Source organism: Stenella coeruleoalba, assembly GCF_951394435.1.
Source record: "Stenella coeruleoalba genome assembly, chromosome: 1".
Lineage (NCBI taxonomy): Eukaryota > Metazoa > Chordata > Mammalia > Artiodactyla > Delphinidae > Stenella > Stenella coeruleoalba.
In genome coordinates this window covers 57,789,729-57,933,907 of record NC_137169.1, presented here as the reverse complement: position 1 = coordinate 57,933,907, position 144,179 = coordinate 57,789,729, and the positions used below count along the sequence as shown (strand labels likewise).

The 144,179-nt window shown below is 40.8% G+C and overlaps 2 protein-coding genes across 5 annotated transcripts; one reads left to right on the top strand and one right to left on the bottom strand.

Annotated features, from left to right (window-relative positions):
• Nucleotides 1-31,117: 31,117 nt before the first annotated feature.
• Nucleotides 31,118-55,063, top strand: SERBP1 (SERPINE1 mRNA binding protein 1). Of its 4 annotated transcripts, none has more exons than XM_079933981.1 (8): nucleotides 31,118-31,535; nucleotides 35,324-35,474; nucleotides 35,971-36,111; nucleotides 36,224-36,313; nucleotides 36,909-37,028; nucleotides 39,748-39,925; nucleotides 43,504-43,677; nucleotides 45,271-55,063. In XM_079933981.1, the coding sequence occupies exons 1-8, from the start codon at nucleotides 31,223-31,225 to the stop codon at nucleotides 45,325-45,327; spliced, it is 1,224 nt and encodes a 407-aa protein (XP_079790107.1). In that variant the 5' UTR covers nucleotides 31,118-31,222; the 3' UTR covers nucleotides 45,328-55,063. The 4 variants fall into 4 exon arrangements, with proteins under 4 accessions (XP_079790107.1, XP_079790106.1, XP_079790104.1 ...); XM_079933980.1 differs by having other exon boundaries at nucleotides 31,138-31,535; nucleotides 36,242-36,313; nucleotides 36,954-37,028; XM_079933978.1 differs by having other exon boundaries at nucleotides 31,138-31,535; nucleotides 36,242-36,313.
• Nucleotides 55,064-55,995: 932 nt separating this feature from the next.
• Nucleotides 55,996-134,831, bottom strand: IL12RB2 (interleukin 12 receptor subunit beta 2). The gene is made up of 16 exons (XM_079924835.1): nucleotides 134,483-134,831; nucleotides 123,022-123,133; nucleotides 121,215-121,502; nucleotides 114,220-114,334; nucleotides 113,127-113,311; nucleotides 111,766-111,908; nucleotides 110,499-110,649; nucleotides 101,455-101,534; nucleotides 88,520-88,739; nucleotides 76,876-77,076; nucleotides 73,382-73,480; nucleotides 73,133-73,291; nucleotides 68,534-68,671; nucleotides 65,673-65,763; nucleotides 63,204-63,303; nucleotides 55,996-58,882 (listed from the first exon to the last, which is right to left on the bottom strand). The coding sequence occupies exons 2-16, from the start codon at nucleotides 123,095-123,097 to the stop codon at nucleotides 58,343-58,345; spliced, it is 2,586 nt and encodes an 861-aa protein (XP_079780961.1). The 5' UTR covers nucleotides 123,098-123,133; nucleotides 134,483-134,831; the 3' UTR covers nucleotides 55,996-58,342.
• Between the last annotated feature and the right edge of the window lie 9,348 nt (nucleotides 134,832-144,179).

Here is a 144,179-nt window from a genome sequence, read left to right as displayed (position 1 = left end):
AACCCCATTATCACAAGGCTTTAGCTTTCCTATTCATCACTATCCACAGAGTCTAGAGTCTTGCCTGACGCACAGCCGAGCTCAATACCTAATTATAAACCAGAAGAATAAAGCTCATACCTCCTTACACTTTCCCCCATTGCCATCTTTGATGACAACACCTGATTCCTTCTCATCTCCCACCTACACCACCCAGATACCAGAGCCTTATTTTGGCCTTCATCATCACACTCTGGGGCTCCTGCTCAACCATCACCAGCTTGGAACCCTTCTGATCTCTTTAAAATTCTCCATCTTCCAAGTGTCCTTTACCCCACCTCCACTAAAGCAGGAATTCCAGCTGTTCAACCCTTCCCCAATCCCCAAGCCCATCAGCTTCCTTTCAACTTGACTCCCTGCACAGACTTTTGGCATCATGGCTAAAAACACAGGGTGGCGGCCACACCAGTGACTGGGGTTTGAGGTTTGTTATGAGGATTAAACGAGCTCAGCACAATGCCTGGCACATCCTAAGTGTTCAGTCAACATTAGCTGGTCTTGTTACTACTAGTACCATAATTAAAGTTTCTTCTTTGCCTCTGCCTCCTACTGTTTCTTCTCCCCCACCCCTACTCCTACTTGGTTAGTTTTACTCTGTTTGGTTCATTTATGAGTTGAAGTTGGGACCCAGCCAGGTCTTCTTGGTGGTAGTGCATAGTTCTGACTGGATAGAACCAGCTCGGTGCAGGTTGGAGAAGAGCTAAGAGCTTTCCAGACTCCCTAGGAACCTTGTACACCAGCCTTTGGGCTTCAGGCTCTGGCTGTCTGGTGTCCATGGCTGGGGCTTCTAAAGCTGTTGGAAGCGGGGAGCAGAGGCCCTCCGAGCAGGGTATGTTGGAGGGATGTTCACCCATGTTTTCACTTATTAGATGCTTAAGAAGCCAGCTTCTACCCTTTGGGGTTATCAACTCAGGGTTTATTACAACCCCTTCAGTTTTTTAGCCTTTCTTGTTCAAGGTCTCAGGCATCTGGAGAGGCAATCCTTGGAAACGATCACAAGTAATTCCTGGCCTGATTCCCTGTATGAGGTGGGGTGGAGTTGGTACAAACAGGGGAAGCTTCCCATGTCTTCTGGCTATAGTTCTATGACCCAGGCAAACTGAAATCATGAAACCCTTTCTTTGCCTCTCCTCAGATATGTCTCAGGCCTCAACTGTGGGGAATTTTTCATTTGAGGAAATCCAATTTATTTCAGGATGGTTAAAAGTGGTCACTTACCAGATTCTCAAATATTTGCAAGAAGGAACTCAGAAATAGATATGACTAGAGACCCTGCTGCTATGAGGGATTGGCAAGTCTGGAGTAACGAGGGTGACCTTATAAAATTAACTAAATTATTTCCACAAATGCCCTGAGCACATTGTATGTGCCAGATACTGTGCTAGATGCTGGACATGCAGGGGTGAGCAAGGCAGGCCCAGTCCCTGCCCTCTTAGAGCTCAGAGTGTACGGACAAGGATTATATAGTGTGAGAGATGCTACTGCCAGAGGAGAGGTACAGGGTGACTTATCTGGGAGCACATGAGAAAGGACGCTTAACCCAGACTCGAAGCACTGGGCCCAGGGAGGGCTACTTGGAGGACAACACGATGCTCCAGGTGAGGCTTAAAGGATGAAAGAGTCAGCCAGATGGCAGGAGGGGAGGGGAGGTTAAAGGGGAAGTGTTTCAGGCAAAGCCAAGAGCATGTGCAAAGGAAGACAAGAGAGGGCATGGTGCACTGCAGGAACTGAGAAGTAGTCAGGTAGGGCTCCACTGCCAGAGGTTCTGATTTATTTGGTCTTGGATTAAGCCCAGCCTTGGGTATTTTTAAAAGCTTCCCAGGTGACTTTCAGTGTAGCCAGGATTGAGAACTGCTGGACCGGAACATGGGATGGGACGGAGTGGTGAGAGGTGAGGCTGGAGACGTGAGCTTGGCCGGATCACACAGAACCTGGAAGACCGTGTCAAGGGACTTGAGTTTTCTTCTCTGAGCGCTGGGAGGCTATTTAAACATTTAAGCAAGAGAACAAATGGCATGATCAGACTTGCAGACTTAAGAACATTTCTGTTGTGGAATAGGATCAGAGGGGGCAGGAATAGAAGGAAGAAAACCAGTTGAGAGGCTCTTGCAAGAATTGAAGCAGGGCTTTCCTGGTGGCACAGTGGTTAAGAATCCGCCTGCCAGTGCAGGGGACACGGGTTCGAGCCCTGGTCCGGGAAGATCCCACATGCCGCGGAGCAACTAAGCCCATGCGCCACAACTACTGAGCCTGCGCTCTAGAGCCCGTGAGCCACAACTACTGAGCCCGTGTGCCACAACTACTGAAGCCTGCGTGTCTAGAGCCCATGCTCTGCAACAAAGAGAAGCCACCGCAATGAGAAGCCCATGCACCACAACAAAGAGTAGCCCCCGCTCACCACAACTAGAGAAAGCTCGCACGCAGCAACGAAGACCCAACACAGCCAAAAATAAATAAATAAAATAAATAAATTTATTAAAAAAATAAAGAATTGAAGCAAAATATAATCATAGCTGAGTTAGGTGAGTGGCAGCAGGGATGGATGGAGGCAGATGAATTTCAGAGATTTAAGGAGTAGAACTACTAGGGCTTGATCAAAGATGGGCTGTGGGAGGGAGAAGTCAAGGGCCATCCCTTTGTTCGGACAGTCGGGTGGATGGAGTATCATCCCCTAGGATAGGGCTTGCCAGAGGGCAAGCACCAGGAGAGAAGAAGCTGATGTGTGGATGGGTGGGTGAGGACATCAGCCTGGGATCCATTGAATTTGAGGTGCCAGTGGGACATGCAAGTGAGATAAGCAGTCAACAGATAGTAGTTTAGCCCTCAGGTAAAACACCTAGTTTGAAGATAGAAATGTAGAAGTCATCAGAAAAGGGTGGAAATGGATGCGATCCCCCGGTGGGGAGGGTGTGGAGTACAAAGAAGAAAATATGTTCACAGAATCCTGCAAGTTGTTTCCTTCCTCCAGGTAGACAGCCCTGAACCCATTAAGGTAATTAGGCTACGTGGTGAAGCGACTTGTCCTAGCTAGTGCTCCTTAAGTATGTGAGCTGGCTTACCCCAGCCAACAGGAACCCTTGCCGCTGGCCTATATTCGGCCTGTCACTGTTAGTGCGATTGGATCACGCTGATTGGCAATGAGGAGTGGCTGGCAGTTGTGTCTTGCACCTACGGAGCTTAGCTGCAGCAGGCAGTTCCAAATTCCATGGCTCTGCTTAGGGGTTTCTAAATGCAGTGGTAGTTATGTGTTAGACATCTGAGGCGTTTTAAAGAACATAAGCCTGAATCATCTGAGAATGGGAACATTTGACAACTAACTCAGCAAGAAAGTCCTGGGAAGAATTTGCTGTGGAGAAGGGAAGGATGGGTAGGCAGAAAGCGACGCTTTTATTCTAGGCTCGGTGCCATTGTGATTCTATTTTACATTTAGTCCACCTTGATCTAAGTGCCCCAGGTGCCCTCAGATTCCAGAATCAGGGTTTTGTTTTTTTTTTTTTTAACCCCTAACAAGAAGACTATAAATAAGGCAGGTGTTAGCCTCATTGTAAAGATGAGGGAGCTGAGACTGAAGCTAATGTATTAGCTTGCCCAAAGTTGCAGAAAATATAAATTGGGCTGTGGTTAAGAATCCGCCTGCCAATGCAGGGGACACGGGTTCAAGCCCTGGTCCAGGAAGATCCCACATGCTGTGGAGCAACTAAGCCTGTGCGCCACAAATGCTGAGCTCTAGAGCCCGCGAGCCACAAATACTGAGCCTGCATGCTGCAACTACTGAAGCCTGTGCTCCTAGAGCCTGTGCTCTGCAACTGCAATGAGAAGCCCGCGCACCACAAGGAAGAGTAGCCCCCACTCGCCACAACTAGAGAAAGTCTGCACGCAGCAAGGAAGACCCAACGCAGCCAAAAAAAAAAAAACCGATAAATTGGGCTGACAGTTTCTCACTCCAAATCCACTTCAACCTCTCAGCTCTGGCTTTCACCTCTTTTATTTTGTTTTTGTTTTTGTTTTTTTTTACTTTTGCATTACACGGGCCTCTCACCGTTGTGGCCTCTCCTGTTGCAGAGCACAGGCTCCGGATGCGCAGGCTCAGCGGCCATGGCTCACGGGCCCAGCCGCTCCGCGGCATGTGGGATCTTCCCGGACCGGGGCACGAACCTGTGTCCCCTGCAACGGCAGGCGGACTCTCAACCACTGAGCCACCAGGGAAGTCCCTCACCTCTTTTAAAAGGGCCTTTTTAACCTGCTCCAGAGAAGAGCTACAAGAGAGGATGGGAAGAAGATGTGGAAAGAAGCTGAACATTTACCTCCTGTGATTGCTGTGTTTGTGACTTTTTCCTTTGCTCTTAATCTTGTCCCAGCATAAATCACACATGCCTAATAGCAAAAAGTTTGAAGTCTGGAGTGGGCAGAGGAATCGGGAAACCTGATTCCAGATGAATTATAGTCCCCTAGAACTGGAAGGAACCAATGGGTCATCTACTTTAGCTCCTAAATTTACAGATGGGAGAAAGTGAGAGGAACGTAACAAATGCATGCTCACCTAGCCAACTTTGGCCAAAGGAGCCCAGAACCTTAGCCTGCTGATGTACACCCAAATAACAGCATGAAAACAACCACAGACTCACAGCACCGAAACAAACACAACACCCCAAAATATATAGGGGAATAAAGAGCTGACCTAAAAGAAACAGTACACACTCTGCTATACATTCCCCTTTTCTTTTGGATACATTTTCACAGGGCTCTGATTGAGGAAGTTAATTAAGCAAATTATTATGGTGTTCTCTCTTGTCTTTTACTGAAGTCATGGAGGGAGGTTGGTAGAAGTGCCTAGAAGGTAGAGTGGGTGGAATTGGGAAATTGCTGTGTAAGGATTCAGGTTGGTGACAATGGGATTATTGATTCCACCAGTTTACTATTCACTAGGCACGAGAATTAAATGTAATAGTAGCTTGCATTTGTACAGTATATTCTAATTTACAAAGGGCTTTTATGACATTATCTCATTTGATCCCACTGATAACCCTTTAAGGTAGACAAGACAGGTATAATTATCCCACTTTATGGATGAGAAAACTGAGACTTGGAGAAATGAAACAACTTGGCCAAGCAAATTCGGTTACTAAACTACAGTCTGGACTAGAAAGTAGGTGTTCTTACTCAGAGAGCTTCAGTTTTGCAAAGGTCACACAGCTAAGTAGGACTTGAATCCCAGTGAGGCCGCCTCCAGAGCTTATGATTTTTACCACCATGTTCTACTAGTCATGCAAAAGACATATGTTGAGTGACTCTTTTCTTAGTTCCCTACTCATTGTAAATATAACCCATGTGCTCCTGCTGAGACAGGGACTCATTAGTGAAGGCATGCTTGGAAAAGGCTTCCAAAAACCCTCTCCACACTTCAGCAAACACAAGTCTGTGTCCTAATTCCAGAGTCCCCACTAGCCCTAATTTCAGGGAAGATGAGCTAAGAGGAGCCTGGTGGACAGCCCAGCGATGGCTGCAACCTTCAGGCTCTGGGCTCGTGAGAAGCTGGTGTGCTACAGTGTCACCCTGGGTCCAGTTGGAAGTAAGGAAGCCAGATGAAGGCTCTTTTTCCCAGGAGTCTTCTCTGTTGCCCTCTCCTTTGCCCTGTTAGCACCTCTTCTGAAAAACTAGTAGCAGCTGCTAGCTGGTCTTGAAACTTGCCCAAACTGAGGGGAACGTGTCACAAAGTACACAGGGCCTCCTTGAGACTGGACCCCTGGGACAGGCGGCTCAGCCGAGCAGCTCCATAAATAGCACCGTCGTATGTGAAAGGGGAGGTAGGTCAGGAAAACATGCTGTTTCTCCTCGGTGACTGCAAACCAGTGAGTCTAAATGATGAGTCTCAGGTAAAAAAACAATTCCTATTACACAGGTTTAACGCTGAGGAGTCCCTTTAAGGACTAATTCCTGTTATGAGTTGTTTAGGACTTTGTATTCTTCATTTCTTCACTCTCTTTTCTTCTGTCAGTCCCTGTCTAACATGCCTTTTCCATCTTGTCCGTCAGATGATATTGTATAAGAATCCAGACAGAGTTTTTCTGACTATTTATAGAAGACAGTTGTGCTGCTTTAGCACGGGAACTAAAGTTTGGTTCCGGGTTATGTTACATGTAAAAAACTTACAGAAATGTGTTTGTTCTCAAATGTTCTCTCCCACTCCTGTCCCATCACATCAGAGAGGCCTCTTTGAGAAACATATCCCTTTCCCCTGTCCTTTTTAAATTAATTTTTTTTTTTCTGATTGCAAAAGCAGTTCATGCCAGTTACAGGTTTCAAGGACTATATAAATGTATAGTTAAAAATGTACAAGTGCCTCTTAGTCTCTAGCCCAGAGATAACCACAGTTAACAGTTGATGTCTCCTAGGATGAAGGTTTTTGCAATGATGCATAGGAAAGGTCAAGAATAACGATAGCAGGTTTCTATAGGAGGGGACCATACAAAAAAGTTTCAAAGCAAAATCAAGGGGAGGTGGGAAAAGAGAAAAGTGAAGGAAATTAGCCCCAGTCTTTCAGCCTGGGTGATTGGGAGGAAGGTGTTGCTAAGGGAAAGAACTAGGAAAGATGTTTAGTCTGCTAGGCCTGGGTGGTCATCCTGTGTCAATTATTATCATTGTTCTAGGAGCCACAGTCACAGCTTCAAAGCCTGCAATTGGCCTCCCAGATGTGCTGTTTGGTATTCCAAACTGAGACCACTTCAGCATCTCAACAGGAATTAAAAGCTGAGAAGGAGGGAGAAAGTTCAAATGTAGAAAAGACGGACTCACCTATGTGAGGAACCTAAACTTTTCAATCATCACCTCCAGGCAGCTGTTCGGAACATTTTAGAGCTGCCATCCACAATTTCTATAAACTTACCCATAACCTTCTCAAACTCTAAACATTCTCTAATATTTCTTTTTTAATACATTTATTTATTTATTTTTGGCTGCATTGGGTCTTCGTTGCTGTGCGCGGGCTTCCTCCGGTTGCAGCAAGATGGGGCTACTCTTCGTTGTGGTGCACGGGCTTCTCACTGTAGTGGCTTCTCTTGTTGCTGAGCACGGGCTCTAGGCACGTGGGCTTCAGTAGTTGTGGCTCGAGGGCTCTGGAGCACAGGCTCAGTAGTTGTGGTGCACGGGTTTAGTTGCTCCACGGCATGTGGGATCTTCCCAGACCAGGGCTCGAAACCCTGTCCCCTGCCTTGGCAGGCAGATTCTTAACCACTGCGCCACCAGGGAAGCCCTAAACACTCTCTAATTAATGCAAAATCACCTTCAACAAAATGTAATTTGAGCCAAACAAACATCTTAAGGCTAGGGTAAGAGGTAGACTATTTCTAAGTTAGGAATGTGAATTCTGTCCACCTACTTTGGGGGTACATCATATAATAATTAACAGCAGACCAAGAGTCAAGCTTTTGACCCCATCACTCTTGACACTATTAATGTCGCTGGTACTCATTGTTGTGTGTATAACCAGGCAAATTCCCATTTTAGGACCTTGACAAACAGGTCTCACTGGTCCTTCCCTTCTGAATCCAGTATCCTCACAGAGAGCATGTGTTATTAAGTAGGCTGAACTAATGCCAGTTCCTATGCACCTTGAATGAGGCTGGTGAGGAGAAAGTCAGCCCTTGGCCCTGCTGACTTCAGAGTGGGAGGGTAATTGCTGCTGACTTGCAGATCTAGATCCTGGGAGTCTCCTACTCCCTGGATTGCTCTCAATGGGGGTGATGATTGCTGTAACTGTACTTCTCTTTCTTTTTAATTATTGCAAAAGAAAAATAGGAATGTAGAGATAATATCGTTGTTGTCACTTGTTATTTAATTTTACTTTGCTATTTTAGGCTTTATCATTGGCTTAACTAAACGGAGAGCTTAAATTTTCTCAGCATAGCCCCAAGGGATAGAACAAGGATCAAAGAGAAGAAACGGAAAAGGAGGCAAGCTTTAGCATTTCTAAAGGCACCAATCAAAGAGTGAAGAAGCAACCTCCTGAAAACGAAGTTCCCTCTCTCTAACAAAAGTCAAGTATAGGCAGTAGGATCTTTTGTTAGGATGTTGTTCTCATCTGAATGGAAAGACCTGGGGTAAGGTCAGATGTGACTTGAGCCACAAAGCTAGTTGACCAACTAGAGAGTCTACCAGATGGTGGCATTAATTAGGGATAGTCTCCAGATTTCCAGGAAGGATTATACTCTTTAAAGGCTCATAAATTGAATTACAAGTACACCAAGATATGATCGAAAGCTAAGAGAGACAGTGTGCCATATACTCATTCCCTATGAGAAATGTAACTACACACGTATTGGATATGTCAACCAACTGACTGCATTATCAATTGTAAGTGTAAAAACACACACATTTAGACACATCTACAGAATCCTGGAAATATACTGTCAAGACTGTGATAATTAGGGATTTTATCACACTCTTGGGTTCTCTAGGAATATAGAACCAGCCTCATAACATGTAAGACTGTTGAGCAATTTTAGCACCTTCACCTTTTGGAACGTGTTTCCAACTTTCGACCCCAGCTAGATTTCAAGAATATGTGTTTAGTAGAAACATTTGTTTTGAAAGGGAAGGGTTCACAGACTCTCTCTTAGGTCATTTCCTCAGTTACTAAGCTTATGCCTTACATTTTGATTCTTACTAATGCTCTTCCCAGAGAGTTCTGAGTTGAGTCAATTGTGAAAAAAACTGGCAGCTCACCCCTCTACTGACTATAGGGTATTCAGTTATTGAATGGGAAGCTGTACTAGATGACCTTTATGGTCCTTCTCAATTCTCTGGTTTTATGGTTTCATGAACCTATTCATAGGGGAATAGAGGAAGGGATAGGAAAAGTTATATAGTTGAGGCAGGGGAATAAGGAGAAGGTTGAATCTGATTTAACTAACTAAAGAAACTATTTTTACTGAGGGCAGAGATATGGAATTATGTATGTTGAATTTTCTCCACTTTCATTGCTCATAGGCACTTGCCACATTTGGCAGCTAAAATCCAAGGAGGCTCTCCTGTGAGACAAACTAGGCAGCAGCTCAGAATCGTGTCTATGCAGCAGCCCCACTGCGTAAGGGCCCACATACCTTGCACTGAATTACCATAAACACTTTCTGATTCCACACAGAAATTGGTTTGGCTGCAATTCCATTCAGCTAAGTAACTTGCTCTGTCTAGTCATTCATTTATTCAATCAACTTTTACTGAGCAGTAAGCCAGATGAGGGCAGAGAGAAATAAGTAAGATACTGTCCATTCACAACCTAACAAACAAGTAAGATATAGAAGGAATGGTTTTAAAACAGGAAATTTTGTGTCTTGCTAAAGGAACATGCAAAGTACTGGGGTATTCATAGGATGGAAAGAGTACCTCCAAGAACTGCTTTAGTTGCATCTCACAACAAATAGGTTGTATTTTTATTTATTTCTATGTACTTTTTATTCCTCTTGAGACTTCCTTTTTAACCCAGGGATTGTTTAAATGGATTTGTTTTGTTTATAAGTGCTTGGAGATTTTTCGGTAATCTTTCTTTTATTCTAATTTGATTTCATTGTGGTTAGAGAAAACACTGTATGATTTCAATTTTCTAAATTTTGTTGAGGTTTGTTTTATAGCAAACCTCATAGGATATGGTCTATCTTGGTGTATGACCCATGGGCACTTGAACAGCATGTGTATTCTATTGTTGTGAGGCAGAGTATTCTATAAATGTTGATTAGATCCTGTTGGTTGATGGTGTTGTTCTCTTATGTCCTTGCTAATTTTTTGTCTAGGTGTACTATCAATTGTTGAGAGAAGTATATTAAAATCTCTAACTATAATTGTGAATTTGTCTATTTCTCCTTTCAATTTTATAGGTTTTGCTTCACACATTTTGAAGCTCGGTTGTTTGCTGCATACATATTTAGGATTGCTATGTCTTTTTGGTATAGTGTCCCTTTTATCATTATTTTTTTGTGCCTGTCTTTGGTAATTTTCTTTTTATTGGAGTTTACTTTTTCTGACATTAATATGGACAATCATGCTTTCTTTTGATTAATGTTTATATGACATATCGTTTTCTATCTTTTCCTTTCAACCTACCTATTTCATTATAATTGAAGTGAGTTTCTCATAGATAACATATTTGGATCATATTTTTAAATTCACTTTGCCAGTCTGTCATTTGATTGGTGTATTTAGGCCATTTACATATAATTATTGATATGTGAGGGCTTCAGTTTGCCATTTTATTTTCTATTTATTCTGTTCCATTTCTCTGTTTTCTTTTTTACGCCTTCCTGTGTATTACCCGAACATTTCTGAGAATTTCATTTCGATTTGGAGTATATTTCTTTGCATAGCTTTTTTGATGATTGCTTAGGTATTACATATACATAAGTTATCTACTCGTAACATCACTTTACCAGTTTGAATAATAAGAATGATTGAATTATAAGTGAAATTTTTCCCAAAGTCTGCAGCATTTAACTACAAGACATCACCTCAGGCACCTGGAAAGGTCTTGATGTCACTGAAATCCAGATTTCAGAACTTCCTCAAGTCTCCAGAGGTGCCTGCCTGTGAAATCCAGCTGTCACCACCACAGGAAAAAGAGGTGCACTGAAATGTTTGGGAAGCTACCAATTGTCCACATTTAAGAGCAAAGGGATAGATTAGATACTTAAAATTCAGATAGAACTTTCAAAATTCCTAATTTTAGTTGCATATACCAACTTGATAAACTTTAAAGAGGAAAGTTTAAAAACAGCAAAATTACATTATTCAAATTTTACCTGACAATTTTATTTTTTTGCTAGTATTTCATGTAAAGGGAAAAATGGGTCATAAATGACTCACACTGGATCATCAGACTGCAGGTACTTTGAGTGAGGCAACATAAATTTGCATATGGAAGATGTCTAGACTTGGATGTCAGATAGATGTGGGGTTGAATCCCATCTTTGCCATTTATAAGCTATGTGACATTAGATAAATTACTTAACTTTTTGGATACCTTGCTTATAATCTGTAAAGTGTGGTCAATCATTTTTCCTGTAAAAGTGAGGATTAAACAACACATGACATATATAAAAGGCTTAGCCTAGAGGAGATGAGCGACAAAAATGAATTTCCTTGTTATGTTTTTGTTGACTTTCACAGAGAGAAACCAAATATCTGTATTTACAAGCAAATGGGTATTTCCAAACTAGGCCTCTCTCATCAACCAAGGTTTGTATTTGTTGATACCATCTTGACATATAAGCATGAGGTGGTTATCAGAGAGCAGAGAAGTGTGCTAGATATTTAATATTTTGGTAGCATTAAAGAAGTCCCTTCTTGAGACTTCCCTGGTGGTGCAGTGCCAATGCAGGGGACACGGGTTCAAGCCCTAGTCCGGGAAGATCCCACACGCTGTGGAGCAACTAAGCCTGTGTGCCACAACTACTGAGCCTGTGCTCTACAGCCCGCGTGCCAGAACTACTGAGCCCACATGCCGCAACTACTAAAGCCCACGTGCAGCAACAAAGACCCAAAACAGCCAAAAAAGAAAGAAAGAGAGAGAGAGAGAGAGAGAGAGAGAGAGAGAGAGAGAGAGAGAGAGAGAGAAGGGAAGGAAGGGAGGAAGGAAGGAAGGAAGGAAGGAAGGAAGGAAGGAAGAAAGAGAAAGAAAGAAAGAAAGAAAGAAAGGAAGGAAGGAAGAAAGGAAGGAAGAATTTAAAAAGTTCCTTCTTAAAGGGTTTAAAAAACAAAACAAGATTTACTGATCACTGACTATGTGATGAGCAGGGGAGGGGCAGTTTGACATCTGACATCATGGCTTCCTTTCATTGCACCCACCTAGTCATCTCCAAGATCCAGAGAGATAAAGAGTCAGGCAAAAAGGGACCTGACCTGAAAATTAAGTCTGGGATCCAGATCAGAGTTGCCTAGGTAATTGTTTGACCTTGAAGAAGTTACTTAGCTTCTTTAAACCTCAGTTTCCTCATCTATTAAGTGGGACTAGACCTCCTTTGGGGAAGCTGTAAGGGTGAATTAGGTCATGTCCATAAAACACTTGAGGTCTTTGAAAGAAAAGTTTTTATAAACCTATAAACAGCATAATTAATGTCATCATTGCCATTATTGTTGTTGATGATGGGGAATAGTTTAGCACACATGCAAATTGCAGAATAGGGAATACTTGTTACAGAGAATATGAATCTGAACACTTTTCTATGGAGTATATCTTACCCCACACTCTTTTTTGCTGGCTTAAAACATCCCACTCCTACAGAAGTACTTTTGTTCTTAGAATTGGCATTTTATTGCTAGCAATAAAATGTATGTGTAAAAAGTCCCAAAAGCCATCACCACTATCTTTTGCAGTGGTTAAGAGTCCCTCAGGAGTGTCTTCTGTGGAACTAGAAAACTTTTCACCTTTCCTGTAATGCAATACCTTCTTTAATAATCTAAACAGCTAATATTGATATGGCACCCAGTGTATTCCAGACACTGTGCTAAGATTTTATCAGCATTATCTCATTTAAATCTTACAACAGCCTAGAATACACTTTACTTTCACTTTCTTTAGTCTCTACTCAAAGGGCACCTACTTACGGGGTCTTTTCAGACCACCCTATATGAGAATAAACTGCTCCCTCACCCCCAGTGTTTTTACTTGGCTTTGTTTTTTCCATAGTCACCACCTGACACAATTAAGTTTCTTGGTATATTCTTGTCTCCCATTAGAATGCAAGGTGTATAAGGATGGGATTTTGTTTTGTTAACTGTCTATCCTCAACATCTAATACAGCACCTGGCAGGTAGGTGTTCAAAAAAATATTGATTAGCAAAGTAGTGACCCTATGAGTTAAGATTATACCATTTTACTGATGATGAAATAGAGGCTTTGAGATTTGTCCATAGTTACAAAATAAATGGCCGAGCTGGTACTGGAAAGAAGTCTATCTGATTCTTGACTGGTCACTAACCATTGACCTCATGCCCCACTGCCTTCAAGGAAGATCACAAAGATGACACTTTATTGCTGTTTCGCTGTGGCATGTTTCTGTTAGAAGAGTCATGAAAGTAATAAAAATGAGATAAAGGCAAGGGATGTGTCTAAAGTGACAGATAAACTGGGGAAAATAATTAGATTCTAGTAAATTGTCCTTTTCTCCCCTTCCAACACCTTTCATATGTAAAAAAGATATATCAGTCAATTTTCTCTTTGGGTCTAGCTAAGATGACCTATAAATATGGGGCCCCATGTTTCTCCTTTCCCTTGTCTACCTTCTATAACTTCTCCATCAGTGTGCTGGGGCCACAAGTTCCTATAAGGAGAAAAGATGAAATAAACATTTTAAACATTTAACATGCATTGCCACTGCCCTAGACACACTACATTCTTTATCTCTACTGCACACCGATTTACAGGGAGTGGGTATTTTAAATCCACATTTTATAGATGAGAAAACTCAAGGAGGCTAAACACACACTTCAAGGTGTCTCAGCCTGCCTTCAAAGCATGCTCTTTATCTGTCTGGATTAGTGAAGACAGTCAAAGACTGGAGTAGACCCACTGGGATTTTTCTACTAGATATCATTTGATCTCCTAGAAGATTGGTGACAAATGCCAGTTCTTGAGTATAAGGAGTACTCAAAACTGCAGGGGTTGCAACACCAGAGCAAAATGACAAGATTGGTATCTCCGTACTTGGCTAAGATATGTCCTCATTGTCTCTACACTTGGTCCTCAGATGTTCTTCCATGTGGAAAAGATCAGGGTCTAGGATTGGGCATCTCTACCCTTGAGCCTTTACTCTCTTCTGGGAGGATGCCTATGCCTAAGGAAGAAGATCCCAATTAAAATAAGTTATCTTAGGAGTATGGTAGAGTCAGGTGAGAAAATGGATCTGACTCTGTAAGACAGAAGGAAGGAGTGTTGAGGAAAGGCAGCCCCAAGGAAGAAAAGGTGGTTAGGCTCCAGGGACAAGGTAAGAGTTGGACCTAACACTTTCCTCCCCTCTCTACTTTCTTCCCATTTCCTCTCCTAATCCCCTCCTCCCCAACCCCTGGACCACACCTATACACAGTCTATAAACCCCCTCCACACACCACTCACCCTCCCTACCGTGCATTGTGAAAGGATTCCCTCTGACAGAAACAGGCTCTGGGGGAAGTAGAAACGCCTAATAAACATTAGAAAAGCTGCCAATCTCTCTGGAAACCTGGGAAGTGGAAATTTAAAACAAAGCTAACAATGCTTGGAAGAGTTTTTAAAGCAGAGGAGTGGTGTTGTCAGAATACATGTACCTTTGTTTGACTTGGGATTTTAATGCAGTGTATAATTCTTTGGATACATCCTCCGAAACAAATGATTCAATTTCAGGTTTTAAAAAAAATATACCAACAACTACCCTGGTGTTTTGGTGTTTAAAAATAGCATGGTATCCTTGTATATGGAAAACTAGTTATGCAATAACTAGCTACCTTTCTTTTTTCGTATCTGAAGGATTTCTTTTACCTTGGGAACTTATAAAAGAAAAAACAAACAAATGATCAGTGATGGAAAAGCAAAGGGCAAGGCATATTCTAACATGCTCAATTTATAGTTTAAGTATTACTGAAACAGATTTAGATATACATAAATTCCATTTAATATGAAGACATACCTTTGGAGTGGGACTGGGGTTAACTGCATAACTTAAATCTTTAGAGAAGTTCTAAAAGCTGAAAGTTGGTGGTGTTTAGTTTGGTTTGGTTTAGTTTTGTAACTCATTCCTGGCAAGACATAATCTGATCTGAATTCATTTAGTGGCAAAAACCTGAACTAAGCTCATATGTTATGTGGCTATTTATAGTCTTTATTTCCCACTTAGTATGAATATTCATAAGTTTTTGTGCAGAAATAATGTTTGATTACAATTACGGGTCTGCTGTATATCCCACTAGAGTGTTACATAATATACTTTATATGCACATATTATCTTTCTTATATCTGAAAAATTCTGAATTCTGAAAACCTCTGGCCAAGGTTTTGGGTAAGGAATTGAGGACTACCTTTCTTCACCCAGGTATTAATAGCTGCAAAACATTTTTATGTAAGGGGTTAGATGTTGGACATGATGATCTCTGAGATATCTTCCTGCTTTAAGTATAACACTTCCCCTCTTTTAAAGGGTGAAAACTATTGTTTACACAGGAAGAGCCTCCAAACACACAAACGATAACTCATAAAGCTCAGGCCAGCATCACCAAGGCTTATCTCTGATTCCGGAGAAATTCAGCCAGTGAGTGGCACCTATGCTGTCCTGGCATGAATCATCTACTTTCACTGTCATGATGCTGAACCTGGCTTTCGTCCACCTTCTCTCAGAGGCTGAGAGAAGCCCAGGCCATGTGTGGTTTTTGAGAATCTTGGTATGTTTTTTAAAAATGCTAAAACAGAGTTACAAAAATTGTGGTCATGTTTACATTAAGTGGTTTTTAGTAACAATTTTGTTAATAATGTATGATAAAAAGCTATGCACAAAATAATTACAGAATTGTCTTATTAGGTTCATTAATTTTATTAAAAATATTACACATTACAGGTGGTATGGTCCAGCAGTGAAACACCAGTTTAAAACTGCGTATGAGGGCTTCCCTGGTGGCGCAGTGGTTGAGAATCTGCCTGCTAATGCAGGGGACACGGGTTCGAGCCCTGGTCTGGGAAGATCCCACATGCCGCGGAGCAACTGGGCCCATGAGCCACAATTACTGAGCCTGCGCATCTGGAGCCTGTGCTCTGCAACAAGAGAGGCCGCGACAGTGAGAGGCCCGCGCACCGCAATGAAGAGTGGCCCCCACTAGCCGCAACTAGAGAAGGCCCTCACACAGAAACGAAGACCCAACACACCCAAAATTAAATAAATAAAAAAAAAAAAAAAAAAAAACTGCGTATGAACATGACCCACTTTCAATTCTGTAAATATACCTCCAGGACAATCAAACATATAACCTCATTTGGAGATAACATCAAAAGTCTACATGGGAGGGCTTTGAACGTGAGCCCAGGCTCTGTGTCAGGCCTCCTGGACTGTCCCTGGATTGTTTGCTCTTCTATTTTAATGCTGATCTGCAAATTGCAAAGAACTCTCAGTCTCTGAAGCTGCCCAAAGTTGGGTCTTTCCAGGATGGAGTTTCCCTGCATTATGTATTTCTACTGCTAAATTTATATTATTCTTACGTTTTGTTTCTGTACACAGTAGTAATAGAAGAGAACCACACATATCAGGAGCCATGACTCTCTCTCCAGTCAAAAAGCCCTCCGAAGAGTAAGTCAGAAAGAGAAAAACAAATATTGTATATTAACGCATATATGCGGAACCTAGAGAAATGGTACAGATGAACCAGTTTGCAGGGCAGAAAGAGACACAGATGTAGAGCACAAATGTATGGACACCAAGAGGGGAAAGTGGCAGGGTGGTGGTGGTGGGATGAACTGGGAGACTGGGATTGACATATACACACCAATATGTATAAAATAGATAACTAATAAGAACCTGCTGTATTTAAAAAAAAAAAAAATCCCTCTGAAGGCTTTGTAATGCCAGGGACTCTTCTCAGACCTGTGGTGGAAGGACAGGCTGTTAGGGACCTCTGTGTCTAAAGTCTGTTGAAAAGAAGACTGTCAGGTTTCCCTGGTGGCACAGTGGTTAAGAATCCGCCTGCCATTGCAGGGGACACGGGTTTGAACCCTGGTCCGGGAAAATCCCACATGCCGCAGAGAAACTAAGCCCGTGAGCCCCAACTACTGAGCCAGCGCTCTAGAGCCCGCGAGCCCCAACTACTGAGCCCGCATGCCACAACTACTGAAGTCTGTGCACCTAGAGCCCATGCTCCGCAACAAGAGAAGCCACCGCAATGAGAAGCCCGCACACCACAACGAAGAGCAGTCCCTGCTCGCCACAACTAGAGAAAGCCCGCGAGCAGCAACGGAGACCCAACGCAGCCAAATAAATAAATAAAATTAATTAATTAATTAAGAAAAAAAAAGAAAGCCATTAAGAAAAGTTAAAAAAAAAGAAAAGAAAAGAAGACTGCCTTCTGAGCCAAGCACTGCCCGGAAGACTCTCCTCTTACTCAAAAGCCTTTTCCTCTTGGGTTGTTTCCTGCCTCTCGCTGTAACTGTCTCCCTGGCAGAGGAACCACCCGCTCTGGTTCTCCAGGGCCAACTGACCTGGGGATTTCTGTTTAACTACTCCATGCCTATCCCATGTGGGATATTACTCCCGCTCTGAAGGCAAGGAGACCTGAGGCCGAGAGGAATTATGTAACTTGCCCCAGATCTTGTAACTAGCAAATGGCAGAACAATGACATTAAAATCCAAGCTTTATTCCACTATGCTAGATAGGCCAGGTAGTCTACTCCTTCTGTCTTTTACAAAGCATTTGTAGCCAATTGTTTAATCAGTTACAAATCACCTAACTCCACTATCCTGTGGCCCACATTTCTCTCTCTTTCCCTCAAGAAATTCATGAAATGCTCTGCTAAATGCCTTGAATTCTTTATGAAATGTGTGGTAACTCCATCAAAAAAAGAAATAAAATTAGTTCATACACCAAGTATTTTTTGATGACCTGCTATGTGCCAAAAAAAGCCCTGTGTCTACCATGATTTATTCCTAATCAGTATGGGATCCTAGTGATCAGTTCTTCCTCTTTTTTTTTTTTTTTTTTTTTTGGTGGTACGCGGGGCTCTCACTGTTGTGGCCTCTCCCGTTGCGGAGCACAGGCTCCGGACGCGCAGGCTCAGCGGCCATGGCTTACGGGCCCAGCCGCTCCACGGCATGTGGGATCCTCCTGGACCGGGGCACGAACCCGTGTCCCCTGCATCGGCAGGCGGACTCTCAATCACTGCACCACCAGGGAAGCCCTAGTTCTTCCTCTTTTAGTAATTCACAAACTATTCCTTGAACATGCTATTCCAGAATCTAGCCCAGGATGATCACTGAAGTATTAATAACTAAGCTGTAGTTTGCAGAATTCAACTTTTTCACCTTTTTAGAAAATCAAACTATTCATGCATCCCCTCCCAAACCTTTTTCATTCTCCCTGATACCTTAGAGAGATAACCAAAATGGTTTGGCTCCCTCATTTTTAACTTCTTTCCATTGCTGCAATAAATCTAATCGCAAAGTATACTTTATTCATATTTTGACTTTTATTTTTTAATGGCAATGCTATTAAATTCTTTCAGCTGTTTCTGAGGCAGCTATACTGCCTGCCTGTTTCTCCCAGAGTCTGCCCAAAGGGGAAAAATCCCTCTGACCCCAGGGAAGCCTTACTCCCGGATCTGGGATTTATGTGTTTTATTGTATACAGTCAACCTTCTGTGTGATTTTTCAGCACAGGATCCTTTCACAGACTTGCTATCTTTAGCATTTTTTGGTTAGGGCTAACTGCAGTTGTTTTGTGGGAATGTTCTCATGATCTATTGCTGCATAACAAACCAACCCAAGACTTAGTGAATTGTAATAACAGTTTATCATTGTTCCATGGGTTGACTGGGCTCAGCTGGGAAGTTCTCACTTAGGATCTCTCAACTGGTTGCAGTCAGAGTCTACTAGCACCAGGGTGGGCTTCATGGCTGTGACCTGTGCAGTCACACAGGACCCCATTCTTAGAAGGGCCTCATGCTTGGTTCAATGTCCTGTTGTTGCCATCTTGATTCTCTAAATACATTTTGAACAGGGAGCCCAGAATTTTCATTTTGCACTGGGCCTTACAAATTATGGAGCTGGTCCTGGCTGAGACTGCAGTCATCTGAAGACTTGACTAGACTGGATATCCCAGATGCCTCACTCACAAGGCTGCTAGCTGATGCTGGCTGTCGGCTGGGAGCTCCACTGAGGCTGTTACCTGAAATCCCCACACATGACTTCTCTGCATGGCCTGAATTTCTCAGTGACAGTATCTCAAGAGTGAGGTGTCCAACAGATCCAGGCAGAAGCTGAAATACTTCTTATGACTCAGCCTTGGAAAAACCAGAACATCACTTGCAACACACTCTGTTGGTCAAGCAAGTCATGAAGACCAGCCCAGACACAAGGGCAAGTGCATTGGACTCCACCTCTTTTTTTTTTTTTTTTTGGGGGGGTGGGTGCGCGGACCTCTCACTGTTGTGGCCTCTCCCTTTTCGGAGCACAGGCTCCGGACACACAGGCTCAGCGGCCATGGCTCACGGGCCCAGCTGCTCCGCGGCATGTGGGATCTTCCCGGACCGGGGCACAAACCCGTGTCCCCTGCATCAGCAGGCGGACTCTCAACCACTGCGCCACCAGGGAAGCCCCTGGACTCCACCTCTTGATGGGGAGTTGGAAGATCACATGGCAGGAGAGCACGTGGCATGAGACATTGTTTTGTTCATCTTTGGAAAATACACTCTGCCACAGGGCTATTTGGGGCACCCCACTGCTTTGCTTTGAGTGCTCTGCCTCTTTCAGGCTTCCCTGAATGCACTCTGCCTAGTTGGCAGGCATTCATGACCAAGTGTGGCTAGACAAGACAGCTTTGGGGTATCCGCCCTGGTTTTTGGTATCTGTCTAATATGATTAAAATGGGACTTGCTCAAAATCTCTTCAAACCAAGTATGTGCTTGGGGGATGAGAGGTGTGCTTAAGGGGGGTTCTGATCTTGAGGTGGGGTAGGGGCTGCTAGGAGGAACTACCTTTTGAGGTTTTGCCACAGTTCACGTTGAGTAAAAATACCGAGCTTTTCTCGATTACATTGCTAAATCTTGCAGCTTTCAACTAAAAGGCCTTACAGTAGAGATGAAAGAAAAGAAGGTGTAGTGTTTGATAATCCTTGGACAAATCCCAATTCCACTACCTGTTAGGTAGGGAAAACTGAGAGCTTCAGTTTCTTTATTTATAAAGTAGGACTAATGATATTCCCTTAGGGGCTATTGTGATGATGAAGTAGGATAATATATTAGCTACGCAAATAGTTACTGTTATTAATAAGTATACAACTTGTTTTTGATTTAGGTTATTACCTTTTAGGTTCCCTTTGCCAAACTCATGGTTGAGTTATTAGACCTACCTAGATCCTCTGGGGTGACTTACTGGTGTAGACATAATGAAAACACCCTAAGAGTAGCATGGTCCTGCAGCCTCTGTATTAGAAGTTGCTGGTTTCGGGCTTCCCTGGTGGCGCAGTGGTTAAGAATCTTCCTGCCAATGCAAGGGACACAGGCTCGAGCCCTGGCCCGGGGAAGATCCCACATGCCGCGGAGCAACTAAGCCCATGAGCCACAACTACTGAACCCACGTGCCACAACTACTGAAGCCTGTGCACCTAGAGCCCGTGCTCCGCAACAAGAGAAGCCACGACAATGAGAAGCCCGCGCATTGCAACAAAGAGTAGCCCCCGCTCACCGCAGCTGGAGAAAGCCCGCGCACAGCAACGAAGACCCAACACAGACGAAAATAAATAAATAAAATTAATTAATTAAAAAAAAAAGTTGCTGGTCTCTACCTTTCAATGTTGAGGGCTGACGTTTTGTCAACTACTAGTGGTAGTGGGTAATTAACATTTACTGAGCAGGGTACTTAAATGTGTTAGGGGCTTTTGATTTAATTCTCACTCAATCCTCTGAGATGAGTACTGTTTTATTTCTGATATTATAGATGAAGAAATAGTAGGTTGGTGAGAATAAGAAATTTGTGCAAAACCATCCATGAGATAAATAGTGGCCCAGGATCCAAACAGAGATCTCTCTAGCCCCAGGGCCTGTGTTTCACCATTGTGTTACATGGCCTCTCAGACAGATTAAAGCATTCACATAATTGAATCCTTTGCGTGTGACCTGAGATCTCAGGCTCTTTTAAGCAACTGATTTGGGAGCTTAAGGCCCTAATATTTTACTATCAGGTCTGGTTGTGAGACCTTGCTGGAGAAGAGCTCCTAAAACCGTCCAATTTTTAGACTGCTGGTATAAATTTCCCCAGAGGATTATCTTGCGGTAGGCCAATCCCTTGTGCTTGTGGCTGGGTAGCTTTCAGCAAGGCCTCTCATCTGACATTTGGCATTTTTCCTGGCAGGCAGCCAAGGGGACTGAGTATTTCTCTGTTTTCTTTTACTTTCATTCTTAACCATTTCCTCTCAAAATAAACAAAAAAGAACTTGGGGATTTTACTAGTGGAAATGTATCTTAAAAAGCTGTTTCTGAGGGAAATTTTGTAGCTAGAGGGGAAAGGGGGGAAAAGGAGATTTAGGGAATGGAGGAAACAGAGCCCTTAAAATTACTAACAGAATTCAGAATTCCCTTGAGCTAGAAAGGTTCCATCTAATTTTAAAAGTTGTTTAAATTCCTCAAAAGAGAGGTATTCTGTATAAATATATGGTCAGGCACCTCTTAATGAGCTATGGAGAATCTCTAACGTGATTATTTATTTGTGCTGTGTCCCCAACATTTCCCTTTAGCAAATGTTTACAATGACCTTCTCTTTCCTAACATTTAATTCCCAAACTTGATAAAAAGTAGAATTGGCTTAAGTTTGGATGCTTTCTCTTCCCTCTTCTACTCATTTAGAAAGGTGTTAGCAGCTATTCATAAACCACTGAAATGATTATTTGGTTTTAGTGAACCTCCCCAAGAAAAAACTTTTTCCTCCTTTTTTTTTTTTTAGCATGCCTTGCTTTGTTTTAAGTGTTTTACAAGTATTAACTCATTGAATCCTCACAAACCTAAGAGATCTCTAACAATTACCTCCCTATTTAACAGATAAGAAACCTGAGGCTTAGAGAGGTTAAGAACCAGGCCCCAGGTCAGTGGGGTGATGGTTTGATGCGAGGGCCTTTTTTCACACAGTCCCAGGATCAAGACCAGGCTCTGCCACCTCCCAGCATGACTGGCCAACTCACAATTGCTTATACTGCCTGTAATATGCTTGAAGCTCTCACAGTATTTCAACCAATCCCAGTGAAATCTGACATTATTCCCATGAGAAATTAAGCGCATTCCAGTTCCTAATGGACTTTCTATCTTCCCTCCTTAAATAGGCTAACAACTCCTTTTGCTCCTGTAGAGGTTGGAAAGGATTCTATTTATACATTCCTTCCTTGACAGACACTCACACACAGGCAGTATGGCATAGCGTCAGAGTGCGGACATTGGAACCAGACTACTTTGTCTGAATTGTGGCTTTGCCATTTACTTGCTCAAGGTCACACAGCTTGTTAGTGAATCTTTCTGTGCCTCAGGTCTCTTACGTAAAATGGGTTAATGATTACACTGACCTCACACAATTATTATGAATTTAAAATGAGTTAATCTATATTAAATACTTAGTACTGTGCATGGCACAAGTAAATGCTCAATAAGCACAAAGTATCATTGAACAGCTACTTAGGAAATAGAAGTATGCCAGGCACTGCAAATAAAAGCACTTGAAATCTAGTGAGACATATAGGGCACATTCCGTCAATAGATCCACTCATGTGCTAAGCACCAGGCATTGGGGGGCATAACAGCTAAACAAAACACCCCCACCACAAATATTTACAAACTACTAGAAGAGGTAAATAGACAAATAATGACAGTGCAATGTAATAAGTACTGCAAATAGAGTAGAAATGAGTTATATTAGAGCATAAGAGCGGGTAGGGGTGCATAACATTAGAAGGTTGGAGGAGGCTTCTTCCAGGAAGTGAACTGAAGGTAAGACCTGATGGATGAGAAGGAATTTGCCACATATTACTAGAACAGGATGTGAATTGTAAGGTGTATAAAGAGCATGGAGCACATGCATGGGATAGTGTGAGTAGTTTTACCTGGCTTAAGGAATCGGGTGCAGGGGGCAGGAGGCAGGAAGAACGTGAGGAGGCTGGAAAGAAGATACCACCAGATTATTAAAGGCCTTCAGGGCTTTGATGAGGACTTTGGACTTTATCCTGTAAGTAACAGGGAGCCATGAAAAGCTGTCAAGTCTGGGAGTAATATGATCAGATAATCCAGACCTGATGAGATTTGAAGTCAGGGCCACAGTGATACTCCTAGAGAGTTACGAAGGCCTGCATTGCAGTGCTGGCCATGGGGATGGAGAAGAAGAGGTATTTGGGAGATAATACGAAGAATTGTTAGAGTGTGATGACTGATTAGAACAGAATGGAAGGGCAGAATATCCTACATTGCCCTCAAAAGTAATATCCTTTTAGTTATGATGGGTACTTAGTTGGAAAAGTTTGAGGAGTACAGGTGGCATAATGGAAAGAACAGGAATTTTTGGAGCTGCATGCAACTGAATACAAATCTAGTCTCTACCATTTGTTGGTTTCATGTTTAGTGTAGATAACAATCCTACTTCAAAGTCTGTTATATAATAACATAAGCATGTAAAACACCTAGTACAGTGCCGGGCACATAGTACGCGTGATCATTGTATCCTGGGATTATAAAATAAGACACAATCAGAGGTTCATGCCAGACAGCAGTGGTCTTTAGTCTTTTGAATGTCTTAGCTATTCATTAAAAAACAAAAAACTTTACTGAGATACCATCACATACCATCAATTCACCCATTTAAAGTTTCCAATTTAATGTTTTCTAGTATATTCAGAGTTGTACAACCATCACCACAAGCTAATTTTAGAACTTTTTTTTTTTTTTTTTGGCCAAGTGTCCTGTGGGATCTCAGCTGTATGACCAGGGATTGAACCTGGGCCATGGCAGTGAAAGAGTTGAATTCTAACCACTAGACCACCAGGGAACTCCCAAATTTTTGAACATTTCAATCACCCCTAAGAGAAACTCCACACCCATTAGCAGTCACTACCCATTCGTCCCCAAGCCCCTCCACGGGTGTAGGCTGCCACTACGAGAATCTACTTTCTGTTTCTACATATTTGCTCTTAAATTCTTCAAAAGATCTGATGAAAGCAAGGTCTATTCTGGGAATATGCAAAATTTTGTATGCAATTTCTAGGAAAGCAGAGGCCCCAGCTTAAATTTAAAAGGAATACCCTTAACAAATTCAAACCCAATCTCTACAAAGTTGGCACTAGAGGAAGAAACTCCCTGTGGTGACAGTGGGCAGCAAGGCCTTGTAGCCCTCACTCCTGTGTCTCTGCCTAACCTGAGATCTCTGCACACACACAACTTGCTCCAAAATTTCTACATATAATCTCCACATGTGAATGTCAGCCACAAGGATCCATCTCCTATAACCTCACCATTTGTTTCTTCTGGGAGCAGCAGAAACCTAAGAGATTCCAGCCAGCAATCAAGAGTAGTGTCTCTGAAGATTGGTTTAAGCTATTGTGATAACAGCTCCTATTCATTCGGTGCTTCTTATGTCTGAGCATTGCACTTATAATTAATTCTTCTGATTTTTCAATTTTAGGGATACCACCTGCACATGTACTATTTCAGTTTTTTGGTAGCTCCTGGTAAATAATATGATATCACCATGAAGAAACCTCCTGCCAACAATCTTTGTTTGGTACTGTTACATCTAACCTACTTCACAGAAGCCAAGAACAGTCAGAGTACGGAGAGGGAACTTTTAGTGAAAAAAAGCAATGTTTGAGCTCCTATGGGATCAATAAGAATGCCTTTGCACTCTCAATGCCTAAAGTATCAGGTTAAAACTTCAAGAATGTGTTGACCTGGCTTCTTTCAGAATAACAAATGAGAATTTTGATTACAGAATAGTTTTAAAAGATTTATTTATTTATTTATTTATTTATGGCTGCATCAGGTCTTAGTTGTGGCACGCGGGATCTTCGCTGAGGCACGCAAGATCTTTCGTTGCGGCACAGGCTTCTCTCTAGTTGTGGTGTGTGGGTTTTCTCTTCTCTAGTTGTGGCACACTGGCTCCAGGGCATGTGGGCTCTGTAGTTGTGGCATGTGAGCTCTGTAGTTTGCGGCACGCAGCCTCTCTAGTTGAGGCACGCAAGCTCAGTAGTTATGGCACGTGGGCTTAGTTGCCCCACGGCATGTGGATCTTAGTTCCCTGACCAGGGATGGAACCCGTGTCCCCTGCAATGTAAGGCGGATTCTTTACCACTGGACCACCAGGGAAGTCCCCAGAATATTTTATATTGTAAGCTTTATTACCATGTTAGTTTCTTCTTCTTTTTTAAAATTTATTTATTTTTATTTTTGGCTGCGTTGGGTCTTTGTTGCTGCATGCGTGTTTTCTCTAGTTGCGGCGAGCAGGGCTATTCTTCGTTGCGGTGCGCAGGCTTCTCATTGTGGCTGCTTCTCTTGTTGCAGAGCATGGGCTCTAGGCGTGCAGGCTCAGTAGTTGTGGCTCGCGGGCTCTAGAGCTCAGGCTCAGTAGTTGTGGCACGTGTGCTTAGTTGCTCCGCGGCATGTGGGATCTTCCCGGACCAGGGCTCAAACCCATGTCCCCCCCATTGCACAGGCGGATTCTTAACCACTGCGCCACCAGGGAAGCCCAAGGGATTCTTCTTGGCAGAGAAAATTAGAAGCAATCTGAAAGCACATACAGACTAAATTACCTTTGTATTCACTGTAAGATCTGTCTTCCAGTTCGCCACTCCAACCTCATGCTCATCTGGCTACACACTCAGAGATTTTTGGTTTTGCTTTTGTTTTTTGTCTTGGAATCTACAAGCTCCTTCCTACTTCACGTTCTCTTGCTTGCTGTTTCCTCAGCTTTTTCTTAAAGTCTTTGCAAGGCTGGTTTCTTCTCATTGTTCAGGCCTTAGCTCAGAGGGCTTTCTGACCATACAATCCAAAACAGTTATCCCTTCCTCACATTATGCTCTCATAGTAGGTACCATTCTCTGAAAATGATGTCAGTGACATTTATTTACTTGTTTATTCTTTGCTTCTTTCCACCAGCATGTAAAGTCCACGAAGACCAGGGCCTTGCCTGTTTTGTTCACCACAGAATCCCTAGGACTCAGAGCAGTGCTTGACATACAGGTGGATGTTCAATAAATAGTTGTTGAATTAAATGTTTATTATCAAAATGAATAAATAGTATTAAGTGTGAAATATATTTTCTGTTTTCAAAGGGGTTTATACAGGTGCATTTGGAACTTCACTGGATGTATTTAAACCTAAAAACTTGCAATTTATTGTAATGTCCAAAATAAAATGTTTTTAAAATAGTAAGATGAAAAATAACCACCTTTTTTTTCCTTCTAAAATTTTTCTTTGGGTTTGACATATTCAAAATTAATTTAAATTAAAAGGAAGGGGAATACATGGAACAAAAAAATTACTTTTAAATGGATTATAGGCCTAAATGTAAGAGCCAATACTATTTTAAAAATCTATAAAACTTTTAGAAGAAAACATAGGAGTAAATCTTTGTGATTTTGGGTTAGGCAAAGGCTTGTTAGATATGACAACAAAAGCACAAGTGACCAAAGAAAAATAGATAAATTGGACTTCATCACAAAAGACCACATCAAATTAAAAAGGTTTTATGCTGCAAAGGATACCACCAAGAAAGTGAAAAGTCAGCCCACAGAACTGGGACAAAATATGTAAATCATATAACTGATAAGGCCCTTGATCTAGAATACATGAAGAATTTTTATAACTCAATAATTAAAAAATAAATATACTAGTTAGAAAATAGCAAAGATCTAAATAGACCTTCTCCAAAGAAGATATACAAATGGGCAATAAGCATGTTAAAGATGCTAAACATCATTAGCCATTAGGGAAATACAAATCAAAACTACAATGAGATACCACTTCACACCCACTAGGATGGCTATAATCAAAAGACAAACACACGGGATATGGAGAATTTGGAACCCTCATAATTGTTGGTGGGATTGTAAAATGGTGCACGCTCTTTGGAAAACAGTCTGGCTCCTAAAAACGTTAAACAGAGTTACCATATGACCTAGCAATTCCATTCCTAGATATATATCCAAAAGAAATGAAAGCATATGTCCATACAAGTTCTACAAACAAATATTCATAACAGCATTATTCATAATAGCCAAAAAGCAGAAGTACCCAGATGTCTATCAACCGGTGAATGTATAAATAAAACGCAGTCTATCTATACAATGGAATATTATTTATTCACAAAAAGGAATGAAGTACTGATACATGCAACAACATGGATGAAGTTAGAAAATATTATGCTAAGTGAAAAGAAGCCAGTCACAAAAGACCACATGAATCCATTTCTATGAAATGTCCAGAATAAGCAAATCTATGAGACAGTAAGTAGATTAGTGGTTGCCCAGGGCTGGGGGTGGAGGGAATGGGGGAGTGATAGTTAATGAGTATGGGTTTCTTTTGGGGGTGATAAAAATGTTCTAAAATTAGATAATGGTAATAGCTGCACAACTCTGTGAATATCCTAAAAACTTTTGAATAGTACTCTTTAGATGGGTGAATTCTATGGTGTGTGAATTATGTTTCAATAAAGCTGTGTGTGTGTGTTTTTTTTAAGAGTACAATGTAAGGGAAAAAAGGAAGGGAAGCTTAAAATCAAGAGTATCAACCTTCAAAGAAAGTTTGAGGTGACAGAATAGAGAGTGTAACATTTCTATTTTTAGCTTTGATATCCTAACTTTAGCAAGAGCCTAGACTTGAATATTATATTTAGCATTCCATACTCAGACATGGCAGATTTGCCTTTTTCTTCATAAGAACCACCTTTATTGCTTTTGTTTTAAAAATGCATTATATAGAGTACACTAAAAATCAGATTCTCTTATTTACATTTATATGATACCTGTATCCAGTGTCCCCAAAGTGTTATAATAGAATAATAGTTTTCTTTTGCTACAGGTGGTAGCCATGAAAGACTTTGTTCTCTCTATCATGCCACTCACAAGTATAACAGGCTGTGAGATCAGACTGTCCGGACTCTTCTAGGCAATATGAATTTGGGAGAGGCACTTAACCACAGTTTCCCTATGTGTAAAAGGGGAGTAGAGTAATATTATTTACTCCATAATGTTGTTCTGAGAATTAAAGGAAATGACTCATGCAAGGTATTTAGCACAGTGTCAAGTGCATAGCAAATGCTCAAACTGTAGTCCTTGTTAGTAATTACTATTATAATATAGCAACAGTTAGTAACAGAGACTTGAGATTTAGAAATAGGTAAAAAACAAGTTGTAATGTGGTTGACAACTGAGTATTAGCATCCTAAAAACAAGTGAGGGCCGGAAGGAGGTATAATATTCCATTTCTCAGTTACATTAACATCAGGCAACTATATTGGATATTTAATCAAGGTATTTGGATAGTTTTCAGCATTTACTGCTAGAAAACTCTAGAGAGCTTGCTATAGATAAGGCTGTGAAGTTGCACAAGTATTTTTCAGAGAACAATATGTGATTCAAGCATCGCTACAGAGAGCTGATATTTTAAGCTACATTTCTAATCAGTGATATCTTATACCATGTCACCTTACAACTCCTGCCATTCATTTGAATAAGTCTGCAAGAAGTCTCCTTTTCCTTCTCTCTTGAGGTTTATTTGGCCAATATTTTTTCTATTGAGAGTAGCAGGAACTTTTAAATATTTTTAAAGACTATTTCAACTTCTCAGAAGAAAGGAAACATTTGCAAAAATAATTACATATAAAATAAAATTGTGAGATGTAAAAGAATTAGCATTTGGAGCTTTATTTGTATACTTTAAAAATGGGCTTTAAGGGCTTGCCTGGTGGCGCAGTGGTTGAGAGTCCGCCTGCCGATGCAGGGGACGCGGGTTCGTGCCCCGGTCCGGGAGGATCCCACGTTCCGCGGAGTGGCTGGGCCCGTGAGCCATGGCCGCTGAGTCTGCACGTCCGGAGCCGGTGCTCCGCAACGGTAGAGAGGCCGCAACAGTGAGAGGCCTACCGCAAAAAAAAAAAAAGTTCCTGTATTAACCAAAATTCCAGGAGAGACAAAAGGGAGAGAAGGAAGTTGAAAGTGCTTACAAATTTTTCCCGTTTTTCCCCAAACGTTTATTTATATTTTTACGTTATATTAATAGATAAAGTCCCTGAGGAGCATGACTGAAACTCAAAAATTCATAGCCATACAATTTCCCTACATGTAGCATATCTTTAAGTATTCTTGTTGTAAGAGTGCTTGGTGGTCATAAAGATCTGTCTGAGGAAATCAGAGACCTGTACATAGGATAAAAAACAACTAAGGACAGGCCTGCCCCACCCCCCAGACTGTGGTAGGAGTGGGTAAGTTACTTAGTCCCTCTGTGCTTCATTTTCCTCACCTTAAAAAGGCAATAATAATACCTTTCTCATAGAGTTGACGTGAGGCTTAAATGAGATCACACATGTAAAGTGCACCAAGTACCTAATAAAATATAAAGTTTTAGCTCCTGACATTGTTGTGGCAGTGGTCAGAAAGGGGCAAGAGGAGGAGGTGTAGCAGATGTCTCAAAGATGCAGATATTAACAGCCCTTGGTAAAGAGAAAGATGTTGTTAAAGCAGGGAGATCTTCCAAATGGCACTTGCGCTATTTTCAAAGGGGCATGAAGAGTATAGTCAAACACTCCTTGTCCTTTGTCTTGGTAGGAGCTACAAGAGCCAGAGCTCATGGAAGGAGGTGGGGTCTCTGTGTGAGATGGGAGTGTGTATGGCAGGGCCTGAGGCGACAGAGAAATAGGTGACTTTGAGGAATGGGGGCTGGATTTAGAAGTAAGAAAAACACTAGGCTTGCTGCCATATGCCTGTAACACGACTCTCTTATTTTCCCTGTTAAGGAACTGATTTAAATTCTGCTCAGAAATCGATAAGATTCCATTTGGCCATGTGACATACCCTGCCTGACATGCAACAATATTTAAATCTTATTAAATACTGTAAATTAACTTATATTGACTGACTTCTATCAGAAATCAGAGTCTGGATTAAAGAGCTGATGTCAAGAGTCTCAGAGTGGAGTTAGAAGACTGGGTTAACTCCTGGCACTAGCACTTAAAAAGATGTGAACGTGGTACTGTGAAATGGGAAAACCACCTACCTAACAAGTTGTTGTCGACATTAAGGTTGTTCATAGCACCTGGAACATAGAGATGCATTTTTCTATATTTTATGTTAATGGAAAAAGGTTTTAAAATTATGATAGTACACTTACAGCGTTACCAAATATGCTGAATACGCACTGACACTCTATTACATTAATGGACTTTAGTATTCTCAACTAATATCAATGCTTTTAGTAATGACAGTTAATTCGCTGATATTATTTTCCTCCCCTCACTGCACCTCTCAGCAGACCACACATTCAGATGCTCTAAAATGTTATTTCTTGAGCACTTTTTACTGACACCCAATCCTTGGCTTGCCGGACACTAAAGGACAATTGGATTGACTCTAGAAAGTGTTTCTACAAACAGTGCCTTTTCGAGGCTTGCCCAGCGTCTGGCTAGTGTTGCAGTGTCAGCAGTTTACTTCAATTAAAGCACTAGTGGCAACACGGCATTCTTCACACAAGAAAAGAGCGCAACACTCACATATGATAGTTCAACTTGTCTTTTGGGTTGATTCTGCTGCTCGAGTTCAGTCCCCGCGAGAGGAAGCGTATTCCGCCTCATATTAAACAGAAGAGCCTCAATTCATTATTGGGGCTGCAGGAGGGCGACTCCAGCAACTGATCAGCTAGGGACTTGACACAGAGCGGGTCCTGCCTTCGTGAGGCAAGTGCGGCACCTCAGCAACCCTCCAGCCCTGGAAGTTTGTGAGTCTCCACTTGTAAGACTGGTAGTCACCTTGACCTCCCGGACAGGTGGGGAAAGTTAGCCCTGGGCCAGAGGCGGGACGTAAAAGCGAAAGCTCAGAACTTTCCCGAGCAAAACAAGCCGTTTTCCCGTTTTCAGCGCAGCTCGAGACCCGGAGAGTTTAAGGGTGGCGAGAGCAGGTGGCAGGGCTCCGCCCACCACCACTCTTCTCCTCCCTCTGCTTGCTGCTCCACTCCCTCGGTGAGGTCCCGCCTCTGAGGCGCGCGCGAAGAGTTGTCGCGCCGTGTGTTCTGGGAATTGTAGTCCTAACGCTGGGAGCCGCCTCGGGAGAGGCGACTTCGGCCTACACACCCCATGGTACCGCGCGGCTCTGGCCGCTCCCGGATGTCTGCCTGGCGCCGGAAGAGAAGACGGCCCCCCTCTCTCGGCCCGGCCATCTTGTGGGAAGAGCTGAAGCAGGCGCTCTTGGCTCGGCGCGGCCCGCTGCAATCCGTGGAGGAACGCGCCGCCGAGCCACCATCATGCCTGGGCACTTACAAGAAGGCTTCGGCTGCGTGGTCACCAACCGATTCGACCAGTTATTTGACGACGAATCGGACCCCTTCGAGGTGTTGAAGGCAGCAGAGAACAAGAAAAAAGAAGCCGGCGGGGGCGGCGTTGGGGGCCCTGGGGCCAAGAGCGCAGCTCAGGCCGCAGCCCAGACAAACTCCAACGCGGCGGGCAAACAGCTGCGTAAAGAGTCCCAGAAAGACCGCAAGAACCCGCTGCCCCCCAACGTCGGCGTGGTTGACAAGAAGGAGGAGACGCAGCCGCCCGTGGCGCTTAAGAAAGAAGGTAAAGCTGTGGTGGAAGGTGGGGGAGACCCGGGATGGAGGGAAGGAGCGAGGGGACTGGCGGCTACCACTGGCTTCTGGAGCTCCGAGGGTCCGCGGGAGACTTGGCCGCCGATTTCTTCGCGTTTCCCCCGCCTGATGAAAGCCAGGTCCTGCGAAGGTGCTGGGAGCGTGGTAGCCACAAGTTCAAACCGCCACCTGCAAGGATCCTGGAGCCACCCCTTCCCGCCTCAGGTTCTGAGCGGAGGAGCGTGGTCGGGATCCTGGGAGGCTGTTGTCTTCCCGCCGGATTCCTTGGCGGGCGAGCGCATGGGCCGAGGTTCGGGGAAGGGAGCTCCTTTTCGGAGCGTTTGTTGTTAATGGGATGGTGGGGCCTCCGCGGCTTCTTCCTGCTCAGAGCTTTCTCTCAGCCCGCCGCTCTGAGGTGCGGTTGTGTCTTTTAGGCTCCTGCCCTGCCGTCTTGTCCCAGGGTGGCGTGGGGTACCCCCGAGAAAAGCTGGGGGTCGGAGTTTCCACCTACGCCCCCCCCGCTACGTTCGAGCCTATCGGATGTTGTGGAGCAAGGTGCCCTTTTAGGTGCCCCCTGTGCTTTATCGTTACCCCCTCGCCCGCACCACTATTGCAAACTTAATAACTTGCTGGAGTGCGTCAGGCTGTTGGGAGGGAGAGAAATTTGGCCACCCTGGATTGAGCAGAAGCGGGAATTCTGAATGAAGATTGGTGATGGCAGGAAATCCTGAAGCTCGTCCTCGGGTCACGATCTTTTTCTCCGGCCGGACCCCCCGCATGCAGTGTTTCATGTGGTGTGGCCTGGCCTGGGCCTCGTGGTGCAAAGAGTGCCGAGGCTGTCACAGCGTTTAGCTGCTGCAGAGCCTTTTGGAGTGCAGCTTTTTCTCCCCATGTGCGTGAAGCATGGTCAGGATTTCATTGGCGGGTAGTAGTTGCTTCCAGGTCACTGTAAACTTCGCAGGACTGTCCTGAACTTGGTTTTTGCTCTCTCACTCGTTACTGGTTTGTCTTTTGTGATGGATGAGAAAGCAAAACAGTGGGGGATTAGAAAAAGTGTACACGATCCGTAATAAGTAGGTGTAGGACTTAAGCTTTGAAGCTTAAAGGTTTCCTTTATGTGTTGAAAATTGAAATTTTGCCACGTGCTTCTGAAAGGAGTTCTCATTAGCTTTAGTCGAATTTGATAACATTCAACTAATTTAAATTAAAAAAATCAAAACAATTGTGTTAGGTTTTGGTTTAGAATTTTTAGAAAATACAGAGAGCTTTGTGGGGCTTGGGGTGAAGAACCTAGGTGGTAAATAAAACAGTTGTATTAAAATTACAGGTTGGGGAGGGAAGCACAAGTTGGAGTATTAGAAAGCATGTATATACATCGTTTAGACTAAATATTCAGCTAAGTTTTATAGCAATCTGTAGCACAATGTAATAAATCTAATTTCTATGTTAAGGAACACTGGTTTGTGTATTTATTTAAACTGCTCAAGTTTACCTCCTTCATCACACTAATCCAAAGAAAGTACGTGAAAAAATGGAATCTGAAGTGTGTTCACCCCTTTTGAATTTTTGAAACATAAAGCATGGTTTAAACCCCTCATATGTTTTGATCATAAAGCCCATTTTTGAAATAAGCTCTTAGCGGGAACCTAGTATTTTAAATTACAAAGTTAAAAATTCATTTCATAAATTTATGACCAGGACCGAGTTCAACATTCAGTAGTCTTTCTTTGGGAAAACTTCCATTATTACCTATCAACATTTTCCTTAGGTCAGCATTTCAGAGCACACTTAACCTTAAATTGCATAAAACACAAGCCTATAAAAATATTGAATGAAAAAAAATCATTTTGAGGCCTTACCTCTTAGCAGTCAATTCTGGGCATTGGGGAAGGATAGACCTGTAAACAAAGTCCCTGCCTCTTGTCATGGGATTGATTGTTAACCTGATCATGTGTTCCTTGCCTTTGAATAGAGGTCCTGGCATGATCCTAGACTTACTTGCCTTAGATGTGTGTTTGATGTTTATATTCTTTGAATTTTGTAGTTTGTCTTTTGGCCATTTGAGGAACTTGAGAATTGACACCATCTACTCATTTGTTTTTTTAATGTTAGAAGCCTGGAATCTAGTGAAAATCAAGAGACGCTTGCATTTTTAAATGTCAGTCATTGGGTGGATTTATTTTGTAAGTGTTGTAGATTCTGTAAGCCTGATACTGGATATTGGGGTGGGGAAGCAAGCCATTGTTCACTTGGGTGTGTGGCTTGGATATTATAAGGACTGGTTCCATAGCTCCACCCTAATACACTACCTCTGATGAAATTTATTTAAAATGCCTTGGTGTAAGATCTAAGATTTCTGGTCTGTCCTGAGAGTGTATGGAATGGACCTTAAAATTTCACTGAAGAGTTTGACATTTACCGTTTGACTTTGGCTACCAGCAGCCGAACAATTGGGGGCATCCTGGTGGTGTTACACTTTCTTAAAAAGAACCAGAGTGAACCAACTTAATTTCTTGCGAAACCAATTCCTCAGGTGCTTTTTGACTTTGTCAGAAATTGTGGATTGGGAATTAGAGCATACCTAAAATATTAGTCATGAATTTAACCATCGATCTACTTATTATCTTTAAGGCTACCAGTAATGCATATTGGTTGCCTTTCTGGCCTCTGACACTAACAGGAAAAAAGTAATGAATGAAGGGGGAAATCAGTAAATGCTTCAGCCATCACTTAGTTTCACAAGTTTCTATTTCTGTGTCTTGCTTAAAAGGGGTCCTTTTGTGTATGTGGTTTTTAAAGATTCTTTGGAAACGAAGATACTTGAAAGGGCAAACCAAAAAAATCTCCATAATAATAAAATAAGTGGACTATTTCCTGTTGGTTGCATAACAGTATGTTTTAAAAGTTAGGTGTGGTATGTATGTATATGTATACATATATATGTATGTAGACTGCAACAGGAGAGGAAAATGGTACTTTTTTGCTGTTATATAGCTATCTTCAACTATAGAGAAAACTTTTTATTGAAATATAGTTGATTTACAATGTGTCAATTTGTGCTGTACAGTGAAATGATTCATCGATTATACATATATACATTCTTTTTTCTAATATATTCTTTTCCATTATGGTTTATCACAGGATATTGAATATATCAATAGTTCCCCGTGTTCTACAGTAAGACCTTGTTATCCATCAGAGATGTAATCTTAAATGCCATTTGTTTTCCTTTCAGTTTTGTAATTTCATAGAATCATCAGTCTTTTTACTCTGTTCTTTTTCTCCCCCTCCAGATTATATAAAATAAAATAATGTCTTCACTGGGGTTTTTTGGGGGGTCTTTACCTGGTGATTGTGTTGGTTTGCTCGGTTATTATTTATGAATGGCTAATGGTGTTATCTTTGGTATCTTTAAAACCAAAATGTATCATTTGCTTAAAATTTCTTTAAATTTAGAATTTTAAATTAAGAGACTGGTATCTTGAAAAGTGAGAGAAATAATGGCTACCCAAATGACTTCCAGGTCAGTTATAGAGAATGCTTTAGGGGAAAAAAGTGATTTGGCAAACTGAATGGAAGTTTGAAACAAGTTTATTTAAATAGGAATTTTTCTGAAGTACCTTGTTACACTTTAGAGATGCCCAGTGTTAGCCTTTTTCAGTGGGAAGTGCTAGTTAATGGACTTAAAGAGTAAATTTTTTTTCTTTTAACAGCCTAGGCCTAGTTTTTTGTGTTACAAAAAATAATTTGCTTACGTGGTTTTTTTTTAAATCATTTTAGGAATAAGACGCGTTGGAAGAAGACCTGATCAGCAACTTCAGGGTGAAGGGAAGATAATTGATAGGAGACCAGAAAGGCGACCACCTCGTGAACGACGATTTGAAAAACCACTTGAAGAAAAGGGTGAAGGAGGAGAATTTTCAGTTGATAGGCAAGATTGTTTCTTAATCTCTTCATGTTTTGTCAGTTTATAGAGAGACATCTTAACACAGATAAATTGAGCATAATTGCCAGGAAGCAGTGTGGCTAGTTAATTTTATCAGTTTTTCTAGCGAAACGTCTAAGTATGTGTTGTTGTTCTTAGGACATTTTGGTAACAGTTTTTAGTATTCAAACTTAGATTTCTTGTAATGAAACACTTCAGTTATGAAGGTTACATGTGTTTATTTTAATTTTTATGTATATTGGTGAATAGCAGTTTTACTAGATTATAATGTGAAATGAGTAACAAGGAAGAAGTATATGCATTAGTAGTAAAGTTTTAGAGAATGTCAAAGTAATTTTCTTACGTTGGGGAGTTTCCTAGTTTTGATTTCCTTTGGGATATGAGCCAGTAAATATGTTCCTGCATCTTTGAGCCTTTGAATTTCCCTTCTTCCTTTTACCAGAAACCTTAGAAGTATATAATATTTTTTTATTTGTTACAGACCGATTATTGACCGGCCTATCCGAGGCCGTGGTGGTCTTGGAAGAGGTCGAGGAGGTCGTGGACGAGGAATGGGCCGGGGAGATGGCTTTGATTCTCGTGGCAAACGTGAATTTGATAGGCATAGTGGAAGTGATAGATCGTAAGTCTTATATTGGTTTTTATTATACTTTTATATTTGAAGCTACTACTTTAATAAAACAAAATTTGAATTTCTAGAACTAAAGAGTATTATGTTAACTCAGTTTTGTTAGTTCTTTTTCACATTACAGTGGCCTGAAGCATGAGGACAAGCGTGGAGGTAGCGGATCTCACAACTGGGGAACTGTCAAAGATGAATTAACGTTGGTATTCTGGTTTTTTTAAATAAATACTTCTAATAAAATTGATCTTATACCTTACTAGAGGTTTGCCCATTAAATTTTTACTTGTCCCTGGGACAAGGATGGATGCTCTTATCTCAGAGCTACTTCCTTACAAGATAATGAATGCTTTTTTGGATATGTTTGGATTATAATGTATCAAATGACCAGTTTTTCTACGTTTCAAAAATATATGGTACTAATTTTTCTTTTCATATGGATGTATAGCTTTTATTGAAATCCTATTTTGAGGTTATTTGGGTATTATGTTATTGTATGTTTCTTATTTAATAGTTCTTATTCTAGCTATTGACCCCTTTGGTGATGACAAAAATTTGAAAAGCCAGTAAGGCTTTATTTTAGAACTAACTGCTGTCATACTACTTTTTGAGTAATGTACTTGAGCTATAACTTGGATCAGTATACATTTTTAAATTATTTTCTCTTAGTGGTCTACTGGGGAGTAAATTTAGTAGGAAAAGACATTGGGAATGTGAGAATTTTAAAATATTTCTGTGAAGACTTTCAGCTACATGTAAATGGACCTAGATGCCTTTTTTTTTCTTTCTTTCCTTAGAGAGTCCCCCAAATACATTCAGAAACCAATATCTTATAATTGCAGTGACTTGGAGCAATCAAATGTGACTGAGGAAACACCTGAAGGTGAAGAACATCCAGTTGCGGACACTGAAAATAAGTAAGTGATTTGTGTGTACGGTAGCGGTAATGCTCGAGCATTGAAATGTTTGGGGTTTAACAAGAAAACAACCTGTAGGCTTAATGCTATTATTTATTTGCTTTTTAAAAGGAGAGACTTTATTGTACTCCATTCCCTCAAATAGTGTTTAGAGGAGTGGTTTACAAATGTATATGTTGGGCTAATGTTGGGCTAATGGTTTGACAAATAGAAGTGGTTATTTCTATTTGAAGTTACCATTGTCATCTTAAAAAGATACGGAAGATACGTATTTTAGTAAATCCTGTTAACCCTAAGCACAAAAATAGCTGTTTTAACCTGAGAAATATTTGGAACTCGTAGTTCAAAGTACTTTGGACTCTATGTAACTATACAAATTTTATTCTAATACAGTTTAAAATGAGAAAACATGACCATTTTAAAATTAGTTGCTCCATCTCCTTGAAGTTTTTTTTTCCATCAACATAGAATTTGGAACATAGCATTTATTGGCTTGTTTTAAAATGTGTGAGGAGAGCAAGCACCAGAATATGTTGTCAGTTCACTAGAAGACGGTTTTGAAATTGTTTGTTCAAGGGTGTGGGAGAGTTTTAAAGACTCAAGTTATGCTAGTAGAAATAATTTAATGCCTTCCTCTGGTTTCCATCAATACAAGCAGAAGTTATATGCCAGACATTTCTTTCGGTATGTGGTTTAAAGTCTTGCATTACAGATTATTTAGGTCAGTAATTCTTAATCAGGGCATATTCAAATCATTTAGGGAGGCAATGCTTTTCTAAACTTCTCTTTTTCTCCAGAAAGAGTTGTTCTTACAGTGAACCACTATTAATGATTCGAAAATCATATTTTGTGGATTTGTTTGAATAAGGAATAATAATCAATTTACTATTGGAGAGAGTAGATAAAAATACATGGTGTTAAGTGATGTGTAGAACTTGGTAATATAAATTCATTTATACGAAACTATGGAGTCTTAATTTTGTGTGGTAAACAATGAAATTGTGATAGGTGAGATAGATGAACCTTACGTAACATTAAGTACTTTACAAAGCTCAACATAAATGTTGTTCCCTTAATGAAGAGTTCATGTTTAACTCACTTTAAGAGTAATCTGGGGGGCTTCCCTGGTGGTGCAGTGGTTGAGAGTCTGCCTGCCGATGCAGGGGACACGGGTTCGTGCCCCGGTCCGGGAGGATCCCACATGCCGCGGAGCAGCTGGGCCTGTGAGCCATGGCCGCTGAGCCTGCGTGTCCGGAGCCTGTGCTCTGCAACGGGAGAGGCCACAACAGTGAGAGGCCCGCGAACCCCCGCTCCCCTCCGCCTGCAAAAAAAAAGAGTAATCTGACAAGATTATAACTTTATCAGAAGGAAAGGATGTTATTGATAGGGTATTGGAAGCAAATCCTTAGCTCAGTTCCCAGGACTAAAAAGGGGGTATTGGGTCTAAAGACCATGATGATGACATTAGAACAGCCTCTAGTCTTACCCCAGAATAGGGGAGAATTTGAACATAGTATTATGTCTTGCATGTGCAGGTGTAAATTTAAGAAACAGCTTTGGCTGAATTTGATTAGCTTCCTTATGTATAGTTCTAGAGCTTCTGTTTTGTCTCATTTGATCCTTACAATCCTACCCTTGACGGTAGGTGTCATGGTTTCATGATATGATAAAGGTATGCCGAGTTCTTTTCTTGGCTGTGGTACAACTTACGCGTAGCCTAGGACCTTTTTTCAGTCTTTAGTTTTCTGATATGTAAACTGACAGGGTTGGACTTTACAGTCTAGATCTCATCAATTCAGTGTAAGCTTGGTCTGGGAAGTTTTAAGATGGGATTTGTCAAACAGTAAAGAGTAGTAGCACAGACAGGAGATATTTGAGCAAGGCTAACTGAATCACCTGCTATCTTTGGAAAGCAATGCTCCCAAAATAGCAAACAACTTGTTTGGTGACAATTGGAAATTGAGATTAAATAGTGGATTCCTAGGCCCATGCTTTGTTTCTGTAAAAAGGGAAAGGGATAATATGTAATAGTTATAGCCTGAGAATTATATTTAGAAATAACTAATTTGGTGTTAAGCATTGAAACCAGTATTTTGTAGAAACTTCCATTACTAGTGAAACTGTAGTCTTGTTTTCATATACCGATTCGTTTGAAAGTTGGAGTATATAACGTTAAGATCTGTAGAAATTAAAGATTTGCCTCAAGTGTTAAAGGATAGGGGAGCAGTTCTTTTATATTCTAGAATATGAAACTTGGTTGCTTATGGATGTCCTAGATGATTACATTCATATATGTTATAAATTATGTATTGTGAAAAATTATGGAAATTAAAAAATGTGTTTTAGGAGAAGTTAGGTTAATGATTTTAATCACATAGTGTAAGTTTTAAAAACAGTAGTATGGTTTTAAAAAATGTGTTCTAGGTTTGATATAGCCAATTCAAGATTGTGTTACTGATAGATGATCATTTAAGAGTTTATGAAGATGAATTGTATGTTCCTTAGTTATCCACGCTTTCAATAATTCAAACATTGGATTCCTGGTCTCTGCCAAGTCACATGTTAGCCACTGGGTTACAAAGAAAACTGTGATTCTCCTGTCCTTGGGTAATCTAGAAGATTACCAACCAGCCAAGGTTAACTTCCTTACTTATAATTGTAAGTTATATGATTTTATAAGCCCCTTACCACGTGTAAAACTTAAAACATTTTCCCACAGGGAGAATGAAGTTGAAGAAGTAAAGGAAGAAGGCCCAAAAGAAATGACTTTGGATGAATGGAAGGCTATTCAAAATAAGGACCGGGCAAAAGTAGAATTTAATATCCGAAAACCAAATGAAGGTGCTGATGGGCAGTGGAAGAAGGGATTTGTTCTTCATAAGTCAAAGAGTGAAGAGGTAAAATGAAGTTTTGTGGTGTTTGAAAATGTTCAGATGTCTTGAATTGCATTTACAATTTTTGTGTTAAAATTTCACGTGGGTAATCTGTTTATAAAAAGTTTTACATAGGATTATTTGAGGCAGATAAATTGCCCCAAGAGGAAAATAAACTGCATTATCATATAGTCTAAGAAATTATTCTTTCAAATTTGTGTAATATTTTAAAAAATCTTACCTAACGGAGTCATTAAGACTTGTATTAGGTTAGGCGGTTTGCATTTTTATGTGGGAAACTGTCTGCGTATGCCATATATAATATCCAGGAATCTTTATCCTTCTTTACTGAGGAGTGATGTCTTGTAAAGACCAGAGAATTAATTTATGAGTTTCCTTTCCTTAGGAAACAAGGAAACTAATGAAAATATTTGAGAAAAACGTGTGTGGCTTTTGATTTGGTAGCTTCTATTTAAGCCTTGGGGCACATTCTTAGAGGAAAATCTCACTGCTGTATCCTTTTAGGGTTTGTGTAAGTATGAGATTTTAGTCACAAAGTTAAATTGAAATGTTATGAAGGCAACCTGTAATAAAAAGATTCAATAAAATCCACATTTTAATTTTCTAAACAAAAAAATAGCTGTGAAATAAACTTGGAAATACTTTTAAATAAAATAGAGGTTTGGAGATGGGTTTTTTTTTTAAACTTTTTTTGTTGTTGCTGTTGTTGTTTTTTGCGGTACGCGGGCCTCTCACTGTTGTGGCCTCTCCCGTTGCGGAGCACAGGCTCCGGACGCACAGGCTCAGCGGCCATGGCTCACGGGCCCAGCCGCTCCGCGGCATGTGGGATCTTCCTGGACCAGGGCACGAACCCGTGTCCCCTGCATCGGCAGGCGGACTCTCAACCACCGCGCCACCAGGGAAGCCCTGGAGATGATTTTTTAAACATTGACTTCATGAAGGTAGTATAAATGAGGATATTGTCAATTCCTGTAGGGAAGAAAAAACATCTTCCTTCATTAGAATGCTTTTGGTTATTTTTTTGTAGTTCTTGCAGACAAAGTTGTTTCGTGTATCTGTAAAACAAAGAGAATTCTTTATTTAAAGAACCATGAAAGTTCACTTCGGGGAGATTGTTCATTTGAACTAATTATTAAACTGTTCAGGTTAATGTGAAAGAGGTTTACCTTGGCACCTTGGAGACAATTATTCATGACCTTTTTGGGGTCCCGATGGAACTTTTCTCCAGAATAGGACACACAGATATAAAATGTTCTGATATATTGTATCATTAGTATCATTAATACCCTGAAGCCTCTTCATGCATTTTTTAGACATCAGGTTAGGTGTCCCAGCTTTAAGTATTATTTTACATCGAGCTTTTAAGAAATAACTATTATACAAGGTGATGTATATAATTAGAAATTTTAGAAAATTATAAAATGTGAAATTGCTGGTGAGTAATCTTGAAATCAGGACATTTTCATTATCAAGCCACTTTTGTATGTTTGGACCCTTATAGTTATGCTGCCTTTGTGATGTATGTACATGAAATCCAGCCTTACTGGCATATATGGCCTTATCATTTGAATACAGATTGATCCCAACTTAGAACTTTTTGGTTTTTTGATTTTAAAATGGTCTGAAAACAATGCACATATAGTAGAAACCATAGTTCAAATTTTGAATTTAGATCTCCCAGGCTGAATATGCAGTACTCGCTACTCTTTTGTGATGCTGGGTAGTGGCAGCGAGCTGCAGTTCCCAGTCAGCCTCCTGATCATGAGGGTAAACAACTGATACACTTAAAACCATTCTGTTTTTCACTTTCAATACTGCATTTAATAAATTATGTGAGATATTTAACAGTTTATTATAAAATAGGCTTTGTGGTTTTGTGTTAGATGATTTTGCTCAACTATAGGCTAATGTAAATGTCCTGAGCACATTTAAGGTAGGCTAGGCCAAACTGTGATGTTTGGTAAGTTAGGTGTATTAAATGTATTTTGGATTTAAAGATATTCAGGTTTTATCAGGATGCAACACCATTGTAATTTGAGAAAGATCGGTATGATAGGTCTTCAAGTTTGTTGTATACAGTGCTTTAAGTACTCTTTCTCTTTTACTTATCTTCATCTTCAGAACAAATATGAAGTAGTTAGGGAAAGAAAGAAACTTTGAGAAATGGAGAACTGAATTATTGACAGCTGAGACCAGAGCTCTTATTTCCTCATTGTCATACAATGCTCTAGAAAAAAAACTTTGTAAAAAATTTATCCTACTAGTTAACTTGAAGGTTGGGGATGTAACCTGAACATCCAGACTTCCTCTTTATTATTATAGTAAAACCTTCAAGATGTTTTCAGTAGTATATCAACTTAAGTTTTTTTGCTTCTGTGCTCTGGAAACCTATAAATGCTTTTAATTGATAAATTGATATCATTGCAATAGCTAACGTTTAAAATCAGAGACTTAGTATATATCATTGACTTCAATTTGCTAGTGCTTTTGTGGGTTTGCATCTGTGTTTTATGCTCCTTTATAATATTTTAAAAAGAATCTTCTGTTGCCTTTAAAGTTCACCTAAAGGGATGACATTTAATTTGGGTATTCGATGATTAAAGGAATGAAAATCTGTGTAAAAATACAAAATTTATTTGTACTTAAAAGGTAATTATTAACAGTTGTAATATTACAAGCTATTTAGAAAGAGTGAAATATCTCTTCAGAAAAGAGGATTATATGTGTATTTAGAAAAATTAAAACATACTTTAAATTAGTAAGAGAAGTTTCTAACTAGAAGATTAAAACCCATTCACCCCAAGCATACAAAAGAGATCAGATATTAAGCAGTGTAAAATTCTCTGGCCTTTTTTTGCAGAGTCCATTATGTAGCTTAGGATCTGGGTTTCCCAAATATGATGACTTCATTTTTAAGAAGGTTCCTGTGGTAAATTTAAGGCATGGTTTTATTTGTGCACAGCTTTTCAAGGTTCCTTTCTTATGTAACGTTGTGTTTCACTTGAATTTGTAGTTCTCCAATTTATATGGAAGAACACATAGTTATATATGAACAGAAAAGCATTTTGAGAAATTTATATATAATTTCTTTCCCAGGTCATAGTTGGAAGAGTATAGAGCAAAAGTTCTCTTTAAAACTTAAATATTCAATAATGTCTCTAATAGAAATATATACCATCTATCCAAGTCTTCCTCAGAGGTTCACATTGGAATGCTAATCTGAAGGGCATATTTTAAATGTACTTATTCATACTTCACTGCTAAAGATGATGATTCAGTAGGTGTGAGATGGGGCCCAGCCACTTGAATAATTGTGATTATATCTCTAATCAAGACTTGATAATATCATCTATAATTTAAAGTTAAGGGAACATGAAATAGAGAAAAGTGAAGGGAATTATTCCTCCTAGATTACTGTAGCTGATCCCAAAGCTTACTTATTACCTGTAGAGGTGTTTCTATATTTTTTCACACAAAGAGCAGGTTGGATTTTTGGTCTTTTTAGGAGAAAACTCATTATTTAGAAGTGTGCAACATTACTTTCCTATTAATCATCCAGTGGCCTTCACTTAAATTTTTAGGCTCATGCTGAAGACTCGGTTATGGATCACCATTTCCGGAAGCCAGCAAATGATATAACGTCTCAGCTGGAGATCAATTTTGGAGACCTTGGCCGCCCAGGACGTGGTGGCAGGGGAGGACGAGGTGGCCGTGGGCGTGGTGGACGTCCAAACCGTGGCATCAGGACTGACAAGGTAGTTTTAAGGCTTCTTTTACCCTTTTAAGTAATTCGAGGACCTCTTTCCATATATCACTGCCCTAGGTCCTTTTGGGGACATAAGTCGAAGAAGAAAAAGGTTGACATGCATGCCTTTAAGAAATTGCATTTTAGGTTATATTTTTTGTTTAAAGCACTTATGTGACTGAATAGTGCTGCCAGTAGTTAAGTTTCCCACCCTTCATCGAGTACTTATCTGGTGCCAGTTATGGTACTGTGCTAAAAAAACAAAAACAAACAAACAAAAACCCCACCATTTTACAGAAGATGAAATTCAGGTGAAGGGAACCAAGGTAATTCTTGGCCTTTGGTAAGGTCTGCCTGAAATGCCAAATACTTACTTTGCCTTGACAAATCTTCACTGCTTTTTAGGGCTCAGCTTAATAAAACCTTTGTTTCCTTTGTATAATTTTGTGGCATTGACTGATTGTTTTTTGTTCATGAGAGCTGTTCTGTAAGTTGGGATTCATTTGTGTCCTATTTTCTGTAATCTCCATTGCCTTGTACTAAGTGTGACAAAAAACAAATTCTTCTGAAATACGTTGATAGAAGCCCTAGTAATTGGTAGATTTGAAATGATCTGTCGGATGCCAAAGTCCATGGTTTTAATGACTAGATGTTACTAAAGTATTAGAGATAACTTGGGTTAGTTTATTGTCTCTTATGGTCTACCTAGGAAACAACCATAATGTCCTCCTGAATTCTCAACACCTGATATGCAAATTGGGGGACCCATCTGCTTGATTGAGTCTGCCAATGTTTGATTATAGTGGTAACTTAATATCCTAGATTTTATGGTCACCCATAACAATGTAGTGATTTTTTATTTCTTTCTGTGACATGGGTTCTTTTTAAAGGCATTGTGTATATGGATCTTTTCAATACTTTTTTGTTTTGTAAAAATTTGTATTTTGACTGTAAATAGCCATGAATGTGCTGCTTCAATAATTGTAATTGGTTTCTTAGCCTGCTGTCATATTGCTGCCATTCTTACTTAGCAAGTGGGGAAAATAAAAGGATACTGAACAACTGAGTAAGAATCCACATACATACCTTGTGTGAATCTACTTGTGTGATTTATTAGAAAAATAACCCATGCTGTTGCTAGGGAGTTTTCTGAGATCTTGATAGAGATTTAGGACAAGGCTCATTGCAAATATTTGTAGTCCTATTCTTTTTTTTTTTTTAATTGGAGTATAGTTGGTTTACAATGTTGTTAGTTTCTGGTGTACAGCAAAGTGAATCAGTTATACATATATCCACTCATTTTTAGATTCTTTTCCCATATAGGTCATTACAGAGTATTGAGTAGAGTTTCCTGTGCTATACAGTAGGTCCTTATTAGGTATCTGTTTTATATATAGTAGTGTATATATGCCAATCCCAATCTCTCCCCAACTGTAGTCCTATTCTGATCCATAATTTTGCCTTTCAAAAGTAAAAGCTTTGACATATTTTACTTATTGTAATAAGACTAAGTTTTTTCCAGAATTCTGTGTCTAAATGTAGACACTGGAAATATATTAATAAGATTTGAAAATCTTTAATTTTGCTTCTGTTTCTTTTTCAGTCAAGTGCTTCTGCTCCTGATGTGGATGACCCAGAGGCATTCCCAGCTCTGGCTTAACTGGATGCCATAAGACAACCCTGGTTCCTTGTGGACCCTCCTCTTTGAGGCTTGCATGCTTAAGGATCCCAAACGACTAAGAAATTTAAAAAAAAAAAAAAAAAAAAAAAGACTGTCATTCATACCATTCACACCTAAAGACTGAATTTTATCTGTTTTGAAAATGAACTTCTCCTGCTACACAGAAGTAACAATATGGTAGTCAGTTTTGTATTTAGGAAATGTATTGGTAGCGGGGATGTTTTCATAATTTTCAGAGATTATGCATTCTTCATGAATACTTTTGTATTGCTGCTTGCAAATATGCATTTCCAAACTTGAAATATAGGTGTGAACAGTGTGTACCAGTTTAAAGCTTTCACTTCATTTGTGTTTTTTAATTAAGGATTTAGATGTTCCCCCTATTACAAACTGGTTTTAAATATTGGACATAATAGCAGTTTTAATACCTGCTTTGCATTTTCACACATGGTCAACTGAGACATGTAAACTTTGATTGTCAAATTTTATGCTGTGTGGAATACTAACTACTTTATGTATTTTAACTTAGTTTTAATATTTTCATTTCTGGGGATAAGGTCTTTTTTCACTTCTCATGATAGCTGTTATATATGCTAGATCTTTATATACAAAAATATCCGTACTTGAACAACTTCAAAGCACATTGGTTTATTAACCCTTGCTCCTGCATGGTTCATTAGGTTCAATTTATAATTGATTCACAATTTTAATTACATTTACTTTTAAAATATGTCACTTTCCTGTTTTAAAAACCAATCTAGACACCTTACTGGTGAAAGTTGTTTAAGCTACTTATTGTTGATAGACACATACTGTCAAATGAAGTAGTTTTATGGGTGTTGGGTTTTTCCTCCTCCAGTAGGGTGGGTGGAACAAGTTAATTTGGCTAATGCGTAATATTTAAACTGCTCTGTAAAGTAAGTGGCCGCTCAGTATGATTTGTATGTGTGAAAGGTCCCAAATCAAAATTGTACATCCATAATCAACCCTTCAACCCTTGTTCTAAAGAAACCAAAGGGCACTGGTTAGTATGGTAAGTGGGGGGGGGGGTATGTTAATTTTTGGAATTTGGAAAGCAGACAGCTTTACTTTATAAGGTTGGAACAGCAGCACCATCCATGAAATACAAACCAAAAATTTTACTGTTTCTGAATTTCCTATATTGCTATTCATTTTGGTCTTAAGTTGATAGATTCCACAGAAAGTGATAAGTATCTTTTACCTCTTCCTCCCTTAGAGAATTAGGTTAATAATGGATTTCTTGATCGAGAGCATCACCACTGACTAAAACATACATGGAGAGAATAATCAAACAGGCTTTCTAGGACCTTTTTTTTTAAGTCTTCTGCAACATTTATTGATAAACAGGAAAGGGGTTTTATTTACAGTTTTGAAGATCTTTTTGTCACTATTATTAGTAATTTTCTATCTATGGTAATGTCCAGTTTTTAAAATACTTTATGATTTAAGACTTTAAATCATAAAATGTCTGTTTAGCTGATTAGTTCTCCCCTATACTTCTAAATGAGAAATTGTACAGTACAAGAGTTGTTCATTGGGATTAGATTTATTAACCTAGTTACCTACTAGTTTGACATCTTAGGAAGGGGGTAATTGGTTTTTTTTTAATGATGGATAAACTTGTGCTGGTGTTTTGGATCTTATGATGCTGAGCATGTTCTGCACTGGTGCTAATGTTTAACATAATTTTATATTTACAAACATACCTGCTACCCAGAGGCAAGTATTAATTTAGTCCATATGGACTTTTACCCCTCTTGAGATTGCAACATACACACTCCTAAACACACTCATACATAAGTGTGTTTAGACTTAGAAGTATCTTAACTCATTTCTGGACATGAATGTGTTATAAACCTCCTGATTCTAGCAACATATAAAAAAACACTGCTATTAAAAACCCATCACAAGTTCTATTCATTGTCAGCCATTGCTGGCATTCTGTCACTAGAGAATACACAGCAATATCTGGTATGTTGCAAGCTTTCAAGATAGCTTGGAATTTAAAAGTTGGTCCATTAGTTGTATCTGATGGATGTAAATTTGCCTCCTAGTTCACTTTGTGTCAAGAGCTAAAACTGTGAACCTAACTTTCTCTTATTGGTGGGTAATAACTGAAAATAAAGATTTTATTTTCATGCTCACTTCTTAAAAGTCATAAAAACAATCAAATAGGAGCCCATTTATCGTCATGTGTTTTCTGACTATGTGTGCACCCCCAAGGGTAATGCTCATATTTCTTTTTTCCTCCTTAAACTTAGGTTTTGTTTATGTGGGGTGTTTATTAAACTAGGCTGTCAACATTTGGGAGGGATACCTATTTTAATTATTATAATAAGAAAGTTCTTGTAAAATGAATTTCAAGGACTGACAAGACAATTGGCATTTCTTTTTAGCAAACCATGTTTTTGAGCGTGAAGGTTAACCATACTGAATGTCGGGGGGTCGTTTGTTTTTTGGTGGCTGATAGAATGTTCTAATGAACTTTTATCTTGATGCTTTTAAATGGAAATAATGCCAGAGCTTATATTTTTTATTAACATGTTTCCAGTTTGCATTGATGATTGGGATGAGGTCTCTTTTTTTATAATTAAATGTTTTGAGACCTGTGCAGAGTTATGAAAGATTTTAATATGTGTCGCTAGGCACTATACGTCTAAGTTTACTCAGTTCTATTTAAAAAGTGGAGGCAGGACATATATCTAGTTGTAAATACATTTGGGGCTTGTTGGTGTGGGTGTGGAGGGAGAATATTAAGTGTTCATTTTGATTGTGTTATTTTTCGAATTGCTGTAGATGGTTGTCCTGAAATAGAAAAATTTTGTTATGCTGTTAGGGAGTTGCATAGAAAGTCTGAATACGGTATATCGGATTTTTAAAATATATTTTTAAGAGCACTAGCATTATATGGAAAGAATCAACAAATAGTAAAGGGCTAAATAAAAACTTAGAAATGTGGAGCTACTAGAACTGGAATGATTTTCACTTTAAGGTAAGATCATATCAGGTATACTAATGGACATCTGTATCCCAACGTTGAAGTAATTGGTAAAGCAAATTCTCAGGCTCTCAGATGCCTGTAGTTCTACTTTGTAAAGAAAATAAATAAATGCTTAGAAAATAGATTCTAATGCAGACATTTGTAATTCTGCTGAGATTAACGTGTAAATAAATGTTTAGGGAGTCGGAACACTTACAAGCCACATCTCCAGGTTCACTGGAGAAAGCCCGGAACGTGATGACTAGAATGCTTTACAGTAGTAACAAGGCAGTAAAATCCCTAGTCAGATTTTCAGTTCTAGTAATTAGTGAGATAATCTATAAACATTGTAAAACTATCAGGTTTTACCATTGAGCTGTATGTTAAGTGGCAGCTTTCAGAAATTTGGGCTCAATGATTTTTTGCTCAGCCTGGGTTTACCTATGACATGTTCTCTCAGCTTCAGAATCTTACTTGATGTAAGTTAGACAAATAGAGAAGTGATCGAAATAAGTCAAGCTGAGAGGAATGCATTAGATCAGTAATATGGGGAAAGGTTGTAACCTAAAGGATAAGCTTAATTTCAGAAAGTGATTAGGATATAAATTATTGAAATCATTACTAACATTGGAAATGAGTAATGAGTATCATTTAAATAAGTGCTATGTCTAAGCCAGGGGTCAACAGATTTCAGCCTGTGGCCTGTTTTTGTATGGCTCCTGAGCTAAGAATGGCTTCTACATTTTAAAAGGATTAAAAATTATTCTATAAAGATGTGTGTAGCCCACAAAGCTTAAAACATCTGGTCCTTTACAGAAAATGTTTGCTGACCCCTGATCTAAGCATCACTCTCAGGTCAACATATAAGTTCTTTTTTTAAAAAAAAAAAGTTTACTTCCAGGTACAGATTAAATCACCCTACCTCCTGGGAAGTTGTGAAATTAGAAGTATTAAAAAACATTTTTTTTTACCCCTTACCTCTAATCAGAATAAGGGCAAGATACTTGATAGCTTCTTAGTAAAGAAGATCTTGTTATTTAAAAAATTGTTTAGCTTGCAAATTCTGAAAGCTGTTAGGAAAGTATAAATTTGCTAAAACAGTATATTTAGTGCCCGATTATAGTTTTTCACATTTAGTGGCACTTAACCACTTAGTGCTAAGATAATTCTGTTGCGCTAATTTTGACTTTTCCGTAAGATGACAATTATGAGTATTTTGTATAGGTAAGAAAACTAATGTCTCTAACTCCATAGGTTGACTGGGGTGGGAATTAATGGCTTCTGAGGACTGCATTTCTCAGCTTAACCAGGAGGTTATCTGGGCAGAATCTAGCTTTTGTGCCATTACTTCCGTCTTAAATAACGGAGTCAGTTGTTCGCTTCTGTCGTACAAAATAACTGGAAGTCAGTTCGCTTTGAAATGGAAGGAAAGAAAAGGTGAGAAACGGCCTGTTCAAGTTAGAAAATAATTTACCAAATTACATTTTTGTTGGAGATGTTAATTACATAGGTAGTGTTAAATCAGTAACATTTGTCCCTTTTGTTGCCCATTGAGGAGGGTATGACAGTTCTATTGCACTTGAATGTGTATTCTGCCACTTGAAGGTGTACTCTAAGTCTTGTGCTTGGAAAACATAAAAGATACTTGCTGATAACTAATCTGACAATTCTGGTTCATAATGGATTTTTAAAAACTTTACAGACAGTACCTAAAGTGATGAGAATTGCTCTGAACTGATCTTGCTGTGGCTTTACTCCTTAAATAGCTGCTTTAGTGTTACTGGTATGGAAATGTGAAAAGCAAAGGGCTAGTGAATATTTAGGATTTTGTTATTTGGAGAACTGAGAAGTTATTTGGGAAGTAGTTTGTTTGGACAGTATTGTTTACACTATATACAATACATAGTATAATATACACTGTATATAGTTTACACTGTCACCTTAATTGCAATTGTAGTTGATTTCTCTTACAGATTTTAGGACCTAGAAAGAGCTTCAATTTGAAGAAATGGCACAGGTTTTCAGCTACCTAGAATGGAGATTTTGTGTAAAGTGATGCAGTTGAACTTGGTTCTTGACATTGCCCAGAATTTTGTCAGATTGGATCTCAAGTTTTTTATTAGCTGATGAATAATGTCAGAAATTATGGGAACTTTTACATGTTGAATTCGTTGTTTCACACCTTGGGTGTAATAATCTATAGTGAAATGTTACTTTGTTTGGCAGCCATACTGACAAAAGTTAGATGAGCACATGTTTAGGCATTTTGTCAAAGTGCTCAGGGGTTGACTAAACACATCAACGAAGATGGTAGAATCCTCCCCACCCCCCCCAACACTATTTCATAGCTGAAAATGTGTAGGCTTACATGACTGGCAAAATGAACTAAACACAGAAAACCTTTCTGTTTAGAGATACAGTGGTTTGTCTTTTCTGTGGAAATTCTGAATTTCCAGTGAAGCTTCCACATTTTTTTTTCCCAGTAAAAGAGGAAGACCTTTTCCTAAAAACTACAGATAATTTGGTTTCAGCTTGCTCTTGTGTACTTGTTTATCAAGGCTTCACTTAGGTGCTACAGTTGTAGTAGCTTCTTAAATATGCCATGGAAGACTGGATTGGATAAAACTACTTTTCATGCAGGTGTTCATTGGTCACTAATCATACGAGGAAAATCAGCATACCCAGCCACGTATATTGTGTGTGCTTCAGACCACTGTGTTTTGTTCATAACAGTATCCCTTGAAGATGAGTGGCACTTTGTCACTGTATCGACAAAATCCAGTAGATGAAAGTGTTCAACATTGAACAGTTGGATTGGCCCACCCCCACTCAGCCCCACATTTTGAGTCAAATGGTAGAGCTGGAAGTCACGTTGACAGAAATAGAGAAGTGCTTTGGAGGCTGTATGATACCAGGTGAAAATATTTGCTTGAAGAACTTAAATAACCAGCACCTCAATTACAGCAAAGCATGGATGTTCCCCCCACCTTTTTTTTCAGGATCATCAGTTTCTTGCTACTTAAGAGTTATTAAACTTTAAAAATAACTGCAGATTTTTAGAGGAAAAAGTTTGAAGAGTATCTGTAGCTGGAGAAATTACTGAATTATCCTTTCTAGTTATTTTATCTATTTTAAGTATGTCAAAAATGGGTGTTTTTTTTTCTTTTACATCTATACAACTGCTCTGAAAGCTATCCTGCCATAGACCAGAGGGAGTCTAAAGGGAGTGTTCATAGGTATGCAAAGGAATCCAGTCATATGCAGTTGTTAAAGTGAAAGGAGAGAAAACTTAGAAAACTAGTATTTTCTACAGTATTGTGAAAAGGCAAATGGTCTTTTAACTCCCTTTGTGATGGGGTAAAGTAAGATTTCTGCTTCTAAATGAATTCTTGTGGCATCCTATTTTCACCTTGAGAGATTTTTTTGTCTAGGGATGAGGGTCTCCAGGCTCTTCGCTTTGAATAGCACAGGAAAAACCCTCTAGTTAACACAGGCTACATTTTCAGCTAATGTGCAGGAGGATATATAGTTGACATTTTAGTAAGTGAGTTAGATTTTGTTTCCTAAAGGAACAAGTGTGTTTCGTTACTAATAATTTCTATCCAATTTCAGAAGAATGTTTTTGCAGTTTTCTGAACTTGCAAAAATGTTTCAGCTTGTGGGTGTTCTACCTTTCTGGTGAAAATTCAGGGCCTTTGAAAACAATTTAGTCTCTGTGAGAATCTCATAACAGCTTTTATAAGTATTTCATTGGGTCCAATTACCTATGGGTAGCAAAATATGTGAAATTGGAAAAGGGAAGGTATTGTGGGCCTCACCTGACATTCTCTTGCCTAGGCAAGGCCCAGGTCTCTTGTGGAAGAATTCCGTACAGTTGTGGAAATTGAAAAGTGGCCAGAATTGATGTAAAGGAACCCCAAGGTAGCACATAATAGGTTTGTATGTTTCTTGGAGATTCGGAGCCAAATTAAGAATGGTTTTGCCACTTGTAAATAAAAGAAAGGACGATTAACAAAATGTGGAGCCAGTTACCATAGAATGAAGGAAAGGCGTTTATGTTTCAACAGTTCATACAAGCAACACAGTTGAGTCAAATGCAGCCCTACTTTTTACTTAAGAAATAACCATGTTTGGAAAAAATCAGGTAAGTTGGATGGGGTTATAGTTATTTTAATTAAAGAGAGAACACACTGCTCTGGTTACTTTTCTCTTTCTTTGAAAGGCATAATGTTTTCATAGTTTTAAATACTTACCAATTTCCTTAAAATAATGGACTTTCTCAGGAGTGTTATTTCCCTTCTGTGGCCTTACACAGTGTGCCTTGTATTGTAGGATTTAGATTAGCTGGGTAGATAAGTTAGCAAATTCAGGAGTGCCAGATTTGTCCTGGTGTCATGCTTTTTGGGTAGATTTCTCAAGAACCAAGAAGGCTCTAGAACTTTAGAAGTACAGAGATGCCAGTTTTTGGTTACCTAGTAACAATAGCTTCAAAGATTTTTATGGACTCACAGTTACAGTCAACTACAGTCAGAACCCTAATCGATATAAATTTGTTGTGTAGTCACTTGCACAGAAAAGAATTAAAGTAGTTGAAAATTATGCTCTAAAACCAGACCGGTATCAGGTACTAATTGTGTGACTTTGGTTAAGTTACTTGTATCACAGTTTCCTCATCTCTATAGTGGAGAGAACACCTACCTTAAACCAGTCATGGTGAGAACCGTCTTACACCCCTTAAAAACTGCATGTATTAACTACTGTGTTAGAGGTCATTGATCATTATTAACAATTACTGTTAGAATGGGAATAAGGCAAAATTTGGCTTTTTATATAAACTTTGTATTTCAAAGATCCATTGCTTCAGTTATTACTCTAACATCCCCCCCCTCCCCCCACCTCACCTAGTGTGGAAGCTACTTTGTCTTTTCTACCCTCTGACTGGAGTATTAAGGGTCGAAGTGCCAGACAGGAGGTGGAGGATGAAAGAGACATGGGCCATAAAGAAAGTGGTGAGTGTCTGTCATTAGGACCCACTGTCTCAGGTCTTTGGAAAGAAATTGGTAATATTTTATATTTCATTGACTCTCCACTTCTAACAGTAATGAGCCTTTGTGATGAAAGGAATGCAAAAGTGTAATTTAAAAACCTGTGGCTGGATGTAGTCACTGTTAGCATTTTGGTGTATATTTAGATTTTTTTTTGCATTGCTTTATAAAAGTGAGATGATTCTATTCAGCCGTTTTAACCACTTCCATGTCAGACATTTTTATGTTTTTTTTAAAAGGCTGCATAGTATGCTTTGCATCAATTCTAAGACGCATCCCAATTTCAGTCACGTTAAAATTATGTGGAGGGGGCGGGGAAGTGTGCACCATAGCAATCAATGGCATATTACAGTTTAATTTGCATTTTTCCCTATTCATAGCAAAGTAATGAGGTGTCCCCTAAAATTGGTGGCGTCTTAGACTCCATGAAATTCAGTGATTGATTGTATGCGTGATTTAACCATGTCCCTACTGAAGGGCATTTAGGTTCCTCTCCCCATTATAATCAATGCTGTGATAAATCTTTTATAGACTATGATATTTGTACTGTTCTTTAGTCTACATTGCTAGTCAAATTTTATTGAATATTGCCCAGGTGCCTCCAGAAAAGAGCCAACTAACATTCCTGTAGCCAACCGCAGTTCTCTGATTAATAGTCGCTAATTTTTTCATTACTGTTGCTAATTTGGTAAGGGAAAAATGGTACTTAATTTTTATTTCTTTGATTACAGCTGGGGGTTTTTTATGCTTATCGGACATTTATATGTATTTTATGAGTTGCTCACTCCATTTTTCTTTGAAGTGTTGGCTTTTATCATATTGATCTGTAAGAGTGCCTTATTAAGTATCTTGGCATGTCTTGCAAATACTTTTATCTAACTTGGTGTGTGTGTTTTGCAAAGTTTTAATTGGAAATTTATTCCTGTGTAGGCTGTGATGTAAAAATATGACTTGTTTCTTTCTATCATCAGTTGGCCAGTTGATTAAATTGCTTATCTTTTTTTTTTCTTTTAGGTTGAAGAAGAGGCCTTTCTGATCTTTTATTCTAGAGATTGATTAATTTGAGGGTTCACCTATTAGCCTTTCATAAGGGTGGATAATGTGAGTGTCTTTGTGTCCTGCAGGCTAGGAAGAGAACAACAGGGCTTCTTTGGAGGGCCTGAGCTGGGACAGATGACGACTACGTCAGGTGAAAGAAAAAGAGCTTGATCGAGAAAACCAAGAATCAAACACGGGGGGATTGACTAGAATAGAATGTGCCTAGTTTGGCATTTCTTTGACTGGCCTCTGGGAATTGGAGAGTTGCAGCTGTAGGCTATTAATGGAAGCTGAGAAATTGGGACAGGGTGGAGGGGAAAAGGCACTAAAGGGAAAGAACTAGATAACACCAGTTTGGCTTTCCTATTGCCTATAAGGAAAACAGAGGCCCAGGAAATAGAATTTCTGGCTTCTGGAAAAGAGGGCCCTTTTAATTCAGGGTAATGATCTGTACACAGGAATTGGTAGACATTCCCATGAATTCATTGAGAATGAACTTGGACTATTTGTAGTATTTAGGTCCCAGAGAATTAAGGAATTTGATGTGTTTTAGTAGAGCAGAGATTTCTGGGTTGGCTTTTGGATATAAGGAGAGAGGATTTAAAGAGTTGCAATTTTCCTGAGGAATGAAAGCCTGGCTATATGAATATTAGTGAGCTCTACCTAGTCCTGGTAAACTAGGCAATCTGATTTGGGATTTTGACTGTGTGTGGGCAGAAAGGGAGATAACAAAAACTTTGGGGCAAGGGCAGAATGAGGTTACCCATCCTGTCATTCACGGAAAGAGGACATTTTATCTGGCAGGGTGAGCAGCCAAAGGCATGTTCAAATATGTTTTTAATATAAGAAACTGCTACATGTATTACAATAGTACTGTCAATAAACGGTAGGGTAGAATGGGGGTTGGGAATGAAGAGATTACAAGCAAATGCAATTGTCTCAATAAAGAGGAAGCAGGCACAGCTAGACTGGCTTCTGGACTAGAAGGAACAAGGTGGAAGTGGTGGCAGAAGACATCTTTTACTTTTTATTGATAGCCTACTATGGACCAGGCATGGTGCTGGAGATTGCCATGGTTCCTGCTTTCCAGCTATTTGCAGTCCACTAGAGGAAGTAAGTGCATCATGCTAGGGGAGCACTGAGGAGGCCTCTGCATCCTTAGAAGGAGCCTTTAGGGGTCAAGGAACTCTCCCTTTTCACCTTTTAGGGAAAGCAAGTGAGGACTGCAGTACCACCTGGAGTTTTAAGGGAGGGGAAAAGGTGTGGAGGGGAAAAGGGAGACTGGGGCCTGTGTGTTGAGGCCAAAGGGGTAAGGCAGCGGTCCCAAACCTTTTTGGCACCAGGGACTGGTTTCGTGGAAGACAGTTTTTCCGTAGACGGGGGTAGGGTGGGGGGAGGGGGGATGGTTTCGGGATGATTCAAGCGCATTACGTTTATTGTGCACTTTATTTCTATTATTATTACATTGTAATAAATAATGAAATAATTATACAGCTCACCATAATGCAGAATCAGTGGGAGCCCTGAGCTTGTTTTCACTTGCCGCTCACTGATAGGGTTTTGATATGAGTCTGCAAGCAATCGATTTATTATGGTCTCTGTGCAGTCAAACCTCTCTGCTAATGATAATCTGTATTTGCAGACGCTCCCCAGAGCTAGCATCGCTGCCTCAGCTCTACCTCAGATCATCAGGCATTAGATTCTCAACTTGGGTCTCTCGCACGTGCAGTTCACAGTAGGGTTTGCGCTCCTATGAGAATCTAATGCCGCCACTGATCTAACAGGAGGCGGAGCTCAGGCAGTAATGCCAGCGATGGGGAGCGGCTGTAAATACAGATGAAGCTTCGCTCGCTTGCCCGCTGCTCACCTCCTGCTGTGCGACCCGGTTCCTAAGAGGCCATGGGCCGGTACCGGTCCATGGCCTGGGGCTTCCGGACCCCCGGGGTAGGGGAAGAGTGACTAAGATGGCTATCAGGTAATCAAAAGGAAAGTAAATATAGGAAAAGCAGGTATTGCAAGAAAGAAAAGTTGGCTCTTATTGTCAAGAGGTGATAGGTTGGCCTGCTTCTGAGGTGGCAGCTTTGTCATGGCCCATTGCAAACAGTCAAGGGGCTCCACATCCTGGGTGCAGACAAGCCAGTACTGAAGCTGCTGAGATGCAGGGAACCATGGTATGGGAGTGCTACACAGCAGCTAAATAGAGTAGAATGGAGATGGAAGGAAGAAGCTTAAGCTTTTCAAATTAAGCTCGGAAGAACTAAACGTGTTAGTCTGGAATAGCAGGAGGCATGGATGAAGTGTTGAACAAACAGAGCAAATGCTCATTTCAATTTCTAGAGCTCTGAGGGACATCTGGTAAACCAAAGCTGCCTCAGCTCCAGTGTTTGAGTGGGATGGTGGTAGGGTGTATGACCCAGGCTTGACAGGGATTTAAGAAAAAGGTTTCTGGACCTTTCATCCCATTTGTTTGCAAAGAGTACTATTAGCATGTAGACTAAGAGTCTTCTCTATCAACTTAGCAGAAGTGCCTATAGTTAAGGGATAGAGGCAGTGATGGGTGAAGGGAGGATGATAAGCCAGAGGCCATATCTTTAAAGTTTTCCAAGTTCATGCTGGGGAAAAGAGAATTATCTTCCATGCTCAACTTGAACTGTCTGAGGACCAGCTCAAGAGTTTTCTTGAGGAAGGAAAGCAGGATGCCTTCAGAAGGGATGACTTATGAGTGCAATCTAGGCAGTTTGGTCTTAGACCCTGAGGTAGCCCTGGTCCTAAAGGCAGTATCAGCTGCAGCAGAAAGAAGAGGAAACACAAGGGGTCAGAGAAGCTTTGGCCCACTCTTTTACAAGACATTGGATTTCAGAGAGGGGAGGCTGCTTGCCCAGGGTCCTACAGTGGGTTTAGCAGTAGCTTTCCACCATCAAGCTGCTTTCACTGAAAAAGGGTGAAGGCAAAAGAAAACAAACGGGCAAAACTAAGGAAAAGGTACATTCTTAGGCTTCTACAAATAAGGACAACCATGACCATCTTGGGAGCCCTTTTATATTGGTGTTCACTGGGGTCTTTTATGCCTGCATATGTAAAACTAGGTCGATCTGTTTTGAAGGTACCCAGTAATTCTCACTAATATGTCCATCATTTAGAGTTGTGCTCTCCAATACAGTGGCCAAGTGTCATATGTGACTAATTACAATAAACAGTCAATTCCTCAGTCATACTAGAGATACATCCGTAAGTAATCAATGGCCAATGTGGTTAGTATCTGTTGGATCAAACAGGGCAGCTATACATAGAACATTTCTATCTCAGGCCTATTGGACGGTACTGATCTAGACATAAGACCTGGTTTGTAGTAGCTGCTTTATAAGTTGACCCTTAAACAATGTGGGGGTTGGGGTGCCAACTCCCCTGTGCAGTTGAGAATCTGCATATAACTTTTAGCTGGCCTTCCTCATCTGTGGTTCTGCATCCATGGGCTCATCCAGCAATTGATCATGTAGTACTGTAGAATTTATTATTTAAAAAAATCTGTATATAGGTGGACCCATGCAGCTCAAACATATTATTCAGGGTCAACAGTAAATAGTTGTTGGATGAATGGTCCTCTGGACTGTCTGCCATTGCTAGTAAGAGTTTTGGTTTCCACTCTTGCCTTTCTCCTTTCTGGCCAACATAGCCAAGAAAGTTGCAGGAACCCAGATTGGAGTCTCTAGGTCCACACAGCAGAGGATGTGATCTTAAGGCTCTGGAGAAGGCAAGATGAGGTATCTTGAGATGAGATTCACCCTGAGTTGGCTTGCCTGCCCTCTAGCTGCAACCAGACGTAACAACCACTGGAGCAGGTGGCTGGGGAGATGGGGCACGCTGTGCCACTTGGAGGCACATCGACTTTCCAAACTTCAAGCTTTGCCACTCAGAGCATGAGGGAGCCACACCCCATCTTTAACTGATCCAGAGTCAACTTTTTACCACAGGAGGAGGTGAGTGGGTGAAGGGAACTCGAGGGGAAAATGGAAAGAGAGATGTGCTGAGGCAGTTCTTCCCAAGGGTCAGTTATGGGAGGCTCACGTGAAGGGAGATAATCTATGTTGGAGGGTAAGTAGCCCTCATGGGCAGGAAGGTAGTCCACTGGGAGGACTGTCGAGGGGCTGGCTGGGTTTCCCGGTGTTGAGTCGGGGCCCTTGCTCCCCAGCACCTTGTACAGATCCACCCCTTGTCCTGTTTCTGCTGTGAGAGCTCTCGGAGGTGGGGGGCTCGAAGCACTGTATCCTGTGTCTTCCTCAGAGGTATAGTGACCTTGGACTCCTTGTCCCTTTTCTGGCCAGTTGGGGTGATGGGAACGTCTGAAGGCTGGGGTCACTTGGTGAAGGACTTTGTTGATGACCAGGATCTCAGGTTCCTCGGGAGTGGGCCAGTCTGTCAGGAGCCTATCCAAGGCCAGCTGCGTCTCCTCCTGAAAAAGGGGAGGAAGAAACTCATGTGGCTATGTTGAGTAAGTAGCCATGACGACCGACTTCTCCAGGGTTCCAAAAGGCCTGGCAGCCTGCACTGCCTAGTCAGCTCGAGGTGGAACACTGTGGGCCTTTACTTTGTGAGGTAAGAGAAGCAGTTAACATTGCTGGGGAGGCAGACAGGCAGGAGCCGTGGACTCCTCTCAACCCCAGCCAGTGAGCGATTCGCTATCCTGCTCAACCTTCAACTAGACTTGTTTCTGGTGAGTCAAACTGCACCAGCTGCTTTTCCTCTAGCAGAGAGGGTATGAGGGTGTGCAAAGGAAGGGCTGAGCTTGCATCTGTCTGGGGATGAGGCACAGAAGAATTTAAAAGGGTCACACTAGGGCTGAATCCTGAGAGATGTATAGTATTTTCCAGGTAAGGAGGTGGTGGGCAAGGAGAATTGGTCTATTCTGGAACCTGCTAGTTCTTTCTTAGGACAGACACACTGAGGCTTCAGAAATAGAAGGAGGTCACATGTTGAAGGGACTTTTATGGGATGCTAAAGAGTTTGGGCTTTGATACAACTACTGAAGGTTTTTTGTCAGGGTAATATCCTTGTCAGTTATGCTCATAAGAAAGAACCCTCTGGAATAACTTTTTTGGAAATGATGTTCATCCTTTCTTCCCTACAGCTAATTTCAGTTGGTACTTTTCTTGCTTTGTCTTTCTGGACATCTAATTGGTTACCAGCTCTTCAGTGTCATATCTTTCCTTTCCAAACTTATTACTGATTCCTGAGTCAAGTTCAAGCACTTTATTAACATTTCTTTTTACAGGCTTTATTGGGCTCTCTTTACGTCCTTGAAACTATGTTTTATGCTGACTGCTTGATCTTTCTGAAGCAGATCTCCAAAGCCTGCTTTCATGAAGCCCCTAGTGACTGTTCCCTCCACCTGATTCCTACAACAGCAAAGAAGCCACCTGTTAGGTTCTTAGCACAAGAAGCTTTATGCTGTCACTTTTTTTTTTTTTTTTAACATGTCTGTAAGCTATCTGCAAGTAGGGACCATGCCTTAAGGGAGGAGGAGAATAACAAAAAATAGCATTAGGACAGGGCAAACCCTGAGGACTAGTCCCAACTCGGAGACTCTACGGCTTGGGAAAACTCAGTCTACCTGTCTGGACTTTGGATCCCTCATCTGTCGGATGCCAAGTTGTGCAAGAATGGTTTGGTTTGGACTGGCCTCTGATGTCCCCACCCTTGCCTTGAGCATGGCAGTTGTCCCCAAAGTGAATGACGATGCTGTCTTAGGGTAGACTTCTGCAAAGGGCGCTGAGCAGCCAGAGGGTACGTGTGTACTTTTCTTTTGGGAGCCTGCTTTTTCCCTATCGCTATGCAAACTGGCCCTGGCACATTGGTCTGGCTTGGAACGTGACTGGCAGCGGCCAAAGTGCTGAGACCACTGCTATGGAAGAGATCTCACTGGATGAGGATCACGTTGTTTTCACAGTGCGAGGCTCTGCCTTCTTGAAAGCTCTGGCAGTATCAATAGAGGCTGTTCCTCAGAGCTTTTACAAAGCAGCCCCCCTGGCTGACAAGTCCTGGGGCAAGGCGTCTTGGACCACTAATAACTCAGGTACATCATGGAAACTATTTTAAGCTTTTACAAGCTCAAAATAGATAACATCCCAGTGATCCCCTTTATGACTGGGCCTTTCCCTCTAGAGCTTTAAGACCCATGGCTTTTTAGCCACATTTTAAGAAATGGTAGGGGGATGTAAAGTCTGAGAACTTAAAGCACATTTTGTTGGAGGTGAAAGACTATTGTGTTTCTGATGTCTGCCCCAGCCTGTCACCAGGAGAGCAGTTTGGGTCTTTAAAAACAGTCTACCCCTTCAAGGGTCAAGTGACATGGGGTTCTGAGGCTGCCACAAGGCCATCATAGATGGCATGTTTAATTTTTTTTTTAATTTTCTAATTCACTGGTTATTTTTGCAAAAGAAATATATGCACATAGTTTTGTAAAAAAAAAAATTTTAAGTTCAAAGGGAATTTGTAATAAAAATTAAGTGGGCTTCATGCCAACAGCTGCCTCCCCAAAGGCAACCACCATTATCAGTTTCATATTTAGGCTTCCAGAAATATCCTGTGTACATGTTGGAGACTGTGTGTGTGTGTATAAAATCATCTTTTTATACAAATGAGAACCCACTTTAGACAATTAGTACAAACTTTGCTTTTTTTCACTTTTAAATATATTAGAGATGTTAGACACATATAGATCTCATTTTTTTTGAGTAGTTGCGTAACATCCTGTTGTACAGGTATACCCAAATGTTTAACCTAGCCCCCTGGTGGCAGGTTACGTTACGGCTTCTATTTATAATGCTGCAGTGAACATACTCATACTGTACAACTTTGGGCATATGTATGGCAATTTCTGTTATTTTTTCCATGTGTTACTTTCTCTAACTCTTTGTCTTTCTCAGCATCTCTTCTAGGCTTTTGTGGGCTCTTCAGTGGCTCTGCATGCCTCTGTATCCCCTCGTGTCCAGGCAGTGGCAAATAGAGGCCATGATGCCACAGCTACCAGCTTGGGAGCCAGGTGTCAGCGACTGACCCAGAGCTGCTTCTCACTGTGCTATTTCAGGCTTTTAGGACATGGGACTGTGGAATCTCCGCATTGGAAGAGAGAGATCTTAGAGCTCAGTTGATTCAGTTCCTGGTACCTGAATCCCCTCTAATACTAGCAGTGGCATCCTTATTGAGTGCCTTCCCATAGGTCATCACAATATTGCCACCAAGTGAGGGCCCAGTGTGTGAACACCTCTTGAGTTAGTCTGTTCAGCTCAGAGGTTTTGACTGCTGGAAACACACCCCTCACCCTGTGCTTAAGATCTTTTAGAACGTATAGTATAATGGAGGACAGCACATCCTGCTTGTATGAGAATCCAGTGTCCACCTACTAGCTGACTAACACTGGGCAAGTTACTGAGTCCTCTGTCCCTCACTTTCCTCATCTGAAAAATGGGGATAATAATATTACAATCTCATAAAGCTGTTGTACAGATTAGGTGTTAATGCATGAAAATTTTTTTTTTTAAGTGCCTGGCATAGAGAAAGTAATGTATGTTATGTGTATATATAAATGTAAATATATTATTATGTAATACTGTTGTATATCATATATAATTATATGTCATGTATAATCAAATATATATCAAACATCTATCATATATACGACATATACACGCACATACATATACTGTTATTATTATACTGTTCTTGCTACTGTAACTTAACAGCAACAAAACTCAATAGAGAGAGGAGACTTCAAGTGTAAATCTTCCTGGGAAGAAAATGAATGATATTTGCCTTGTATGAGCCATGTGCTTTACATGGCATCTTACTTAGTCTTCACAACAATATATATGAGAGATATTGTCAATTCCTATTTTACGGAGGATGAAACTAAGGCTTATGTCATCGGGCAAGCGCTCAAGGGTCATTGACATAGTAAGTGGCAGAGGTGGCCTTATTTCAAAGGCATTAAACTGCGGTGACTTAACTTCCTACGGAGGCAGACATGGCTGGGACCAGCTCTTTCTCTGAGAGGCGGCTGGTACCACTGGCTTCTGGATGAGGCACGGGTGACTGAAGAGAAGAATCTTGGAGGAGGAGGACTATACGATGCGAGAGTGCGGGGCTGCCAAGGCGCCGGGTGATGGGAAGAATGTGGGCACCCCTCTCCTCCCCTTCAAGACCCTCCGTCAGAGACAGACCCTGCTGCCCGTTGTGAGCTGCTCTTCCCTCCTAGGACTGTGGTAGCCGCTCCCTGCGTGTCCTTTACTCCCAGCACGCTCATCTGCAGCTGAGCAACCTCTCCTGCCTTCAAACCTTTTCCTTGCACAATGGAATGACTTACTGGCTTCCTGCCAAGACCAAAATAGTCTGGGCTCTATTTATCTGTTCTGTGCTCACACAGGACGGGGAACATCACAGTAAAGCTTCAGTGCTCTTGAATTTGGATGAGCCAATGCTCAGACTAGTGCTTGGCAAATATATTTGCTTTTAAAATTTCTTTTGAAGTGAGCTGAGGTGAGGAGAGGAACAGAAGGCATAGAGAGGAATGAAAAGTTATGGGTCTTTTAGTCTTGGTCATAAGCTTCAGAAAATCCTGTGCATGGGAGTGATGACTCAGATGGTAACCTAGCACTCGTGATAAGCAGCTTATCCATAGGATCTAAACACCGAGGTTTCCCTGTACTACAATGAAAGACTTAGATGTACTGATCACCAGAACCCCATCGACTGACCACTAAGGCTTTATACCTTACCTCCACAATGGGATATTTCTTGGCCCAAGTGCTATTCGCTGGGTCTGGAATTTCTTTGCTACACCACTGAGGTCTGAGGGCCAAAAGGAGAACAAATACCCTGCAGGTAAAGAAAACAGTGACATGGGTTAAGTGGGCACACGGTGGCATGGAAGCACAGTGACTTCAGTGTAGGGGTATGCAAATGAGTAAAATGTAAACACTGCAGGAGAAAGATGATGCATCGTCCAAGTCTGGACTAGTTTTCTGTGAAGTTTGGATAGATGATAAAGACTCGTGGTGCAACCGCTTAGGGTTTGCTAAATAAACTAGGGAACTTTTGCTCGGTGTAATGTTTAGCTATCACTAAGCAGCCAAGCACTCACTCAACAAACGTTGATTGAATCCTTAATGTATGACCAGCACAGTGCCACATGCTGGGGATAAAACAGCAGACAAGAGGACATGGTCAATACCCTTGGGGAGATTACTGTTTATATTTAGTAAATTAGAATGTTTATAAAGAGATTGTAATGAAAACAAAGAGTAAAACGGGATACAGGTGGTATAAACAGCTTGGACATAACCAATTAAAAAAATGCCAAAAAAAAATACCAATATGGAAATATCCAAACTATTAAAGTAGTTGTATTTGGTGATCAGAGGGTCTTTTTATTTCTTCTTTCCACATCTCTGTGTTTTTGAAAATATTTTAAAGTGAGTTTATTATGTGGAAGAAAAAATCCTAAAAATGTTTCTCATATGCATATGACTTAACTATTTTGACTTTTTAAAAAAAATTTCAAGACCAATATGAAGCATTTTTAAAGACTTGGCTTTAACACACTTTGTTTAATAAGAAAAGTAAGCTTCTGGGACGTGCTCAACCCTTTGAAACAAGAGATGAGGCCATGTGACTAGGTTTTTTCCAAAGAAATGTGAGCAGAGGTACCTGTGACCTAGTATAGATCATGCAGATGAGGAAAGTACCCAAGGGATGGTGGGCCAATAAAGTGGAAGACAATTGGATCCCTAAATGACAGTGTGGAGCAGAGCTGCCAACCAATCTGGATGACATACCTTAGAACTATTATATGGGAGAAAAATGAGCTATTTTATTAAAGCCACTATATTTGGGGGCTCTTTTTTTTTCTTTAACAGCAGAAGCCTCCACCCTAACTGATACTATTTCCCTGAAGAGAGGATGCATGTGATCCTAGTTGACTCTTTGAGTTCAACTTTTTCAAAGTCTACCTAAAGAGAGCTCTGCTTTGAATTATCTATCACATATGGGGGAACTTCAATAAATGGAAAACCTTTCAGACAGGTTCAGTGACTATTAGAATGACTTTGAGCTAGTTTTATTTTGACCTCTTCTCCTACATTACACAACATCTGAAGAAAACTATTGAATAACTCATTTAAAAAATTCTCTTTACCAAATAATACATGTTTAAAGAAATTTTAGGAAATACAGTTAAATAGAACTAAAAGCACTATGATTCTATCCCCTGTTATAACCACCATTAATGTTTTAGTGTATGTCCTTGGAGCAGACAGTATTAACTGCCGTCCAATACCCATTTTCCCCTCTTAGAAAGGGGACCCTGATTTACTGGGACAACAATAAGCCCAGCTAAAAGGCCACAGTCTTAAGCCTTCCTTGCCTCACCAAGTTCTGGCTAATGAGAGGTAACCTAAAGTGCCATGTGTGACTTCTTCATGTGTCTTGAAAAGGTGGGTGTGGGCACCTCCCCTCTCCCTGTAGTTGTAGAATGCAGGCACGATGGCCATAGTTCCTGCAGCCATTGGACCATGAGGTGAACTTGATGATGAAAGCCAATGTCGGGATAGTGAAGCAGAAAAAGAAGGAGCCTAGGTCTCTGATGACTGGGGACCTCCTACACCAGCCGTTACCTGAGTTTACTTACTTTACCTGGGTGAGAAACTTAGCTCATTTGTCATATTTTTATGTTACATACAACCAAATTAAGTGCTAACTAATATAACTTGCGTGTCTGTGGGCACGTGTGTATGCACTATTTTTTAAAAATGAAAGTACATGTTTTGCAACCTGCTTTTTAAAATGTAATATAGCAAATATTCATACCATTTAATTTTCTTCTACATCTTTAATGAATGCATAGTATGCTGTATAGCATGAAATATACTGTGATTTATTTAACCAATCCCACGTCGTTAGGCATTTAGGTTGCTTCAAATTGTTTTCCTTCTATGAACGATACTTCAGTGAACATAGTTGCCACTAAATATCTGTATATACCTATGATATACTTAGATGGGAATTGCTAGGTGAAATGTTTAATATTTTTTAAAATTAAACATATACTGTCACCCCAAAAAGGTGACTATATTTAGTGTGCTACCAGCGATGTAGGAGAGTAACCATTTTTTTGACCCATAGCAGCAACAGCTATTATATGAAAAAAAAAAAAAATTTACCAAAGTTGGCAGGTGTAATGAACTTACTTTTGCCGGAAGCAACGCACTGAGAGAACGCCCACCATGATGACACCCATGCAAATGCTTGGTGCCACAAATGTGCTCCAATTGGCTTTACCTGAAACGAAAAGTTAGCATACCCTGTGACTGAGTTATCGTCAATGAACATTTCTAAATACTGACTGTTGTGTGAACCCGCTGGGCTTTACCCACAGCTCCTGGATAGCTAGACTCAGGAACAAGGCCAACTCTCTTTCGCCCATTGAAGAAGGAAGAAAGGGCCCAAAGGGGCCAATACTAAGGTTCAAAGGAAGGAGCTCCAGCCCTACAAGGGCTTCTTCCTCTAATAGGTGCAGAAGGAAAGGGAGTGTGGTATACAAAGCACTGGTTGTGAACTGGAAGCCCTGGATTCCATTCCTAACTCTGCCGCTGACTGATGTGTGGACCTCAGATTCCTGATCTACAAAAGGTGAACGATGACATCTACCTTGCAGGTTGTTGTGAACATTAGAGATGGTGTATTTAAAGGGCACAGCCATGTACTTGAACAGAGGAGGCCTCAAGAAATGGTAGCTATTAATTTTACCAAACCATTGGATAAGCCCTCTGTCTACCTAGGGTCTTTGAAATTGTTCTGATTCCTTCCTATGACATGTAAATATTTCACTACGTGTTGGAATTTTTCATTAATTCATCCAACATGTATTGAACGTAAACCATGTAACAGGCCAGATTAGGTGCTGTAATACACAGGTGAATGGGACATAGGCTCTGAAGACAGTCCAGGAGACAGATGTGTAAACACGTAAACAGTAAACCATGATGCCACGCGATACATGTAAAAACAGCATGTACAAGGCTGTGTCACAGAGAACAGCATGGGAAATGGCTTCACGAGCAGCTCAGGAAGGTTTCCCAAAAGGCAGGATGTCAAAAGTTTAGAGTCGGATGGCTAGGAGTTGGCTAAGTGGACAAATTAGGGAAGTGCAGACTAGACAGCAAGCACGGAAGGAGGAAAGAGCGAGTGCTTCAGCAACCGCAAATAGTCTGGCCTTGCTTTCCAGTATGAATGATGAGTATGCGGCAGACAACAAAGCTAGATGGATGAACAGGACCAGGTCGTGCAGGGCTTGGTAACAAAGCAGTTTAAATTCTAGCTTGAAAGCCCGTGGGGAACCACCGATGGGTTGCAACAGGAGGTAGAATGTAGCAACAGGGATCTTGTAGAAAGATTCTTCTGATAGAGTGAAGAACAGGGTGGGAGGGAGGGTGACCAGGGGCCACTAGCGGCCAGAGACCTGCTAGCCCTTGTGACAGGGGCTTTTCCCAGGGCTGAACAGGGGAGTTAATGCAGGAAACCTTGTTACCACCCCACACAATCGGCACAATCTGACATTTCGTTAGCATCTGCCTTTCTTTCCGGGCAGATGGGACGAGTCTGGAGTACCAGGAGTAGAAAGATGCTGAGTCCTTAGTCCAATTAATTGCTCACAAGTTAACTTTCATGGGAGTGCTTGAGAAGAGGGCTTGTCACTTTCCCCAGTGGAGGAGTATCTGGCATAGAACAACAAAGTCCTGAATGATTAACTTGATACTCCATGTCATAAAGCAAGAACAGCTTGTTTTATGCTTAGAGCAGATGCAAACAGGGGCTGCCAGAGAGAAAAGCATAATTTAGCCAGTGGAGAGAAACTCATGTTAGCTGGGTCACTTCGTCACATACTCAAATTTAACTTAAGAAACTCAAATCTGTGTCTGATTTGTAGTTCTGCCACTTGCCACCTCTAAGACCTTGGGTAATCTTTTTGTACCTCACACCTGTAAAAAGGCATCATAATCTCTCATTCTTTTATTCATTTCGTATTGAGTGCCTGGTAGTATGGCCAGGTACAGGCATGTAAAGCAGTCACATTACTTGGTTGTGGGCAGGATTAAACGAGTAAACGTATGTGTTACATGTGTTGAATTGTGTCCTCCCACCCCCAAAATTCATATATTGAAGTTCTAACTCAGTAAGTACCTCAGAAAGTGACCTTATTTGTAAATAGGGTCATTGCAGAGGTAATTAGTTAAGACAGGTCAGGCTGGAGTAGGGTGGCCCCTAGTCTGACATGACTGGTATCCTTGTAAAAAGGGCAATTTTGAACAAAGAGAAACACACAAGGAAAACTTTAAATGAGATGAAGGTAGAGATCTAGAAACCAAGGAATGCCGAAGATTGCCCCCAGTCGCTAGGTGAGAGGCGTGGAACAGATTCTCTCATAGCCCTTGGAGGAAGCCAACTCTGTTGACACCTTGATCTCAGACTTCCAGCCTCCAGAACTGTGAGGAAATGAATTTCTGTTGTTTAAGCCACTCAGTTTGTGGTACTTTGTTACAAGAGCCCCAGCAAACTGATGCAGTATTCAAAGAGCTTAACACAGTGCCTGGCACATAACTATCTGATATGCAGTAGCTGTATTATTTTTGGGATTATTCTCATCATTCATTGAACAGATATTCATTTAACAAGTACTATGTGCTGGGTGCCATTCTAGACCTTGATGATAGAGATTAAACAGATACTAGTCCCTGCCTGTTGGATTCAGAGTTTTGAATAGGGGTCAAGTATAGCGCATTATGAAGGAAATATGGATGTGCATTTGGGAAGGCTTTCTGGAGGGGGCAACATTTTTGCTGAGTTTAGAAAAACGAGTAGACACTGTCTCCAAGCAGACAATGTAATGGTAGGGCACTCTGGTTAGAGGAAATAGGAAGTGCAAAGGTACAGCAGCAAGAAAGTAATTAGTGAATTACAGAAAATCTGATAATCTCCGTATCAAGTAGTGGGAGTATACGCCTGTATAGGAATTCACAGTGGACTTGCCCTCTCTAAGGGTGGTTCTTACCTTGCAGACAAAATTCTCTTTCATTTCCTTGGGGGCTTTCACCAGCAGCTGTCAGAGCTGTCATCCATAGAATGTATGTCACTCTGGGCCGCAGGCTGTCTATGGGATGAGAATTTGGGGAGACCCTATAGGGAATTTCTGAAAGGAAGATAAATATAAAGGTTAAGGCACAAATTAAAGGAAATATCTGAATGTGGGCTCTTACTCATTTTTATTTGTTAATGCTTCATTTAATTTGAAAGAGGAAAGCACATTGCTGCTTTAAAGTAGTCCTAATTCATTAATACTTAACACTTTAAAAGGCCCTAGGCACTGTCATTTATGACAGCACCACTTCACAGCATATCAGAAGAATTACATTTTTTTCCTGTGGTAAAATCTTTTCAAAGAATTTTTATTATTTTGCTTTTGAAACTATTTAGCTGTAGTAACTTCTTCTATTTCCTATGACTATAATGTTTCCGACATTTATCAGGTATATTTGAGAACTCCTGGGGAGGAAACTAAATGTACAAATTATTTTCAACGGAATTTTTAAGCAAGCTAAGTTTAGCAATTAATGAAATAGACATTTAATAACATTTATTAATTCTGACTTTCTTTTTTATTTTTTGGTAAGTTCTGGGTACTGGTCGTAGTGGGTTTAATCACTGATCTGCTTCAATTTGACATAAAATCTAAAAAATGAGAACAATGGTACTTAGATTTATTTTGGTAGTTCAAGGCTAGACTGTCAGTTCTTTATGCTTTTAACACCCCTGCAGGTTCTCAGCAAGTAAAACTTTGGTTTTTGAGCAATGTGTTGATGCTGTTTTTTTCCTCCAAGAGATATGAATATCGGTAGCCTTTAGTAAATAGGCAGTCTCCTCCTCCACGGATCTGCTGGGTGTGAGTTTTGGAGTGACCTCTCAAAAACTGAGGGGGGCTATAGAATCGAGGCAAGAACTTTGACAGGTGTAGCCTACTGGTTTGCTCAGCAGACCTGTGTGTGTGCTGGTGATCAAAGTGGAAACTAGAACTCAGCACTTTGTGCCTCAACATTAGTTACTGTCTCACAAACCCCAGGGCAAGTCAGAGCTCGACCCTGTTTGCTGAACTTATTTCAACAGTCACACATATTTATTGAGTGTTTGCCCTGGACAAGGCACCAAGGCACAGAATCTGCCTCAAAGAGTTCACCATCTAGTAGGGAAAACAGACCCCTTACACTCACTCACCCCTACTTACTATGTGTGACCAGCAAGATGGAACCCTGTATTATTGCATCCACTCCACCCAAAGGAGCTGAGGCCTGAGCAGATCATTTAACAGCTGTGAATGTGGGACTCGAGGGACATTGTTCCAGCTAATGATTAAGAACTCTCCAGACAATAGGGGCTTCTTAGACAATGGGTGAATTTCCAGGATGTCCGGCCCCCTTCCGAGAAGGAGGGAGATAACAAAATGTAAAAAAGGTGTCTGTCAAAGACCAATCAGGCAGCTGGGGACAAGTTCCCTCTCTGGTCCGAGCCTAAGCCGGGACCAATCAGCAGGAGAACACAACCAAATCTATAATTTACATACGGGGAAGTGGGAACCTATAAAACTGACATATTCGCGCCCAAAAGGGTTCCTTCTTTGACCTCCTGCGTGAGGACCAAGGAACCCCGGTGCACCGGCCTTCAATAAACCTCTTGCGTTTTGCATCGACTTCCGACTCTTGTTGTTTCCTGGGCGAGTCGAAACTCCTAGGAGACCGCGCAGGTCTAACATGACTATCAGAGCAATTTCTATATTTTACATCCTTTTGAGAAAAAGTACCATGTGGAAAATTCCCAAGCCTACTTTAACCTGATGAAATTGCTTGCACAGACTTCAGCTCTATGATTACACTAAAATGTCTCTTATTCCCAAGGCAGGGGACTAAAACAATAATTTGGGAGAGACTTTCTGCTCATCTTTCTGCAGCAAAGCATAGGCGAGCATCAGGGAGTCAGTCATCCAACTGTGTTAGGGCATCCTTAACTCCAGAAGTGAATGAGCCGTTGGAATACAAGGGAAGGAGTTTGAATGATTTTTTGGGCCAAAAAAGTTTACACGCAAACACAGATACATGCGCATGTGTATATTTGAAGAATAAAAATAGAAACTATGGGGGAAGCCAAGAGGAGGGTGATGGTGTCAGCAGTTTGGCTGGCAAATAGGTTGAGGCGAGTAAAGGAAGAAAGAAGTCATGCAGGAAATACTGGTTCTGCTGCCTTGTCTGGGCTGTGATCTCTGGCAGAGATAAAGGAGGCCATTCTGTTCTTGCATCTGAAACTTTAGGTTTAAGGTGGTTAAATGACAAAGGCACCAGTTTAGGGAGATGTGATGGTTGCCAATCATCTGAAAGGTCACCAGTAAGAAGGTCAAGTGGTACCAGGCAAAACAGCTGCATGGCGCCTGGAAATCAGCTTTTATCTAAACATCTGCATTGGTTTGACAAAGCCCACCGCAGTATTAACCCATTTGTTACTCAAAAAATACTATTTTTATTAAGCATCTACTGGGTGCTTGGCTGTATTATAGGTAGGGGGGAGACAATGGTGAGCTAACTGCCATGGCTTCTGCCCTCATGTTGGCAAAAACAGCCAAGCGATAAGTAGAATGTGTGTGCCCATAGAGCAGTGCACATGGCAGTATCAACAAACTTCCAGAGGAGTGGCTGTGGACCCAAATCACCTGGGGAATGCAGATGCCCCGCCCCAGGGCTACCCCGCTCACCTGCCCAGGCAGGCGAAGTGTTCCTACTGCACCCTGCTTGTGCTGTTAGGGGCCGTGACAGAAGACGCCTCGGAACTCCATCCTCCTTTTGCTGATGTGGAGCCTCTCTGCTTTCTTTTTCCCTCCTCCTCAACCTACTGCCCTCTACCACTCTCTAGAAATGGCACTTGTGGATTTGCCAATGATTTCTGGTTGCCCAATGCAATAGTAGGTGTCAGTCCTTGATTACAGCACTTACATATCACTTTTGAGTACTTTTCCATCTCCCTGGGTGCACTGTGAGCTCTCCGAAGATAGGGAACAGGTCTTTGTTCATCTGTAAGTGCTAAAAGGGAAACCATCTAAAACTGGTACAAAACAGGGCTTTGAATCTGCACCTTCTCCCCTTTAAACTTATTTTAAAATACCCTTACACAGACTTTAGATTCATCAGATTTGGTGCAAAAAAGGTAGGTAATTTCTTCAACATCTACAAGAGCAGATTTAAGAACCATCTAACCATGTTGATCTTGTTGTAAATAAGTATCTTGGTTTAAATTCTGTCAAAATGAAAAATTGAGGGGGGAGCAAATTTCATATGAAGTATTCCAAATGGCTCATGACGAGATCAATTGATTCATCACCTTTGGTGCATTTCAGAACTGACCCCGACAGTGGGGAGCAGTTCTGTTCAGTGATCTGCTGTATTTAACAATGGTGGATTATTAAGCTGATTATTGTAAGATCTTACAGTGGAATACTATAAAGCTGTTAAAAAAAGAATGAGACAAGTCCACATGGATTGATGTGGAAAGATCTCAGTATGCATTATTGAGAGGCAAAAGTAAGGTGCAGATCAAAATACAGATGTTTATCCCAAATGTATGCTAGTGTATGCATTAAGTTTTTTTCTGGACGAACACACAAAGAACTGCTAACAGCCTAAGTATGGAGGAAGGGATAATTTCCACTTTATATCTTTTTGAACTATTTGAATGCTTTTACTATATACAAGTATTATTTATGTAATAAGAAATTAATTAGCTTTAAAAGTCATAACTTTTAGAGAAGCAGTACTGCAGATCTAAGGTCAAGAGAGAGGACCAATTCCTCAGGTTTCCCAGGTAAAAATCACTCTGCAGGCAGCCCTCTGACACCTACATCTCAGGCTGGCTTTGTTACATTCTTCTTGGACCTAATAGTTCTCACGAAGGAATAAAATGGTTGCTTCTTTATGATAAATGCTCCCGAAAGAAAGCCAGCTGCCTATGAAATACTAAAGGGAAGCTCAAGCCAGGAAAAACAAAACAAAACTGAGTAAATCAAAGATTAGAACATTAAATCTGGCAAGTGACTTGGAACTGCTCGGTGAACGAGTGATGAAATCATTTGAGATAATGCTCCAGCCAGAATTTAATTGCTTTAGTCTTACAGCATAATTACGGGTCATAAGGAGTTACTTAAATTGTATTTTATCCATTTAAGGAGAAAATAATATGCTATGATGATATTTGCAAGTGTGGTGATTCGAAGATTCTCCAAATGCATTTCCTGCAAGCCTCAAGGGTCTATATAATAGTATCAACGCACGCTTATTGCTTTTTGAAATGCTATCTCCCCATATGAGTAAGCTCCTTGAAAGCCTCGTCCAGTAACTTCATTTCTTCAGTTTGCTTGGCACGTAACACATATTCAGTAACTTTGTGCGTGTGAGTGTGTGTGTGTGTTTAGATGTCTATTTTTCTTCATTCAATTAATTTCACATATATTTATGGAGCACCTCCTAAGTGCCAGGTATGGTGCTAGCACTTGCACACCCTTGTGTTTTCCCAACATCTAAACAAGAAAGACCCTGCTGGCTTTGTTTCTCACACATACCACAAAGCTGAGGCTGGGAATCGGAGTCCTGTTCCTTCCAATATATCCTGTAATGGAGGATGCAGCCCATTTGCTCCCGGGCTGGAATTTCGTTCCATGAAATTAAAATGCTCCCTTTTTCCTCTGAGATGGCATTAATGTGGGGGCCGCTCAGTGGTGCTGTGAAGTAGAACACAGGAGGCTTTTGTCACCCTCCAAATCCAAACCATTAAACTACAGCAAAATTGGGCAAAAGGTCCCAAGACTCACCTTTGTGCTTAGAGTTACCCCGGATGGAGTTGCATCCTCCCTGGTCCCCTGAAAGTGCATGCACGCGGATTTCATAACAGATGTAGGGTTTTATGTTTTCTGCAAGACATAAAGACAGACGCTACTCCGGGTGAAACAAGGATTTAAAGAAAACCACACAGACAGCTTTTGAAACAAAACTCACCTTCAAGGAAAAACTTTGACTTTTACAAATAAATTATTTGCTGTTTACAGAAAAGTAAGGGTGGTGTTTTGCAGACATAGCACCGGAACGGCTCTTCTAATTCCCTAGATGCTTATCAGGCTCTGACAGGGCAACATGGGATGACACGTTCAGGCGTGACTAATCAGGGGTGCTCAGTGTAATCTACCCCTTGTTCCCCCCCTTCCCCCACTCCTCGTACCATGTTCCACTCAGATCTCAGTTGTGTCACAGCTTGGAAGATTAGGAAGATACCTGGGAATGTTAATACTCCTTCCTAACTTTTTTTTTTTTTTTTTTGCGGTACGCGGGTCTCTTCCGTTGTGGAGCACAGGCTCCAGACGCGCAGGCTCCGGACGCGCAGGCTCAGCGGCCACGGCTCACGGGCCCAGACGCTCCGCGGCATGTGGGATCCTCCCGGACCGGGGCACGAACGCGTGTCCCCTGCATCCCTCTCAACCACTGCACCACCAGGGAAGCCCTCCTTCCTAGCTTTTAAAGTGCCACACTTGGCAGTTTTCTGTCAGTCATGAAGTTTACTGGCAAGTCACTCTTCCCTTCCCGAACTCCCTATTTCCATGAATCTCAGATTTCTACTTCCTGTAAAGAAAAGTCCCCTCTCATAGATACTGCCCATGACATATCTTTAAACTCCCAATGAAAGTTTAAAGGAAAAAGATTACTTCTGTTAGGTACCTAACTGTAGTCTCATGTGGTCAGGGTAAGGACTCTCTCCCATATTGTTCAATGCCCTGCCATAGGTAGGTCTGGTCCCCTACACTGACAATTGATTAGGGTTTAACATTTTCTTTTTTGGGAAGAAGAATTTTACATCACAAAATAATTTACTAGTGTGTGTGTTATATAAAAATCCATTGTCCCTTAAATATTCCAGCAAGTAGGTAGTATATGAAGCGCAGACGTGCAACCAGTACCGTCAGAAGGGACCACGAGGAAATCAAAACTCACACCATGGGTGAGTTCCAACTCGTATCCATGAACCGAGTGAAATGGAGCGAGGCTGCAATCAGCTTAGTCCTGTAATCCAAAGATACTTTGTGGGTAGCCTCCAGACCCAGAAGCTCCGAGGGCAACACGGAATATGGAATCATTTCATTTGGGAGAGGCTGGTGCCTGGCTGCTCTGTCGCTAGTTCTGGAAGGGACCCACCAAGCACTGTGCCATGTGGGAGTTCCAGATGAGCTCATTAGGCAAATGGTTTCGTTGCATTTTGCCATGCAAAGTGTGAGTTCAGGGCAGAGGCCTTGGGGAGCTGCTGCATCAGAAGCTGTGGGTTCCTTCTTATGAACAGCCTACCCTTAGTAGAGGAGGGAGGAAAATGTGGCTCCATAACTTAGCTGACATTTTCCTTTCTATGAAGAGCAGAGCCCTAGCAAGCTTGTTCCCCAGTCCTGACCTTAGGAACTCCTGTTTTACTGGCTAATTCTTACCTGAACACCCCCTAATCATTGTCTGCTCCCTACCTCAAAAATTCCTTAGCCTTTGCTGCTGGTGGATGAAGCCCATACTCTTTTTTTTGTTGTTGTTTGTTTGTTTTGTTTTTGCGGTACGTGGGCCTCTCACTGCTGCGGCCTCTCCCATTGCGGAGCACAGGCTCCGGACGCGCAGGCTCTGTGGCCATGGCTCACGGGCCTAGTCGCCCCGCGGCATGCGGGATCCTTGTGGACCGGGGCTCGAACCCACCTCCCCTGCATCGGCAGGCGGAATCTCAACCACTGAGCCACCAGGGAAGCCCTAACTAACCTAACTTTGATATGCAAATAATACCATTTCTCTTTGGGAAAATTAAAATAAGAAGAATTTCACTAATAGGTTTTTGGTAACATATTCATCGGTAAGTAAGGGAGGCCTCTGAGTACTTTAAACACAAAACAATCTTAGAAGCTGACTGTGGGGCTTCCCTTGTGGCGCAGTGGTTAAGAATCTGCCTGCCAATGCAGGGGACACAGGTTCGAGCCCTGGTCCGGGAAGATCCCACATGCCACAGAGCAACTAAGCCTGTGTGCCACAACTACTGAGCCTGCGCTCTAGAGCTCGCAAGTCACAACTACTGAGCCCCACTGCTGCAACTACTGAAGCCCGCACGCCTAGAGCCCGTGCTCCGCAACAAGAGAAGCCACCGCAATGAGGAGCCCGCGCACCGCAACGAAGAGTAGCCCCCACTCGCCGCAACTAGAGAAAGCCTGCGTGCAGCAACAAAGACCCAACACAGCCAAAAATAAAAATAAAAAAAATAAAAAAAGAAGAAGCTGACTGTGGCTAACAGACAGAGTAAGACACTTCAGAGTTTGTGAATTAAGAACTTGAAAAAAAATAAACCTGAGACCTTGCCCTTTAACGTTTGTTTGGCAAATGTCAACTGCCTGCTGTGTGACTAGGACTAGATCTCTCCTCTGAGAGAAGAGGTTAAGGATTCTTTTCACTGGTCAGGAATGGCAAGCCCCATTTAGGGATTGCTATGATGAAAGCTAAAGGGCAAGTGTCAGACTCTGACGGGAGGAAGATGTGCACCACAACAATCATTTATAAAAATGATTAAATGAGCCTTTGGCTACCTTGTTTTCCAATTGTCCAATGCGGTTTATGCTCAGGATTGAATGGGTGACTATTTATGAGATTTCTTTTTCGTTTAAATTCATATTGCATGATACAGAAATTTAGGATGTGCTTGCTCCAAGGGTAAAATGAAATTGTAAAAAAAAAAGAAAAGGCATTGATTAACTTCTGTCCAATTATTTGAATACATTTTCAGACACTTTCTATCACTTGATTTTAACCACTGACAGATTCAGAATTTGAGGACTAGAGACACCAATTATCATATAGATAATTCTGGATTTGTTATCACACAACTAGTAAGTAGCAGAATTGGAAATGAAAGATCTTCTGGTTTCCTCATCTGTACAATGGGTATAATAAGTCTTGCTACACATGACTGTTCTCAAAATTAAATGAACTCCCAAATGCAAGGTGTCCATCACACTGACTGGCTACTACTTAGCTCTCAGCCATGCCTGTTGGGTTCATTATTCAGTCATCTTATACGGCACTGTATCAGGCACATAAGTTTTCCATAAATTCTAGAGTTTTTAGTTAATCAGTGAGTCTTCTATGGCTGCAGTGGTGCATCCTGATGGGCTCTAGGTCATCACTATCCTTCTTCTCATGCAGCTGCCTGTAACTGAAGGCATGACTCTGGGTTCCCACCTGCAATTTCCTCAAAAAACGTGAACTTAGAAACCCTCTAGAAGGAAGGTGAATAATTAAGTACCTGAAATCAGAGCAGACAGGTTGTAGGGGGGACTCCACAGCCAGCCTAGAGGGGGCTGCGTGCTGGCCCCCGGATGGAGTTCCCTCCATTCCACCACATACTCCTGCACAGCAGCGGCAGCTTTCTCTGGAGGTGTCCATGTCACCATGAGGTTGTCCACGCCCTCTGAGTTTGCTGAGACCTGTTGAGGAGCCAGCAACCCTTTATGGGGAAAGAGGGGGAGGAGTAAAAATAAAAATCACAGTGGATAAAGACATAGAAAACAACAACTCAACCCAGCAAAGTTGTAGCAAGAACCGATTTCTTTTAAAGAACTGCAGGTTCACAGATTTTGTTCATCCAGCTTCTCAGATCAGTGCCAGGACCCTATGTAGTGTTATTTATGAAATTATTTTCCCCTTCACCTTCCATTTCACTTCCCATTTCTGTGTCCCCAAAGGTACCTGCTCTAGTGAATATAATATGCATCCTTCTAATCCACCTCCCATATGTTTATTTACATATATATGTGTCCTTGAGAATTAGTGTTGCTTTATGCTGGTGTGTTGAATTTTCATGAAACATGTTTGGAGTAAATCTAATGCATTTGCTAACTTTTTATTTCACTCAACATTATGTTTCCAGGATACATCCATCTTGCTGCTATATGAAAATCCAGCTCATTCCTTCAGACTGCTGCCTCAACCCTGTCTTTGTCCAGTCTCCAAGTGACAAGCAGTAGCTTCCTTCCAACTTTTTGCCAACACAAACAAGGATGCAATGAACATTCTCTAGCATGTCCTCATGTGTGCCTGTGCAAAAGTGTCTCTCTCACCCTCCTACACTGTTGGTGGGAATGTAAATTGGTAAAGCCACTATGGAGAACAGTATGAAGGTTCGTTAAAAAACTAAAAATAGAGCTACCATATGACCCAGCAATCCCACTTCTGTGCATATATCCAGAGAAAACCATGACTTGAAAGGATGCATGCACCCCGATATTCATGTTTACAATAGCCAGGACATGGAAGCAACCTAAATGTCCATCGACAGAGGAATGGATAAAGAAGATGTGGTACATATATATTAATACAATGGAATATTACTCAGCCATAAAGAGGAACGAAATAATGCCATTTGCAGCAATGTGGATGGACCTAGAGATTGTCATATAGAGTGAAGTAAGTCAGAAAGAGAAAGACAAATATCATATATCATTTATATATGGAATCTAGAAAAATTGTTCAGATGAATTTATCTGCAGGGCAAAAACTGAGTCACAGATTAGAAAACAAACTTATGGTTATCAAGGAGGGAAAGGGTGGGTGGGATGAACTGGGAGATTGGGATTGACATATATACACTACTATATATAAAACAGATAACTAATGAGAATCTGCTGTATAGCACAGGAACCTCTACTCAGTGCTCTGTGGTGACCTAAATGGGAAGGAAATCTAAAAAAGAGTGTGTATATATATATATATATATATATATATATATATATATATATATATATGTGTATAACTGATTCAATTTGCTGTACAGCAGAAACTAACACAATATTGTAAAGCAACTATACTCCAATATATTAAAAAAATTTTTTAATATCTTTATTGGAGTATAATTGCTTTACAATGTTGCGTTAGTTTCTGTTGTACAACAAAGTGAATCAGCTATAAGTATACATATATGTTCATATCCCCTCCCTCTTAAGCCTCCCTCCCATCCTCCCTATCCCACCCCTCTAGCATTGAGCTGATCTCCCTGTGCTATGCAGATGCTTCCCACTAGCTATCCATTTTACATTTGGTAGTGTATAGATGTCAGTGCTATTCTCTCACTTCGTCCCACCTTCCCCTTCCCCTCCGGTGTCCTCAAGTCTGTTCTCTACGTCTGCATCTTTATTCCTGCCCTGCCACTAGGTTCATCAGTACCATTTTTTTAGATTCCATATATGTGCGTTAGCATACAGTATTTGTTTCTCTCTTTCTGACTTCACTCTGTATGACAGACTCTAGGTCCATCCACCTCACTACAAATAACTCAATTTCATTTCTTTTTATGGCTGAGTAATATTCCATTGTATATATGTGCCACATCTTCTTTATCCATTCATCTGTCGATGGACACTTAGGTTGCTTCCAAGTCCTTGTTATTGTAAATAGTGCTGCAATGAACACTGTGGTACATGACTCTTTTTGAATTATGGTTTTCTCAGGGTATATGCACAGTAGTGGGATTGCTGGGTCATATAATAGTTCTAGTTTTAGTTTTTTAAGGAACGTCCATACTGTTCTCCAAAGTGGCTGTATCAATTAATATTCTCACCAACAGTGCAGGAGGGTTCCCTTTTCTCTACACCCTCTCCAGCATTTATTGTTTGTAGATTTTTTGATGATGGCCATTCTGACTGATGTGAGGTAATACCTCATTGTGGTTTTGATTTGCATTTCTCTAATGATTAGTGATGTTGAGCATCTTTTCACATGTTGGTTGGCAATCTGTATGTCTTCTTTGGAGAAATGTCTATTTAGGTCTTCTGCCCATTTTTAGATTGGATTGTTTGTTGTTTTGATATTGAGCTGCATGAGTTGCTTATATATTTTGGAGATTAATCCTTTGTCAGTTACTTTGTTTGCAAATATTTTCTCCCATTCTGAGGGTTGTCTTTTCGTCTTGTTTATGGTTTCCTTTGCTGTGCAAGAGCTTTTAAGTTTCATTAGGCCCCATTTGTTTATTTTTTATTTTATTTCCATTACTCTAGGAGGTCGGTCAAAAAAATCTTGCTGTGATTTATGTCAAAGAGTGTTCTGCCTATGTTTTCCTCAAAGAGTTTTATAGTGTCTGGCCTTACATTTAGGTCTTTAATCCATTTTGAGTTTATTTTTGTGTACGGTGTTAGGGAGTGTTCTAATTTCATTCTTTTCCATGTAGCTGTCCAGTTTTCCCAGCTCCACTTATTGAAGAGGCTGTCTTTTCTCCATTGTATATTCTTGCCTCCTTTGTCAAAGATAAGGTGACCATAAGTGTGTGGGTCCTTGCTGCTTTTAATATTTTTTCTTTGTGTTTAATTTTTGTGGGTCCTTGCTGCTTTTAATATAAAACCTTGCTGCTTTTAATATTTTTTCTTTGTGTTTAATTTTTGTTAGTTTGATTATGTGTCTCGGCATGTTTCTCCCTGGGTTTATCCTGTATGGGACTCTCTGTGCTTCCTGGACTTGATGAACTATTTCCTTTCCCACGTTGGGGAAGTTTTCGACTATAATCTCTTCAAATATTTTCTCAGACCCTTTCTTTTTTTCTTTGTCTTCTGGGATGCCTATAATTCGAATATTGGTGTGCCTAGTATTGTCCCAGAGGTCTCTGAGACTGTCCTCTATTCTTTTCATTCTTTTTTCTTTATCTGCTCTGTGGCAGTTATTTCCACCACTCTATCTTCCAGCTCACTTATTCGTTCTTCTGCCTCAGTTATTCTGCTATTGATTCCTTCTAGAGTACTTTTAATTTCAGTTATTGTGTTGTTCATAACTGTTCGTTTGCTCTTTAGTTCTTCTAGGTCCTTGTTAAATGTTTCTTGTATTTTCTCTATTCTATTTCCAAGATTTTGGATCATCTTTACTATCATTACTCTGAATTCTTTTTCAGGTAGTTTGCCTATTTCCTCTGCATTTATTTTATACTCCAATTTAAAAAAAAAAAAGAGTGACTCTCTCTCTCTCTCTCTAAATGCACAGAATTTCTTGATTATAGACTAAATTCACCTATTTCACTAAATACAGCCAGGGTGATCTCTAAAATAGTCAGTCAGTTGACACTCCAACAAGAAAAGCATAAGAAGTTCTCATTTCCCCACCAGCACTTGGTATTTTCTGACTTTCTCATTTTGCCAATCCGGTACATGTAAGGTGGTATTTAATTGTGGTTTTATTTTCATTTTCTGATTTCTTATGAGGCTGAACTTCTCTTCCCATATTACTAGCTGTGTGACTTTCCCCTTCTCATACTTCACTCATTTTTTCTATTGTGTTTCCTGTCTTCTTCCTGACTTGCAGAAATAGCTTTTATATTCTAGATATTAATCACTTGTTAGTTTTCAACACCAAATATATCTCACTCCAGTCTTTCAATCTCTGAAAACTTTGTGATGTGTTTGTTGCACAAACATACTTTGATGTGGGTAAATTTATCCACAGTTTGTGTATTTTGAGTCTTGTTTATGAAATCCTTCCATTCTGGGGTCACAAAGATACTAAACTACATTTCCACCCATTGGCTTTTGGTTTTACCTTTCACATTTAGGTTTTTAATCCAAATCTAGCTAAAGTGTATTTTTTTTAAGGAAATAAACTTTATTATTTTTTCCACACAGTGAGTCCATTTTTCCAAATGTGGTTTCATCCCTGTCCCACACCAAGTTCCACACATTCATGGGTTTATGTCTAGGTCAGCTTCTTCACCAGAACACACTGGTTGCATTACGAGGCTCTGTGACACCTGACTATTCGGTGGTTAAAGTCCCTCCTCATTTTGCTCTTCTTTTTACAAAGTGGTCTTGGGTATTCAAGAAACTTTATTCTTCCATATAGCTTTTAGAATCAGTTTATCAGAGTCCTCAAAAATTTCAGCTGGTACTTTTATTGGAATTATATTAAATTTATAGCTCAATTTAGACAATGTTAAATTGTCCCATTTATAAATATACTGTCTATTTGAAATTATTTAGGTCTCCTTTTATATCTTTTAATGGAATTTCAAAAATTCGTCCTTAAAGTTTTAATGCATTCTTTTTTAGGTTAATTCCTAGACACTTTATACTATTAGTTTGCAATTTAAATGGCATCTTATTTTCTACTGCTTTTTCCAGTATTAATTTGTTTATGTTATTCTTATTCTGGCAGACCTGCTAAACTCTCTAATGAGTTCTAATAATTTGTCTATTGCCCTTGTTAAAAAATTTCCATGTAATAATCTTATTAGCTGTACACTTAAAATATCTTCTCTTTTCAATCTTTGAATTAAATCTTATGCTTTTTTTTTTCTCTTGCTTTTATCTTGTAATTTTAAAGAGAATGTTCCTACATATCTTTATTACGATGATGCTTGCTGCATGTTTTTGGTAGAAAGTCTTAGCAAAGCTGAAAAGTTTTCTTTTCTTCATAGCTTTCAAATTTATTTTATTTGTAATAAAATACTACTTATTTGGGCTTCCCTGGTGGCGAAGTGGTTGAGAGTCCGCCTGCCAATGCAGGGGACTGGGTTCGTGCCCCGGTCCGGGAAGATCCCACATGCTGCAGAACGGCTAGGCCTGTGAGCCATGGCTGCTGAGCCTGCACGTCCGGAGCCTGTGCTCCGCAACGGGAGAGGCCACAGCAGTGAGAGGTCCGCGTACCGCAAAAAAACACCCAACAACAACAACAACAAAAACTATTTATTTACTAAAAACTTTGCTTTACTGAATATATATATATATATATTTTTTTTGCTGTATGCGGGCCTCTCACTGCTGTGGCCTCTCCCGTCGCGGAGCACAGGCTCTGGATGCACAGGCTCAGCGGCCATGGCTCACGGGCCCAGCCGCTCCGCGGCATGTGGGATCCTCCCAGACCAGGGCACGAACCCGCGTCCCCTGCATCGGCACGCGGACTCCCAACCACTGCGCCACCAGGGAAGCCCTGAATATTTTTCTACATCTGTTAAGAACATATCCTTTTTTTTCTCTTTCAGTATTAAAGTAATGAATTACAATGATGCATTTTTCTGATACTGATCTATCTTTGTATTTTTGGGAGCAACACCTGCTTGATCATTCTGCACTCGTATTCTTTCCTTCTATTACTTCTTTCTTTTTTAATAGACTTTATTTTTTAAAGCTGTTTTAAGTTCATGGCAAAATTGAGTGGGAGGCACAGAGATTTTCCACACACCCCTGCCCACATACACACATCGCCTCCCCCACTATTGACATCCTGCATCAGAGTAGTACATTCTATAAGATTCTTGATAAATATTTTAGAATACTTTTTCCCTTTCATTTACTTTTTTTCTCTTATTGGGACTCCTTTTAGGTGGTTGTCATTACTTCTCTTTTTATTCTTTCAGTGTTTTAAGTCTTCTCATTTTTCAAATTCTTTTCCCCTTTTGATGACTTTTCAAAGAGTTTCTCATCCAATCTTCCATGTACTCTTTCAATCTTCAGATGAGTCCTTTCTGCAATCCAACCCATTGGGTGAGTTCATTATTTCAACAACTGAACTTTCCATACTGAATCTCTTTATTTGGGCCTTTTCCACAACCACTTATTTCTGATTTATGTTCCTAGCATCCTCTCTTATCTTTCTAAGGATACTTATTATGCTTATTCTAAACTCTTGCTCTTTCTGTTGTGCTGGTTATACTTCCTACCATACAGGTAGTCCCATTTGCTGCCTTTCTTTCTCAGAATTTGTGCCACTCAGATTTCTACCAATTTTCTCCTTTGGGATCATGTTTTATTTTCTTGGATTGATCAGCAGCCTTGGCCTTTATTTTTCTGTTGGGGGAGGAGTGAAAGTTTAGCCAGAGCTCATGCTCCTCCAGGTAAGTTTAGGTGGGGTGGAAGAGCTTTTCAGAGAGGAAAGCCAGGGAGCCTGTAGTGATTCACCCTATGCTCTGCCTGCCTCCTGTTCCCCGTAGGTGTACCTGGCAGCTCCAGAACCTACCCATGTCTCTGTGGATGGCACTGCTCTTCATGGGGGTAGGGCTGTTATTCTCTTTTATAATTGCCAGGCCATGGGATGGGTGGCAGAAGAAAATCACAGGCACTCTTTGTCAGGTTCCAGGGCTTCCTTGAAGTTACTCTGCCCTGCCCTCCAGACTTTCCTGCCCATAGTAAAAATGCCCAGGTGATGGACATCTCAGGGCAACAAGGGGAAGAAAAAGGAGTGCAACCAGGAAGTGCTACCTCAGCCCTCCCCCTTCATCACTATTACCCATCCACAGGCACTCAGCCATCCAGTTCTGTCTCTCCTGTGGTTATCTTCAGGGAAGGTTTGGTGGTGAGAGCCTGGAACCTGTGTGTTGGCTCCCTTGCCAGGAACTCGAATTCCCCAGCCCTGGTTCTTTATCTTCATTTGCCTTGGTATCTTATTTTCTGGCTATGTCACAAGTTTGCTTTTGTTTTGTTTTGTTTTGGAGAATAAAATGTATTCATTCAGTAATATGTATTGATCACCTAGGGTTTGCAAGACCCTTTGCCAGATGATGGGCTAAAATAGCCAAAGAGCCTTTCTAACCACTGCTCTCTTTGCAGTTAGCTAAGTAAATCAACCTGGCATTGCCCAGCCTCTGAGTCACCACACTTGGCAGGAACCAGCCTGAATTTCCTCTCCATCATGTTTGCCAGGGCATGCTCTCTCCTTTAGAACTCTAACAACTCACCTCTCTGACACCTTTCAAAGTTATTCCTTTAGCCTCTATCATTCGACTTCCCATCTCCATTTTCACCGAGAACTTCTAAATAGAGCTATGGAGTCATAAGGTATTTGGAAAAAGTGCCCACCTAAGAGACAGGTGGCTTGGTTTTTCAGTCCAGCTCTGCCACTAATTGTGTATATGATCTTGGCCAAGTTACATCACCTCCTGGGGCCTCAGTCTCTGACATCTGTGTGGGCCTCTATTTATGGCTGTACTGCTTTCTGTTTCTTGTCATAGTTTCAAGAATTCTTGAGCATAGGGACTGGTCTGAAATATTAAATATGTTTTACTTGTTGACTGGTGGGTTTAGCACACATTCAATTTTCATCATAAACCAACAAAATCATTCTAGTGCTTCTTGATATGCAGTGCTGTGGCATATACCTTTTACAACAAAGTTGTCCCTACTTTCTCAAAATCAACATAATTCTGCCTCGTGGGGCGTTATTTTTCTCTTCCTAGAAGGAAAGCTATTTATGTGAGTAGTGTGAACATATATTGAAAGAGAGGGAGACAAAAATCATGGTACGCTATTCCTACAAATCATGCAGAATTTGCATAAGACAAGAGGGCTCCAGGATGGGACCATGTGGTTTGCAAATCTGTCCTCCAGGTCTCGCTGGGGTGCACAACTACTCTTATTGGATGGTTTAGGTGTGGCATTAGGAGAGACAATAGGCTCTTGAGATTTCTGGGAGTAGGACCCTCTTAGTCACAGCTCAGTTCTAGAGAACTGTTTCAATATCCTACTTTACCACCCCTCCACGCTCCTCCTTATTGAGCCTCACCCTTATTTAACACCTTCCATTATGAGAGGAAGAAGTGTGTCTCTTACATCTTTTTTGCTATTGGATCCCATCATCTTTCAGCTCCCCAGGAACTTCATTCCATTAATGATCCCCTTTCCCCTTTACCTTCAACTCTTTCCCACCCCATTTCTCCTTTTCAACTTATATGCCTGCTCAGACCTCACTTTAAAGCAAACCCTCACGCTCGCACACCTGCACTACTTTGCCTGGCTAACACCATCTTGTCTCTCCGTTTCTGTTCACATGTAGCCTCCTCTCTAAGCCCATGCTTCAGCTTTTCTCTGTTCCTAGAGTGCCCTGTGCACACCTCTAATATTACACTTATCCTGTACTGCAGTTTACTTGTTTATATGTCTATCCCTCCCACCGGACAAAATATCAAAATATAACTGTAGGACCTTGACTGTATTTTTTACCTCTTGTGAATTCCAGTTACCTTATATAGTAATCTCAATAAATTTTTGTTGAATCAATAATGTAGAGGCCAACTCTAAAATAATGAATGTGTCATTTTGAGAAGCTGTTTCCAAATCTAAATAAAGAAGCTGGAATGGGCCCAGAAACTTCAAGAAGCTTATATCCTCAAGACCCATCTGCAGTGAGGTTTAAAGAAGTAACGTATTTTGACATACTACATCTTAACAAGAGCAGGATACTAAACAGTGGTAAGATCTCAATTTCCCCCCAACAGAATTCCCTTTAAAACTTATATACATAGTACTTATTCATTGAAGAAAAAAAATTTAAATATAAAAATCACCTGTAATACCATATTGTAGATATGGTTTCTGTTAATATTTCCATGTACATTCTCCTAGATTTTTTTTTTACTATGTTAAAATGTGTATTTGTGTAAATATATTTTTTAAATGACATCATACCATGTATACTTTTGAAAGCCTACTTTTTCACTTATTATGTGCATATTTCCATGCTAATAAAAACATAGCTACAATATCACTTTAATGCTGGAGTGGGATTAAGGTGGGTGAGGGTCATGACATATTTAACCAATCCATCCTCTATTATTAAATATTTAGGCTTTGAGGTGTTTCATTATTGAGGTGTTTCATTATTTCAAAAACATTTCAACAAACATTTTTGTGCTTACATTTTTTTAAGCTCATGCCTTATTATTCACTAGGATACATTTCTTTTGTTGTTGTTGTTGTTGCATTGGGTTTTTATTGCTGTGCATGGGCTTTCTCTAGGTGCATTGAGTGGGGGCTACTCTTCATTGAGGTGCACTGTCTTCTCATTGGGGTGGCTTCTCTTGTTGCAGAGCACAGGCTCTAGGCACGTGGGCTTCAGTAGTTGTGGCACGCAGGCTCAGTAGTTGTGGCTCGAGGGCTCTAGAACGCAGGCTTGGTAGTTGTGGTGCACAGGTTTAGTTGCTCCGCAGCATGTGGGATCTTGCTGGACCAGGGCTTGAACCCGTGTCCCCTGCATTGGCGGGTGGATTCTTAACCACTGCGCCACCAGGGAAGTCCCGAGGACACATTTCTAATGGCAAAATTTCTTGATCGAAAGATATGTTCATATTTAAAGTTTGTTAGTGTTACCAATTGCCAACTTTCTCTTAAGAAAGTTGTACCAATTTACACACCTGCCAGCAGTATACAAGGGTATATTTTCCCCACACTCTCACCAATATAGGTTATGCTAATTCTACTTACTCTTTCTCGGTCTGGTTTGATTTCTCATGTTTTTTCAAAATTTGCATCTCATTGATTGCTAACTAGGCTAAAAATTTCATATCTTTATTATTACTTTTATTTTATATTTATGTTTTGAGTAGCCTGTTCATATCCCATGATCTCGTATTATTTGAAAACTTATATATACAGATAATCAATCCTCTTTTCACCAAAAATGTAGCATACACTTTTCTTAAATTGCTCTTTGCATTTTAAAGCCTTATTTATGGTGTTTTAAAATTTTTTACTTTACTATGCATAAAGTTTGAGATTTTTTTCCCTATCGTTAATCCATCTTTTCCTTCAGGTTTCATGCCTTCCCCACATGAGGCAGAGATTACCAGTTACCTACCAAATACTCTCTCCTCAGCTTCTTTAGCAAGGAAACAATGTATTTCTGAGCCTCCTTTGCAGTTGGGTGTGATCAGGTGACCAGTTAGGGTCAATGACTGCAAGGGTTGTTGTGTGACCTGGGGCAAAACTCCTGAAGAGGGAGAGTTGAGGCTTCTCCCTTCTTCTTTTCTGTTGCCTAGAAGGAAACAGCTAGAGCTCCAGCAGCCATCCTGGACCACTTCCATCTTGTGGATGGAAGTCAACTTGGCAGTGGGTACGGAAGGAAGGAGCCTGGAGTCCTCACAATGTTATGAAGCTGTCACACTAACCCTGGGCTGTCTACCTCCAAATTTCTTTTATACAAGAGAATAAATAAGTCACTGTAGTCAGGCCTTTGGTAAGAGCAACTCTTACTCCTAAGAGCGATTCCTAACTCATATGCCAACCCAAGGTTATATCAATATTTATTTGTATTTTTATCTACTATATTACCTCTACATTTACAGATGTACGACTGAAATGACATATAACCAAGGTTCGACAGTGTCTATAAGATAATCATTTTTGGTAGAAGCTTCTTCAAAATGATAATTGCTAGACCCCCATGTGGATAAACTGTTACACTGAATTTTAAGGAAGGATCTAATTATAGAGTTTTATTCTATCAGGCATTTTTTGAAAAAGTTAGGCCAATGATCTTGACTTGAAATACTTTTATTATACAGATCTTGAGAAATAGCTTTAATATCTATTTTTTTTTGATGAATTACGGGCTTACATCCTAAGTTAGTTTTCAGGGGATGCAACTATAAAATGTGTACAGCTAGTTGGGAGGTTTTCAGTGTAGATAATTGGATACATATCTAAATTTGTGTAATAAAGAGCTGTATTATAGCAACATTGTACTATAGTTCCATAACAGCCAGAATTTCATTTTAAGACTATTGGTTTTAAAACATACTTTGACTATAGGTATGGTTTTTCTAGAACTTGACAACACATATTATTCTTGCTTCTGGAAAAATGAGCCAGATAAGAGCGTTCAATTTAATGTAATGAATATTTCCTTGACTAGTATTTATTAAGCACCTGCTACGTATTAGTCTCTGTATTTAATCTCACAATGACTTGTAATTCAGGTAATAAAATCCCTAGTTTAGAGAGGGGGAAATTGAAGCTCAGAGGTGTTAATTCACTTGTCCAAGGACACTCACTGGCTAAATGGAAATTTCAGACGGCCTCTGAAGGCTGTTGACTCCAAATTCTAAACTCCTGTGTTACTCATACCAGGCCCTGAGCTGGACCTGAGGGAGATAAGAGATTAGTAAAACAATTTCCTTCAAGTAATATTAAAGAAAATTTGGTACTTACCTGCCCCACACAGGTCCGTTATGTTAATATGAGTGGGCAAGGAACTGCCTTTCGAGTTAGCTGCAGACACGGACACAGCCCAGTTCCCAGTTCTGGGAATGACCCAGGTCCAGGAGGTGTGTTCTGTGATGTTCTGTAGTGTGGCTTTCCCCCCTGCTACCTCCTGCAAGGTCACTCGATAGTGGAGGATTTTTCCTTTTGCCTCTGATAGACTCAGATTCTGCAACAAAACACATCTCCTTACTATGTACTCTCAGACAAGGTCACTGGATGCTCTATGCTAGGACCTCATGACTACCAGCAGCAGGTGGCTACACTGGAGTGACCTTTTTATTTACATCTTCTCATCTCCTCCACTGCACACTTTCATGTCTCCACCCAGCCCTGCCACTTAGAAAAAAAATCAGTTAACATTTTTTAAAGCTAATTCTTAAAAACATATTGATTTTCCTTTCTTGCTTCAAAGTGACACTTCCTAACAGGAGAAAACTCAATTACATTCAATGGAACAAGTGAGGGATCTGGACTCAGAAGATCTGGGTTTGAGTTCCAGCTCTACCAATCACCAGCTGTGTGACCCTGGGCAAGGCATTCAGATCCTCTGAGTCTCCATTTCCAAATTTGTGAAACACACACACGTATATATTTTTACATAGAAAGTGCAATGCTGCTCCTGAAATCAAAAACAAGCTTTCTAAGAGCTAAACTAGTAAAATCCATACTTAGTGAATTGGATTAGCCATCTGTGCTAGGAAACTAAGACACTGTTTATAAATGTGTGACTAACAAGTTTTGGAACTGCAAGAATTCCAATTGAGATGACTTGGGAACAATCCCAGAAAGTAAGCAGAAAACTAATTATTTGTACTGTAACCCTGTTTGGACAAGGACCATGGGAAGCAGAAGCATTGGAAATGGGGAGTTGCCAAGGCCTGTGCTGGCAGTGCCTGTCCATGCCTAGTGCAGGGAGAGAAAGGCATTGCTCACCAGACTTAAGCATCACAGTTTTCTTGACAAGACTCTTCCTTCCATGGGGTGTGGGGTGGCCTCAAGCCGCTGAAAGACACACCTTAGGGTTGGCAAATGCCCCTTTCTCTGGTTCTCTGCTCCCTAAGCAATCTTTTAATAATTTGGTTTCCTATGTCATTTATCGTCATTTATCTGTCAGGAGAGCCTGGGCTAACGTGAACATCTGGTTCACTTAAAATTTGTATTTTTCACTTAAAGTGAAAAAATTGGCCTTCTGATTATAATTTGGCTTCTGAAATAATTAGCACGCTGGGAGAGGATGCTCCTATCTGCTGACTCAAGCCTTCTGGTTGGCCCAACAGCTGCAATTCTCACTATAAATTAATGCATGAACATCCAGCTTTTTATATTTCAGGCTCTAGGAGCTTGAATAATGCAGATCATGCCCTAGGTACCCTTCTGGATCCACAAGGCCCAAGACTGGGTCATAAACCATGGTCAACACACTGGGTGAATGCCATGTTGTTGGGGGCATTTTTGGGCGCACGTTCAGCCGTTCCCTAGAAGACATCCTGTGTCCTGGCAAGAACCAAGAAAGTTAGCGCTGCAAACGTCCATCAGCTGATCTCATAGGCCCATTGTGTGGATTAAAACAAGTGAGTGCTTTTGACATTGTGATGTTCTGAACTGTTATTAATAAACATGCCCTTTGTCATAGGAGAAAAAACAAGATAAATTAAAGCAAAAGCTGGCTAGGGAAGACCATTCCCTCAGCTCTCTCTCACTCCATTCTTCCCTCCCTGTCCCTTGTGCAGCTCCAGAGGGAGGACTGTCACCCCCATCCCAGGCACCCCACCCAAAGGCACTCCCCAAGAGTTAACTGGGCTCACAAAGCTCCCCATTCTTGCCAGGAACCCAAGGGGCAATAGGGAAACAGCCTGCATTACCACGCGCTCATTATTGTTCACAGACACCTCAGCAATCCAGCAGTAGAGTGCTGACAGAAGGGAGGAAACGTCAAGTCCTCTTGGATCCAATGAACCTACCTAGAGACTGCTGTGGAAATCCAGCTGATCCCAGTGATGTAGTAAACAGAGGTGTGGGTTGGAAAGGTGAGTAAATGTTCCCAGAGGGCAGGGAAGGGCTTGGACCCACCTTGCATTAGTTTTGAGTTGCAAATATCAGTGAGAAGGTGAGGATGGAGCCAAGGAGTTAGACAAATAAATATGGTATCCCTTGAGTTATGCTTGTATAAAATGTCAAGCTCCAGTTTGGCTGTAAACATCTCTCAGATAACTGGTCTCCTTAACCAAACTGGAAAATGGGTCTAACTTGTCCAGCAGGGTCCATAGAATAAAAGATTCAATGAGTTCAATGAGCCAGTGGGAAAACAGGTATTTAGCTGGAGGGGCACTCAGTCTCCTGAAGCAACTAAAAAGAGTGTGATTAGGTTGGTTAAAAAAAACCCAGTAACATCAAGTTTGCGAATCAGGTATATAATGCATTACCCCTTGATGACACGTGGCCCTGACGGAATGGACTATCATCCCAGAACAACAGAACAGGAAGGGGTTCTACAGATTAACAATGAATTCAGTGTTTCATTTTATCAACGGGGAAACTAAGCCCTGGGGACAAGAGATGACTTGCTTAAGGCCACTCAAGGGACAGATAGAGGGGCTGAGAGTGGAATCCAGGGCTCCTGACTTCTGGATTCATGACCCCTCCACTCTGACTCACTGCTCCCTCTAACGGCAAGCGTGAGACAATGAACTGGTGAGTACGAGCGCCATGTTGCATAGTTGGATCCCCATTCACCCTTCTGGCCCAGAGTTGCAAAGCAACTGGAACATCAACAGTGGGCATGAGGTCAGCAATTTGGGGAGAGTGGAGATCCAGAATTCTTTTTTTCCAGAGCCAACGAGCCCTGAGTCAGAAGGAGAGAAGCTCTGAACCGAGAAAAACCTTGGCCTGAGGAGCCAGCTGGGTCTTCTCAGATAAATTTATTTTTACTCTAGTGTTTGTTTATTTGGGTGGGTGAGAAGGGGGAATCTATCATTTATTGGGCCATACCATGAGTCAGAAGCTCTACATCCTGTCATATTTATTCCTTATAACTCCTCATTCTGATGAGGGTGCTAACGCTTAGAGAGGTTAAGAAACTGACTCAAGAAGTCCCTACAAATCTAAAAAAAAAAAAAAAAAGGTTCTGAAGAACCTAGGGGCAGGACAGGAATAAAGACGCAGACTTAGAGAACGGACTTGAGGACACGGAGAGGGGAACAGTAAGCTGGGACGAAGTGAGAGACTGGCATGGACATATATACACTACCAAACGTAAAATAGCTAGCTAGTGGGAAGCAGCCACATAGCACAGGGAGATCAGCTCGGTGCTTTGTGACCAGCTAGAAGGGTGGGATAGGGAGGGTGGGAGGGAGGGAGATGCAAGAGGGAAGAGATATGGGAACATATGTGTATAGCTGATTCACTTTGTTATAAAGCAGAAACTAACACACCATTGTAAAGCAATTATACTCCAATAAAGATGTTAAAAAAAATTAATTAGGGCTTCCCTGGTGGCGCAGTGGTTGAGAGTCCGCCTGCCGATGTAGGGGACACGGGTTCGTGCCCCGGTCCGGAAAGATCCCACATGCCGCGGAGCGGCTGGGCCCGTGAGCCATGGCCACTGGGCCTGAGCGTCCGGAGCCTGTGCTCCGCAACGGGAGAGGCCACAGCAGTGAGAGGCCCGCGTACCGCAAAAAAAAAAAAAAAAAAAAATTAATTAAAAAAAAACTCCCTACAGAAAAGTAATGCTAGATTTTAGTGCGCCCCCTGGTGGATATGAGAGAGGAGGGCGATATCCAGACGGAGTCTGGGGTCCCCAGGAGCATCTCAAAGACAGGGTACTTCCTGCCCCTTCTTGGGCAGTGCTGAGAGTGGGTTTCAAGCCAGTGGTCCTACTGTTGTTGTCACCCTCTCCTACTGGTAAGAATACACTAAAAAGGAAAAGCTGTCCACTGCCTCTCTCCCTTCAGTCTTCTTTCTGCTCTGCCCTGTGGAAAATGATCTAAACTTAGTGAGCGTAGCCTTTCTGACTTCGCTTTGTCTGAGAAGCAAAGAGTGAACAGCTCCCTCATAAACCATTATAAGAATTCTGCTGCCTGAAAAGGCTTTCAGCGTCAAAAATAACTTGGTGAATGTAATCCAAGAAAGGACAAAGTCTGATGCATTTGTGAATGTGTGCCCTGTTTGTGTTTTGAAGTATATTATAGGAAAGGTGTTTCTGTGAATTGATAAATCATTTCCTCTTAAGACTTCGAAAAAACTACTGTACTTACAATAAAGTAATATTTTACTTCTGAACTTCCCCTGATGCAAATAATAACTTTAAAATAACTGTTAGAGCTTAGCCTGTATCAGAGAAGAGAGTCTGTAATCAAGACCCGTTGGAAAGCTGGGCAGTTTGAATACTTATTAGTCGCAGCTTTATCTGTGAAGATTTTTTGGGTTTTTTTTTGGTTTTGGAACACTGCTGACTTGGTTCTTGTTATTCGGGAAGATCTTTTGCTTTTCTGCTCCACCACCTAGCAGCCACATGACCTTGGGCAAGTTATTTCACCTCTCTGAGCCTCAATTTCCTCATCTGTAAAATGAGGATAATTCTATATCCAGCATAGGCTTATTGGAGGATTCAATGAGCTAAGGGCAGTAAACTGTTTCAAAAGAGTGTTTGGTGCATGAGAGATATGAAGACACTTGGTGGGTACCCTACTCTCACTTAACTCTAATATAAAAATCATCATAATTGGCACTTTTCCCATCATACTTATATGGCTCTTCTATTAATCTTGACCTGGCTTATACCACAGCTCTCTATGGAAGTTTCACCAGTGCCATACAGTTGATTACAAAGTATATGCAATTTGTGGGTTTAAGTCTGGGTACCTTGACTTCAGAACTTATGACTGCCTTCAGCAACCCCAGTCCAAAGTGAAGACAATCCTCACCTGGAAGTTTTAAAAATCACTGTACTGGAAATTTCCATCTGTGGACCTATCTCCCCACTAGCCTGTCAGTTCGTCTTTGCATCCTCAGTGTCATGACCAGTGTCCACCTCCTAAGAATGACCTGGCAAACACTTTTCACAATTCTTATTTTCATACCAACCTCATGTTATATATACTTTTACTATCTGCACGGTACTCATGAGGCAAGTAAGGCACAGAGAGTTTAAGCGCCTTGCTCAGGAACACACAGTAAGTGGTAAAGCTGGAGCTTGAACCCAGCTAGCACAGCTGCTCTATCTGGAGAATGAAGTCTTAACTGCTGGCATGCTGGCACGTAGTAGGCATCCCCCAGGTGTTCCGCTACTCTGAACTGATTTAATTGATAGTCATACCTCCTGGTCGTTACCCGGGCATAATGATGTCTATCTTGTTTTACAGCTAGAAAACAGCAAAATAATGGAAACTTTTTAAGAGCAAAGCTTTAACTCCCCTTCCATCTCTGTTTTCTATCTTCTGTTAATTCTCTGCTACTTACTCTTATCTTTGTCACTGACCACATTCTGCTATCCAACCCAAATTCCCTGCATTGCATCTGGTACAGTATGTGTGACTAGTAAGCAAGGGAAAGCAACCTGTTCTGTCTGAAAATATCTCCAGAAATGCTGTGCCAGCCTGTGATGAGACAGGGTTGGGAAAGGGAAGGAGAGAGAGTTGAATACTGCAGCAAAACTAATCTTCCCATCTGCTGCTTTTGTATTTAAACATTGATTCTGAGGTTGGATACCTCCTATAATTATATAAGGGCCTCAGGCTCCTGGAAGCCAATCTTCCCTGGGGATTTACAATAGACCTTTGTCCTCCATCAATATAAACCAGGTTACAAATAATACTGTCTACTTTTACTGAATCCCTTTCATATGAGGAGGCCAAAGAATTCATCCCTTCAGTGCAATGTGATACAGGTTGGAATATTCTTCTTTCACCAAAGACAAAGACAGGGAGAAAGAGACCAAGTGAATGTACTGAATAAGCCGCTTCTGGTCTCAACAGTCTGAGGCTGTGCTGTAAACTGGTGTACGGGGCTGGCTCTTTCTCTTTCTTCTTGACTTCTATGGTTCGAGGGTAGCTGTTTATCCAAATGAATTACTTCATTGAACAAGTGAATATAAAACACCCAGTTTTTTCCCCACCTTTGGAACCAAAAGATTCCCTATCTCTCTTCTATCTTGCTTGTTAAGGCTCAGGACACTGGTTGTTGGCCACTACAGGAGGGAGCTCTGCAGCCTTCAAAACGGGGCTCTCCTGACCTGAGACGGGCTGCTATCTGGAGGGTGAGCCCCTGGCCACTGTGCCATACTGGCACTTAGTAGACACACCAGTTGTCAAAGACATAGTAGGAAAAAAAGAATGTAAAATAGCTCATTCATATTTTTAAAATCAATTACATGTTGAAATGATAACATTCCAAATATATCTGCAAGTAAAATATATTATTAAAATCGTCCGCCTGTTTCTTTTTACTTTCTAAAATGTGGCTACAAGAAAGTTCTTTTTTCTTTTTTTTTTTTGCTGTTCGCGGGCCTCTCACCGCTGTGGCCCCTCCCGTTGCAGAGCACAGGCTCAGCGGCCATGGCTCACGGGCCCAGCCACTCCGCAGCATGTGGGATCTTCCAGGAACCGGGGCACGAACCCGCGTCCCCCACATGGGCAGGCGGACTCCCAACCACTGCGCCACCAGGGAAGCCCTACAAGAAAGTTTTAAATTATGCATGTGGCTTGCATCCGTGGCCTGCTTTATATTTCTATGGGATAGCACTTCACTAATGTGATCCTTCAAGCCGAAGTCATGTCCCCAGGGGTTCTCCTGTCAAATGTTCTCCCATCCTTGTCCTGACTAACTTGTTCTTCTGGGGAGCTCCAGTATTAACTTCTCTTTTTTTTTAGGGTCAGAAAACTTTAATAACACCTGGACAGAATCAATACTAACAATTTAAGGGGCAGTTTATACGTGATATTTTCTAAAGATTTAAACTATTCCAAAAGATTTTATCCTTAAAATTGTTTAAAAAAACAAGCTAACAAACAAAAACTTCACCCTATTTAACCCTCAGCAACTCGACTGTGGACTCACTTTACCCACACCTCGAAATCCTTCCAACCAATTAAGAAACTAAAAAGCAGAAACTCACGTGGGATTCTGACTGTCAGGCCTATCTTTCGATGTGTAGACTCTCCTATGCCCTTTGTCCTTCTGATGCTCCATCTTTTAACCGCAGTGACTCGCTCATTGCCTGAGCTCCACTTTGTTCTATGGTTCACAAAGTTAGTCAGCTGCATGGAGAATGGACAATGCTGAAATCTGCAGTATTACATTCTGAAAGGTCCTCTCTGACTCCTCACTCCTTCCCCTGCCTGGCCATCATCCTCCCCAGCCGAACCTTGAACCCCTCCTTGAACCTGAGGGCCCTCACCACCTCCTTGCTATTTCTGTCCTCCTGCTGGACTGTGAGCTCAAGGGCATGGAGCCTGGACCTGGCTTGTTCACTTCCATATCCCCACATGCAGCACGGGCTCTAGGCCTAGAGGAGTTTTCATGTATGTGTTTGCTTGAATGAATAAATGAATGAGTGAGTGAATGAAGGAGTGAATTCAGCTCCATCTGCACACAGGTATTTCTCTTCCAGACCCGTGGCCCAAACCACCATTTCAGAAAGTTTGTGACTTGCTATGATCGAGACAGTGAGAGGACACTGAAGAAATTTACAGAGGAAATTGGAAAGGTTAATGTGGCTTTAACCCATCATCATATCTTTTCATACATCATCTCCATATATATTTGAGGTGACTTTCTTCTTAAAGGATAGAAGCTGTATTAACTGAAGGAAAAGTGTACTGGAATCATGGATTGAAATGCTTTGTCAAAGCAAAGGAAACGGTATGAAAGTTTCTGCAGAAGGAGATGATAGAGGGAATCTGAGGGAAAGAATTGGTGACACTCCTCCCCCCACCCCTGAAAGGGCTCTAACCCAACACTGAGGCTGTTGCTAACACAGCAACAGTTTCTACCTGTTATTGCATTTACTGTTTTAACAACATCCAGGTGTTTTTGCTTGATTCATAGATTAGGTTCTACTTTTTGTCTTCAACATAGAAAGTATTTTTTCTCTTAAAAGCAACTATGGGGACCTCCCTGGCGGTCCAGTGGTTACGACTCTGGCTTGCACTGCCAGGGGCATGGGTTCGATCCCTGGTTGGGGAACTAAGATCCTGCAAGCTACGTGGTGTGGCCAAAAATTTAAAAATAAAAAATTTTTAAAAAGCAACTATGGCAAAAAATAGTACAGGATATTTTTGAGGAAATGGAGTTTTTCGGAGAAACCAAGGTGTGGGAAAATGAGTAACTATGTGGGAACCAGAACATCAAAGGTCTCCTTTACCCTCAACATATTCGCACACCCACCTTCATAAATCACACGCATATAGATACATTCATACACATTCACACTCAAACACCCACACATATACACCCACACTTATACCCACATGTATCCCACACACACCTTCACACTTACTCACTGCGGAGGGTGATTCACATGTTGGACTTTAACACCTAATGTGATGGTGTCAGGAGGTGGGGCCTCTGCAAGTTGATTAGGCCCTGAGGGTGGAGCCCCCATGGGTGGGATTAGCACTCTCTAAGAGACCCCAGAATGCCGTCTAGTCCCTTCCACCACGTGAGGATACAACAGAAGTCTGCGACACAGAAGAGGGCCCTCACCCAACCATGCTGGCAGCTGGATCTCGGACTTCCAGCCTCCAGACTGTGAGAAATTGATCTCTGTTATTTATAAGCCCCTAGTCTATGGTATTTTATTATACTAAGACACATCCATGCATAACATACATGCCCATACACACACACACGTACTCACATATACACACCCACACACTCACATCCCTCCCACGCATACAAAACTCCCACGCATTCACACACATGTGCACTCACTCACATATACAACACACATGCACACACACCACTCCAGACACGCACATTCATACATCCTCAACTCCCTCCACACACACCGGGGCTGTACCCATTCAGCACCAAGCTGTTCTCCCCTAGTGTAAACATCCTACAAAAATGAAAGGTCATCTCACTTCTCCCTATCTGCAAGAGAAACGTGTTCTCTCTGTGTTCACAGGCTGATGGGGTTTTACTTGGGGCTTCCTCTGGTGCCAAAGCCCCAAATTCCCCTTTGCAGTGGCGGGGTGTCCCCCTTACCTGGTTTCCCAGTATTGATCAAAGTGAAAAAAGAAAAATCAGCCACCACACACGTCTTTGCTTCCTTTCCCCCGTGTGGTCTGACTGAGGCCCCACCACAAAGCTCTTGATCCGGCTACAGTGTTTCTTTCTAGCCTGAGGTTTAGATGAGTTCCTTGTGTCACAGCACAGCCCTGTATGTGAGACTCCCAAGCCTGCCTAAGGGGGGCAAGAGGAATCCCCAGGCGGATGAGTGGAGAGGGGTGGTTCCAGAGGGCAGTATTTCCGCCCAGGAAAGGCTTCCAGCACAAGCACCACATCATGGAATCCTCTCATGGGAAATCACTTCCCCTCCCTAGACCTCAGTTTCCGTGTTTGTAAAACGAGTGTTAGAACCCCATGCTGCTTAAATGCCCTTTGGCTCTAGAGGTCTGGGATTCGTGGTTCTGGGGTCCAGAGCAGGACTGCTCATCTCAGCAACTCCAGCTGGGGTTTAATTGCCTCTCCCAGGTGGGTGGAGAGGCAGTTGAAGAAGCCCAGGATTCGACAGAGAAGGACTAAATCCTGCAATGACCCTATAAAACTGAAGACTGGGTCCAACTTTCCTTTCTCAGGCTGGACCATCACTGAAGGTTTTGAAGGTGCCCTGTCACGACTACCATCTGGCACAAGGTTATAGAAGCTTCTAGTATTTACATTTTTGGTTTCTTATTCAAATCGATTCCAGTCCAAAGCATCCTTCTTGGGCCCACAATTCTGGCTCCACAAAAGGAAAGATTTTCTAACTTCTCAATAAGAGATGCCATCGAGGCCTGGGCTTCCTCCAAAGCGATTCTCCCTGTCCCAGAAGGTCCCAGATATCTGTCTGTCCTGGCTGGGCTGGGAGCAATGTTTATGAGAGAAAGCGTGGACTAGAAGAGCTTTAAAGCCTCTTTGAATTTCAAGGCTTCATTTCAGAATCTAAGCTTCGTGAGGAATAGCGACAGGATCAAGATGAGTAGCAGAGAGGAGTTTGCATACGCAAGCTTGCTAAGCATTACCTGTTGGCTAACAAATAATTATTTTGACTTTGCTCTGACGTTGGTTTCAGGGTACCCTGCTCATGCCTGTTCTAAATTCTCTCTGTGACAGTATACACAGATATAGCACCAGGCACATTGCTTACCCTGTTAGGATAAAAATCATGATGCAGTATCATTTAATTTTTCCTTGGTGGCCCCCGTGATTTTTCTGCGTTTGTGTCTTCTCATTGACTGGGCCCTATGACGGCCTTGTCAGCTCTGCAGGTACCAGGCTCATTACCCTCATTCTACCGAGAGAAACCCTAGAGTAGAGAGGAGTGAAATGGGACCAGAACAGAGTATCTTTTCAGATAACTGTAAAGTACATTTTGGGAGGAGGGATCTTTATGGGAGGAAGAATATTCGTTTTAACCAGTCGCTTACTTCTGAAAATGAAAACCAATAGCCAGGAATTGAGCTGGGTTCTTCTATACTATTTACAAATCATGGCTGCTCTAAATGCCTTGCTTTAGGAATAATCTTGCTATTAACAATGCTTTATTTTAAGATAAATTTTAAGCTGCAGTTTTAGTTTCGAAGGGAAGAACTTGATTATGACTCACCAAGCTATTTATAGTAGACTCCTCTTATGCCAGACATTTTGTGTGTGTGTGTGAGAGAGAGAAAGGGAAAGAGGGAGCAAGAGCTCATTTCTTAAAACTGAAGAAGATTGCAATTATCAAAATCTATCCAGCTAACCCCACCAGAGGACTTCATTAGTCTGACTTCTGGTTTCATGCTCATCAGCTTCATAATTCCAAAACTGTTTATTTGCCCTTAACTAGAAGAACTGTCGTAAAAGGGATGTAAGTTTTGGGAAATAAAACCTCTTCTTATGAACATGCCAATCAGTAGCTCAATTCAAATAGTTATTTTTTGGGACAAAGATGAGTCATGCTGTAGCAGAAAGAGCGCTGGATGGGTTTCAGCCCCAGCTCTGCACTTAGTAGGTGGGTGACTTTGAGAAGAACCTCCTTTCTTGGACTCTCAGTGTTTTCATGTGTTAGTGGGGATTCTAGTATGTACCTCTTAGAGTTTTTGTAAGGATTAAGTGAAACGATAATGCCAGCTTTCAGTACCCTGTAAAACTTTTACATTTTGTAATAACATTAGGCCTCATTGTTTTCTGGAAGGTTGTCCAGTTTACTACTCTTTTACTACTATTCGTAAGGGCTGCTTCCTTTTCCTATTCCTATTATTTTCTACTATTATTAGTATTCCTGAGGTAGAGCAGCTTTTTTTCCATCCTTTCCCTTTTCAATGACCATAGAAAACATATTGTTTTCCATTTGGTTTTTTTTTTAACATCGCTATTGGAGTATAATTGCTTTACAGTGGTGTGTTAGTTTCTGCTTCATAACAAAGTGAATCAGCTATACATATACATATATCCCCATATCTCCTCCCTCTTGAGTCTCCCTCCCACCCTCCCTACTCCACCCCTCTAGGTGGTCACAAAGCACCGAGCTGATCTCCCTGTGCTATGCAGCTGCTTCCCATTAGCTATCTATTTTACATTTGGTAGTGTATATATGTCCATGCCATTCTCTCATTTTGTCCCAGCTTACCCTTCCTCCTCCTTGTGTCCTGAAGTCCATTCTCTACATCTGCGTCTTTATTCCTGTCCTGCCCCTAGGTTCTTCAGAACCTTTTTTTTTAGATTCCATATATATGTGTTAGCATACGGTATTTGTTTTTCTCTTTCTGACTTACTTCACTCTGTATGACAGACTCTAGGTCCATCCACCTCACTACAAATAACTCAATTTCATTTCTTTTTATGGCTGAGTAATATTCCATTGTATATATGTACCACATCTTCTTTATCCATTCATCTGTTGATGGACACTTAGGTTGCTTCCATGTCCTGGCTATTGTAAATAGAGCTGCAATGAACACTGTGGTACATGACTCTTTTTGAATTATGGTTTTCTCAGGGTATATGCACAGTAGTGGGATTGCTGGGTCATATGGTAGTTCTATTTTTAGTTTTTTAAGGAACCTCCATACTGTTTTCCATAGTGGTTGTATTAATTTACATTCCCACCAACAGTGCAAGAGGGTTCCCTTTTCTCCACACCCTCTCCAGCGTTGATTGTTTGTAGATTTTTTGATGATGCCCATTCTGACTGGTGTGAGGTGATACCTCATTGTAGTTTTGATTTGCAAGAAACCATATTCTTAAACATCCACAGCTTTAATTTCCCCACAAATGAATAAGTGAGGTTGCATGGTCACTGTTGGGCATATTGTATGAATCAGAAGAGAAGGTGTACTGAGTGGGGTCAAAGGGTGGACATGCTCGGGGATGGGAGGGAACCTTGATCTGACTGGAAGTGGGTGAGGGAAAGATGTGATTGTGTGGAGGCAGGAAGTCAGAGTTCTCACCCTTGTTTGGGAAAAATAAATGACACAGAATCAAGCATCATGAGGATCTGGCTGAGAAAATGAGCTCCAACACAGACTCTGAAGGCTCATACCAAAGCCACTATGGAAACAGAAGGTCTTTTTCTGGCCTTGAAACTTATCATTCAAATATGTAATTCTCTTCATATGTCAATTATACCTCAACAAAAACAAAACAAAAAACCCAAATCTATAATTCTCCTGAATTTTAAGTGGACACTGCAAACTTACCTTCCAGAAAAGAGAAATCTGTTGTCTATTGTAGTCAATGTGCTGTCTCATGTACCAGACATCTAATGTTCCAGTAGGCTCTGTTTTGAAGGGGAAAAAAAACAGTTTCATATATACATATATATCTATACAATATGAAGACTTTGGAAGTCAATTGGTTATTCATTAAATAATTCAGGGGGAGTAGGATTATAGGATAATTTCAATTTTCTTTGTGTCCCAGTATCTTCCTTTTTCTGCTGTTACACAATGAACATGTATATATCTTTGACTACAGAAGTCAGAAAAAACAAGGTTACCTTGAAGACAAATTTTAAAAAATGACGAGGAAATTAGATTCTTAACTTACTCTTAAAACGTGTATTAGTAAAACAACTCAAAGAAAGTACGTCTGGTTAATTCTTTTTTATTGGAATGCAGAAAGAATTCTCAATAGAAAAATAAACATAAATCATAAGGGAAACATTTTTTTGATCCTGTAAAAATACAAAATACAAATGATGAACTTTGTGTTCATCTCCGTTCCTGAACTTATGCTGGAGTATAATTATTTGGTTTTATGATCACTAGACAATAATCTATTTGCAAGGAGGCCTATCTCATTCATCTTAATACTCCTCATACCTAGCACAATGCTTAGAATGTAACAGACTCCCAGTTACTCTTTGTTAAATGATGAATAAGCAAATGAAAAAACCAGGCAATATTATCTACTTGATGCTGAAACACAGGCTGAACTCATAGAAGAAATAATCACCAATCCATAAGACGATGGTCAAATATTACCTAATTTAATTTGAGAAAGTCAATAGAACATACTTGAAAAGAAACTGAATAATCAACTCCTGTGTCTAAGAGTGTGTGTGTGTGTGTGTGTGTGTGTGTGTGTGTGTGTGTGTGTGTATGAATGGGTCAAGTAGTTTTATTTCTCCCACTGTCAGATTTGTTTTGATTTACAGCCAGGGGTGGAATCAGCAGAAGCAATCCCTGAAAACGGCTTCAATTGCACCAATTTTACTTGTGTAACAGTGACATTCAGAGTATATTAGGGTGAGGCTATCTTGGGGTTCCTTTTGGAGCAGCAAGTTCCATTTAACCAGATGGAAATTTCCAGAAACTAAGTCCCATCTGGAGAGCAGAAGACAAACAGCCAGAGAGGGGAGAAGAGAAAGAAGGACAGGGAGGGAGCACATGTCCCAGCACATACTATGGGCAGGCCCTTTGTGGGCCCATTCAATTACATCTCCCGTCCTCCTCAGCCCCGTGATGCACTAGCTTCAGTGCAGTGGTTAAAGTGTGAGCTCCAGAGCCAGACTGTCTATGGGCAAATCCCAGCTCTGTGATCCTGAACAAATGTTTACCATGTCCTCAAGCCAGGTTCCTCATCTGTCAAATGAGGACAGTAGTTCTACACATCAGATGGGGCTGTTGTGAGAATGTAAATGAACGGAAGAGTGCTGACACATGGTAAGTACTCAGTAAATTTTGCTGCTGTGTTTTCTTCCTTTGAGAACTGAAGTACTGAGAAGTTAAGGAACTTGATCAAGGTTCCAGAACTAATCATCGGAGAAGCCAGGCTTTGAACACAGCTCTGTTTTATCACATAGCCTGTGCTCTTTGCTCTGCATCATGCGGTTGCCTGGCTCTGTGAAGGGTTATGATTTCTCTATAAAACTTACATCCTCCATCAGGTACACCTTTCTATTCTCTTCCTTTGTCACTTCCTCTTCCTGCCTCCCTCGCCTTTGTCTCTCTTTTTTTATTTCTAAACATTCACTTCTTTTCTTCCCCTTCTCTTCCCACCAGTGGTAGTATTTACCCTTGCAGCCAGGAATTAGAAGTAAGAAATGTGTACAGAAGACATTCTGAAAGTGCTCTCAATCGTTCAGGATTACAGGGAGCCAGGAGTCAAGCTCAGAACTTTTTTTCTGCTAGTCCAGATGCATAAAAGGAAAAAAGCACAGGCAACAGAAGGAAAGGGGGCCTGACATTTATTAACCACCTACCATGTGCCAGGTAATCTTTGGATACTTTATATGCATGATCTCATTTAATCCTCACACAAGGCAGAGGGTACATGTGATTATACCTGTTTTGCAGCTGAGGACAAGGAGGTTGACAAATGTTAAGTGATTTACAAAAAGCGTGGAGCTGGTGATGGCAAAGCTAAGAGCCGAGCCCAGGTCTCACTGTCTCCAAAGACCCCGCTCGTCCGTTACAGTCCACCGTGTTGAGCAAAGATCTGAACACTCCACAAACTAGATAATCCAGACATTGACTACATAATCAGGATTTGGAAACTTGGGTGTGCTCAATGTCAAAGCCAGTGGACGTGTTCCATGGTGCTAAATGTCTTCAGTCAATTACATATTGGTAAGAAATTTAAAGGGAACACTCATTGCCTCATTTCCTCTCATTGTCACTCATTGCCTCTACAACCTACCAGATTATCACAGAGCTAAGAATCAAATTCTAGAGTCATATTTTGTTCACAGGATAAATTGCAAGTGAAGCTGAAATTTTAATGGTGCCCACTTGCAGCATAAGCCTCTATGGGAGAGAAATCATTAGCTAAATCTGTATGAGTGTCAAGCGTAAAATTTCATGACCAGGAATGTCAAACCATTTCTGCTTAGAGCAACTTAAGGGCTAATATTAGAGACAATCTTTGACATTCAACTGTCATAAAATCACTTAAAGTCCTAACCTCAGTGTTATCTAACAAAAGACAGATAAAACTACTATGGGTAGACGAGAAAAGGTAAGTCAAAGGCCCATATGTCCAAGTGACAAAAAAAAGATGGGTACAAATGATTAAAAATATGAATATTGAGAAATGGAAGTCAGTTCTCCTGAGATGAATGTACCTTCAAGGTAAAGGAAAAAACCACTGGGTTAAAGAGGAGGGAATCACCAATATGAAAAAAGAGGACATCCTAAATTAAGCAGAAGATCAGTTTAACTGACCTAACTGACCTCGAGGGTTCTTTCAACTCTAAATCCCAAGATTCTAGGATTCTGTGAAACAGCACATGTGGTAAATAAATCAGGGCCAAGCCATGTGCTACTTCTGAGGTTAGCATCTGTCTCTGAAGCCAAGGCAAGTGCAAGGGCGTAAACAAGAGCAATTGAATTGCAAATGGAAAGCAATCCCTCCACAGAGATTTGAGCAGGCAGTGGAGTGGAGTAGAAAGATCTCTAAGAACAGTGAAAATGGAGAATTTAACACAAAGTAAATATGAAAAAGGAATATCTTGAGAGATTTCAGGTAGTGGGCTAAATTGAACCCATGAGAATATTTTGGTCCAAACCATGCTCCAAGCAGGACAAGATAGAGATAAGTCATTTGCCATCTTGGTTACTCCACGTCCACTCTTTGGGCTGTGATACGTTTCTCTAAAATCTAGTTTCAAATAACTCAAACAGATTTACAAACACCCATTTGCTTAAACAATTTTTTAGTGGTATACTCTTGCCTTTATACGTTACCCCCTGCTATGTCTCCATGGGAAGCCCTACACAGATGCTCCCACCCTTCCTCCTCTTTGATAACTTTCAACACTTGGTTCACTCTCTCTTTCCACTCCTTTCTGTCACTATTTTTGGTGGCTCATCATCCACCCTGGTGTTCCTTCCCAATGGCTGGTACTGTCCCTCCCTCCACCTGCTCACTTCCAATGATCTGATTCTCTCAACTTCTTCACTGAGCAAAAGGAAGCAATCAGAGAGGGATTCCCTAATCTTTCCACCCTGGAAACTTTCGAACTTCCCCATCAATTCCCTAACACAGCACCCCTACTGATTTTACTGTGGATGAAGCATGCCCACCTCCATCAAAGACCAACCCCTTGAGTTCTGGATCCTATCCTCTTGCTTCATCAAGGATCTCTCTCCCACCATTATCCTACTTCCTGTATCATTAATTTCTCCCTCTCTGCTGGGACCTTATCATCACCTTGCAAATATACTGTATTATCTCTGATCCTAAAAGCAAAAACAAATAGGGAATTTCTTAATACCACATCCTGCTCCAGCTACTGCCCAACATTTCTGCTCTCCTTCACAGAACTTCTTGAAGAGTTGTGAATTGTCACTGTCTTTATTCCCTCACCTAACATTCACTCTCAAGCAATGCCAATTGATTCTGTCCCCATCACACTACTGATGCTGCTCCTGGTCGGCAATGAATGCTATTTTGCCAAATCTAATGATCACTTCTCTATTCTCATTTCATTGGATTTATTGGCAGCATTTGACATAGCTGAATACTCCACCATCTTTTCTTTTCTTAAAGAAACATAACCTTTCAACATCCAGATCACAAGTGAAGAGCTTGTTCTTAATAGAAGCAGAAATGTTTCATCCATACGAAAGTCAATGGAGGCCTCATGTTAGAGTGCCAAGGGAAAAAAGTGAGTTGCAAAAGATTACATACACATATAATTTTGATTAAGCTCAAAAATAAGCAAAACTAATCACTGTTTAGAAATACATACATTTGTGAAAGCTACGAGAAAAAGTATGAGGATGATATAAACACACAGCCCAGAATAGTGGTTACGTATAGTGAAGCGTGACACGGTAAGAATATATTGGTAATTTTATAGCATTTAAGCTGAATGGTGGGTTTCTAAGTGTTCATTTTATTGTTACACTTTGTAATGAGAAAGTAGCTTAAACTAGGATAGTCAGAGTAGCAATGGAAAGAATGAATGCATTTTGAATGTTTTAGAAGAGTCAACTGCTGGTATGAGGGGATCGGAGAAAAGGAGAAGTTAAGGATGATTTCTGCATTTTTGACTTGAGTAGCTAGGAAGATGGTGGTGTCAATTACCACAACAGGAAAGATTGAAACAGAGGCATTTTGGAAACATTTTGCTTTGGAGAAAAAAATAAAAGTGTCTGTTTAGGCTATGTGAGGTTTAGAATGTCTGTTGACATCTAAGTGAAGATATGGAATAGGTGATTGGAACACAAACCTGAAGTTCTGGAAAGAGTCCAGGACAGAAACTATATTCTATCTTTCTCTCTCTCTCTTCACCTACCTATCTAGCTTTAGAGCCATGAGACTGAATGAGGTCAGCTGGGAAAAGAAGGGGGTCCAATATAAAGCCCTACAGATTGAGATTAAAAAGAGAAAGATGGCCAGCAAAAGAGACAAAGAAGAACGGACCAACATGGTAGAGTAAAAACCAGGAACAAGAGATTTCACAGAATTCAAGAGAATCAAGTACTTCTAGGAGGAAATAGCTCTTTTCTTCTACTGCAATAACCTTGGAGACCACATGTTCCAGATGGAGGAAGGCCACAAGATTCTCTTTGGACTTTGCAGGTTTTTCTTGGTGTCGTCTCTTCCAGGAATCTTTCCGTGACGTTCCAAGATAGACTATAAGCTCTTGAGTCTGAGGATCTGACTGGTTATCATTATGTCTGAGCACCTGGCATAGTTCCTGATATACACACATTCCTCACAGATCATCCAGAGAAGTATTTTTCCCCCAGTGGTTTCTTTAGGAGGGCTTCATGGAAAACATTTCTTCCCATTTGGGTGATCACTACCTTGTCAAATAGTTAAGCTCAGGCATTTACTTCTTCCAGGACAGATGCTGGGCTTCGAAGAGACCACAAGAAGAAGAAAAAAGGGTAGGGACACTCACTGGATCTAAAACATAACATTTTCCCTCTAATGAAAATGTTTGTAGGTAAATCCCTTTAGAATGTAAAGAACCATTCATTCTCATTTCCTGCAGCCTTAGGCAAAAAAGATGCAAGTATAATAGTTTCAAGTTTAGCTAGTTTAGGAGTCAGCAAACTATGGCCCATGGACCAAATCTGGCTGATTCCTTATTCCCTGTTTTGGTATAGCCAGTGAACTAATAATAATGGTTTTCACATTTTTAAATGGTTGAAAACAAGTCAAAAGAAGAATCATTTTTAGTGAGATGAAAATTTTATAAAATTCAATTTTTAGTGTGCAAAAATAAAATTTTGGACACAGCTTTGTCTATGTATTTGTCATACTGTCAATGGCTGCTTGCCTGTGATAACAGTAGATTTTAGTAGTTGTGACAAAGATCATATGGTCTGCAAAGCTGAAAATATTTACTATATGGACCTTTATAGCAAATGTTTGCTGACTCCTAAGCTAGACTTACCATCTTGCTTGCTAACTAAGATGGTAAAATAACCTCTAGTATTTAATTGTTCACACCTAACCTATCCTAGCAATAGTTCAAAGTCACAAATGAATGAATAATTGTCTAGCTTCTTAATGTGAACATGGGTGGCTGCAGCTGGTAGCCTTGCATTTTCTCCTCTTTGGGATCTCTCACCAATCACCTATGCTATCACCACAGTGGGGGAGGACTCCTCCTTTGCTGCTCTGGCACTAGTATGAGCATTTAACACTTCCTTTATTAATTGTTCACCGTCACATTTAGCAAGACCAAACATATAAATAAGACTGAAAAATGGTGAATGAACAGACAGAAACACGTAACTGATGATACAGCTCTAAGGAATGGCTCATTCATCTTTATTTTGGAGTCTCCTCCTGGGTGTTCAAAATGATGAGGGAGTGCCTTCCCCCCAACATCTGGGCATATTCTCAGGCATGTTTGGACACTATGCAGCCCAAATTCAGACTGTTTTCCCACTAGAAGTAAAATATGATTGCTTGTTTCCCAGTATCAGGCCCACTGATGGTTACTGATTGCTGGACTGTCCTCCCAAACATAAGAAAGTTATCTCTTTCCTTCCACCCCTTACTTAGTGGTCATTTTAAAAGTGTTTTTCATGGAGGACCATGACAAGAGTTGAATTTAATGACATGGGAAAGGGCCATATGGAGTGAATAATACCCTCATTCTCTGCTGGAGTGCTATAAATAACTGTGCCCAATCCACCAGGAGATAACATATTGCTCTGTTTTGAGTAACCAAGGCTGCAAAGAAAAAGCTCTACCATAAGATCATTCAGTTTTAGACAGTAACTAAAAAAAAAAAAAAAGAAAAAAGCTTACTAGTATTTTTTTTTTTAAATGCCAAGTTATACATCCGTACACATCTCAGGGGTCAAAAGGAAATAGTGTTAAAAAAAAATTCACACCTTTTAGGTTTACATCAGTTGATGTTTCATACAGAAACTGATGACAGGAACAGCGGTTAGAGGTGAAAACCATGAAGTTTAGAGTAAGAGAAAAGAGATCCTACAACAACCCACAGAAAGATCAAACACAAAAAAGGGAGATTCAGACACTGAAAGGAAACCAGCAGAGCTTGGTAGCGTGGTGTATCTCAGAGAATGCATTTCTCTCTTTATGAATGTTTGCAATTACTCTGAATAAGCCAGCTTCCTTGGTTCAATTCATAATCATCTACGAGTTCATAACCGTAACAAGTTGCTACACTCATTGTTATGATGGTGGTTTATTTTATAGGATATGAGAAAGTTACCATCCTGCCTTGGGTTTTTAATGCAACAGATAAACACTTGAAAAAAAAGAAAGAAAGAAAAACCTTTTCATACATCTCTAAATGGGTCATTATCAAGTGTGAGTAAAAATGATAAGAATTTACAAGCCCAGAGTTTCCCTAGTTTATACTTTAGCTTAATGTGATATAACTTAAAAATTTTCAGCCTATTTACTACCTTGGACTTGGACATAAAATATGGCCCATTTCCAAGAATTTTATCTGTACTATGTATAAATAAAGTCTAAAAATCCATGAGGTATTTTTAAAATGCATTACTTTGACATTGTAATAAAAGGATAACAAGAGTAAGCTCCGGAGTATAAAAATGACACACATTTAAACAGAGAAAAAGTGGCTCAACATTAATTTAAGAGATTTTTATCATAAAATGAGAGGAATAAATTATAATTGCTGAATGAATTCATTTAAAAATATTTTTTTAAATAGCGAAATGCAATTATTGTCAGAAGAAAGGAAGAGTATACAATTATTCTACAATTTATATATTATTTATTTTATTAATAGTTTACATCCTTGAAAGTCACTGGAGTATCACTGGTAAGTGTCATCAGTTACCAAAAATCACTAGTAGCTCACAGAAAATGAATGTAGCTTAATCATTAGGCTAGTTTACATGCACACATATCTATAAGTTTCACAAATAAGGACTTAGCTTTTCTGACATTAATGCTTCAAAATCTCCAGATAATAAAGCAACAGATTATATGTCAATTATTTTTCCTCTGAAACAAATTTTCATAAATTATGAAGCTGTATACTGTATCACTGAGTGCTTTTGAAAACTAATATTCAGATGGCTATTTCTTGTATCTCCAAAGATTTAGTATTGTCATAAAGTTCATATAAGCATTTTTGCTTTTTCGATTATACTTCAATAAAATTGTCTTCCCAATAATTACCAAAAAGAAAAGTCCATCAGACTTAAAAGTATATTTGATCTCCTCTTTATAGCTATGGGCAGTCTAGTGGTACTCATGTGAGCAGTGAGTATCAAAGGTTTGAAGAAGTACAGTGCTGTAACATTTGGAGGAGAGAAGATTGCCAGATGTTAAACTTTATTTTAAAATGTTGTCTCCAGAGTTTACCTTTTTTCAAGCTTTTAGTATGGCTTATAAAGCCATATTAATTTTCATAGAATCCAAAGGGTAAAATGTATCAAGGTTTAATGATAAAGGAATGAAATTACTGGTTGCAGCTTTGTGGAATAAGAGAAAGTAACTGAGAAAGTAAGTGAAATAGAAATAAGAGATATAATCAAACATTACTGAGGCATAAACTTGTAACCAGCATGATAACATGTGGCAAACAGGAGTAGGACTTACCTAATGGTAAAAAATTTTTAGCAATATAAACATATCTCCCTGGACAGCTTCAATACTTAAGTCAATGTCAAAATGAGCTTGTTAATTAATGCACTCATACTTTTTGATTCAGTAACAGTTCTTTAGAGATTCTATTCCAAGGAAATCATTACATCTTCCTCTCTCTCTCCTGTCTTTCCTCCACTCTATCCACCTCCCTCCCCTCCGTTTTTTTTTAGACACATACCTTCTTCTGGTGTTTGTGTTCTCAATGATTCACTCCAATCACTCCAACTACCTTTATAAAGATGTAACTTAGAGGAAATCTGAAATTCATATTCTGTAAAGGGTTTCAGGTCCAGCAAATCATGTCTTCCTTTGGCATTTGTGGCATTAACCTTGAATCCAACAAGATTTTAAAAAGTGCCTGTTAATACTAAATTAATTTAAATAAGGGTAGGAAAACTAGACCAGATAACGCTTTTTACTTTTCAAATCTGTCATTCAATAAGAAGAAATATCAATGACTGGGTTACTGAATACACGTGATGTTAATCTGAAACAATAGCTTCTCATTAATAAAACAAAAAACTCCTGGGTCTAAGAATCCATCTATATGGATTCCAAGGGGGGATCCCGAAACCAGCTGAAAAACAAGATAGAAAACTACCAGTTTTCAAAAGGGCCTTGAAGAAGCTTGTTTCTACACTAGAGATTATTCTTTATTTGGTTACAACTAGGATGTGATGAATGTTTTAACACAGACATAAAACTGGTCCCAAACAGAAAAATTTAATTATATAAGAAAATTATATAGGAAAAATTATAGGTGAAAAATTTAATTATTATACCTCTCTACATGTGGAGCTGATCCTTTGTTATTATTATAAGCCATTATATTTTACAAAATACTGGAAGGAATTATAATCTTATATTTTTTATTGTAAAAAATTTAATGTTTAGGGAAATTCCTGGTGGTCCAGTGGTTAGGACTCCATGCTTTCACTGTCAAGGGCTGGGGCTCAATCCCTGGTAGGGGAACTAAGATCCCACAAGCCACGTGGCATGGCAAAAAAAAAAAAATTAATGTTTACTATTACATCAAAATGTGAAGCTTTTTCTTTGGAATATTCAATTCAGATAAGCCCCTCTTTGAACATTCCCTAATATTTCTCTTTCCAAAATGTTAAAAAAAATTACTAAAAAGTAATAATGGAAGTAATGATGGGGTGGGGGTAAAATAACAAGGAAAAATGACTCACTAGAAATAAATTGTAGAAAATTAATGTGGATTTACAGAAGCCTGTGGCTTAAAAAATTTCGGAATCAGTGATCAAATTTTAAGATATTTCTTAATAAACAGAAGTGTAAGTGACTGGTATGTCTCAAATGTGTATGTGTACTTGTGGGTTAAATATTCTTAAACTCCATATTTTGCTGGTATGAAAAGAGAGATCTGGGCATTGCTACTAAGAACCCCTCCCTGGTTTCCCCTTCACTCTAGAGACCATTACCATATTCCAGGACCTGCTGTTAATGGGCCGATATCTGAGTCGATTAAGCAGCACCAGTCCCTCATCTCTCCACTGAAGGGTACACCTGCTCACGGAAGCGTTTACAAAGTTGATTCTGATGTCCCACGGAGGAAGAGGCCTCACTGGTAACCAGGACAAAAAAAAGTGTGATTCAGGCTCCATAATTGGAAATTGTCTTATGTATTGACATGGGCGTATAAAGAGTTGAACAAATCTCATTTCTAAGATGCATGGCTACTAAACTTGGTGAAATAGACAAGAGAGTAGTCCCTGGCTTTTAGAAAGAAGAAAAAGTTGGATTCATTTCTAAATCATTAAAGTAATTCCCTTTAATCTACCCTCATTTTTACTAAACTACGATGAACATCAGTAATAATTTCGATTCCATTTAATTCAATGATTGAAAGAAAACCAATGTGCCAAAACCCAGGAGTTCCAGTGGCTGAGAAGGTAGAGGTGTGGTTAGTGGTGATCACCTCAGAAGGAGAAGAAATATTGGTAGGAAAAGCCATAGGAAAGAGAGCAACAGAGGAATAGAAGAGAAGAATAAGAGGGAAAGAAGGTGGCTAGAGATGATCAATGTAAAGAGATGGAAGGTGGAATGGGCAGAACTTTGATAGGAAAATATAGAGTAGATACCGACGTTCAGACTCACAGTTAGCAGTATGTGTGCAAAGAGGTGCTTTGGGAAGAGAGAAGAGAGACACATAGTGTGAGGCCAGAACTTCAGGCAGGCCTGAAGCCCAGTCCTACATGGGATGTTGAGACCTTGGGAATGCCTGGGATTGGCCTCTGATTCAACTGGGCCAATTACATTTGCTCAGAAATGCGCTGGGACTGGCTCACTCTAGCTCCCAAGCTGATGAGAGGGGTGGAGGTAGGTATTCTCTGAGGAAGATGGATTGGTACAGTGATACACTTTCTTTATAGGTGGCACCTGGCTGCTCTGGCCCTGCAGGCCAACATGCAGCCTATCTCAGAACAATGGAGTAGCCATGGGGGTGAAAAGACACCTGAATAACCTCACATGACCCTTGCCTCAGTCAGATGGTATCACTGGCAGCCAGTACCTTCAAGGGATTTGAGGCCAGGGGGCTCTTATTTCTCCAACAGAGAGAATAGTGTTCAATATCCCATTTTGAACATCTCTCTATAGCTCTAGAGACATACATCCTTTTGCTTGCATCAAAGAAACATCTATCCTTTGCCTATGCCTACTGGCCACTTTCCATGAACCACTGTCCCTTTTGAAACAATCACACATAGAACATTCAAGTGATTTAAAAAATAATATTCACGTGCTAAAGATCGACACTTACAAAAAGTGAAATAATACATACCTATGTCCAACAATGTGAATGAGGATGGGAATGAAGAAGCACTCCCAAGACTGTTGATAGCAGTAACCTTGGCTGTGTAACTAGATTCAGGTGATTCAGGGGTTAGGTTAATTCCAAGGTCCAAATGATCACAATAGTGATCATTACATTGCTTCTGCAAGGTTAAATTTTTTGGTCCCTTTAACCTGTAAATGAAAGACGATTGTGTTTAGCAAGATACTTTATGTGCTGTTGCCTTCTTAGCACAAAGGAACAAAATGTTCATATATTTAAAATTCCTCACATTTTTAAGGTCAGTTTTACTACTAGGGGATACACAATGGGAATATTTGTATTCTGTGGTCATAAATAGGACCATACTTCACCCCTCTCTTTTTTTTTGGTAGGACTGAGACTTTTTGACATTCGTATGGGTGAGTAAGCATCTCTACACTGTCTGAATTCCCAAAACCCCGGCTGACATCTTAGCTCCTTAGGACAGATCCAATCATCCAAAGGATCCATGGCCACCTTGGCATTTACTGCACAGAAATGCCAGATGCTGGTACAGACCAGAACCCTGAGCCCCACTGCCTTTTCCTTATCTCCTACTCACTTAGGCATAGTGCTACCAGCGGGATCTTTGGAGAGGATTACAGAATCAACTCCAAGGAAAAGAATCTCCCAGACTCTCTCTTTTTGTGAACTCTCAGGTCAGGCAAAGGTGCTTTAAAAAGAAACTCCTCCAAGGCAAATGGAATGCTACCACATAAAAGAGTCTATTTATAGACTCTAAGAGTCTATACCATGACCCTAAGAGCCCACAACTGCAGAAAAGGAAAGGGATATAATGCAGCCAGTTTAATCCTATAGAGCAGGGAAGAACGACTACAACAGGGGCCTTGGAGGCCCTGAAGAGAACTCTGAGTTAGTCACACTTTAGATGAATAAACCAGTTTTACTTGATGAACACTAGAATTTTTTTTAAAGTATCTAATTATCTAGAGGTGTTTATTGCTTCTTCTCTCTGGTAAAACTAGAACTGTTCGGTACTTCTAAATGTCATCTAAGAGAAGACCTACCAAAAAAGCTGTGAAAATACAGTCTCACTCACTGTAAAGTATAGGCAGTATACAGGTGGGTGTCTTGTCCTCTATCCCAGGTGCATCTCACGGTCCCACGTTCTCCCTTCTGTATACAAGATAAGTTTTGAGGCTGTTCTGGAACAACTTTAAAAATAAATAACAAAACCACCTATTTTAAACAGCACACAGGTGATACTTCTATTACATTGTTATTATGTGCCAACAAGATAACAATACTTCCCCTATGTCTCCTATACCCAGAGGAGCTGGGAGCTATTTCAGATCCCATGAAGTTCAAATTTGCCTCCTAGGCATGCATTTCTTCTAATAACCATGGCAATAATAGTGAATATGGATCAAACAATTATTATATGCCAAGTCCTATGCTCAGTGTTTTATGTGTGGTTTTTCTCAATTGGAAATCATAGCAGCTACATCAAGTACCTAAGACTTAGAGATGAAGTATCTTGCCCAAGATTACAAAACGATGAAGTGGCAGAATCAGGTCTCCAGCCCAGGAGTGGCTGACTTGAATCCAAGTCTTTCACCACCATATTTTACTGTTCTCCCTGACAGGTGAACGTTCAGTGCTAGCTCCATTACCCCAGTTGATGATGAGTTTACTTTTTTAGAATGAAGCCCATTCAAATATTAGAAACGTTTAAAACTGAGGGGCTTTCTTTCTCCATTGATCTGAGATTTGTTGCCAAGGCACTTTTACGCACTGGCCCTTAGTCATGCCTTCCTGGGCTGTACCACCTGAATCTAATTTCTGCAGCATCACTTGGAGCACTTAATGAACACGTATAAATTAATTCTTTATGTACACAGACATTGAGAACCTTCCATGGGCTAGGCAGTGTTAGCTGTGGAAATGCAAAGGTGAACAAGGCAGGCATGGTCCCTTCTATCATAAGGTGTGTATTTTTAAATGAAGCCATTTTATAGTCAAAGACAGAACTCAAAGCTACGAGTTTCTCAGATTCAATGGAGATAAGAGAGAATACTCTGTTACTGGGTCATCTCATTCTACCCTAATACTGAGACCCAGATGTAGACAGAGGCTTCCTTTGGGTGAGATAAAACAAGGGTACCACCGAAGCCCTAGACACTGTCTGCTCAGAAAAAAAGAAAGCTGTAATTGATGGAATAAAAGCTTTTTTTGTCCTTAGCACACACCATAGATCTGGGGACAGTAAGTACCCACTGTGTGATCTTGCCCAGATGAGCTTCTCAGAGCTTCAGTTTCTTCATCTATAAAGTGAGTAGAACAATATGTAGCTCATAGAGGTTTGTTTAATGGAATAATAAACTCTTTCTTTTCCTAGGATAATAGACTCATATGTGTATATATAGATATACATATATACATGTATACATTTATATATCTGTATATACAACCGCTTACGACTAATACTATGTTAACTTTTCATTTTATGTACAACTTCTTGTTTATCTTGGAGGTAGTCATTTTCTTGTTTTTCCATTTGTTTAGTTTCCTTATTATTAATATAATTCTAAACTTTCAAGTCAATTATCTGAATCACTGTTCAACATACTCAGAAGCACTGAGAATTCTATTTGTTTCATCTGCTTGGAGACCAGTTTCCGGGAGCCTTGTGAACTTTCCAGTGAGATGGGTTTGCCTCTGTACCTGTACACAGCTATCTTTCTGGAACTGCCAGACCTCAGTGTCCTGGAAATTCCTTCTCTTTTTTTTTTCCCCTGTGTTGGATCTCCTGTTTCTTAGATCCAATGCTTTCTTCTTTCTTGATTTAATTACTTGTGCTGGTGGAGTATATCCTCCAGTGGTTCCCTGGGAAAGGTTGCAGGAGAGGAAATATTTTGAACATGGCTAAAAATGTCATTATTCTACCCTCACACTTGACTGATACTTTGGCTGAGTATAGACTGTGCTTAATGGGGTCTCTTTTCTTTCATTCTTATGGATTCTCAAAGAGATCATAACTTCTGGGAACTTTTAGTTTTTATTTTGGGAAACATTTTTGAATTATTTCTCTGATAATTCTTATCTGTTTTTTTCTTTCTAAAAATCCCTAGTTTCATAGGTTGGACCTTCTTCTCTAATTTTGTATTTTATCTCCTATATTTTAAAACTCTTGATCCTTTTGCTCTAATATGAGGGAAAAAAACCCCTCAGTTTACATTTCTTCCCTCCTATTGAGTTTTTCATTTCCACTTATTTTTTCTGGGGGGGGATGTTTTTTATTCTCTGAATATTTCCTTTTTATAGCATCCTATTTTTGTTCTACATGCAATATTTGCTTTTAGTTCCTAAGTGTATCAAGGATAGATTTTGTTTCTTAACATTTCTTCTCCCTGAATACATCTGTTTCTTCCACTTTGCTTCTATGCTTTGTTCCACATGTTTGTTTCAGTTTCTGTTCTCCGTGTTAGGCATTTTCCTCAGATCCTTGTTGTTTTTTTTTTTTTTTTTTTTTTTTTATTTTTGGCCACCCTGTGTGGCTTGTGGGATCTTAGTTCCCCAACCAGGGATTGAACCCAGGCCCTTGGCAGTGAAAGCGCTGAGTCCTAACCACTGGGCCACCAGGGAATTCCTGGATCCTTGTATTTTTATTCATATATAGGAGGGGGAACACTACATTATAGATTGGAGCTCTGTGGGTATGTCAGTTGAGGGACATTTGTTGACTCTGGGTTTCACTCCAGGATGATCTGACTAGGGTTTCTTAGGAACCTCTATTGCAAATAATTTTAGATATTTCCTCTTAGCCTGGTCTGATTTCCAGAAAAGGATTTTCTAATCTGCCAGGAGGAGGGTACAGGTCTGAAGGGAGCTATATGCCAATGTCCTTTTCATCCTTCTGTTTTTCAGTGCGTACCATCAATCTCAACTGAATGGGCTGAAACTAGCTCAGTGGCCCTCTGATACCAGGCCTCCAGGGCTATGCCAGTGTAGAAAAGCAGCAAGTAACTGGATACATGAAATTGGGAAGGGAATCTGAGAATCTGTTTTTTAAATAGATTTTTCAATTAAAATCTCCCATTTTTATCCCCACTGCTACCCTCACTCCCAGCAGTATATGGTATCACCAATTTCTGTCTGTCTGGGGTGGGAGCTTCTGCATTAAATCAGGTTGCATCTTGAAGTTTCTCACTGCCAGCTGTAGGCTAAGCCAATTATCACTGGCCCACCTGTTTTCCAGCTTCCAAAACTTTGTTGCTGTGTCTCCCCTCCCATTCCTTTTGTCCTTTACGGTTTGTGCCTCTACAAAACTTTTTTTTTTTTTTTTTTTTACTGCATCTTGGCTTTATTTCACAAGGAATGAAAGTAAATGCATGTGTTCAAACCAGCATCATTACCCTAACGCTTCATACAGTCTTTTGATGACCAAATGAGATAAAGTACCTGGCACTTTTGCTTAATGAAAAAGTTACTCACCCTCACCTTTACTCCTAAAAGTTTGCAGAGCATCTCATTTTAAAGACCACAGCTCTTACCCACAAATCAAGTCAACTTTCTCGGTGTGAGTTCCCTGGACCATGAAATCAAGGTGTCTACTTCAGCCCAGGACTTGGTTTGGGCAGAGACTGTCTGCCCCAGGAGAAACCAGATGTGATTCTCTTCAATACAAATATATAATAGCCGATGCTAAGGAAAGGTCAGAAATCAAAGTCTCTGAAAATTAAAATGGTTTACCATGTAATGAATTGTTATGCGTATTATGCTTATTATTTTTAAAAGCCCTACTTACTAGGTGAAATAAAAGGTCTTAGAAAAACAGCTTTCAGAAATATCAACAGCTAAACATATATTGAAAACAACTAAGCAAGGATCCATTGTCTTTCATTTATTTCCTTGATTGTCCAAATAGTTTGTGGCCCAATCCTCTGAGGTTAGGTAGAGCACTGGTTGTTTAGTTACCGCACAATTTGGATGAGCTCCAGGCAGCAGAGCAGCACAAGCCCAGGAAGGGGCCAGAAAGAGAAGGCTTAAAGGCCATTTACCCATTCCCAGTTCTGAAGAACCAGTCAACTTTATGACAGGCCCACTCAGAGTATGCAATGGCACTATGGGCTACTGCTTATCACAAAAAAGAAAATGGGCTGCTCACTCCCTCACTAGATAGGTTTAAGCTTACTACACTGGGTTAAACCAACATTCATTGTGTCTTTTCTTGGAATGACTAGCCATACTCAGAAAAAGGTGTTGCTTCCAGTCAGTTCTTCACCTCAAAGGTGCTAAACTTGTTCAAAGAGCAGCCATTTGATAGTGTGGTTACCACCTGAGTATGCTGCACAAGCAACATTCCAGCAGTGTCACCCAACTGAGCTGCACTGGGCAGATACCCCTCACTATCTCCCTAGATCTCCTGATGTTGCAAACTGTCACAGATGTATCCACAACCTCTGGATGGAAAAGTAAACAAATGAGGGCTTCCCTGGTGGCACAGTGGTTGCAAGTCCGCCTGCCGATGCAGGGGACGCGGGTTCGTGCCCCGGTCCGGGAAGATCCCACATGCCGCGGAGCGGCTGGGCCCATGAACCATGGCCGCTGAGCCTGCGCGTCTGGAGCCTGTGCTCCGCGATGGGAGAGGCCACAACAGTGAGAGGCCCGCGTACCGCAAAAAAAAAAAAAAAAAAAAGTAAACAAATGAAAAGGGGTTACATCACTCTCATGCACCTAAGCAAAGATAGGAAATGGAATGGAATGGCTTAAGGACATCTGCAAAGATACTGACTTTCAAGGCCATTGTTAGCCCCCTAAATAAGAAGAAAACACCTGCAGCACTGTGGACACCTGGAACTGACATCACAGGGCTGAGAATGTCTGATACCAATATGGTATGATGGTCTGTAAGATTGTGAATTACCTGGATGAAATATTCAGGTGTTCTGAGGACAAGGGAGGTGAGGACTAATGGTGTTTTTAAGAAAAAATTTTCATTTTGTCTGTAACCAATGCTTATACTTCCTTTCAAGAGAAACAGGCTCAGCACTTAGCATGCTGCACACATGAAGAAAAGAGTAAAACCGATGGACCTGCAACCCTAGCGCTCATCACTTAAGTGCCTCCTATGTGACCGGTACTAGGTTAAGCACTTTGCATACAAGGTGTCATCTAATCACTACAACCATCTTATGAGGTAGGTGTTAGTATCTTCATCACACAGATGGAGAAACTGAAACTCAGAGAATTGAAATTGTCTAAGAGTCCACTGCTAGTGGCAGTGTTGAGATTCAAAGCCCAGGTACCTTTTACTACACCACAGGCTATCAGAGCTGAGAGTACATGACCCATAAGTGGTGTGAACAGGAGCCCCTGATCTGGAAGAGGAGTACAGGACCTAGTTTATGCCTCCGTGCCCACAAATGATCTGCTTAGACGTTTGCTTGGTGTTCTGCTCAATGCTTGTGGCTGACCTCCAGGAAGACCGCCTGGTACCAACCACCTTCTTATAGGTCACAGAGAAGAGGTCCCTAGAAGAGGGAAAGAGACTCTTTCCATCCTGAAGAGTCTCACTGAGCTCTATGTCACTCTCTTTATGAGAGGGACCCTGTCCTCGCATCTTGGTCAGTCAGCCTACTGCAGCAATTCCTCCCACTCTTCTTATGCCTCTCACCTGCCCCTTCGGAGCTTCCCTGGATCCACAGAGGCACAGAGTGCCGTGGGATCGCTCAGGGCCTATGTATGCTCACTGGCTTGCTGGGCTGGGCCTTAGAGGCTGCAGGCTGCAGGCTGCAGGAAGGTGTGCTGTTGGCTCACCCTGTGCACTGTGGCTCAGGCTGCAGACGCCAACTCTGACATCTTAGTTCTTTCTCCCCACGGCTGCGTGGAGGAGCCCACACACAGTGCAAGCAAGCAGTGCGGGGGAGTTGGTGCTCTGTGGGTGAACTCTGACCGATGGCAGACTGTTAACTCTTTCACGTGTCACTCTATTTCTATATGTTCTTTCTGGGGATGTCGCTACTGACCAAGAAACCAGCTGTATCTTCTGTTGATGCCAAGGCCAGCTCAGTCACTTAACCACCTTGTGTTTGCTCTGCTCCTTTTCTAGTTCATTCCCTCACTCTTGCTTCTCTAGAACTGTACAACTCCCCTCCCCCCATGAAGTCTTAGCATGTCAGTTTTGTCTCAGGCAGTTTTCTAGAAAACCCAGGAAAAGATACTAAGTATGACGATAGTTCTCTCAACTTCTGCTAAGTCTGATAACCAGTGGTCAGGAGTGAGGTGGATGGAAGAACTATTTTTTGTGCATTAAGTCAGAGAGAGGAAAAGTGCTCAGCCTTGGGTATCAGCCTGGGCTGCATAAGTCAAAAGAGCCATCTCTCTTCTTTCTAGGGGGCAGTGGCTTTGAACAATTCTCATAAGTAAGAAGGAATGAACACTCAGCTGTGGAGAGCCATTTTCCTGCCATTGGAGGCCACGGGCAATAGGTAAATGGTCTTAATGGCCAAAAAGAGGAGCGAAAGAGAGAGGGGAGGAGAGGGGTGGAAAAGAGAGAAGAGAAGGAAGAGGAGACTTACTAAATGTGATCCCAGTTCTATTGATTTCTGGACTTCTTACATTGAGGTGCTCATGTTACTATCAAGATTAAATGTATCCAGGACTTCCCTGGTGGTGCAGTGGTTAAGAATCTGCCTGCCAATGCAGGGGACACAGGTTCGAGCCCTGGTCCGGGAAGATCCCACATGCTGCGGAGCAACTAAGCCCGTGTGCCACAACTACTGAGCCCATGTACCACAATTACTGAAGCCCACGTGCCTAGAGCCTGTGCTCCACAACAAGAGTAGCCACCGCAATGAGAAGCCCGCACATCGCAACGAAGAGTAGCCCCCGGTCGCTACAACTAGAGAAAGCCTGTGTGCAGCAACAAAGACCCAATGCAGCCATAAATAAATAAATTTATATTTAAAAAAAGATTAAATATATCCTTGTGGTGGGAGAAGAAAGAACACTGTCTCCTACTTGGATTTCTGCTTAATCATGACAAATACAAGAAGATCACCAATTTTTAGGAATTCAGGATGGAATGCTCACCACCAACGGAGATCTCTGCCCCACATATTCGAATCTCGTCATTACTGCTACAGGCCAGTTTGCAGACAAACAGGGTTGTACCCAGGGGAAGACCTGTGACTTGCGAGCTGAGGGAATAACCATGCTGAAAATAGATTCTTCTGTCAAACTTGTAGAGGATTAACTTGTTAAAACTGGAGAATTGCAAGCAGCCTTGTTTGGTCTTCAAAGAGCACGAAATGTTGACAGCTGACCCAAGTGAAATTACATGGGAAGGCTGCACAGTCACATCCCCTCTCTTGCACACATCTGCAATAGACACAAATGCAAAAGACATAAGATGGCATATAAGAAACCCATTGCAAGATGGAGGGTTTGTGTAATTCCCCAAAGCTGGATAAAACTAACCCTGTCAAATGATGGAAATATACATAAGCTACATTGCTCTGGCTGTATTGGTGAAGCACAATGAGGAGAGAAGGCAAACATATTGAAGGCTAACTGTATTTGAATTAAAATGTACATCCTTCTCAAAACAGTAATACTATAACCAGAACTATAAATAGGAAAGTGGTGAGAAAATAGGGTTGGAAGAACATTCAGGAGCACAGTTCTAGGAAAAACCAATCTCTCTTTTATGCAAATTATTCACCAGACTACTAAAAATCACTTCCCAGAATAAATCACATTTGTTTCCATCCCCACTTATGATTTGTAACACTTACTTCAATACTCATACCAAAATGATGAACAAGCTATTAGAAATGTTTAAAAGGCTATTACAAATGTTAAAGGGAAGATTTGGGAATAATTCCCTCTCTTGCTATATTAGAGGTCTAAAGTATGTGTAATCTATTATTTTATAACAAAGAGAAAATATTTAGGGGCTCTGTATGTGTAGTTTGCATCAAGGATGGAAATCAAGTCTTACCATGGTATTCCTTCAAGATGTAAGACCCTAGGTAGGATGAACCATTGCCCAATACAGCTAATACGAAATCACATTAATGTATTCTTCTTTTAAAAAGAGTTCTCCATATTATTTTCTATACGCCAGGTCCCACAATAAACTCTTAAAGAGAGGTCATTCTTACTCTCCAGGAGGTTTTGTATATGTAGATACGACAACTAATCAGAAATTAGCAGTTTTGGGTAGTACTCACTACTGCTGATGAAAAAAAGAAAAAAACCCTCAGAAGGTTTTTTTCAAGGTTATAGACTCACCTTGAATTTTTAGATGTGATATAAAGCCTCCACTGAAGGCCTTTTTTGGTAATTATCAGATTGCTTGGATCAACTACCATAAACAAATTGGTAAAAAAGTTATTCAAATCAAATAAAGGAAATACTGAATTCTGAAAAGTTTCCATTTTTATTTTCAGAACTAAGTCTCTTTCTCTCTCTAATCTTACTTATATTTTTGTTTTCTGTTTCTTTGATCCTAAGGGGCCAGAAAGTAAAAAATAAGATGCCAATAAAAACAGCAAAGAAAATGCCAGCCATTATTTTTTTAGCAGAGCTGAACCATCCATGAATACCCTCTGTTAAAATGCACTATAATGTAAAACATTCATTCATGATGGCTAGCTTGATACCTAGTCATTTTGTTAAGAGGAAAAGATATCATTGGACTCTTAATCATTAGTATTAATGAAATAAAATACATATTAGTAACAGACATAGAACCAGACTTATCCACTTAAACTTGACAGAAGATTGACTACAAAAGACCAACTACCAGAACATTTACCACAAATGCATATTTCATCTATAACTGAGAATTTAAACCAAAAATCCCTCCACAGATTAGATTACAGAAATATCTTACCTATTTTTGCTTTAACTAACAGCCACACGATGATAAAAATAAGTGCCAATGGGCACCCGTTAACTGTATGTACCATGGACAGTCAACTCCGGAATACACCTCTGTATTTTTCCTTGTAAAAGAACACAAATTCATTCATGTTAAATACATTCACAAAATACCAGAACCAATACTATTCAGAGGGCTTAAAATGCCCCTTTAATTTTCTTCACGTTGTTAAGATTTTTTTTTTTTTAATGAAGTTTACCTTTAAAACTAGTAAACTGAAAATCTTAGCCACCTCTAACCCCCATGTCCTTTAAGCTTCTTGGGGTCAGCAAAGGGTGGGGGAAGAGATCTGGCCTTTGGAGTCCTTTAGAACTGGTTTAAATACTTTTGAGACTATTGGGCAAGTTACTTAACCTTCTGAGCTTCAGTCTCACACAAAACTTTTTTCTTCCAAACAGGGCTGCATCATCATAGTCAAACGCAGTAGTATTAAATTCCAAGAGTAGTGAGAATTTCTTTCTTTTTTTTTAATTTTTAAAATTTAAAGTCTTTTACTGAATTTGTTACAATATTGCTTCTGTTTTATGTTTTGGTTTTTTGGCCGCAAGGCATGTGGGATCTTAGCTCCCTGACCAGAGATGGAACCCACACCCCCTACTTTGGAAGGTGAAGTCTTAGCCACTGGACCACCAGGGAAGCTCCAGTAGTGAGAATTTCTGATCTAGTTATGTGCTTCTGGAAGTAACAGGAGATTAAAAAGTGGCTCATAGGCCCGTAAGCCATGGCCGCTGAGCCTGCGCATCCGGAGCCTGTGCTCCGCAACGGGAGAGGCCACAGCGGTGAGAGGCCCACGTACCACACACACACACACACACACACACACACACACACACACACACACACACAAATAATAATAATAATTTAAAAAAAGTGGCTCATAACCACACACACCCCGGCCCCCCCCCCACCAAGAATTTAGTAAAAGATTGATCTCTTTGGCAGTAAGAATTCCAAGGGTTCTTAGGGGGCTGTTTGGGTTTTCTATAGAAGTTCAATTTTGTTTGTTTGCTTGTTAATTCATTATTTATTTATTTTACTGAGTATTTTTACCTTGAATGATTTGGAAAACGCAAGCTGGTGATTTCTGTTTGTTTCCAAGTTTAAACTTAAGGAATGGCTTTAGCAAATCCCTAAATTCTATTAAAGGTGGGCCAGAAATTCACGAAGCAGGCTGAAAAGCTGTGTGATGTTGGGCCACTGGCAATGCAAATGTTCACCTCACATTCCCATACCTAGAAATGGGCCAGAACGTACTGGAGAGCCTCAGAAAAATTAACTTATTCATTCAACAGTGATGGCTACCTTTCATCTGCCAGGCACCGTGTTAAGTGCTAGAGATACAACAGTCCTGCCCTAGTGGGCTTCTAGAAAGTGTCCACTTGTTCTTTCCTTTTTTGCGGTACACAGGCCTCTCACTGTTGTGGCCTCCCCCGTTGCGGAGCACAGGCTCCAGACACGCAGGCTCAGCGGCCATGGCTCACGGGCCCAGCCACTCCGCGGCATGTGGGATCTTCCTGGACCAGGGCACGAACCTGCGTCCCCTGCATCGGCAGGCGGACTCTCAGCCACTGCGCCACCAGGGAAGCCCCACCTGCTCTTTTGACTCCTCTGCCTCTAACCCAATCATCACTCAGGGTAGCCCCCAGATAATATCAGCATCTTTTCAATAGTCTTTGCTGGTGGCTCTTCCTCCTCCTCCTGACTGTTAAGTCTTGGAGGACCTCAGTGTACTCAAGACATTTTTGTCTCTATTTCTAGTCTCTCCCGAGGGATCTCCTCTGGTCACCTGGCTCTAGATACCATCTGTATGCTAAAGACTCTCCGATGCTTATCTTCAACTCAGACATTGCTCTGAGCTCTAGTCTCATACGTATGTCTCCTTGGCATCACTTCTTGGACATCTAAGAGACTGCTCAATATTAACATATTCAAATTGAATTTTTGGTCTCCCTTCTCCAAACTGGTTCTTCCTCCAGCCTTTTCTACCTCCGTGAATAATATTTTTATCCCCTGAATTGCTCAAAAACCTAGACGTCATCCTCGATTCCACCCTCTCTCTCATGCCCCACAGCCAAACCATCACTAAGTCCTGTCAATTTTATCTCCTGAATACATCACAGATCAGTCCACTTCTCTCCATTTCTACCATCCTCACCCCAGTCCAAACCACTGTCCTCTCTCCCCTAGATGACTGCAGTAGCTCCTTAATGTGCCTCTCCATCCATCTTTGCCCCTTTCTAAGTCATTTTCACATAGCTGACTACCTTTTAAAAACATACATCAGATTATGTTACCTGCTTCATATCACCTCTATTTAAAACCCGTCAACAGGGCTTCCCTGGTGGAGCAGTGGTTGAGAGTCCGCCTGCTGATGCAGGGGACATGGGTTTGTGCCCCGGTCCAGGAAGATCCCACATGCCGCGGAGCGGCTGGGCCCGTGAGCCATGGCTGCTGAGCCTGCGCGTCTGGAGCCTGTGCTCCGCAACGGGAGAGGCCACAACAGTGAGAGGCCCGCGTACCACAAAAAAAAAAAAAAAAAAAACATCAACAGGTCCCCATTGCTGTTAGAAAACAAATTCCAAGTCCTTACCATACATGAGTCTCTCAGCCACTGCATGGCTTCATGTCTCCTATCTTGCCACCATCATTTGCTCTATGTTTTTGCCTTGCCAGCTCTGCTTCATTCACACTGGCCTTCAGACTGTTCCTTGAACAAGACATGCCCTTTGCTGCTCCGGGGACTCTGCGCTTTTCATTTCCTCTGCTAGAATCCTCTTCCCCTGGCTCTTCTTAGTGGCTGACTGGCTTACATCTCTCAGACCTCAGATCATGCGTCACTTCCTCAGAGAGCCCCTCCCTGACCACTCAGCCAAAGTGGTCTTGGCCATCTCCTTTCTACTCATCACCTTATTTACTTCATGATACAATCTGTAACTATCTTGTTTATTTGATTGTCGTATTTGTCATCTGTCTTTGTGCTAGAGTTTAAGCCACCATGAGAGCAGGAACTCTGACTGTCTTGCTCACTGCCGTATGCGAGCACTTGGCATTGGGAAAGAGTACTCAATATGTCTTTATTGAACGAGAGAAGGGAATGGAGGGGCTATAGACAATTCCCTATAAACGTCCCTGTGGTAGGCAGCATAATGGCCCACCAAAGATGTCCATGCCCTAATCCCCAGACCTGTGAATATATTATGTTGCACGACAAAGGGACTTTGGAGATGTGACTAAAGTTAGGGACCTTGAGGGGAGGAGGTTATCCTGGACACCCAGATGGGCCCGATCTAATTATGCGAGTCCCTAAAAGTGGGTGAGGGAGGCAGAAGGGTCGGTCAGACAGCTGTAGAGCGAGGACTGTGCAGCTGCCTTTGAAGATGGAGGGAGGGGGTTATGGGCCAAGGAAGGTGGTGCCTCTGAAATCTGGAGATGACCCTCAGCTCACAGATACTGTAAAATGTATTCTCTGGGTCTTGGTTTAAAATGTTTGAGAAACACTGATCTAAATTGAAATCCAACAGTTTTGCTCTCTCTAAATCATGAAGGCCCAAGTCATGGCACACAATGGCTTCTGTGAGCTAATTCCTGTCTTCATTACCAGCCACATCCACCACTGTTGACACTGTTGTCCAGTAACACTGAGCTGCACATCCCATGCCAATACATGCTTCTGTGTCTTTGTTCATGCTATTCTCTTACATTTCCACTGTTCTTGGACTGGCTAAGTCTTTTTTTTTTAGTGAATGGTATTTTTTTTTAATTTATTTAATTTATTTTTGGCTGTGTTGGGTCTTTGTTGCTGTATCCGGGCTTTTCGCTAGTTGAGGCGAGCAGGGACAACTCTTTGCTGCGGTGCACAGGCTTCTCACTGCGGTGGCTTCTCTTGTTGCAGAGCACGGGCTCTAGGAGCGCAGGCTCTAGAGCGCAGGCTCAGTAGTTGTGGCGCACGGGCTTAGTTGCTCCGCAGCATGTGGGATCTTCCCGGACCAGGGCTTGAACCCATGTCCCCTGCACTGGCAGGCGGATTCTTAACCACTGCGCCACCAGGGAAGCCCCAGATTGGCTAAGTCTTACTCATCCATCCCAACTCAGCTCAGGCACCTTCTATTCAGTCATTTATTCAACAAATATATATTTAGCCATTGCTATGTGCCAAGGACTTGGGAGAGAGTGGAGAAAAAGACAGACAAGGTTTTAGGTCTCATGGAACCAACATTCTGGAGAAGGTAGACAAAAGACAAATAAATAACAAACAAATACCTTCAGATAATGACGAAAGAATAAGAGAGGCTAAGGGGAGAGAGAACCCGAGGAGGAGAGAAGCCAGTCAATGAAGGTGTTTCTAGGAGGTGAAACTTGAGCTGAGATTGGCACAGGCCAGACAAAGACTCAAAAAGACTTCCTGACAGAATAAAGGTTGAGTGCAAAGCCTGGAGGCAAAGGAACAAGCTTGCTGTGGTTGAGGCATAGAAATAAGGTCAGGGTAGCTGGGGAAAGTGACTCTGGGGAGAATGGTATGAAATGAAATTTGAGAAGAAGGTAGGAGCCAGATGTACCATGGGCTTGTTTGCCATGGAAGAGAGCCTGGATTTTACTCTCCAATCTATGGGAAACCATTGGTATATCATTAGAGGGTTTATTTATTTATTTAGCTGGGTTTTAACTAGGGTATCACAAGATATGAATTACATTAAACACACACACAAATACAAAAGCAAACAAACAGAAAAACTAGTCTTGGCTCTGTGTATGGAGGCTGGAGTAGAAGCAAGCAGACCAGTTAGGAAGCACCTGGGGAGGCCCAGGTAGGAAGTGATGGTGATGTGGACCACAGTGATAGCAGCAGAGATGGAAAGAAGTAGCCAGATCTTAGCCTTATTGATGTCTTCAGGTAGACTGAAGCCTCCTACTAGTATCTTCATAGCATCCTGGCATCCTCCTATCTTAGCACCTGTTGTATTAAATAGGACTAATTTCTTCTGGTATCGGCTTGTCTCCTCCATTAGCTTGCAAGTTCCTCATGGGCAGAGGCCACAATCCGTGGCACATAAAAGGCATGTGCTGAACTGAATGAAATTTAAATGGTTTTTCTGTTTTTTACTTCTGGTTTAGTTTAATATAACTACAATACATTAAAAGTACATTAAATCTTATTCTGCTACATGGTGTTCGACATCATTAATAAGTCTTTTTTTATTGTAGCTACCTTAGTTTAGTTTAAAATTCGTTAGTTTTCATTAAGCCTTGGAATATTCTGGCATAAAGGAAATTATGGATTGAATTAGAAGATAACTGAATGAACAGATATATAGGGATTAAATAGGTTTCTGCTTCTTAACTGCAAAGGGTATCTACAGGGTATCTTTCAATGTGCCTTGCAACTTATGAAGCAATAACATTCTCCAAATATTCAACAGTAAAACATTACTTGGTTATTATAAGAATTTTAAAAATGTATATATCTGAAATATGTACATATATGATAGATATATACACACACCTATATATGAAATAGGCAAAATAGAGGATAAATTTGAGTTTATATAGTACATTGATTCAAACACAAACATGCTCATTTCCTCTGAATGACCAGATAAAATAGCTGCTTCATTTATAAGAAACTCAGAACCCCAAAGACCTTCAAGTAAATGAGGTATCTTCCAATAAAATGAAACCTCCTATCAACTGTAAACATCCTTCATACAGCCTGCCTGGAGGGTCAATATTAAAACTACAACTCTGTCTTGAATCAGAAAATCAAAAAGTGTGCTATGTCACTGACTCATCACTCAAGTGGTGACAATTTCCAGACAGTGAAAACAACATCTCAATGAGGGGGGCGGGGACCAGCCAGAAATAAAGCAACTGGCAGGAGGGCAGAGACAATTCCCCCTCAGTGAGCCTCTCTTTCCCCACTGCTCCAAGAAGCACAAAATAAACAGCTAAAATCATATTTGACTAGGCTAGGAAAAACCCTTACCACAGGTGGTAATTTCATGTAGGCTAGAACTCTTCCTACTTCCACATCACTTTTCTTCTGTAGCACCATAGTAAGCTCAAGGGGCAGCATGGTATTGTGGAAAAGAAAAAGGCTAGTGAATCTCAGTTCTACTGTGTGCTGTTAACTGTCTGGGGGCCATTTCCTCATTCATGCAATGAGTTCAGGAATACCTACCTAGACAAAGTTACTAGGAGGATGAATATGCCAGTGTCATGGACCCATGAGAATACCTAGCACAGGGTAGGCACTCCACTGAGGCTAGCTCCCATTTTCCCTTCTGGGTCCAGCTTTTGTATCTCTTTTCTAAATCGTTTACGACTTTCAACGTATTGGAATTGTATGTTTTGTTAGACTAGGTAAAAGGTCATATGTTAGGCAGTCTTAGCCCTGGCTATCAAAGAATTTAATAACTCAGAGGAGGAAGGAACCTCAAAGGTTAGCCAATAATTACCATGTCCTACTGCTCCTTTCCTCTCCCAAAAGCTGACATTTGAGTCTGGGCCACCAGAGAACAACCAAGTGATTCTTCTGAATGTGCATTAAGGCTGTCTGCCTTATAAATACATGCCGTTAATTACCCAGTTGACGCAATGAGGCAGGGTACAAAATCATTCTCTTCTGCCAGCGAAGCTACTGACAGACATATCTTACTGGTAGCAGATCAGGGACAACACTTTGGAGGTCATGTATTCTACATTCCTCATTTTTTTTTTTTTTTTTTTTGCGGTACGCGGGCCTCTCACTGTTGTGGCCTCTCCCGTCGCTGAGCACAGGCTCCGGACGCGCAGGCTCAGCGGCCATGGCTCACAGGCCCAGCCGCTCCGTGGCATATGGGATCTTCCCGGACCGGGGCACGAATCTCTGTCCCCTGCGTCGGCAGGTGGACTCCCAACCACTGCGCCACCCGGGAAGCCCTACATTCCTCATTTTATATACAGATAAACTGAGCCCTAGAGAAAACAAGGGACTTGCCAAAGGTCCAAAGGTCACATTAATAGCAGAATCCAGATCAGAACGGAGGTGTCCCAATTTCTAATCCAAGATTACTTCTAGCAGGTAAGATTGCTTCTGACCAGTTGCAACTATAGCAGCATAAAACTAGAAATAATGCTAATATTAACACTGCCCTTAATACTAATGTTGTTGATCTTTTATTGATGTTGATCTTTTGTTGATCTTTTGTTGATCTTTTATTATGTTTGATGTACATTACATACAATCTTTATGATACCCATCTAGTAAAGCACTTACAATGACTAATGCTTTAGTTTTCAGAAGGTTGAATCACCCACCTCCCTCAAAAGAAGATCAAACAATAAAACCCAGTGTACACACAATATGTAACCATCTCTAATGATCTATTCCACTCTGAGGATGGAAGAGGAAAATCAGGTCCACCAAGTAGCTAACTTGCAACTCAGCCACTGGAGCCAACTTCTCTTCCCCATACCTTTCCATGGGCTATGTCATGAAAAAGAAGAGTTTCCTGACCAAAGCATCATCTCCTTTTTGCTTCTGAGTCTACCATTTGTTGAAAAATCGAACAAGCCATAACACGGACAAACCCTGGCCTGCCAGCCTCAGATCATCAAATCACCCCCTTCATAATGTCATGTCAGATGGCTTAAAGGGGAAGGAAAGTAACCACATCAACCGCTTCTGCTTTTTCTTCTCTCTAGCCAACAGTTCCAACCCCCATTACATGAGCCGAATTGGACGCACACCTGTTTTCCTTTCTTATGCAGCTGCTGAGGCTCTCTTGAACCTTCTCTCATCTCACTGGTTAGCATTTGTAGTCCTAATTTTACCCATTTACAGGAACTTTCTTCTCTTGCTTGAATTCAGGAGACTTCTGAAGTTTGGGTCCCTCTCTCTCTCTTTTTTTAAATTTTAGGGTGTTTTCTCCTTTCCCGCTTTATGACCTCTTTATAATTTTTCTTAACAAAGATCCCCTTATGCTTTTTTCCCTTCTTTCCTGTTTTTCTGGAATGTTCTGTCAGACCTATTCGTCTCTATTTCCAATTCAGATATATCACCCTGGACATAATATACTGGCTCCTGAAATGTTGTGTGTAAACAAATTACATTTAAAATGCATTAGGGAATCTTATCAGGCCCCAACCCCAGAATCATGTGTACTGTGAACTGTCTTATAAATTGAACAAGCATTCCTACAATAGAGCAATAAACAGGAAATAAAGAAAGAAGAAATAAGAGGTGGATGGAGTCTTGAAGAAACAAGGTACTTTCAGATCAGTTGGTGTTATTTGCTATGTTTTTTCTTTCTTCGATTAGCTTCACAAGGCTACAATTTTCATGGCACTTGTTCAATTAAGTTTCAACAATCCAATCTTCTCTAATTTCACTCTCTGCATCTTTCAATAGCTATAAACAAAATAAGCCATCTCTTGGGCTTCCCTGGTGGCGCAGTGGTTGAGAGTCCGCCTGCCGATGCATGGGACACGGGTTCGTGCCCCGGTCTGGGAAGATCCCACATGCCGCGGAGCAGCTGGGCCCGTGAGCCATGGCCACTGAGCCTGCGCGTCCAGAGCCTGTGCTCCGCAACGGGAGAGGCCACAACAGTGAGAGGCCCGCGTACCGCAAAAAAAATAAAAAAATAAAAAATAAGCCATCTCTTACTGAAAAGGATGATATACTGGAAAGAGCCTGGTATTTAGGGCCAGAGGATCATCCTGGGGCCAGGTGTCATCCTGGTTTCTCCACTTCTACCTGTGTCATCATAGTAACATCATCACAAGTAACTCTGAAAAATGGCAATCCACATTTATTGAGAAAATTAGATCTCTTTCACTAACTTTTCTTCCTTAGTTTATTGGAAAGGTCTCTCCTTTGACACATTTAACCTTGAAGTCTCTATTCGTGGACAATGGCATGGGAGTGGCACGTTTATCCTTGAGTCTTGTAAAATCCTGGCAAGTTTTGTAGCTTCAACCCCTGAGTCTTTTCTTAGTGCTATAAGGCATTAAAAATATTAAAGCACATTACAATTACTTTGTTTTAAGAGTCTTCTCGGAATTTCACAACTATCCTAATATAATTGGAGGCACCCTGGGTCTAGGGGGCAAAGACTAATGATCACCATGCTACAATATTCCTCAAGGTTTCTTCTATAAACTAAAAATTCAACCGAAATCTCGACACTAATAATCCCATATCTCAGCACCTCTGCCTGTTTTACTTAATATTTTCCTTTTACTGCAAAAGGGATGTAAATTAAGATTCTAATCTTAATAATCTTTTATAGGCATTTACTTAGCAATTTATCACAATGCAGAGCATGTGACTGAGTTGTTAACATTTGGTCTTCTACTAAATAAAGTAACTATTGGTATCTCTATTCTGCAGGTGGAGAGATCTGCAAGTTGATCACGCTAATACAGAAAAACCAGAAGTAAATTCAGCTAAATTAGAACTACCTTCCATGCTTGAGTTTCCTCAATTGTAAAATAAAAATAAAGATAGCACCAAACTGACGGGATTATTGTGGGAGTTAAATGAGAAGCTCTTAGCAAAGTGCCTGGTATATAGAAAGAGCTCAATAAATACTATCATCCATTATTATTATTTTAAGAAAAAAAGATAATATCATTTACTTATCAAGGACATTGTTAGAATTAAGCTAGACATCCTTGCTTTTTGACCTCTCTCTTGGCCCATTCATCTGGCTCATCACTGAAGAATTAATTTGATTAAAACTAGATCCCATACCTCCTTCATAAAAGGTGACTTCATGCCACTTATAATTTATGACATACTAAGTGTTCTCATAATTATTGTCTTCCTAAACAGTTTTAACTTTTTTGAGGACAGGAACTGAGACTTACGTTTCTTTATATTACAGTGACCAGCACAATGTCTTGAACATAACAGATGTTCAATACGTATTTATACTTTAAAAACACATTGTTACCATTAGCAAAGAACACCACCATGTTCCAAGAACAAAGGAAATTGGACAAAGCTTCTTTGGGATTTGGGTTTCTTTCCAGATTAGCCTGCACAAATGTACATGCAGAAGTTGAGAGCAGTGCTGTGAGTGTAATTGCAAAGATGACAAATAATTGGCCAAAGAACAAAGCAGGTACAATTAAAAAAAAAAAAGTCCACAATTGAGAAATGATGTACATCTACTGTGCTTATAGGATTCTTCTCCCTTAAAAATCTCACATCTGCTTTAGAATTTTTTCCACACTAGAACTCATTCTAATGTAAGAAAGATTCAAAGCTTGCCAAAATTTGGGAATTTATGTAAGCATCATGACAGTCAAGCAACATGATACATGATAAAAGAATGCTGCAAACTCTTTTAGAGCCTTTTGTGCCCAAGAAAGTGACAGTAATGAATTGAGAATTTCACATTAAAATGGAGGGAAAGAGTATCAGCTCTCAGCCACTAAGGTCCTTTCAGTTATATGCTGGACAGAGAAACAGGGCACTGTACCATTCCTTGTTAATGGGAACCAGAATCTAATGTTTGTTTGCCCAAGTGGAGGTGGATATAATGTTTTGAGTCAGAGGTGCAAAGGCAAGGAGCACAGAGCCTGGAGCCAAAAACCTGTAACTCACTATCTCTGTGAAAGTGTGAAAGTTTCCACATCTGTAAAACGGGAATACTTATAACCAGTTCACTGAGTTTCTAAAGAATTATAGAGGATAACAGTGATACCCAAGGGCCAAGTCCATAGTAGGTGCTCAACGAAGACTTTTATCCACACAGGATATACTCGTAGGGGATTGTAACAGACATTCGGAGTTTTGCCTTGTTCTTTAGAGATACCAGGAAAAAACTTTTTGTATGCATTTGCATTGCTATTCGTAAAACCTGGATCTAATCGCAGGGATACTTAATCTCCTCCGATGTTTGTATTTACTGCCCCTCAACCAAGTGAAAAGAGCCTCTCTAAAGAGACATTTCACAGATGAGAAAAGCGACTGGCCAAGCGGCTCGCCCCAGAGCATTCTGCTAGTGACTAGACAGGTGGGGACTGTGCGTCTACAGAGGCCTCAGGAAAGTGCTGCGGAGAAAGGGACAATTCACCCCCATGCAAGACTAAGTAAGACTCCTCCATATCTTATTCACAAAAGATCCACTTCCGAGCCGCGAGTCACGCCCGTGGGCCTGGCCCCTGACGGGTACCCGCTGCCGTTTCCAGACACCAGCCCTCCCCTCCTCACGTTCCCACCGTTCTGCGAACGCCTTGGAAACTCAATCTGAGCGCCCCTCCGCTCCATCTGGCCAACCGCGACCCGGCACTCTCAAGCGAACGTCCAGCCCACAGTGAGGACCCAGATGAGCAGAGGCCGCCCCCAAATCCCCCTCCCCGGGAGAAGCGAAGCACGAAAGCCGGGGGTCCCAAGCGTCCGCGCCCCACCGATTCCCCGGCCACTCACCGCGCGTCTCCAGCCCGCGGGCCCGCTGCGGGGCGGCGCGGAGCCGATGGCCCGGGTGCTGCGGGACGCACGTGCGGCGCAGGCAGTGTGCGCTCCGGGCGTTCCGGTGCCCGTGCGCGCCCCGCCTGTGACCCCGGGGTGGGCGCTCCGGCGGCGCAGGGGCGCGCGCGGACGTGCGTCGGGCGGCGCCCGGGCCGAGGAGATGGATGTGGCCGTGGTCGTCGGCAGAGGGAAAGCGGCTGCACTGTCAGCTGTCGAAGCGGGCCGGCCAGGGTCCGGTTCCGCTCCTGGCGGGCTATGCCCGTGCCCGTGCCGCCCGGAGCAAGGTAATTACTGCGGCACACGTCGGGTTCCCCTTCTATACAAGGAGGGTAGGAAAGCCTCGCTCCTCAGCCGGGGTGGTGAGGTGAATTAAGCACCAGGGTATGAAAAGCACGGCCGAATCATGTTCTCGCCCTTCACCGCCACGGGGAAGCGGCACTTCGTTGACACTCTGTAGAGAACTTTCCTCAGAGACGTTCTTCTGTGCTTGCCCAGCACTTACCACACCCTAGTGCTGCGGTCACCGAAGCGGGCTGTGTGTAAGACTGGGTGTGAGAAGAAAATACTAGAACTTTCATTTGTGTTTGTAACTAAAAAGTAAGAAAGAATTCACATTAAATAGGTGGCATGACCCTGACTCTAAATGGTCCCATGTTCCATATGTTATAAGTGGGATTCTGAGGGAAGAGGGAAAACTGTCCAAAATGCAGAGGGGATGACAGCGGTGCTTTTACTTATGACAATATTTTATTGACGCTAGGAATTCAACTCTAAGACGTACTATTTTTTTGCTTTTTTTTTGGTGGTACTTGGGCCTCTCACTGTTCTGGCCTCTCCCGTTGCGGAGCACAGGCTCCGCACGCGCAGGCCCAGCGGCCATGGCTCACGGGCCCAGCCACTCCGCGGTATGTGGGATCTTCCCGGACTGGGGCACGAACCTGTGTCCCTTGCATCGGCAGGAGGACTCTCAACCACTGCGCCACCAGGGAAGCCCCGTACTATTTTTTATACACTAGTAAGAAAAAGAACTGTCTTATAAACTTGTGACATAATGCTTTCTTGTCACTTAGAATATTTTTAATTGAAATTTTTATTTTCAAAAAAATTTTTTATTTTATTATTTTATTTTATTTATTTATTTTGGCTGCCTTGGGTCTTCGTTGCTGCGTGGAAGCTTTTCTCTGATGGCCGCGAGAGGGGGCTACTCTTCGTTGCGGTGCGTGGGCTTCACATTGTGGTGGCTTCTCTTGTTGAGGAGCATGGGCTCTAGGCACGTGGGCTTCAGTGGTTGTGGCACGTGGGCTTCAGTAGTTGTGGCCCATGGGCTCTAGAGCGCAGACTCAGTAGTTGTGGCGCACGGACTTAGTTGCTCCACGGCATGTGGGATCTTCCCGGACCAGGGCTCAAACCCGTGTTCCCTGCGAAGGCAGGCAGATTCTTAACCACTGCACCACCAGGGAAGCCCCTAAAATTTTTATGTTTTAAAAAATATCCCTTTTAGATTTATTAGACATATGTGTTTGCTATCAGTCTTGTTCATTTGAAAAGAAAAAGGAAAATAGAAGCAAAATAAATTTGGTTAAAATATTCTTTAGATACATTCGCGTTCAGTCTGCAACATTCCTGATGACTTTTTTGTTTCACTCAATATCATCTTCAGTGACATGAGTATTAATAAAGCCACATTTCTTAAAAGAATGTCCCACTGTTACCTCTGGGATGTTCTTCCCTTCCACTGAAACCAATCCAGGCTTGCTTAGTATGTGCAGAGCCAACTCCATCACCATACCGTTTGGGCAGTAAGCATAAGACACCTCCCAATTTCTTTTTAATAGATCGTTATTGGAGTATAATTGCTTCACAATACTGTGTTAGTTTCTATTGTACACCAAAGTGAATCATCCATATGCATACGTATGTCCCCATATCCCCTCCCTCTTGAGCCTCCCTCGCATCCTCCCTATCCCACCCCTCTCGGTCATCTCAGAGCACGGAGCTGATCTCCCTGTGCTATGCTGCTGCTTCCCACTAGCTAACTGTTTTACATTTGGTAGTGTATATATGTCCATGCTACTCTCACTTCGCCAAGGCTTCCCCCTCCCACCCCATGTCCTCAGGTCCATTCTCTATGTCTAATCTTTATTCCTCCCCTGCAACTAGGTCTATTAGTACAATTTTTTTTTTTTAGATTCCATATATATGCGTTAGCAAATGGTATTTGTTTTTCTCTTTATGACTTACTTCACTCTGTATGACAGACTCCAGGTCCATCCACCTCACTACAAATAACTCAATTTTGTTTCTTTTTATGGCTGAGTAATATTCCATTGTATATATGTGCCACATCTTTATCCATTCATCTGTCGATGGACACTTAGGCTTCTTCCATATCCTGGCTATTGTAAATAGTGCTGCAGTGAACATTGTGGTACATGTCTCTTTTTGAATTGTGGTTTTCTCAGGGTATATACCCAGTAGTGGGATTGCTGGGTCATATGGTAGTTCTATTTTTAGTTTTTTAAGGAACCTCCATACTGTTTTCCATAGTGGTTGTATCAATTTACATTCCTGCCAACAGTGCAGGAGGGTTACCTTTTCACCACATCCCTTCCAACATTTATTGATTCTAGATTTTTTGATAATGGCCATTCTGACTGGCGTGAAGTGATGCCTCATTGTAGTTTTGATTTGCATTTCCCTAATAATTAGTGATGTTGAGCCTCTTTTCATGTGCCTCTTGGCCATCTGTATGTCTTCCTTGGTGAAATGTCTATTTAGGTTTTCTGCCCATTTTTTAATTGGATTGTTTGTTTTTTGATATTGAGCTCCATGAGCTGTTTGTATACTTTGGAAATTAATCCTCTGTCCGTTGTTTCATTTGCAAATATTTTCTCCCATTCTGAGCGTCCTCTTTTCATCTTGTTTATGGTTTTTGTTGTGCAACAGCTTTTAAGTCCCATTTGTTTATTTTTGTTTTTAATTCTGTTACTCTAGGAGGTGGGTCAAAACAGATCTTGCTGTGGTTTATGCCAAAGAGTGTTTTTCCTGTGTTTTCCTCTAAGAGTTTTATAGTGTCTAGTCTTACATTTAGGTCTTTAATCCATTTGGAGATTATTTTTGTGTATGGTGTTAGGTAGTGTTCTAATTTCATTCTTTTACATGTAGCTGTCCAGTTTTCCCAGAACCACTTATTGAAGAAATGTCTTTTCTCTGTTGTATATTCTTGCCTCCTTTGTCATAAATTAGGTGACCATATATGCATGGGTTTATCTCTGGGCATTCTATCCTGTACCATTGATCTATATTTCTGTTTTTGTGCCAGTACCATACTGTCTTGATTACTGTAGCTTTGTGGTATAGTTTGAAGTCAGGGAGTCTGATTCCTCCAGCTCCGTTTATTTCCCTCAAGACTGCTTTGGCTATTCGGGGTCTTTTGTGTCTCCATACAGATTTTAAGATTTTTTGTTCTAGTTCTGTAAAAAATGCCATTAGTAATTTGAAAGTGATTGCATTGAATCTGTAGATTGCTTTTGGTAGTAGAGTCATTTTCACAATATTGATTCTTCCAATATAGGAACATGGTGTATTTCTCCATCTGTTTATGACATCTTTGATTTCTTTCATCAGTGTTTTATAGTTTTCTGAGTACAAGCCTTTCTCCTCCTTAGGCAGGTTTATTCCTAGGTATTTCATTCTTTTTGTTGCAATGGTAAATGGGAGTGTTTCCTTAATTTCTCTTTCTGATTTTTCGTTGTTGGTGTATAGGAATGCCAGAGATTTCTATGCATTAATTTTGTATCCTGCAACCTTACCAAATTCATTGATTAGTTCTAGTAATTTTGCATCTTTAGGATTCTCTATGTATAGTATCATGTCATCTGCAAACAGTGACAGTTTTACTTCTTGTTTTCCAATATGTATTCCTTCTATTTCTTTTTCTTCTCTGATTGCCATGGCTAGGACTTCCAAAACTATGTTGAATAAGAGTGGCAAGAGTGGACATCCTTGTCTTGTTCCTGATCTTAGTGGCAATGCTTTCAGTTTTTCACCACTGAGTATGATGCTTGCTGTTGGTTTGTCATATATGGCCTTTATTATGTTGAGGTAGGTCCTCTCTATGCCCATTTTCTGGAGGGGTTTTATTATAAATGGGTGTTGAATTTTGTCAAAAGCGTTTTCTGCATCTATTGAGATGATCATATGGTTTTTATTCCTTAATTTGTTAATGTGGTGTATCACATTGATTGATTTGCATATATTGAAGAATCCTTGCATCCCTGCGATAAATTCCACTTGATCATGGTGTATGATCCTTTTAATGTGCTGTTGGATTCTGTTTGCTAGTATTTTGTTGAGGATTTTTGCATCTATGTTCATCAGTGATATTGTTATATAATTTTCTTTTTTTGTGATATCTTTTTCTGATTTTGGTATCAGGGTGATGGTGGCTTCATAGAATGAATTTGGAAGTGTTTCTCCCTCTACAATTTTTTGGAAGAGTTTAAGATGGATTGGTGTTAGGTCTTCTCTAAATGTTTGATAGAATTCTCCTGTGAAGCCATCTGGTCCTGGACTGTTGTTTGTTGGCAGATTTTTAATTACAGTTTCAATTTCATTACTTTAATAGGTCTGTTTATATTTTCTAATTCTTCATGGCTCAGTCTTGGAAAATTGTATCTTCCCAAGAATTTGTCCATTTCTTTGTGGTTGTCCATTTTATTGGCATATAGTTGTTTGTAGTAGTCTCTTATAACCCTTTGTATTTCTGCGGTGTCAGTTGTGATTTCTCCTTTTTCATTTTTAATTTTATTGATTTGCTTCCTCTCCCTTTTTTTTCTTGATGAGTCTGGCTAAGGGTTTATCAATTTTGCTTATCTTCTCAAAGAACCAGCTTTTAGTTTTATTGATCTTTGCTATTGTTTTCTTCATTTCTATTTCATTTATTTCAGCTCTGATCCTTATGATTTCTTTCCTTCTACTGACTTTGGGTTTTCTTTGTTTTTCTTTCTCTAGTTGTTTTAAGTGTAGGGTTAGATTGTTTATTCGAGATTTTTCTTGTTTCTTGAGGTGAGATTGAACTGCTATAAACTTCCCTCTTTAGAACTGCTTTTGTTGCATCCCATAGGTTTTGGGTCACGTGTTTTTGTTGTCATTTGTTTCTGTGTATATATTTTTTTCTTCTTTGATTTCTTCAGTGATCTCTTGGTTATTTAGTAGCACACTGTTTAGCCTCCATGTATTTGTGTCTTTTACAGTTTTTTTCCTGTAATTGATTTCCAGTCTCATAGCATTATGGTCAGAAAAGATGGTTGATACGATTTCAGTTTTCTTAAATTTTCTGAGGCTTGATTTGTGATGCAAGATGTGATCTATCCTGGAGAATGTTCTATGTACACTTGAGAAGAAAGGGTATTCTCCCACTTTTGGGTGGAATGTTCTATAAATACCAATTAAATCTACCTGGTCTACTGTGTCATTTAAAGCTTTTGTTTATGTATCTATTTTCTGTGGATGGTCTGTCCATTGGTGTAAGTGGGGTGTTAAAATCCCCTACTATTATTGTGTTACTGTCGGTTTCTCCTTTCATGGTTGTTAGCATTTGCCTTATGTATTGAGGTGCTCCTATGCTGGGTGCATAAACATTTATAATTGTTATATCTTCTTCTTGGACTGATCCCTTGATCATTATGTAGAGACACCTCCCAGTTTTGAAGATGTTAAATATGAAAAATGTACGTCTTAGACATCACAAAGTACAGTGGATTGCTTTTATGAGACTGTGACATGTAGTTTACATACTTCAGCAATTTATCTACGTGAATAATTTGATAAAAACAAATCCTTAAGTTATAGAATCTTAACATCACTGCCTAGTGAGCTGGTGAGTGACTGTGAAAATTATTTGCAACAAAGTTAAAAGAATCTAGTTAAAACTGAGCTATTATTTTTTTTTTTTTTTACGAAGAAGGCAAATATTTTAAACTCGCTGATCTTTTCTGTAATGATGTGTCTCTTAGTAGTATGTTACCTAATAGATATTTTTGGAAAAAAATAAAAAACAAGGCTTTTTTGTCCCTTCAAGTAAAGATAACATTTCAACACTGGGTGAGAAAGTGCTATAAAGAGAACATTTGAAAACAAATATTTCAAAACGTTACCACTATTGTGGGATTTTTTTTTTTTTTTGCTAAAAATATGTAACTTTGTCACCTACAAAAAAATGCTTAAAAAACTTGGAAACAATTTACTATCTTTTTCCGTCTTTCAGTTGAGTAATTGAGTGAATTTTCAACCCAGGTGTTAAAAAATATGAAAATGCAGCAGCTTCTGCTCAGTTTGAAAGGACGACTAATCAATATCAGGAGTAATAAAATTATGTAACCAAATGTTAATAAAAAGCTTATATAATTCATAGATTAGCTTATTTTTCTACAATTTTTAGTGAGAAGAAAGGCTTCTTATTTTGTTAATAAATTATTCAAAAAATGAATTTTACTCTCATTTTAAAATTAATTTCTATTTTTGTGTACATTTTACAATATATATGTTGGAAATTTATATTTATAATATATATTTATGTATATATAAAATTTTTAAGTAAATTTTTTAAAAAGCTGACCATATATTGGGTATATATTCTCAAGTCCCTTTTTTCTTAAGGCATGCACAATCTAAAATGTTTAGAAACCACTAGTCTGTTAACTTCTAACTGAAGCATGTTATAAAATTGCTAAATCAGACACAAGATGGTATTCCAGTACATCTGAGCCATTTTCTGTAGGGGAACAGATGAGAGGTATTGGAGAAAGGACTTGAATCAGTTAAGCAAGCAAAACAAATTATGAGAAAACTATAAGATGCAGGCAACAATGATAGCCTTCATTATTCTCTTCTTTTCCCTGGATGCAAATAAATCAGAAGATGACTTATCTTACATAAGCATTATTAGAGAAATTATCTTCTTCTAAGTTCATCAGTAGCTCATTCAATTTAGGGTTAAATATTGAGGGAAAGCTCGTGCTAATAGTTATTGATAACAGGGGTTCTCCCATCCTCCCTGCATCCTTCCTGTTATTGTAAGCTCCAGGACTGCAAGGAGTCCTGTCTTGTTTGCCCCCTTATCTCCAGCACTTGGCACAGTGAGCAGCACAGAACAGGGGCTCAACAAATACTTGTTGAGTTGAATTGACTTGCTCTGGAGAGATCTCATTCTCTTTGGTCAACCAAAGTTATAAGTGGTATTGAATCTTCAAACTTTCAACAGAGTTAAAAAAGAATAGTTGGAAAATTATATATAGTTTTGCTTAGCATGTCAATGACCCTTCCGTATGGAATTTAACCATCTGTAGAGGTCTTTCTGTTTTCTTTTTTCCTTTCTTTTCCTTTCCTTCCTCCTCTTCTTTGAATCTCTGGGGAGTTTCCCTAGTAGATACATGGTGGTTGTCAGTGGTTGCCTATCTAGTTAGAGAAAAAAAAAATCTTGCTTCTGTATTTTCTGAGAACAAGCCCTAGACAGTTGAGAAAGGCTGGTGAAGCAAGAGCCTAACATACAAACCAAACTATCAACCTATGATGGTTAGGATGATTAAGTCTTTGGATATGAGATGGTCATCTGTGTAGCTATAGCACTTGCAAATCAAAAGCTCAATTAAGTGAATAACCACACTGACAGTGACAAAGACTTTTCTAGGAAATACTAGTTCAGTTTCCATTTCTGGTATTTTTCCATTCCTTTAAATGTCTATTTTGGCTCATTGTTGATACCAGAAGTCCTGAAAGTACTTAATCATACTGTGCTATGAACAACTGAGTGTCATTTGTCAGAATAAATATTAAGAGATGGTTGCCAACATAGTGATTTAGTGCATCAGACAAATGCTGGCACACTTAAGCTTGGTAAGAAGTTTTGACATACATTTTAACCTTTTATTTTAATAAGAAGATTAGAATCTAAGATTAATTATTCATTCTTACTGCTTCACTTTGCAAAAGTTCCATTTCTGAAAGTTTTTGCTTAATTATCAATTTTACTCATCTGTCCAAAGTGTTACACTGATAGGACACCAATGTAACTCCTAAATATACTTATAGTGTCATATGTTGAAAATATAAAATATTGTAGTGTAAGATTCTTAGATTATTTGTGATCCCCAAAGATTCTTAAAATGCAGAGTTGTAACTTTTCCACAACTGACATTCAGCAAGCGCAGATGTTGTTTATAGATGAACAAACCACATGGAAAATGCCGTGTCTTAGATAGGAACAATGCATTTACAAGAGGTTTTTAGGTTGCCAGAAGCCTTATTAAATGAAAATAAAGCTTAAAGAGTAAAATGAGACAGGAGGCAAATTTAAAACACTGACAGCCACAGGCCCTGCACAATATAAGTTTGATTCGCAATCTGGCTTGGCTCTTCTCAACAGCTAAATCTAAGAGACATATGACACACAGGATTCACAGATCCCATCATATAATGGCTTGTAACCTGGGCATCAGAAGCAGAACTTGCGGTGGCCCAAGAGAAAGTTCTTAGGTTCTTCTAAAGAGGAGAGTGGTTCACATAAAAGACAAATTTCTCACAAACATTCCTACATAAAATCACACAGTAGATTCTTATTTATTTAATTAGTTAGTTAGTTATAGATTTGCTCAATGAAAATCTAATGAAGGGCACTCTGGAACATAGATGCTTGGTGAGCATTAACATTCTTTTCTATGTGTCAGTCTTTTAGGCTCCAAATATCTCTTTGCTCCATGCTTTCCATACATAAAAAAATACTCTCTGGAATGGACTTGAGGACACAGGGAGGGGGAGGGGTAAGCTGGGACGAAGTGAGAGAGTGGCGTGGACATATATACACTACCAAATGTAAAATAGATAGGTAGTGGGAAGCAGCCACATAGCACAGGGAGATCAGCTCGGTGCTTTGTGACCACCTAGAGGGGTGGGGTAGGAAGGGTGGGAGGGAGACGCAAGAGGGAGGAGATATGGGGATATATGTATATGTATAGCTGATTCACTTTGTTATACAGCAGAAACTAACACACCATTGTAAAGCAATTATACTCCAACAAAAATGTTAAAAAAAATACTCTCTGATTTCTGTAGTGAGATAACCTCCAATCCTGTCCCGTCAATGTATCCAGCTCAGAGCCAAGCTTTCTGGGTAGTGAGCAACAGTGGCTGCCTAGTGAGCTATGACTCCTCTGGTCCACTGCCTATAACCGCCAGACACACATTACCTGTACCCCACTCCCTCACCCATGATGTAAAGTGGTGGAACAGGAACAATGAATGCTCCCCTTTGGAAGGGAGAAAAATGTGAGACACCGGAAGTCATTGGTCTGAAGCACTGCTATCTGCTGGGTGATGTATTAGTGTTTTTGATTTTAGTCTACAGGACCTCTGTTAAAACTGAGACAGAATCTCAATTAAGTATCCTTTGCTACAAGTCAAACACAACAGAGTAATAATAGGGTAAATTAATAATTTGGCCTTTCTTTCTAGTCCCTCCCTCCAAAGTAATAGTTTTTTTTTTGTTTTTTTTGCGGTACGCGGGCCTCTCATTGTTGTGACCGCTCTCGTTGCAGAGCACAGGCTCCGGACGCACAGGCTCAGTGGCCATGGCTCACGGGCCTAGCCGCTCCGTGGC

Bases quoted from the DNA above. Each gene is read 5' to 3' on its own strand.
- SERBP1 (XM_079933981.1), top strand. From the start codon at position 31,223: ATGCCTGGGCACTTACAAGAAGGCTTCGGCTGCGTGGTCACCAACCGA. The intron at 31,536-35,323 runs GTAAAGCTGTGG...AAATCATTTTAG, and splicing joins CGTGGCGCTTAAGAAAGAAG to GAATAAGACGCGTTGGAAGA. The intron at 43,678-45,270 runs GTAGTTTTAAGG...TTTCTTTTTCAG, and splicing joins GTGGCATCAGGACTGACAAG to TCAAGTGCTTCTGCTCCTGA.
- IL12RB2 (XM_079924835.1), bottom strand. From the start codon at position 123,097: ATGGTACATACAGTTAACGGGTGCCCATTGGCACTTATTTTTATCATC. The intron at 110,650-111,765 runs GTAATGGTCTCT...GTTGGATTCAAG, and splicing joins ACAGCAGGTCCTGGAATATG to GTTAATGCCACAAATGCCAA. The intron at 77,077-88,519 runs GTAAGTACCAAA...TTCCCCATAAAG, and splicing joins AACGGACCTGTGTGGGGCAG to GGTTGCTGGCTCCTCAACAG.